The following is a 131,191-nucleotide window of genomic DNA, read 5'->3' on the forward strand; positions in this document are numbered from 1 at the left end:
GTTTCTAAATCCTACCAAAAATAATTTCATTTAACGGTTAAAAAATTGTGCCATTCATCATCTCTGTGAGTGCCTGTATATGACACAGAAGCATGATTTGAATACCAACAAGTAAGCTACCTGAGGCTTATTTGTAAAGTCTGAATACAAATGATGAGTAACACCTTTAGTCCTCCCCAGAGTCGTCCCATTAGTCTTTAAAATGCATATTTTTCAAGTAGCGCTACCAGCACAGTAAACAAAATGATTAGGTCATATCGCCAACTGAATTTTTGTTCGCTTGGAAATATGCTGGATATTTTACTTGTATGGAAAAGTCTTTTTTCATGAATGACTAGCCTACTCTTTACACTTCATTTCCTGGTCCATTATGTTTTTGTGAGACGGTAAAAACGAATAGCCTTTCGGTGCAAATAATGCAAAACAGACACATATTTTATACTAAATAAGCTTCAGATTTGGGGAAAAAATAATCTGAAGAGGACAAATTTACTGCGTTTGAATCGTGTCGTGGAAGTTATACTAAGTTGCCCAGCTGTTGCTATGGTAACCATGTATTTGCCTCATAGTAAAGCACTTGATGTTGTGAAGTAAGGCCATCCAGCCTTAGGCCTGTGACTACAGATGTGTTTTTCTTCACTCCCTCTCTCACTGTGGGAGGAGTTCCTCAAGGGCATCCTTTAAACATTGTCCTCTTTGTTCCGTTTCCACCTCGTGCTCAGTTTAAGTGAATATCATAAATTTATCATCAATTCATTTTAGCTTTATTTCTCACTTCATTAGATTTTAGGGCACCGCACGGAGGGAGGGGGAGATGCGTGCCTCCTTTGAGAGTTAAAAATGCAATTTCACAGTCAACTTACACTGAGATACTTTACACAACAATAGAGGGAGAAAAAGACAGGAGGCCTACTTGAACACTGCAGTCTGTTATCAGACACCAGAGTCACGGAGGAATAAAGTGCTTGCTGGAGAGTGCTAAATCTCTTTAAACACCGCCAGTTAAAACGCCATGGAACGGATCTGTCCAAATGTGATAGGATCTGGCCCAACGAGATAGTGTACTGTCCTCCTGTTAAAAACGTTTGAACATCCTCCATTGCCCAATATCGATCAAACATCCGAGATAGCACATCATGTTCAGAATAGAAACAAAAGAAAGAAAATCAGTTTTGGAAGTAGAATTTTTATATATAAATAAATATTTTTAGCTAGCACACAATCGTGCGCACATTGAGTCACATTTGAACATACAGACAGCCATTTCACAGTGAATCAGATCGCACTAATGAAGGAATCAAAACATCATTTATTACAGCAGCTTCCACTCAGTCGCGCTGGCACGCTCTCTTACATACACACGCTGAGAAGGCAAAGACATGACAGGGGCTGATAGATTTGTCCTGCTTCATTACCCACAGTCTTTCAAAGTGTAGCATAAGTCCACATCAAAATCAGCAACCAGCTAATCAAACAGAGGCATAACTCAAGCACTGCTGAAAAGGGCCAAGGCAAATAGAATCGTTCGGACAATTTTCTTTTTCTTCCTTGAAATTAATGGGTATTTGGCACACCTTAAAAAAAATGGTGTATGGCATTTCACATTTCATTTTTTTCTTCACAAAAAGCTGTTGAATACCTTCATGTAATATAGTGCACAAATCACATGGACTACTAATGCTTTATCATCCCTTTTGGACACTATGTATGTGGTCATTGTGAATACTGTTGGAGGAAAGGCTGCAAGAAGAGTCTCTAAGGAAGAAAGAAATTCATACATGTATTCAGGGTGAGTAAATGTCCCTTTAAAATTAGATTTATTGGATTATTGTCTTTCAGAAAGGCAGAGTACAACTGTCCATCTCAACTAAAAATGAAATGTGACACAATCTGGTTTCAGTCGCAGAGCCCAATGGATCTGTATGAGGCTCATTTAACCCTCATTGCGTTTATCCACCCAGTGCAGATCAGATATTAAAAATTATAACCCTGAATTTAAGTGCAGATCATCTTGTCCCAATGCAGAGCCACAGATTTGATTCAGAGTTTGCTGCTCTTCTGGAATTGCGATACCAGTCCCAGCACCTGCTCCGAGGCCTTGATGAATTTATTCTGCATGTAGGCAGCGCTGTTAGTGCTGGTCTCTTGCAAAAAGTAGCGATAATTAACCATTATGCCACAGGAGTTGGCGATGCCCCGCGGGCTCGTGTCCGCTTGCCAGTTCAGCCTCCACATGGTGGCACCGTTCTGAAGGTGGAAGTTGGCAACAGGGTTTAGGGCGTAGCCCCGTCGTTTCTCTCCATACAGGTACCAGGCACAGAGCCGCATTAGCGCAGGTTCCAGAGAGTGGATCAGGCGATCCGAGCGGATCCACTCGCTGGTGCCGATGAGCCTGCGCAGGGCCTCCAGAGCCGGAGCACCGGGAGCAGCTCCTGTCACATCCTCCACCTCCCTCCACTCCTGCTCAGAGAGGAGCTCCGTGGCACGTCCCTCCTTCTTGTGCTGTCCGAGAGCCCCTTGTAGCCATGTGGAGAAGCCAGGGATGGGAGACAGACTGGAGAACTGGGCCATGTGGGGGAACTCACTCTGCACAGAAAGATAAACAGACAGTTAAAGCAGGGCTCAGTAATTTCGGGATTTCTTCGCTGTATTCTCGCTTTTTGCTCGCATGTTTCTCTCTAGAGCTCCCCCCACAGCTTCGGAATAGATATTTGACAACACTGTTGTAAAAACTCGTTGGCTATTCTCAGACACCATGGCTAGTAGATCAACGACATCAAAGCAGATGGGACATTCTTTAAAACGTCTTCTTCATTCGGGTTCGAACAGCGTGAGGGAGCGCAATAATGACAGCATTTTAGCAGATTTCTTTTGGCCGTAAAGCAACTGTTTACATCGCGAGACCTGATATCACGCAAGACTTCCTGACGCGGCGGCCGGCGGCCCGCCGGCTCAAAGTTGCAAGTGCGGATTTTCACGGGCACCAGGGGGTTGCGAAACGACCACCATTCAACCCGAAATAAGTAATAGAACCATTCCAATGACTCCGAAGCTGTTCAGTTAAGGTAAAAAAGTTACTTAGATCACCTTTAACTCTCAAATATCCATCCATCCGTGTCTCTGTCTGTCTATACTCTGTCAAATATCTATACTAACACATGCACAAATTAATATGATTTTATCAATCCATCCATCTCTCTATGTCTGCATTTATTTGATCAAAAATACAGTAAAAAGAGTAACGTTGTAAAATACTATTACAATTTTAAATAACTTTCCTATTTTAATATATTTTAAAGTATGTGTGAAAATTTTTCACAGAAAGCAGGCATTACTTTTCAGTGTAACATAATCCTTCAGAAATCATTCTAATATGCTGATTTCCTATTATTATAAATGTTAAAAGCAGTAGTGCTGCTTTTTTAAGTAAAGAAAGTTCATAAGAACAGCATTTATTTGAAATCTTTTATAACTTTATAAATGTACTTGCTGTCTCTTTTGATCAATTGAATGCATCATTACTGGATAAAAGTATTCATTTCTTTCAAAAAATAAACTTTTGGACAGTACAATCCTCTCTACTTCATCTTCTTTTTCTCCTTATTTCCTATCCCACACATTCCATTTGTGCTGATTTAAAAACCATGTTGAACAAGTCCACAGTGTCTCTTTCTCTTCGCCCACAAGGGCATAGATACATTCATTTTCTCTCCCTCTTACGCCCACATTCAACCAGAAGAAAGCACTGAACAAACCAAATGTGTCAGACTGCCCCCAGAGGAGCAGAGATTTTAAGTCCTCCACATCTCAAGTCCATCACACTTCTCTCTCGCTTTCATTCTTTGCCATGTATCACTCCTTCAGACAGGCCGGAGAGAAGGAAGATTAAGCATGTCCAAGGGTCACCTTTCATTCATCAACTCAATTTACTGTAAAACATTGGTCAGCAGGTTTAAAGCTACAGGGAGCGAGAAAGAGAGAGAATGAAGAGCAAGGACAAGAAGAGAGTGAATGTAAGACAGAAAGTGAGTGCAAAAGAGCCCCATGAGGATTCTGCTGAAAGACAAGCAAACCCTCCTCTTCTTCTCCTAAATCACACCGTTACCTTTCTCCACCTCTTTTTTTTCTGTCTATCATCCATCCATCACACCAATCATCCCCTTGTGGCATGGTGAGTCACCTTTACTCTTTCTTCAGCGGAAGGATGAGCTCAGACACTCACACTCTTAAAAATAAAGGTTCTTTATTGGCATCTATATATGCTTTTCCACCGTCGAGCCAAATCATTCTCATTGCTTAACCGTTGAAACTTGAGAAGACATGTTTGTCTTAAGTTTATAGACCTTAGTCAGGTACTGTAAGACGCCATTTTGAATGAAAACGAGGCTGTGAGGGATAGACGTACAGTTTTTACAATGGCACGCACTTTACAAAGATCACAGGTCACGTAATTTTCACAACTTTTAAAACCGTTTTTGTATATTGAAAGTTTTTTCAGAAAGATGATTCATCAAATTGTTGTTAAACAACAGTACAATCTATTGAATGCACTGTATTCTATCCCTCACTGGCTCGTTTTCATTCCTGTCAACAATTAAATATGGTGATACCCTGACAAAGGTCTTTGTAGTTTGAAAGAACGTATAAAGTACCTGCATGCTTAAAAATAAAAGGTTCCAGAAGGGGGTATTCGCATTAATATCATAGAAGAACCATTTTTGGCTCCCTAAAGAATCTTTTTGTGAACAATTCTTAAAAGGTTACATGATTACACTAACTTTTCCTCAAGTTTAATCACTGTCAACAATAATGACAAAAGAAATCCTCATTTACTTGTTTAAACAGTTAAACTTGCCACTGTTCTTCAGAAAATGGAAAACATCTATTTATAATTTACAATAAACTATAACTGGTGGAAAAAGATGATTTTGCTAGAAAATATGTGACCCTGGATCACAAAACCAGTCACAAGTCGCACGGGTATATTTTTGGCAATAGCCAACAATACATTGTATGGGTCAAAATTACCGATTTTTCTTTTATACCCAAAATCAGTAGGATATTAAGTAAAGATCATGTTCCATGAAGATATTTTGTAAATTTACTACCGTAAATATATCAAACATTTATTTTTGTGAGTGAATGCAGCACAATCGCGAACATAAATGGACAACTTTAAAGGCGATTTTCTCTCTGTTTTAATTTTTTTGATCTTCAAATAGTTGTATCTCAGCCAAATATTGTCCTATCCTAACAAACCATACATCAATGGAAAGCCTATTCATTCAGCTTTCAGACGATGTATACATCTCAATTTAAAAAAAATTACCCATGTGACTGGTTTTGTGGTCCAGGGTCACATATGGTTGTAAGGCTAATGTGAATATTTATGGACTGAGATGGAGAGAATTCGATTCAAAGATAAACGAGCGAGCTACACACACATACTTCAAAAAATAATCTAATTCAAACACAAATCCAGAGCATCAACATGCACAATCTGCATGAAATAATATCTATCAGCTGTCATTTCCACTCAAATGATGCCTTCAATCTCTCATTCGGGTAAATCAGCACTCAGAGAACTGCAGCCGCTCGCAGAGAGCTCTTTACTAGGGTTTACCTCTATTACACAAACAGCCACCCGGCACTTTGTTTCACCAACACTCCTGCTGAAGAAAAACTCATCCAAATCTATAAACTTGAGTGCCTCTCGTTTCTTTTCCATTTAATTCCGCCTTCATCTAGTAAAGAGGCAGCTCTGTGACATGCCATGTGTCCCTCCTTCCTCATGTTATTGAGGGTGACAGCTGAAAATGTATTAGTTTTCCTGCTTTTTTCTCCCTTCCAGATAGAAACACACAATGTATGTTAGATAGAAATGTACAATGCCTGGCACTAGGTGATGCTGTGGGACAAATATATTAAACATATTATAGTATTTAAGGTTGTCAATCAATTACATTTTTTTATTGAATTCATTACAAAATGCCAATTAATTAACTGCATGAAACTGCATTTAGTATTTGTTGACAAAATCCCCTAGACAAAGATAATTTGAATACATTACATTATAGATTAACATAGGCCCCTTTCACACATTAAACCTGGTAAATTACTGGAAAATTACCATATAGACATTTCTAGTAAACACACCATATATACAATTACAGTACCATTATACAGTACCATAAAACTCTTGCTCAATTTAGAAACCACATATTACCCTTACTATTTCTGCCATAGAAAGATATAGTAAAAACTGTAATTTACCAGTAAAGACTGTAGGTGTAAAAGAGGCTATTGATTAGACATTCAAAGCAGCTTTAGATCTTGTTTATAAGTCGATATATTGTTTTATTCCTTATTATTTATATATTGTTTTAAGCATTGTATATTGCTTTTTTCAGCATCTCACGCCATGAGCGCCACAATTTAAGATGTTACATTGTAATTTTTAAACCCAATGTAATTATTGTGTAAATATTAATAATAATACATTTTAAAAATCAAACTTTGTTAAACTGCTAAAAATGATAAAATCAAGAGGTAAACTGAAATTTAATTTCTTTTTTTCCCTTAATAACTATTGTTTATTTGAAGAAATGTCTAAAATCATTTATTAATTACTATATCAACCCTTTTAGTTTATGTTAGTAATATATTACAGATTCAATATTATAATAGTTTATTATAGCGTTATATATAGGGGGATTCCTAGCATTTATTTTTCATTTACAGAGTTTTCGATGCAATAATTCTTAAAACAGCTGTGATGAACAAAACCAGCGCTAACATCTTTTTATGATTTATGTTCTCATTCATTTGCCCACCTGCAGTTCTCGGACCACCCTCTTGATGAGGTAATTTCCAAGCTCCACCCCCTGCAGCCCAGCCTGAGTGGAGGAGATGGAGTAGAAGATGGCAGCATTGATCTTGTTCACATCCTCGTCTGCATCTAAAGTGGCAAACTCTCTCACGATTCCCTGGGAAAAATAAGAGGCACATAGTAACAGACTCACAGGGGACTCACTGGAGGCATTGGCAGATTTCTGTACATTCTGAGCACATTGTCTTTTGTTCTCTGTATTACTCCACTACTATCTCTGAATACATTTGCCTGATCCTGCACAAGGACACTTTCTACCATTCATGGACCCAAGAACACATTTACACTCTATTTAAATTTTAACCATCAAGCCATCAATTATTCTTTGTGATGAAAAAAAAAAAAAGTGGTTTCCATTTGTATTTACCTGGATATTATTTGCTATGTCCTCAGTTAAGGCAACATGCAGCACCACCAGTGGTTCTCCGGGCATCGAAGCATGGGTGAAGGCATAACATCGACGGTACGGCCCCACTCTGCGTTTGATATCCGTCCAGTTCCGCACAGGGTGGACCGCCTCGTACCTGTAGGATCAGACAAAAGAATAGAAAAGAAAAAGGCTCAACTGGGACGTCAAATAAAAAGGAAATGTTTACACGTATGAGAGAGATCTTACTGGCTGATCTTCTGAAGGATCTCGCAAGGGGACTGCCAAGTGATTCTTTCGAGTCGGAGTAACCCAACAGAGAACCATTCTGACAGAAGACTCTTCAGAGTGCTGTTCAGATCCTAATACACCAAGATACACAAACACAGAAGAACAGATGAAGATGTAGTTTCATCACCAGCATATACCGTCCCCTATTTTTTAAGTTTTCAAACTTTTGAAACCTATTTTTTTATATACTATTATTTATGTACTATCATATTTTATGAATATTTTGAATGAGGTTTAGGTTTAATTTTAGTGCTTCAACAAACTTATTTTTAATATAATATTTACATTTCATTTTATTTGAATTCAGGTTTATTTCAATGAACAAAAATAATATTAAGTTATAATAAGTTCATTACTAAATAAGTTTTTAATCATTTTAGTTAACCATAATAACCTTGGATTGAACCTGACCCGAATGAAACCAAATCAATCAGACTCAAACAAAAAGGAATCTTTTACTTTTCAAATGTGATTCCAGTCACACACATTTTTCTATAGGCACAAAGTTATGTTAAAATTAAAGCTGTTAAACTAATGTTTTAAAAATGTTTATTTTATATTTTTTCACTACAAATCCAACACAAACCTAAAGTTACATATGGAAATACTGAATTGAACCGCCTTGAAATGCAAGGTTTGGAATGCAAAAACGGAGCAATTCCAAGAGGGTCCTCGCACAATCAGTGCTCGGGCCCTAAAAATGGGTCATCCAGAAATCATCACAGTTTTGCGAAGAGGTTATTTACATATGGTCTTAAAAGTATAGCTGCAAAACCAGCCTGTTTAATCATAAAGGTCAAAGATAGTGTTGAAAATGGTCATGCAAAGCTAAATCATGTGCAAAAAACTTTTTCTCCTGAAGTCCAATATTATAAATGGACTTCAGGGGAAAAAAATAATATGCAGCAAAAGTGTAGATCATTGCCGGTTTAATATTATAATTCATGTGCAATACCCAAAGATTTTCAAGCAGCGTTCTCAGTACAGCTGCGCTCATAATGGTGCCTAATTATAAAGTGTGCGGCTTCCGTTGGTGGAATTAATATTTCACAGGCGCTTTCACAGATATTGTGAAGCAACCCCACCAACTCACAGTTGCTGCCATTTTATCTGTCCCGTATACAACACTTTCAGAGGAGTCTCATTTCCCTCTGCAGCTCTTAGCGTCTGTTTATTTGCTCTGGTGGTGTTCTCATTAGAGCACAGGGATCGGTGTTAGCGTCCATTCGAGGACGCTGAAAGATTTCTGTGGTAAACACAGTTCCATTTCATCAAAGAGCTGTTGCTCTCAACATGAGATATAGTTCTGCACTCTCCCTCGAGGGTCAGATTTCTTTCATAATGGTGATGAGCAACACAGCGCACATACAAATATCTAGATCTAGTTGCTGGCGCTCTCACACAAAGCAGCTTTAAAAATTCTAGGCTAGCCTGTCCCACAGATGCATGCGCTTAAAATAATTGTGGGCCTGTCAATCAAACATCAACAACCGGCCGTCTGTGCGTGCTTCGCCCTCATCTATAGGTAGTACACATAAAATCTGACCTTATTGTAGCACTTTCAGCGGTACCTGCAAGCAAAAGATCTCGAATTATCATTTCTCAGCACGCTTTTCCTTATAAAGCCTGCTTGCTTAGATCAGCATACATACAGTGAGGAAAATAAGTATTTGAACACCCTGCCTTGACATGTGCTGGTTTAAGCAGGGGAAACTTCCGTGCCATGCATGATTTCAAACCATGACGTCTTAGTGTATTACCAACTGTATCATACAAATAAATAGTTAAAAAATCATACATTGTGATTTCTGGATTTTTTTTTTTTTTTAGATTATGTCTCTCACAGTGGACATGCACCTACGATGACAATTTCAGACCCCTCCATGATTTCTAAGTGGGAGAACTTGCAAAATAGCAGGGTGTTCAAATACTTATTTTCCTCACTGTAAATGTGCCACTAAGTGATGCATTTGCATGTAGAAAATAACCAGGGGGTGTGAAGGTAAGATGTCTGAAGCTCCCAATAGCTCAATAGCACCAAAACAATCTAACAAAGTTCGGGTTGTAGTGTTTCCTGAAAACAGGATGGCTGTTCAAGGAAAGCAGGCCATTGGGGACTGAACTGGAGTAGTAGTCTACAGCATTTTGCTTTTATGTCTATCTCAGCTTTACTCAGAGTGCAATCCACAGCCTATGGCTGCCCCAGAAGTCACCGTTCCACTTAACATTAAACTCATCAAATCCTCTCTGGGCTGGGAAATTACTTCTAAGCATTTATTCGATATTCTACCTTCAAATTCAGGGCAGCTGAATGTATTCGCCCAAAAAGAGTTTTGTATTTGCTTACACGGCTGAATTTTCTCTGGGGCCAAGAGTGCATAAGTGGAATCCAACTTTGATATGTACCATCGCACTTCAGGCCACAACTTTCAAAAGCACCGCACTGTTTGGGCCGTTTCATATATTTTCTTGTGTGCCTAAGAGAAGGGAAGATATCTAACTCAAACTAAACTATAAGCGTCAAGGCAGATGCAGAGATCACAAATTATTAATCCCACCAAAGTGCTAGAAAAACCTTTGCCACGCTGAAACTTAAAAGGGCAGAGAACATTTGCTGCGTGGAATCTGCGCTGCACAAAAGCAAGAATGTCAAGGACGTGTCAATGCCTGCACCTGAAATTGGGCTTTTGACATTCTCAGATGAAAAGTGGAGAAGGCAGGTGCAAATGGAGGAAATCATGGCATTAGAGCAATACCTGTTCACACAAAAAATTAAAGCCTGTTTTACACCGTGAGCATTTAGAAAAATACTTGGTAATACTTTCAATGTAATGCCTTATAATTGTATTATAAGTACTGAATGCATTAATTACTTGCCTTGTAATGCACCTTATAATGTACTAAATGGTCTCATGAATAAATGTAACCACAGTTATAATATTTATAATAATACTTACATACATTATTATAATACTTATCTATTCATTAAACTCACCTTAAGCAAGTATAATGCATTAAAACACATGACAATCTAGTAATTTCAGATGTAACAAAAATTCTGCAAATGTTATAATGGATTTTAACTTTGTTTACAATAATTAAAGAAAATATATAATGCATTATAACAATTATTATAAATACCTTTATAATGCATTATATAAAAAGGCTTTAAGTAAACGTTTAAAATCATAAATGTAGCTTTGTAAAATATGCTGTAAAATATATAAATTTTACCCCGATGTACTCCCAGTTACGAGTTGGAAAAACACGGGTTACAGGTTGCCTGGAACGCGGCATTAGTCGAGGGGCTGCTGCTTTTACTTTCGTTTTGTCATTTGCGTATTAAAGTGGAATGAGTGGCTGACTAAAAGTGGCCGACAGCAAGTGGAATGAGTGGCAGACAGCAAGTAGAATGTGTGGCCGACTAAAAAAAAAAATATTTTAACTATAAGCAACCCAATTTGTCTAGATCTGTATTATTTCCTTTGTATAATGAGCTTAAATATTGCTGCGCAGTCGTGTGATTTAGTCTGCTTGATTAACATTTTTACAATGTATTCCTATTTAACTCTGATATGTAGCCTATATATATATAAGGTCCTCGAATGTGTTTGAATATTTCACCAGCATCAGCCTTTTCACAGTTTGTATCACTCCGCTTGTCCGTGTTTGCGCAACTTGCATCATTAAGCCAGTAGGTGGTGACAAGTGACTGTCTTTATGAGTGAACAATTGAAATTTAATTGAACTGATTTAATAGTGCCAAAGACATTGATTAACTCAAGAAAGAAACAAGTTGCTGAAACCAATATTTAATGCTAAAAGGTTTACATCTATGCAAAATAATCCTTGAAAGATTTCTCATTTAAGGCCATTCCTGTTTGGAATATGTGATTGTGTATTGTCAACAATAAGCAGAAACATTTTGCATTTCCATTTTGTAGTGTGGATCATTTATTTCAACATTTATCCTCATTCTCATGTTTAAGAATCTGTTATCTTGACAAATAATTTATGCTACTGCCCACTGACATGCTTTTAAAGCTATTGTTATCAAAAAATGTTGGCCTTCAAACACCTTAAAATGCACATATGTAGGTCAGAGAAATGCCCCCGAACCCCCCTAACTACCTCACATTTGAATGTGTGTGTCTGTGTGGTAATGTGGGCTGGTGTGGCTACAGTGCCAGGACTGAATTTTTTAACCAGTCTGCCCCCTGCATATAGGCCTAAAATATACATTATTCTCTGTATCGAATCATGTTATCTTGTTACCCACCCCCAGCCCCTGATGTTTTTAAAACCTAGAAACGCCCCTGCTCATTACAATGGCCCTTAAAGAATGTTAAAAAATTGTAAATGGCCCTTGATAGGAAAAAGGTTCCCCACCCCTGGCTTAGAGGGATAGATCACCCAAAAAATTTACATTTGGTCATTATTTACTCGCCCTCTAGTGGCTTAAACCTGTATGATGTTCTTTCCTCTATGAAAGACAAAATAAGATATATTTAAAATGTCAATAGGGTCCAAACAATATTTTTTTTGGGTGAACTCCTTTAATAGCAAAAAAAAAAAAAAGAGAAAAAAATAAAAATAAATTCTATTAACTGTTAAGTAGGCTATTTCTATTATTATTATTTTTTTACACCAAAAGCAACACATAAATGTAAACACTTTCAAAATATTAAATTCATAAATGCAGCTTAGTAAAATATGATGAAATGGCATATAGAAATATTAGAATGTTAATCAAATTGATAGTTATTGCTGTTTTTGTTTTAGGATTCAAGCCAAATAATTCTTTTTTCCAGTACATCACTAATGCTTCAAAATGCTTTTTTTATTTTTATTTTATTAAATGCTTCAGAGAGTTGACCACTCCTGCTATAATATAAACCTAATGTAAATCTCAAAACTAATGCACTGAGGAAATGTAAATGGCTTACTGACAAGGCACCCAATGTAACTTTCAATCACTAATATTGCAGAGGGCAAATCAGTGCAGTCAACATAAATTGCTCTGAGGAAAACTGTGAAAAGCTTGCTGAGCGTCCAATACAATGCAGACTCAGATGAAATCTGCAGGACACCTGTTTGAGTCCAGACAGACTACATCTGTTTATCGATTATATATCAAGAGATGCACCTGCCCAGAGATTTGAACTGACATTTCTTTGGGATCCTGGTATTTCTGCTCGGGAGAGTTTGGGAAGTGTGATTAAAGTTTACTGCAAAGCTCAGCATCTTAGCTGTTCTCTGTCTTGACCGATTATTGTCATTTTAATGCATTTTGCTCTTCAGCACTCTGGTAGGAGGTAAGCTAAATCAGTTCAGGTGCTAGTTCACAGTCTATGGGTTTTGGATCTAGTTTTCACTCTCTTTGTCGGTGAATCAGAGTTGTTGTAGTCATTTATAATACTAACATAAGGTACACAGAGTATTAATGCAGTTTATTTTTACACCAATCTTGAGAAGTGATTCCTAATTAACAGGTAAATTAATGTTAATATATTCCTGATTATTAATTTGAAGCAGTGAGAATGTTGAAGAAAATATGGTTTGCAATGTCACACTTCATTCCAGTCCATGTACTAATAATATCCAATGTATTTTTTTATCACTTTATGAACACATTTTACTGAAAATTGCGCTGTTCAATTCGTAAAGCTTGCAGAGCCTGCAACAGTAACTAATCTTAGCAATGGTTCAACTGATGGACAGTTTGGGTGACAGGACACCTCCTTACACTGCATCTGGCTGCTATTTCACCCCACTGTCACTAACTCAGACATATTAATGACACAGAATCTGATTTCTGATAGGGCCTAGTGGGCTGGAGGTGTGCCAGATGGTTTCTCTGAAGCATTCCTTGGGGATATGCTGTAATGCAATATTATTATAGATGGAGAGAAGCAAGGGAAGCCAACGCTGAGAGCTGTGCTAACACTCACTAACAGGTAAAAGGGCTTTTAAATTAAGTGCAGAATACACAATGAATGGTCATGTGGCCAAATTATTGCTTGGCTGAATGTCAGCTTGACATCAATTGTGCTTTCAGAAAGTATTCAGCTTTCATTGATCATTTCCCACTCTTATGTCAAATTACAACCTATTTAAATTGAAATTTTATTAAGTAATTCTGTATACAAATGGTTGTTTATAGTGGAAAAGGTTCTTTAAACACGCTAAGTTGTTTGTTTCTTTTAAAACTGCTCACTGGAAGGTTTCCTGAGGAACCAAAAATGATTATTCTATGGCATTGCAGCAATTTATATATATATATATATATATATATATATATATATATATATATATATATATATATATATATATATATATATATATATATATATATATATAGCATGAGAGTGCAATCCCATAAAAGTGCACATTAAAACAACACAGATGACCAACACAATCTACCAAGAGCAGCACAAATAGCGTCTGGTTTAAAACATGCTTTTTTGGGTGGTAAATAATGGTGCCAATACCAGTAAATTGAACCGCAAAAATAACTGTGCCCATGCCTGTTCAGCACAAATTTTTTCACAGCGTGTAATAAATCCTGACAGTAGTTTGTTTTAACGCCAAAAGAGGGTTCGCGCTGGTGCAAGCTGTTAGTAAATCAGACCCTTATTCACAATTCACCTCATGTATTCAATTCTTATGTTTTTCAATCCACCTGTGTTAAAAAAATAATAAAAAAAAACACTTGAGAAGGCTATATAAAAACACTGACAGAGTTTCAAACTTTCCAAAAATCACTATGAAGTCCTTTGTAACAAAATGGGGTAAAAACATTGGAGTTTGGACTGCTTCAAAAATAAGGACAAGATACTGTGCATCAGGACAAGATGCTGTGCAAGTGACCCAGAGGCCGTCTACAACACTAAGAGCATTGCACATCTCATTGGCTGAAATGGGGGAAACTGTCCAGACTTCAATGATTTCTTTGCACTTCACAGAAAAACTCACTTTTGAAAAAGGCTGAGAATGTCATACTGATGTTTGCTAGGCACTATGAGAGAGAACCTGAAATATATATATACCTACTTGGCCTCAAAACACTCAAATTAAATGAAGCCCAACATGCAGTAATTCCTCAAAGTAGTTGCCACATTAAATTGTTTGCAAATGAAAGCAAGGCTGTCTTTTCTGAAGAAGCTTCTTCCACTATAAATAACCTTTTGTGCAATGGAAAAATTCCATGGATGCTAAAGGTTCTTCGTGGAACCATTGATGCCAAGACCCTTTATTTTTTAAGAGTGTATGCTGTGTGAAGCATGGCATTATCTTTCTATGATTGTTGCCATCAAGGGCATTACAGATGAGGCCAATTCCAGATAAATCTTTGAGGAGAAACAGTGTCTGTTGAGTTCATGGACTGAAAAACAGACTTGAATCCTAATGAATGGCTTATTCTCAGTATATGACCAAATATTTTCACATTTTCTACACTGAATTTGAGGGAAAAGATCTCTGGATTCTGTAGAAAGGATTTTAAACATGGTGAATGTGTAAAATGAAGCTGAAAGCATAATCAAATTTGACAAAATATTTAACACATACAGTACATGCAAGGGGATTTGTTGAATTTTGGGAATGACAAGTGTTACGATACTGCAGAATTCTGCAGGGGGAAAAAAGGGATAACAATCTAAAATTTCTAAAAGCATAAAGTTCAAACTAAAAAAAAACATTCTTGATTTCTGAACAATTAATTCAAAAATAATTTATCTTCTTTAACAGATGAGAAATTGTATCAATTTGACCAAATTTAGAGGAGCTAAAACAGGAATAAAATGTTGGGCACTGACTTGTACACACAGACATGTGTCCATGTGACGTCGTGACTTAAATTAAAACAGGATTCCATGAATTCAAACGTATATTTGGCACCAAAACATTACAAACTATGTCACAGCTGAAGCCTGTGACGTTCACAAATGTGGGACAAAGGTCATCTGGCACCAAACACTACCAGCCCTGTGAAATCAGAGACCACCAGGATCTAAAGTAGGGGAAAGGGCAAACCACAAGTTTCCATGCCATGTCATAACCAAAGCCATTTTTTTTTAGGAATGCTGACACCATCTGAAAAGCCAAAAGGTCATTCCATGACACGGGTGCCTGCTTACACATTGTTTATTAAAAAGATGATGATTTTTCTACATATCACGTTTTCGATAGCCAGCTATTTATTGTACAAAATCATGTAAACAGAGTTATAAATAAATAAATATAAATAAATAAAAAAGCTATATGAAATAAGAAATTGTTACTATGGTTAAAAAATAATAATAATAAAATATAAAAAAACAGGAACACAACTCAACTTTTTAGTTCACTAAAATCAGGAGAGTTACTTAATTAGATTACTTTTTCAAGTAGTAAAGTAACGAATTACTTTTACATTTACAATAAAATATTTGAGTTACTTTTTCAAATAAGTAAAGCAAGTTACTTTGCTTTCCCATTTATTGGGAGCAAAGTCTTTGTGTGCACTGGATCATAAAAGGATCATCTCACTTTTGGTGTGAAAAGTGAAATGATCAATTCACTATTGGTGTGGAATGGACTTTAAATTTGACAAAAATAGAACTTTTGTTTTTTGCTATTTATTTTTGTTATTAAAAACAAACAAGCAAGCCCAGCCAAGGTGACGCAACTGTAATGTAACGTAGCCTACTGCTTTCCATAATATGTGACACAATTAGTTACTTTTTTTGGGTAAGGACTACTTTTTAAGAGTAAGGACTATTGCCGCACATTACTTTTAAAGGTACCTTCATATCTCTGTATGGAGGACACAAACTCCACCTTTTTTTCTTGGAATGACCCCAAAAACAATTACATTTGATATCTACATAAAACGATGAAATTATGAGTATTTACCCTCATATGTGGGCTGTCACTAATTTTTGAGGATGCGAACTCGATGAGATCTGCCCTGAGGTCCACCAGAAACTTCACCCCTCCCTGAACCTTGCTGATGTGCGTGAGGAGCTGTCGGTACCGAGGTGTCAAACTGTACCGTAACCTGTCCTCCACCTGCAGGATCGTGGCCACATCCCGCCCCTGAGTGTCCAGCAACTTCGCAGCCAGATCCGAAGCCCATCTGTGATCTACCCCGAAATCATGAGATAACTTCTCGAGAAACTCCAGTCTTTGCTCTTTCTCTAAACTCTTGTAGAAGAGCATAAACTCCAGACTGTTGGATTCAGGAGGAGGTGGTGATTTTTCTCTCATCTCATAGGTGGGCAATGGGACCACTGTCTTTTTCAGGATCTCCTCCATGCTATTGTGCTCTGCGATGGAAGTACATGGATACATGTTTCTGAACTCCCACGCTCTGAGTCCCTGGACCGTTTTTAATACAGCTCTGTGTCGATAATACTTTAGCAAAGAGCGCGCGGCTGTAGATAAGTGGAAAGGTGTCATTGCGCGCCTGACAAATTCGCACCAGAAATAAACCTTGTATACAATGTTGAAACGCACATCTACTTCCGGGATCTCTTAAAGGAACCGTGCACAATTGTATGTCAAATGCATGACAGTACAAAGAACAACTACTTAATACATTGTGATCCTCTTTGTATGTTGTTATTGTTCTGTTATGCAATAAAAAATAAAGATCCTACAAACTCACAAATTTGAACTAATCTTAAAAAAAAAAGACGCTATCAAAAATGGTAACCAGGGCCCAGTTGTTCCAAAAAGTTTAATCTGGATCAGAATGATCTGGATTTGGAAATCCCATGTTGTGCACTTGTGCTATTCAGGATCAGGTAATCCATCTTATTTTTTTGCTAGTTTTTCAAAGCAAAATTGGATTGGACCACCCTGATCCAGATACACTTTTCATTTACACTTTCAGATACACATATTTCAATGTTTTTGCCTTCTCTCAGACAATTTTGTGTAGCGTTCACCCGATAAACTTTGTGTTTGCTCGCAAATAACTTTTGACAGGTGCATCTCTTATGATAGTGCCAATGCAGTTTCCAAACAGTGATAAAACATTTTTTTTTAAATGTGTGTGTGTGTATTACTTGATACAAATGTTATTTTCTGACCAGACTTAGTTTTATTACATTTTTTTGTTCCTGAAATCCACCCTTCTGCTGGGATAATCGGGTATCCCAATATTACTAGAAAACACAAACTGGTGATTTGATCCAGATCAAAACCAAGATTGGATTTCGTACCTTTTTTTTTTTCTTGTTTTTTTTAATAACCCATTTTCAAGATTTGATCCAATCTGATCCGATAACGTTTGAACAACTGGGCCCAGGGGATTAAATTGAGATTTTGAAGGCTAGGAAAACCTGTTCCCCACTCCCAAGCTAAATTATTTTAGTAAAAGTAAAAATAAAAGTAAAAAGAAGGCTATGTAAAGCAAAAATAAAGAAATGAATAAACAATTAAATTATTCTATTAAGTCTTTATCAAAAGTTCTGTTCTGGAAATGTATGCAAATGAATGCATATTTAATTAGAAATTGCCTTGTTTGAGTATTTAAACATAACGTTTCAGAAAACTTGTCATACTAAACAATTGTCTTTTTGTACTGTGATTAATCAACTGGTGAAGAAGGCTACTAGGTAAAATCTCCAGTTCACCGTGGAGTTCATCTTGCCTTTAAAAAATAAGACCATAACAAATGATCTTTTAAGACATGTATAATACTATAATGATTAATTCTATTATTAAATATTATTTTAATAGTTATTGTCCGGAGAAATCACTCTTATCTTTGTCTGAAGAGTGCTTTACTGGCGGAATCATGTTTTTTTTTTTTTTTTTGACAGGACAAAAAAAGATATTAGGTGTGTTAGCCAATCAGAAAACGTAGAGACGGCTCTCTAACAAAATCAACCAATGGCGTGATCTTGAGGAGGGAATACCTTTTTGTCCGACCAATGGCAGACGTATTTGGGGAAACCTGTTTGGAAAGTTTTTTTTGGCGCAAACGCGTGCAGCAGCTTTTAGACTGTACACTCCTCCGAGACCTTTCAAACTCACATGCGACTTTATTACTGATTTTAAATGATTATTTGTTGAACCAGGAAATTTTATAATCACATTTTAAAGATAGGATAAACTGGATTAGAAAATACCCACGACATCAAAACCTCAAACCAGTGGATCGTCTGTATGATTAGAAACCACGCGGATTCATAACATCTGCACAATATACGGATTTGCTGGTATTGCATTAATTTTTATTGATTTGATTCACATGTCAGAGCTAAATTCCGGTTTTAGCATTATCTTTTGTGAAGTTTGTGAACCAATTAAGACACCTGATTTGCTTTCAGTGTCAATATTGTAAAATTATTGAATTTCTGATTGGCATCAACTTTTTAGGAATGACAGAAGACTCCAGCTCTGCGAAAGCTATGGAAAAAGAGTTGAATGATAATCCATGCTCGAGTGAAGATGCATTTGCGTGAGTACAGCTGTTATTGAAGGCTAGGCCCTTTACACATCACCAACAAATGTTGCACTGCATGTCCAATCACATCACATCCCCAAACACTTGTCCAAATGTTCTGTAGGCAAGAGAAGCTCTTGTTCTTGACTTCTTGACATCCTGTAATTGTGCTCTTGCTGGCACACACTGCATTCAAATTCACACATCACCTCTAATGCATCTATGAAGTCTGTAGATGAGTGTACGAGTAGGCTAAATATGTGTTAGTCAACTGAGAATAAGCGCTATTTAATGGCAACACAAACAACAGCTGCGCATTATTATACACAGCGCTGCACTTTGCAGCACGAAACGCCTTTCGTGTTACTGCGAAAGATGGAGACAAATTGAGGCTCCCAAACAAATGATGTGCACAAGAAATCGTAAATCTAACCAAGTGTGAACTGAGTGCCAGAGAGCTTGCATTCATTATTCAGAGAGTTGTACTCCATCTTCTTTATGAATAAATTATTTTACTTTGATATCTAATGCATTATATGAGCGCGATAACACCGGGGACATCCATCCGTCTCTGGCATTTGTAATTAATCTGATGAAAGACTTGGACACCTGTAAGTGTTGCTGACAGCAGCCTGTTGTGATGAAGCCTGCTGGCAGACTGTCAAACACTCCAGTGAAGGGAGAAGTTTATTTTTAATGCGATTATATGGATTCAGATCTCATGAGCATCGTCTCATCTATTCCCACCCCTTTTTCTTTTCTCATATATGTCTGTCATTTGTCTCATATTCCTTTCCTCATCATTTGTGTTCCTCCACAGAGTAAACCCAAAGAAAAAGAAATCAAGGGCCAAAGGAAAGGTGAAGACTCAGCATGAAGGGAAGGAGAAAACGCACAGGAAGGTAGTTCTTCAATGTCACCATTAATTTTCTTTCGTCATGCCCCTGGGATTCTCTCAAGTCCAGCTTAATTAAGAGGCCCTGTTAGCTTTGCTGAAAAGGAATATTTATGCAGTCATATCATTCAGAGTTTTCAACCTGTTTCATAGGTTACAGGGATCCAAATATAACAAGAACGGACTGCTACACGGAGCATAACCTAAAAGCGTTTAGTCAGCGAGCAATCAAGTCTGTGATCGGGATGACAGATTCATAGGTTACGAAAACAGAGATGTAACAAGAATAGACTGTTACGTGGAGCAAACAATGCACTCTTCCCTTTTCAGAGCGGTTGCACCAAACCACTCATTATCTGTGAACGATAGTAATAGTATGTTCTCTAGTGCAACCTACTTCAAGCCATGCAGATATTTTTGTAGTGGAATATGATTCTCCTTGACAGCTTCGGGCTCCAGTTTGGCCTCAAGTGGTCAAGATGGCTTTCCATGATAGCAGGTTGTAAGCCATTTGATTAGACTGGGCTTCCCTGTGGTGTGTCAAACCTACAAATAGCCCTTCTTTCCCACTGCAACACTACATTTGCATAATGCGGCTTCTTCATCTCTTTGATATTTCCATGTATTGCCTTTTATTTATTTATTACCTGCCAACTTAATACAGTGTTTTACTGGTTCTTGCACAGTGGAATGAGATGGAATTGTAAAGGAATGTCCTTATCAAGTCAGTTAGTAGATTGCTTGGAACTTATTTTTGATTTTTATGTCAATTTGTTGGGATGTACATGAACGAACACACACACACACACACACACACACACACACACACACACACACACACACACACACACACATATATATATATATAAGTTTTTTTTTTAAAGAAATGTATACTTTTTTTCTGCATGGGTGCATTGAATTTGATCAAAAGTGGCTAAAAGAAAAACGTTTTCTGTGTTGCTAAATGTTTTCCAAAAAATGCTCTTCTTTTGAACTATATACAGTGCTTAGCATAAGTGAACACATCCATGCTAAAGTTGACTAAAAAGAGATATAAAAAAATCATCTTTCGGAAATTGATCTTAATGCCTTAATTAAAAAAAAAAATTATGAGGAAAACTCCAACCTTTAAGGACACCAATTTTATTTGTGAATGAATAATGTATCGTAAATAAATAATGGGGTACTTTCCATAAGATCATCTCTCAGTGCAAATCAAACCAGCTATTAGGCTAAGTGAAATAAAACCATGGCAATCTCTAGGTATGGTGAAGGCTATGTGATGTGGGGCTATTTTAATTCCAAAGGCCAAGGGAACTTTAGCAGGAGGCATAGTATCCTGAATCCATGAAATAACTGGACTTTAAAAATAAAAATCTGCATGCCTCTATGGGAATTTAACATAGGGGTGTCCAGACTTATGCACCTTGTATTTTAAGGAAGAACATTTATTTACGATACATTATTCATTCACAAAGAAAATTGGTGTCCTTAAAGGTTGAAGTTTTCCTCATTTTTTTTAATTGAGGCATTAAGATCAATTTCCAAAAGATGATTTTTTTTTTTAATCCTCTTTTTAGTCAACTTTAGCATGGGTGTGTTCACTTATGCTTAGCACTGTATTCTTCAAAAAAGTCACTGTTAAAAAATATATTAGGCAAAACAATTATTTTCAATATTGATAATAAGGAGTGTTTCTTGATCACCAAACCAACATATTACAATGATTACAAAGGATCATGTGACACTAAAGACTGGAGTAATGATACTAAAAATTAAGCTTTGCTGTCACAGGAATAATGTGATTTAATTATTAATGTAATGAATATTTTATTTATATTATTTTAAATCCATAGTTGCATTAAACCCTGTGCTGTTTAACTCAGCATCCATTGTTATTGATAGCCATCCAGACGATCAAGGCAATAGTGCCACCATAATTGGGAAAAGCAAAACAAAAGTTACCATCAGCTAGTTGTCATGTTTTTTGTTTTTTTAATCTTTCAGATGAAAACACCTAAAGAGGAGTGCATGGACTTTGAAGAAAGAAGGTACGGTGAGACCACTGTCACATGTGAGGGCATTTTTAATAGCTAGCACCGCACATGTAGTATTGCAGATCCAGACTTTTGATTTAGAGAAATGGCATCAGCAGCCAGCAGCTGCACTTGGAAATGAGTTTTAATCCATTTACAATTCAAATATGCAATCATATTTTTTTTCTCTTTCCTTTAGAGTTGATGAAAATTAATTCTGATGATTTGAAAGTGCGCAGTTCTGGACAATATCCATTCCGATTTTCTCGCTACATTGGCTGTCTTTCAGGAAATTAATTTATTTATTAGAAAGAAAGATGTGGCATGTCAGAAAAGTAATAAGTGAAAAGGGAGTGGGGGGGAGCCTGAGGCACAAGTCTGGGAAAGCAAACGTTTAACATGAAGCTGTATTTCATATAACGATATAATTTAATATGTAAGATTTTCAGATATAAAAGTTATACCATCTCAAATTTCTCGTTGACTGTTTCTGTCTCATAATAAGAACACGGTATGTCTCTAATCAGGGACTTTGACAATCAGACGCTTTGTAAATCAATTCCTGCTGGTGATTGCAGGTGGGAGGTTGATTTACATGACAGAGGTCAGACTTTAAAACTGCTGAAGGTGTCCGAGTATTCTTTTACACTTAATCTTTCCGAGAAAGTTCTTTGCTGAATTGAACCATTTGTTATTGTGATTGTAATTAATTGATTTGGTCTGCTCACCTCCCACCACATCTGAATCATGCTTTATGGAAATTGAAGCTTGCATCTCTTTGCAATTATCCTTGGTCTTAATTACTGTAATTATATAATTATCATCAGTGGCCATTAAGCATTATTGTGTAATCACCATAATTTAGTCATTGTCATTGGTCAATGCGTTTTTGTCCTTTAGTTTTTTTTTTTTAGACTGAAGTTCTCACAGCCTTTTAATGTGCTTTTGACTGTTTGTCTCGTTTAGGTCTCTAGTGATTGTGAAGGAAGAGCCAGACAAAGATCCAGACTTTGTAACAGAAGGAAAAGGGAAAAAGAGGAAAAGAAAAGCGGATAAAACGGATGGTCCCTCTTCTACCTCTGAAGCACCTTTGTAAGTGTTTTTTTCTTCTTTTTTTCCTGGGTGTAGCAATGAATGAGCCAATAACATATCCCTTTTTCCTCTTCATATATTTCTTATTTATAGGTAAAGTGGGGTAAGCTGTGCCACTTTTTACTTAAAGCGATAACTCGCCTAAAAATTCCAAACTTGTATGACTTCCTTTTACAAAAGGAGATGTTTAGCAGATTGTCAAAGCTGCTTGTTGTCCATACCATGAAAGTGGAGGGCACCAAGGGCAGCCATGGTCACCATTTACTTTCATCTGATGGAAATGAAATGTACAGTACATGAAATGATTTTATGGGCCTAGAACAAGCAGCTTGTACATTTAATTAATCATTTATGGCTAATCTTTAATCAAATAATTAACATGGTTTTGTAAATTGGAGGATCACCAATATACATGTTATACCTGAATTTGTGCATAATTTAATGTAAAATTAAATAAAAATTTGCATTTAAATAACAAAGACCTTGCAATTTAAACATTGTCTAGCTTATTAAATTATTCAGTTTATTTAATGACCATCTGACTACTTTTACACAAATACTATGCAACTAGACAAATTTTGACATGTGTACTTTTATTGTAATGTGTGTCTTGCCAGCGGAGAATGGAATTTGTTGATTGTCACAGTTGCCTTTGAATTGCTCCCTTTAAAGGGATAGTTCACTCAAAAATGAAAATTACCCCATAATTTACTCACCCTCAAGCCTTCCTAGGTGTATATGACTTTCTTCTTTCTGACATTCAAAATCATATCCTCCATTCACTGCCATTATAAAGCTTGGAAGAGGCAGGACATTTTTTATTTTAACTCAGATTCTATTCGTCTGAAAGAGGAAAGTCATATACACCTAGGTTAGCTTGAGGGTGAGTAAATCATGGGGTAATTTAAATTTTTGGTTGAACTATCCCTTTAAATTGATGATTTTTTTTTTTTTGTAAAGTCATTTAAAAACATGCTGAAACTTTTTAGCATAAAAAAAGATAATTTGTATCAATCACAGACACCTGTATATGATACACTTGTAAATTATGGTGTTGGTATTATTTTTTTGAAAGTCTCTTATGCTCATCCAGGCTGCATATATTTTATTCAAAATCCAGTAAAATAGTAATATTGTAAAGTATTACAGTTTAAAATAACTGTCCGTTTTTACTAGACTAGAAGCTAGATTTTAGCAGCCATTACCCCAGTTTTCAGTGTCACATGGTTCTTATTCAGAAATGATTCTAATATGCTGATTTGGTGCACAAGAAACATTTCTTGTCATCAGTGTTGAATGAAATTTAAGAGACGAAAAAGTATTGACTGCTTACTGTATGTCCCTGAAAGGCCAAAGAAGAAGAAGAAGAAAGCTGCAGAAGAGGGACAGGGAAACTCTGCAACAGCAAAGAAGAAAAAAAATAAGGACAAAAAAGAAAAGGTGGGCTTTACCCAGAGTGCATTAGTGATACATTGATTATAGAGAGAAGAACTTAGTGACTGTGTGCTGAAATGCTAGCAATTTTGGTATTGAAAACCAAAAATCTTTAAAAAGGACACATGCTGAGATGAGTTACATAAAGGCACAGTCGGAAATTTCTGAGGTACTGTACATTAGTGAGTTTTGCATTATTATAAATTGATTTTATATTAATGCCTCCACCAGGTTATTTTTATTTATTTTTTTGCGTAAAACTATGATTAAAAAAAAAAAGGAAAGAAAAGAAAAGAAAGTCACGTTAGCACTTTTTTTTCTCATTTCATTCATCTTTTGCTATTCAACTAAACTGCCATCTGTAGCAGTTGTCCTTTGAGGTCACCTTACAATCTGATGGATTTAAAAGACCATGTCACAAAAGCGATTCCCTCTGCTGAAAAGCCATCATTTTGTTCAACAGCTTTCTGTTGATAGTCATTTTAGTGCTGCGGAGAGCAGATTTGAAGAACATTTCTCTCTTGCAGAGCTCAAAATCTTATTCTCAGGAGAAACCATTTACAGTTTTGTTTTTAGCTTACTGTGAAAAGATGCTGTCCATGTTCACGCTGCCCCTCAGGAGTTAATTTTGGTCAGGTGTTCCCACCGACTTGACTTCTGTGCGCTTAAATTTATCCAAGTATTTTGATCTTTGTAAAAGTAAATGTTTTTTGTCTCCTGTGGATCCACCAACATTTCAACCAGGAAAGCTTTTTATCAGAATAGCCACTTTTGACGCTATTGTATTCCTCCATTATAACAAAAAAGTCATGTCTATAGATGCCCTGAAACTTTATCATAAAAAACTCTCTTAACACCAAGAACTCGTGACAAAATTGTCAACAGCTGTTAATCATGTTTGTACGTACATCCTATTTTCACAGTTTCACAGTTTTCTTTTTTAACTAGAGCCTCTTTAAAATGTGCTTCAGAGCATCAAAGCTGTTACAATTGTATTTGAAAGTAAGCAGCAACTTTAAATCTGATTTTCAGGAAACAGGATTTTAAGTACCACATTAAAAGAAACTTAAATTATGAAGAAATGGAAAGTCTCAGTTCTCCACTGAGTCCACAGGTGGCTTTGAGTCCAGCAGTGCTTATTTAAACTGGCTATATTTTTGAAAATTTGCTACTTCTGCAAAATGCAGACAAAATGTTCTCAAAGTTTGCAGTGATGACCCCTTTTTCCTTTTCAAAGGTGATAAAAGAAGAAGGAGGGTGTTCTGTCTCCACTAAGAAGAAAAAAACCAAGGAGGAGATCCAGGCAGCCAGGGCTCTCAAGATAAAGAAGAAAGAGGAGGAAGAGAAACAAAGATGGAGATGGTAGGCTCTCTGCATGCAACTTCTTGAGACCTCTTTTAGCCCAGAAGTTTTGTTTGACACTTTTCTTGACTTTTTTTTCACAGGTGGGAAGAGGAGAAGTACGAGCATGGAATTAAATGGAAGTTTCTAGAACACAAAGGGCCGTATTTCCCCCCTGATTATCAACCCCTTCCTGATGATGTGAAGTTTTACTATAACGGTATGTGTTCAGACATTATGAAGATCTAGCTGCTTTTGTCTTACTGATGGATTGAGTGGAAGCGTTTCACAGCAAAATGTTTTAAAAAAAATAGAGATTTCGTTCAGAGAGGGGGTCAGTTCACTGGTCAGTGCTGTTCCCATTCATTTTTCTGGTCTGGGCACACAGCCCAGCGCAAGGTTGACCTGTTCCTCTGTTGGTGTCAGGCCTACTTCAGAGAGCACAGGAAGAGTCTTTAATCTCTTCGCTAAACTTTAAGGTCAGCTTCTTCTATTAATATCCACTCTGCCATTTACCGTAGAGAGGCGTTTCTTAAACTATAAGTGCGTTTTGGAAGGCCCAGACCATTAATCTTGGTACAATAGCCCTGAGGGGGAAGTATTTGAATTTTGTACCTGAGACTCCCTGAACGGTAAGCTATAAATGCAGTTTTGATTATATTTGTCCTAGGCCATGATTCTTCGTGATGCATTTAAAGTCCTATATTGAAGGGTTTGCTGTTGAGTCCTGTGGGAACGTGTGTCTGAAGACTCATTTTATTGTGGTTCAAAACTTTTTTTCATTGCTCACTCGTTCTGTTGGAGATCTGTGGAAATTATATCTCGTTTATCTCTGTGCTTTTGTTGTCACCAGTTATCTTGTGAGAAATTAAGTTAATAATAATGTTTATCTACTTTCTTTTTATTTGCAGATAAACTCCAAACTCTTAGTCATTAGTGATGTTGATTATTTACATATTTAGGGTTTGAGGGTTTTTTTGGGCCCTAGAGATGTTTTGACATGCCCTGACATTTGTGCTCATTTCAGTTACTTATAACAGATTGTACCTCTCGTTGGTTTCATACAGATTACATAATCAGCGACTATTTGTTTTCATTTTCATTTCAAAGTAGACATTTCAAGCTTTCTATAGACATGTTTCTCATGTTTGTTTGGCAAGTATTTGCTGAGTTTCGGTTCGGTTTTTGTGACGGGTTTCAGAAAGAAATTCACAGAGACTCTTTACAGTTTCAAATGATGTCTTTTAGTTTAGTTTAAACTTAAACTAAAAACTTTGGAAACTTTAAAAACTTAAACTTTTAAACTTTAAAGTCTAAACTTTTAGTTTAGTTGAACTTTTGAAGTTCAGACTGTCAGTCCAAATCCGATTATTTGTGTATCCGATTGGAATCTGATCTAAAATTATTGATGTCCACACTGTGTATCGCAACTGTTCAGATCCAATTTGTGTGTCCATGCAGCTCTTCCGTTTTCCGGAATGTCTGTATTGGTTTAATTCTATGGCAATGACGATGTGTTGGTAGTCATGCGCCAATAACAACATCAACCGCAACATGGAGGGGTTTGCAATAGAGGTGTTGTCTTATTTTAATTTTACAACATGGAAATGTGTAGCCGTACACTGGACTACTGCGTCTTTTGAGGCAGCGGCAGAACCGGAGGCTGGTATGTAACGTTGGGCCTTTTTTCCCGCGCTGTCGTCTCCTCTGGTTTCAAAATATGTCTCCGTTATATTGTCATTTTCTGCTCGTCCGGCACTTTGCAACAACACAACATTGTTTCTGCAGCGACTTTCAGCATGTTTCCTATAGCAACGTCAGACATTTACGTTTTAAGTGCCGAGAGAAAGTCACATACCTGTAAACAACGCGAAATCCGATCAGATCGTTCAGACTGAGACTTTTGCTGCATCCAATGGACAGTGTATTATCCCATGAGGCCATGGAAGAGGAATCACTGTATTTGCTATGGATTTAGTGAAAATTTAGGCCAAGAATTTTGATTTTATGGCAGATTAGATAAATGGCTAAAATTTATATTCTGTTCTATGTAGTGTCCAAAAAAAAAAAATGGTTTAAAAAGTGATTTTAGATATCACTGTTATTATTAAAAGTACGAAATGAACATATTTTTATTTGAGATATGCTGAAGATTACATTTAACAGCATTATTAAATTTATTTTAATAAATAAATTATTAAAGTTGCGATGAAATGGAAGTAGCGACAGATCTTTTCATACATATTTTGATGTTCATTTAAATGTAAAATTATCAAAAAAGGAAAAAAAATGTAGGACGAGTACTTGGTTCTATTAATCAGTTGTTGACTGGATTTAGAAATGTGGGCATTGCACTCAAAAACGGAGGCAGATGAATGTGAGTTTGCAGGGGCAGTTTAAACAGACTAAATGATTTGAGAAGTCCAGAGAGAAGTCTTGTCGTTTTTATCGGAAGATCCAGTTATGACATTTTGATGATAAATTTACAAGGCAATTTTTTTTTTTTATGAAATGAAAGATGTGCATGGATGATTAATTATTTGTTGGTAATGATTAGATTTTTTTTTTTTTCATGCCAAAACTAGATGGTGGTAAATCATTTGCATGTTTATATTACATTTTTGATTAACAGTATGTTGTTCAGTGCATACTTTAACCCAAAATACTCATAATTGGTAGCCTGGCAAGCCAGACCTACATCAAGATGTTAGGTCTGGAAACTCACCATAGACGCGGTTTAATCCGAGGGGCGGGATAAACGGCTGTCTTTCAAATTCCTGCACGCAATAGGACAGCGCTTAAACCAACCAGAGCGTTTTCCCAACAGCGTAGCTAGTTAGTTGATAGATTCAACTTTTGCCATATCTGGCCGGCAAAACGACGAACACATCTTCCTTTTTTTAAGAATGACTTAAGTGCCCTTCTTTGCTCTTTTCTCAAAGAAAAACTTAACTCCAAGTCCTCCAGAGTCGCGGCCAAAGCCGATTCGAAAGACCGTTGTTCTCCATCAGCAGCAGCCATTCTTTGTTTTCAAGTGGCAGCCGTCGCAACTCTGTCGCCATATGTTAAGCCCGCCCCCGCCTACTCTATACACGATGTGATTGGCCTGACCCAATTTAGGTTTTTGCAGCTAGAAGGTCTATTGAGAGTTGCTAGACCCCCCTGGCTGCAAAATACATTTTGCTGCCGCTAGGGTGCGTCTAGATTTCTAGGCTACATAATTGGTTGTTAGCTGGTTGTTTTTTTTTCACACTGATGTCCTCATGGTAAGTGAATATGTTCTTTTTGCTGTAGGAAAGGCAGTGAAACTCAGCCTGCCAGCTGAGGAAGTGGCACTTTTCTTTGCTCAGATGCTGGATCACGAATACACAACAAAAGAGGTCTTCCGCAATAACTTCTTCAGGGACTGGAGGAAGGTAAACCATTCCTTCACATGTAAGCCTAGTTCAATGTTTAACCAGTAGCTTTTGCAGTGAGGAGGGATGGGTGTCAGGATATGAGTATGGAACAGTTATGAAGCTTGCAGCATCCCAGAAGGCCTCAGGGCGTATCATGCAGAATTAATTTCGTGCTGCTTAGTGCTCAATGCTCTTGAAAATACGATTTGTGTAAAGGCATTGATATGCTAATCCAGACAACTCGCTTCCCGCATATGAACAAATCCAATTTAACTGTTTTATTATAACACGGAAGCCCCTGCTCGCTTCACTGAGCACAGTCTCCGCCCCGTCCCCGACTGTCAATCACGGGAATGAGCGAGAGAGGAATTCAAGTGATGAGACATCGGCTCTGTTATTACAGTGCTTTCGAAAAGTGTTGTATGAGTGTTTTTGTCTCTACCTGATTGTTGCTCGCTGTTTTCTTCTGAGTTATCAGCAGCATGAAGCAATGCAAACGGTTGTTAAAAAGTGTTCATATAGATGTTTCATGACCTTTGTTTTGACCCATTTAGTACTCATCAATTGGAGACTAAACCTCCGAATACAATTAAGGGTTCAGTGGATAATGAATTTCTTGTGTTTCAGTAAATGGCCACCCATAGTTGTGCCCACATTCATTGACTGTGCGGTGCAGAGAGCAATTAGAAAAACAAGGTCAATGAAAAGTGTGCTGAGAGGGAGGAGGCGTGTTTATGTACTTATTAGCATTTGGCAATTACTGCACATTAGAGACCCGCCAGAACTGGGCGCCACAGGATGTAATCGGAGAGCAGCCTAACTCCTGTCTAGCTATAAAACTGTGTTCAGGATAAGTGGATTCATCTTTGATTGTCTTAGTGATATTGAAATTCTAGCTGATACTGATTATATTTAACGTTATGGCAGGTAACCTAGAAATCTATAATACTTTAATAAAAAAAGTAAATGCTTTATTATGTTTTATAATACACTAAAAGCGGTATGGTAGTGAATTTAGGCATCACAACAATATATACAGCATGAAAAATAGATAATAAACTATCATACATCCATACAATGAAAGCCAATGGACACCAAAAACTGTTTGGAAACTCATATATGATTGAATTTTCATTTTTGGTGAGCTATCCCTTTAAATGTTAAACATTATAAACATTCGTATTAATACTGCAGCAAATTCAAACACGCTCTCTCTGGATCTCCCAGCGCTGTCTAGAGGTTAACTGTGTCAAGACACACGCAAACATACTAATGTTATAATGCAGCTAGAGCAGGAATCAAGGCTTCATCGGGACAGCATTCTTACACAGAGAAGCGCAATTACACAACATTTTAAGATGAAGAGATTGGTTCATCAACATTGGTTTTCTCTTTTGGTTTTCAACATTGAGAACTAATGTGCACACTCACAGAATCAGACACTACAGATCTACAGGTCCCTCCAATCTAAGTCTAAGGGTGCTTTCACACCTGAGAGTTTTTTTCGGAATCTAGTACATTTTCTCCCTCGGTTTGGTTCGTTTAGGCATATGAACACTGCAATCGCCCTCGGATCCGCACCAAAACAATCGCTCCCTTAGACTTAGATTGGAGGGTCCCATACCACAACTATCTGAATGTCATAGAGACTTTAGGTCAGTTAGTAACCACTCTGAACATGCTAGCTTTAGTATAAAAACACAACACTTCAGTTGTGTCCTAACTGTCCACTATATACTATGCACTATGTACTCTACCATCTAGTCCATCTATCAATGTTATAGGGTTACAGAGTCTGATAGACCCTCAAATTTTAATTTATTTTTAAACATTATATTTTGGGTCTGTTTTTTTTTTTTCAGTTGATCAAATGTGACAGTACAGACTTTTACATTGTTTCAAAAATGTATCACAGTTTCCATAAAAATATACTATTTTCAACATTGATAATGTGAAATGTTTCTTGACTGCCAAATTATCATATTAGAATGATTTCTGAAGGATCATGTGACACTGACTGAAGACTGGAGTAATGATTCTGAAAGATCAGCTTTGAATCACAGGAATAAACTATATTTGACAATATATTGCAATAGAAAACAGTTTAAAATGCTAAATTATAATTATATTATTTCACAATATTACTGTTCTAGCATTAAATATAATTTAAACAATAGACATAGCAATGCACTATTTGTAATACTGCAGCAACATGAAACCGATTATTCACAACAAATCATGGGCTATAATAAATGGATAACATTGCACTTTTTAGCACTGCACTCAAGTTAATTTCCATGAATTCCATTAATTTCCACAGAAATGAAACTTTTCCATTAAATAAAGTGACACATTTTTCAATTCCCAGTTAATTGTGATCGCCATTTTGTACATTTGATTTATTCAACAATATAGTCTTGGATTGTGCTGCGCTCTAGTCCTAACCAATGTAGCTGATTTGTAAGTCTATGAGGTTTGAGAGTGTGTGTTTGTGCCATTTTTTGGGGGACATTCTTTCCCTTTCCCTCTCATTTGACTCTTTTCCTACTCTGTGCTCTGGGCTCTGCTCCCTGGCTAATGGCCCAGGGGTGCCATTTATGGCCGAGGGTGTGTGACAGAATGGGGAGATGGAGGGGGGCAGGTCAGATGAAATGGCTTGTGTGAGGTCCCGTGGCGCAGGTTCTCTTCACCAGCCCCTGGAGGAGAGATTAGAGTGAATCAGTGTTAGTGTGACATTTAGCACCGCAAAAGTGCAAGAATAAATCATAAGCCGACAAAAGGGAAATGCGTATGTCAGTCCTCTGCCATCCGATACTTACTTTTCTCTCCTCTCAATTTTTGGTTGTCCTCGTCCTCTATCTCCTTTCCTGTGCCGCATGGGAAACTGTGATCATCACAGGTGAGGGGATCTCGGTCCTCTAGTGTTGTTTTGATGATATTTAGTGTCTTCTGATGTAGGAAGTCCTTGTTGTTATTGAATGTCATGAAACAGGCCATATCTCGAAGCAATATCAGTGCAAAGGATCAGAAGGCACCCTTTTTTTAGTCATTGAGATGTATAAAACTGCTAAAAAAAACATTAGAAGTGGCTCACTTAAAAGGACTTTACTTTGAAGTAGGGCTGTTTCACATGATATATCAGTTAATTAGTGACTTATTTCAGTATTCACTCCCAAAAGTAAATAATTTAAAGACATTATTATGAGAGATGATTAAATCTTTGAATAAACAAAATGGAGCTTTAGAAATGAATTCATTGTTTGCTTCGTATATGTCATTGAATATTCTGGCTGAGGTAGACTTGGGCGTAGTTAAACACAACGTGTTCTTGCATTTCTTTTTTTCAAAGCAGCACAAAGCAACAAAACCAATTTTGTCTAGGCATAAATATAGCGAGCAAAAGGAGAAATGTTCTAAAAAAGACAGCCTAGGCATGTTTGATTAGACAGCCATTGTTTGACCAATTTACCCTTCAGAATAGCTACTATGCGTCACAAAAGTCTCAAGCACTTCCACTGAACTGAATCTTTTGCCTAGTCTGAAGTAAAATGTATTCCTCTTACAAAGTTGCAATTCATGACAGGACTGCCAATTGGAATCAACCTGAATGCAAAGTCAACTCAAAAACCTGCTGTAAATGCTTAAGATCTTGACTCCTAAGCAAGGTCAAAGTCAAATTTCAGCCTTTTCCTAAAATTTAGAGGAATGTAAATAAAGGTTTAAAAGTTCGAGGTCTTTAAGATTGTATTTATTTATTTATTCTTAAAAATAAGTCTCTAATGCTCACCCAAGGCTGCATTTATTTGATCAAAAATTCAGTAAAAACAGCAATATTGTGAAATAGTATTACAATTTAAAATAACTGCTTTCTATTTTAATATATTTAGAAATGTATTCCCATAATGGCAAAGCTGAATTTTCAGCATCATTACTCCTGTTTTCAGTGTCACATGATCCTTCTTAAGTTATTCTAATATTCTGATTTGGTGCTCAAGAAACATTAGAAAACATCTACCCTTGAAAGATGAGGTCATGCTAAAAGTTTTTCCAAAGTAGTAGCTGTCTCATGGAATATGTATTGACCTGAAGATGTACTGATTGTTGTCATGAATTGTTTTCATCCATCATTCTACTCCTAGTGTGATGATTCAAAGCCTTTTATTACAAGACAAGTTGGATAATGTTTCATTGATTCTCTCACATCAGTTTATTTTCACATTATTCTCTGTAGCCGTTTTTGCTGCTGTTACAGCAAAAGGCGATGTTCTGATACGTGAAAATCTTGCAGTCAAGAATGTATGTGTTGCTAAAAAAAACATGAGGGTGTAAATCTTTTCTGATCTTCACACATATACGCTTACCCAAGGTCAGCTAAAGTTCACTCAGTTCAAGAAATCTGTGCTTGGTCTATCACCCTACAGTATGTGGATACAAAACAGCGCCCTCAGCTTCTTTCTTATAGGATGTCTGGTAGATGTATGAAGCGAGCAGAAACTATCTTAAAACCCTGCATGGATGGGAGTTGTTTTCCCTGAGGAGTTAAGTTAAATTTCTGTTTCACAGCCTCTCGTATTGATTTCAGTCCTGTCCAAACAGTGTTTTTTTTTTTTTTTCACCTAACCGTGGGACAAATTTTGGTGCAAATTGTCTACAAGGGCTGGGACGATACACCTATCTCCCGAGTCCATACTGTCACGATACTTGGGTGCCGATACAATATGTATTGCGAATTATTTATTTATTTTATTTTATTTTTTTAAGAATTGCAATTCTACAAGTACTGCGATTCGATATTGCAATTTTTTTTTACACTAGACCATCGGGAAAAGTTAAATCATACACTTATACAGACTGTACATGATGTATAAGATGAGTCATATTTACAAAAACAAATCATCACATCTTTCTGACTTTTATTTCAGAAGCATCATACAATACTACATTCTCTTGAATAAATGATTCAATAACAAATACATTTTTTAACAGTCACTTGTCACCACTTATTGGCGAAACAATGTAGGCCTAATCGATAAATGCGTTATTTTAAGCACCAAGTTTCTATCAAAAGCTGATCGCTATTGTAGACATCAGTGTTCATATTTGAACTTTAAACTTTTATCCAAGTACTTATGATAATTTTAACTATTGCATCACAGAAATAATGATACTATGAGGTTGAAAAGACTGTTTCATGACAACTTTCTCCGGGTCAGCGGCAGCGCCAACACAGCTTTGAATGTTGCGATATGATTTTTTTCAAAGTTTAATAGACAGACGAATTGAAAGATCACGTGGGTGTTTGAATTGAGATCACAGTCTTTCAAAGATGAATCGTGCAACTCTATTGTCTTATCTCTCTCTCTCTCTCTCTCTCTCTCAGCATATGAGTAGCACGAGGGCTTTTCAGTGCTTTCAGTCTCACGTCTCTTCCCCGTCTCTTTGGTCCACTTGGGATATTACGTCACTCAACACTCATAGATAACGACACATTTCATCTGTTGGAACGAAAGTGGCTAACTTCTGTCAACCTCATCTACAAGCAAGGACAAAAATAAAAAGCAATTGAATTTGAATTAATATCGATTCTGGAATAAAAAAAAAGAAGATTTTTGAATCGTAAAAAAAAAATCGCGATAGCTAGGTGAATCGATTTTGTCTCCCAGCCCTATTGTCTACTGTGTTTCGTCTACCCTGGGGTCCTCTGAGAAACAGTAAATGACATCTGGCTAGGGATGTCTATGATTTTGCTGTGTATTATTTTAGCACAATGATTCTCCTAATGTATACTGCTACTAAGGCCGCATTTACATCACATTTTTCAAGTGGCCCAATTCAGCTTTTTTTTCTTCCTCCCATGTGGCACAGATCAGAAATGACACATGAATGTGTAAGCAGGAAAAAAGCACATTGATTCTGATATTCTCAGATCGGTTTCAGGCCTCATTCATATGTGGAAAAAAATCAGATATGAATCGGATACATGCATTTGTGTCTGCCATGCTAGCTGACAGATCAGTTATTCCCCTGTCAAAGTGAATCTTGCGTAATTGAAAAAGCGATGATGGCAAATGACGTTGACTCAGGTGGACACCAACCGTGATCACATAACTCTTTTCAGTGCCGCAATGGAGGACGAAGGCTCAACCCAATGTTTTGCTGACCTTTAAAGATAGTACGGAAAGGAAAAGCTTGTATTCATCTGCGTCCATTGCAAATCGCATCGTTTTTACTTCCTTTTCGGCCTAAGCTTTTCCAGGTCAGTATGTCTACCTTGGGTTGTTTCACCAAGTACATAGTATAAATGCAGATATTGGAAATGGGGCACTTTTAAAAGCTGGTAATTAAAAAAATTACCTTAAGTAAAAAAAAATATAAAAAAAAGTTTCACTGCCTGGTGAGCCTTTAATATGGACTTTTGCCAACTTTTTGGTTAAAATAACAGTTGGTGGTTTAAAGGGATAGTTCACCCAAAAATGAAAATTCTGTCATCATTTACTCACCCTCAAGTTGATCCAAACCTGTATGAGTTTCTTTGTTCTGCTGAACACAAAGGAAGATATTTGGAAGAATGTTTGTAACCAAACAGATCTCGGTCCCCATTGACTACCATAGTATATATTTTTTCCTACTATGGAAGTCAAATCTCTTTATGAATCCATATCAAATTCATATGAATTGAGCAGTTTAGTTTAAATTTTCTGAAGAGACTTGATCACTTTATACAATGAACAGATTGAATTTAGGCTTCGTTTTGAAACACTTCCTTCTTGATGGTTTTGATGGTTTATGCATGTTGTGTACAGGAGATGACTTTGGAGGAGAGACAGCTAATCATGGATCTGAACAAGTGTGATTTTGGGGAGCTCCATACTATGCACAAAGAAAAGGTGGAAGCCAGAAAGAACATGAGTAAAGAGGAGAAGTTGGTGGGTGTCCTTCGAAACATCTAAATGTTTGAAATATAAATCAAAGTTACAATCTTTAAATGGACTGCCTCATCCCTTACACTAGGTAACCAATGTTCCTCTGAATTGATAAATGTTCTCCAGGTTAATAAAGAGGTCAATCAAAAAATTGTTGAGGAGTATGGGTTCTGTGTGATGGACCACCACCGTGAGCGCATTGGGAACTTTAAGATAGAACCTCCAGGGCTTTTCCGAGGCAGAGGAGACCATCCTAAACAGGGAATGCTGAAGAAGAAAATTCGACCTGAAGACGTCATTATCAACTGCAGCAAGTGAGGCTTTCATGTCGTAACACTCCGCAGTCAGCATAGCTTTATCAAGCCATATTATATGTTCAGAAGTGGGATTGTTGCTGTAGCACTGTGGCGTGAATGTGAAGACTTAACAAAAGCACATTGATGATATGTTTCATAGAAAGTTGTTGCAAATGGGTAAAAGCAATTTTTATTCAAGATCTCTTTTGAAAAACCATATATATGCAGTTTCAAGTGATATTTCTTTCATCAATCAGTGTTTTGTTTTCAGAGGAAGTATAAGGTATGAATTTAACCCTACAGAGACTCTCGTATCCCAGAACCTCCTGCTGGTCACCGCTGGAAGGAAGTTCGTCATGACAACACTGTAACGTGGCTAGCCAGCTGGACTGAGAACGTACAAGGATCTTGCAAATATGTGATGCTCAATGCCAACTCCAAACTTAAGGTATATATTGTAGTCTCCACTTCAGATTCAAAGCTTTAGCACTTGTGTACTTATTATTTTTATATATTTATTTAGCTATTTAACTGCACAATTTTACTGCATGTATATGGTTAATTGCATTTTACTTTATATTTTTACTTTACTATTTACTATTATTACTATTGTATCTTTATTTATTTTTTTGTTGTTCTTACCTTTTTGCTACTCTATCAGAACAGATTTGTTGCAACCCACCAAAGATCTAGATCAGGGGTTTTCAAACTTTGCAGGGAACCCCGTAAATTATTATAAATGTGCATGAAATATGGAAAATGTTTTAAGTATAATGTCAAATTCGGTAGATTTTAACTACCATTATTGTTATTATTATATTAACTAACTCTGGCCCCTGGAGGTCCTTGGACCCCAATTTGAAAACCCCTGATCTAGAAAAACGTACTTCAGCATAATATACCTACATAAACTAATTCAGATAAACCCATCACTAAACAACACATAAAAACAAAACAAAAACTGAGATCGGTCACTTTATGTCGGTGGGACAATCTTTTCCTTCATAGTTCATTAGTGCCCGCCCACTTTTTAGCAGCATTGGTTAGCAGAAGTATTTTTATTTCAATTAATCTTTCCCATTGGGATTTTTAGTCTTTGTTAAAGCGTTACAAGCCTTGAACGAATCCAACCAGCTACGAGGTAAATCATGACATTACAAACTTTTATTTGAAGCAAAAAAGTATTTGAAAATGAAGCTTCATGGGAGTGGGCATTTCTCGCCAGCTCTTTTGGTGTGATTTACTCTCCGAGACTGTCTGATTTGTTGATTTTTCTGTACGGGGTCATGGGTAATGTAGTTTTCACTGCAAATTCACAGCAGTTAAATATTATTATTTAAAGTTGAAATAATGTGAACGGATAGCTTTAACAAAAGCATACCATCGAATAACAACCTTGGAACTCGCAGTAGGTCTGTCTTTAAAGGCCTAAAAGTTATCATTAAAAATCTATTTCCTTATGGAGAAAATGAATGGAGATTTACTTCCCCAACCCGACTGTTTTATTCTATTAATTGGCAGTTCTTGGTCAGAATAAGCTGCAATCTGGATGCAACTTCACACCACCAGACTTTTTGCTAACAGCATGATATATTTCCTTACTATTGACTTGATTGAAATGTACTTATTGTACTTGAAATATCCTTTCTCTCTCTGCCTGTAAATACCTTCATTTACACCTCAGCTTCATGTCCTTTTCACCTCATGACTGTCTGTCTCTGTCACCTTGTTAATAATAGATGTGATTTGATGTTGCCTTTTAGCACTGAGTCTGGGCCAATCAAACAGAGCTGATGTGTATTCTCGCGCTCTGCCGAATCACGCTCACTTAGTTTCAGTTCAGCACCTCATCTTCACCCTCGTTCCACTCACTTCCTCTCGCTAATTAAATTAGGAAGAAAAGTGATCAATTTCATCAGAACTTAGTGATGGACACCTCAAGAAATCTAAAAATCAAAACAAATTCACTGCACCGTCTCCCAGCCACCTCATTGCTTTGCCTTTCTTTCCTAAACGAGTCCATTCTTCTGTCTGCTTTCTGATGCTTTTTATGTGCTGAATTAGTGTGTGAAGGTTAAGTTATTCTACACTATGTTGGTCACTATGCTGTTGCTGTGACAACAAAGTAGCTTTTTGTATGTACAAATTAAAGTGCTTGTAGCTGGAATCAGACAACCTGACCGTAACATGCAATAAGGTTTTTTAAATACCTGTTTTCAGGATTTATTAGATGGGAGGTGGCGAGGCGCGCTACAATGTTCTGTTCATTCATCATCAACTGAAAACAGCATATAGAAAAATATTGATTCTTGGAATTTAAGAATTGGTATCGGTTCATAAAAATGAGAATCAATTCAATTCATTTTTTTACCCAGTCCTAATCTATACTAGAGTAATGTACTTGTAAACGTTAAACTTTTAGCTGAAATATAAGCCCTTAGATGTTCTGACCCAACTTCCTGTTTCAGCAGAAAGAAAAATTGCACTGAAAATGCGGGCAAGAAATTTGCATTTGTTTTGTGGAGTCTTTAAGATTATTTTTTCTAAATCTCTTGATATTTTTATTTTTTCATCATTTCATAATTTCAGTCAGTTCCTTTGGAATAAGATGGTACTTGAAGACAGATCACTCATGAAGTGTCAGGCTGAGCTGCCTAATGTCATGTAATTTAGTTCCTTATTTGCTCTGTTGATTTATTTTGTTTCCCGTAGGGTGAGAAGGATTGGGAAAAGTATGAGGTGGCTCGTAGACTGAAGTCGTGTGTGGATGCCATCCGAACCCAGTACCAGGAGGACCTCAAGTCCAAACAGATGGGCACACGCCAGAGAGCCGTTGCCCTCTACTTTATAGACAAGGTCAGGCCACACAAGCTGCTCGGACATAATTTGTGCACATTAGAGGGCTTTCAATTATGACTGCTTTATTTTGGAAAAGACCAAAGGGTTTGAGTGTACTGGTAATCACTTCACATCAATTAAGCTGCCTGTGAGAATAAAAACAGAGAGTGAGGAGATATCACAGAGGACAGCATGGTGCATTCACTATTTCTGCAGGTGTGTACTAAGTTCTGAAAGTTACAGTATGTTTTCATAATATAATTAACTATTTATTTTAAAAGATCAAAGTTCAGTTCCTCATGTTATGGTCAATCTAAAGGGGTCCCATTATGCCCTTTTACAAAGTCTTGATTTGGCTTTTGGGGTGTACTAGAATGTTTTCATGCTTGATTGTTCAAAAAACGCATTATCCTTCACATATTTTACATCATTACATCTCCTCTCTCCACAGTCTATCTCGAACACAGCAATTTCGATGAAGCCACCCCTTCCGAAATACGAAATGTGCTGTGATTGGTTAGCTGGCCCAGTGTGTCATGATTGGCATTGGCGTTTTGGAAATGTCCCGCCCCTCCATAATTTCATAATAGCAAATGGGACTTTTTCATAATTGTGAATTCTTATCTCACAATTGCGACTTGTCACAATGAAATTATATTTCACAATATGACTATTCAAATTCAACTTCATATCTCAAAATTAAAAATATTTCTTGTCAATTTGAGTATCTCATAATAGTTTTTTTTAGATCTTATAGTGTGACAAATAAAAAATTTTGGAAGGCAAACACCTTTTCCTCAGTTTATAAAAACGCGCACACACACACTCACACAAATCCTAGTTCTGTGTGGAGATACTGGATGAAAGGTTACATCAGTATCAAAGGTTTTCAGAGTCTTTTCTTATTACACTCTATACCATACTGCAGCTTTCAGTCCACTGTCATGTCCAAACATGTTCACAAGCAGCTGAGCATTGACTCTAAGGTGTTCTGAAGATCCAGTGTCATGTCTTTATGAAGCATGTGTATGTGTGTGTTAAACTCTTCAGCTGGCTCTGAGAGCAGGTAATGAAAAGGAAGAGGGTGAGACGGCAGACACCGTGGGTTGTTGCTCACTACGCGTGGAGCACATCACTTTACACGACACACTAGATGGGCAAAAGTGTGTGGTAGAGTTCGACTTCCTGGGTAAAGATTGCATCCGCTACTACAACAAGGTTCCTGTGGCCAAAAGGGTAAGAACATTTTAAAAGCAGACAGATTGTGCTGGCTTACATTTACATTTCTTACATGAATTAACACTGGAACAACACAAGCTTAACTAAAACACTTCCAAATGGAAATGCAAATCTAGTGCAAATTGGATTCATCGCATTTATCAATTACCTCATGTATGATAATTTTAGTCATAACAGGTGGGTTATTATTTTAACACAGCTCGTAGCTGTAGAAAGTACGGTTTCTCCACTGTTCGCTAGCGTGCAGGTCAGGCTAGAGGGGCCGTGAGACGTGTGCTGTACTCAGCCGCTAGATCTTGTTTGCTTGCATAGGTTTCAAAATGTAAATGAGAACATTTGAAAGAAGCTCATCAAGTGAAAATTAATTAGTTTCTGAATATCTCGTAAGTTTATTTGGCGTCAGGCAGACTTTGCGGAAATGTCAGATATAATTGCAGGTATTGTGAAAACCGACCCCCGCTTTCTCATCACCGCATTACGACATAATGAATAACAATTAAAGCCTTTGGAACTCGATTCCACGTGGTCTGTGGCTGCATTACCATCAATGCGCTGCTGTTCATTTTCCTTTTTTATAGAATAACAAGTTTGTTTGAATAACACTTTTTGTATGAATGTATCTATGTCCTGAAGTCTGAGATCACATGAAACATCTGGGATTCAGCACCTAATTTTAGAAATTAAGGTTACGTTTACATTAATCCGGATACATATTAAAACGGTGTTTTCGTTTCGTTTCTCTGCCCACACTTCCAAAAGTTTGACATCCACACTGAAACGTCTGAAAACGCTAAATTCACCTTACTGCGCAAGTGAACATGTGTAAAAACTTTTAAAAGCTCACTGAGATGATACAGATGGAACAGACATAATCACGTTCTCACGTTATTTTTCTGGCAGGGTCATGCGAGTAAATGTTGTTTTCTTTGCAGAACTGTGATATGAAGAGAGTACAAAGTAACATTTTATCAACAGTGTGAAAGTGAATAGCACATAATAACATTAAAATTTTATATTTTGTGAAATTAACCTTTGTATAGATGGTCAGATTTACTTCCACTGAAGCACAAGATGTTTTTTTGGATCGTCTTGAATCACACTTGGGAACATGATCATCTGGTTTTTCGCTGGTTTAATTTCACTCAAACTATTTTGCTGATAATGTAATTTGTAATGAAAAATGTTGAGCTATGTTAGAAAAATGCAAAATGAAGCATTTTCGCTAGTGATCTGTGAGCTTTGGACCCACATTATTTAGTCATATTACCAATATTATATTATATAATAATAATAATAATAATAATATGAATAATGTGTTTGAATTTTAAAGACGTGGCGCTGCGCTTCTCATCCGGTGTGCGACCCCCTAGAGTGTGTTGAATATGTGAGTGTGCTTATTAGACAGGAAGGTCAGCATATGAATCAATCATTACTAACATACGGCCGTGTTAAATTGGGGGAAAATATTCCAGAAATATAAATTGTCATTGCTTGGCGAGCAGTCTGTTTACTTTCTTCTCCATGCATTTGGCTCAAGGATTGTTATTCAAATGAGACTGATTTAAAAGCACCACATCTGCTACCGTTAATTAGTTCCATGCATATTTTAGCTGGTTTATTTAGGAGGAGTGGAGAAAAACAGGACTTCTGCGAAATGTCAAATATAATTGAGAGTGCCTCTCCCTCTTTCCTTTTTCTTTCTCAACCTCTGTTCTATGCATGTGATAAACAAGCAAACATGTGTTTTCTGTTTTAGGTTTTCAAAAACCTTAAGCTTTTCATGGAAAACAAGCAAGGAGGAGACGACCTCTTTGATCGACTCAATGTGAGTGTAATGTTCTGAAACAGCGGCAGACAGTCATAGATTTTTCATTCTGAGGGATACGATTCTCGAGAGGCTTGCGTCATACGGGCTCACACACTTTAAAAAAAAAATATTTCAGTCTTAATTTTTGCAGACAAAGGATTCTGCCTTCGTTGAAGGACAGAGAGAGAGAGATTGTGAGAGAAAATTGGAAAAACTGTGTGTGTGTGTGAGAGAGAGAGATACAGTGACAGAGAGAGAAATGTGCCCCCTCGATGAGGTCAGGTTGGTAATGGTGGGCCATCATGGAGGGGGGAAGTTAATCTGTACTTTGGGCTCTTCCGATTGATATGGCGAAAGGCCGGGCAAAGGGGTGAACGAGGGAGGATGCAGCAGAGACTCTAATACTGGCCCTCTTCCACAAAGTGCTGCAAATCTTATTACATGCAGCTGTGCTTTTAAGCTCACGTGTGCGTGTGTGTGTGTGTTTATATATGCTGCTAAAAAAATGTCTTGAACTTGGCTGAACCATCACCAGTTTTATATATTACATACACTCAGACTCGTTTTTCTAGCTACATAAATTGTAACTTTTAATGACGGGAGCTTGCATAGGAGAGTCGTCTTAAGTTTTTTCCCCCAGCGTACCATAAAACAGAAGATAATATACCATAACATGGGATGTTTTGTTTTGTTTTTCATTTCGTTTCATTTGAGACATGGCCAAAGGCTTGAGTCTGTAATTTCTGTATCTCTTTCTATTACTGTTTGTATATCACTGTTTGTATACATACAATGCCTTTTTTTTTTTTTTTATATATATATTTCCAATTTTCCAAAAGTACTTTGTCAGGTTTAGCTAACATTGTAGGACATTGTGCAGCAGTTGTGTTCCTAGAAGTATAGCTTGGGTAAACACTTGACACACACACATAAACCTTTACCTGAGTTCCTTTGAGTCACTGGGTGTCTATGGCAAGCCGTTTAGACTTTTAATCATTCGCAGGATATGAATTTGTGATCTCAACAATTACATTTTCAATAGTTAATTCAATTCAATGTGACAAAACAAATGTGTTAAAATGCTAATTATTGAAATCAAAAATTATGATTTTTACAAGTAAGAATTGTATTTCTGATATGTGAAATTGGAATTTCAACTAGTAAGAAGTCAGTTCTTGATATCAACAACTGAATTTGAATGGCAGCTAATAGTGACATTTTAACTAGTAAAAATACAATTGCAGAAATCAAAAATTCACATTTTTACTAGTGGAAATGTAATTCCTGATATCATAAATTACCATTGTTACTTGTAAAAATCCAATTTCTGATATCAGGAAGTAGCATTTTAACTAATGAAAATTGTAGGGATGTACCGATATGAACATTTTGGTCGATGCTGATAACCGATAATTCTTTATATTTGAAAGCCGATAACCGATATATTCGCTAATAAATCTAAACCCAAATTTTTATATAATTTTTGAAAGCCTGATTACACAAACAAAAGTCTCACCATTAAATCCATGCCACAAACACACAATTATAATGATGTTCTCATTATAATTGTATGTAGCCTTAGCCTATATGACAGACTTGCGCTTCACATGTTGCACTGAACTATATTTTCCTTTTTTGAAATGATTCCAATCATATTTCAAGCAATTCAAAACCATCATGGTCAGCAGTGTGCATCTGAAGTGTTTCAGCTGAAGGACATTATCCATTATTTATTAGCTTTAATATATCAGCCAAATTGTCTTATTGGGCTGATAAACTGATATGGTGGCCAATATATCACGCATCCCTAGAAAATTTTAATTTTTGATATCACAAATTCATATCCTGCTAATGATTGAAAGTCAAAACGGCTTGCCATAGGGTGTCCTAACCCAAATGTCACAGTGTTCCTTGGTGAACAGAGCTGAACAGACCGACATCTTCAACATGCTTCAAGCGCCTTGCCATGCGCATGTCATCAGACGGCAGCACACGTGCTGAACATTAGCAGTGGTTGACATGCTAGCACACAACTGGTATCATTAGCATTTAGTATCTATAGATATCACATCTAGCTTAATTTAGAATACAGATGCGTGTGACGCCTTCCCCTGGTTCACACAAAACCACAGTTTCTGAAGTGAGTATTTGTACTTTCGGTTTTAAAAGAAAAGTGAGGAAGGATTTTTCAATTTAGACGTTTGAGTCTGATGTAAGTGTGCATGCACTTGTTGGTCGTGGAGCTTGTCTGCGGGTCCTTTTTAAGACGCTCATCTTTGAGATGTAGTAGCAGATTTAATGGATATGTTTTCTTTATGTCTGGAACATACAGTCCGTACTCCTGCACTCATAAATCCATTAAAGTTGGTACGAATTTCTGATGTCTTTGTGGGGGGGGGGGGCTTGCTCTATTGAGAACTGCTCAGACATCTTTTTTGTGTGTGTATTATATTTACTTCTAGACAATCAAGGCAAAAGCGCCATCTAGGGGTTTGCAGTGAAGGTGGATAGTAAAATATTTAGATTTTAATATCTTTTAATATCTTGTTTTTGTCTACACAGACTCAAGTGCTGAATAAACATCTGAGTTCCCTCATGCCAGGATTGACTGCAAAGGTTTTTAGGACATACAACGCCTCTATAACCCTGCAGCAACAGCTGAAAGAACTCAGCAACAGTGAGTGCCTTGTTTTTCTGCCTCTCTTTCTCTCTCCCCTTTCCTTCTAGCATTCTATCAGTCAAACTTCAAGTGAATATTCAGCTTCAAGACAACTTGTACAATTTCCAGATGTTTAGCCATGCCGTCAGTATGGATGTGAATTAGAAACATTTGCTAAAATCACTCAAATATGATGCCAGTATGGATTGCTGTTAGAGTGTTGAAAAACAAAACGTACATTTTGACAACTGTGAGTCCACAGGAACATATGGTTATTGTTAGTATGACAGTGTGTCTAAACTCAAGCGAGTGACATTATAATCAACCAGGTTTCTAGTCTGCGAGCGTGCAGCGTGACTGGCCGCAGTTTCACATCAGTGTTTGAGTCTGGAGTTCATTGCAAGCTCACTGATTGTCCATCAGGGTTATTATAGTTTTCATTTTTTGTATAACTTAATTATTATACTGCTTTTTCATTTAGTCTTTTTAATTTATTTGTATTAATTAATTGCACTGTTTTTATTTTTGTTATTTTCAAAGTTTAGCTTAATTTGATTAGTTTTTAATTAGTTTTTATTTTAATATTTTAGTGCTGCTTAAGTTAATGTTAACCATTTCTCAGCAAAGTCTAGTGCTATTGCTGTGGAGAGTTTTTGTTCTTTGTTTCAAGTTTTGTAATATACCATGTATTTAAAACAATTTGAATTATTTTAGAATTTATTTTAATTCAATTCAATTCAAATGTATTTGTATAGCGCTTTTCACAATACATATTGTTTCAAAGCAGCTTTACAGAAAGTGCATTTCAGAAATGTACAAAATACAGTTAGTTAATCATGTATTAATTTAGGGCATAAACATATTGCCAGCGCCGAGTCGTCTCTTCACAGGCTTCGAGTCGTCTCTGCACGGGTGTTGGGGCATCTGTAGTTTCCATGGGAGGCTGGATACAAACTGGAGCTTTTAGTTAGTTTTGGAGTCATGAAAATAGTTTAATGTCAGTTATCCCAGTTACATTTAGTTTAGTTTCAGTAACTTAACTAAAAATAAATGTTTACATTGAGTTTTGTTTGAGTTTTTCCTATGGTACTGCCCTTAAATCAGATGTATGGAGCCCAAACCTCAAAGTATAAGCTGTAAACTGCTCAAACATCTGGATTCAGTCAGACTTAGTCGGATTGGAAAGTTTTTAAATGCTTTTATGTTTGTTCAGGAAAACCCTATATTGCAGAATACTTACTATATATAAGTGTTTAGTGCAAATTATTTGAACCACTAATCTGATTTAGACAATATATAACAACTCGTCCAAATTACTAACTGTAAAACTAACTGTTAAATAAGGATGGATGAGTTTATATATTTATATATATATATATATATATATATATATATATATATATATATATATATATATATATATATATATATATATATATATAAACTCATCCATATTATACTCATCCATATTATATATATATATATATATATATATATATATATATATATATATATTAAATATATATATATATATATATATATATATATATATATATATATATATATATTAAATATATATATATATTAAATATATATATATATATATATATATATATATATATATATATATATATATATATATATATAGTGTATGTATGTGTGTATGTATATTTTATATTTTATATATATATATATATATATATATATATATATATATATATATATATATATATATATATATATATATATATATATATATATATATATATATATAAAACAATAAGTGACAATATATACAACTGTAAAAAACGTATTACTTTATATTACTGTTTTTTTTACTATATTGTATGGCAAAATGACCTGTTTCTCTTTGTTTGCCATAGTCATAAATAGTTAGAACAAAGACTGTTTATTAACATGGAAGTGATCGCTGGATGACGGACATGTTCTAGTCTGTTGTGCCGCTAGCTGTGTAAATAGGATTCTCATCATTAATTACCGAGTTGTGTTTTTGCGCTAATGAGACCGTTATGTTTGTTCGTGGGTAGTGTAACTATCCGAGTATCTCTAGAGCGAGTGCTGCAGTCTGTGCATGTGATGTGTGTGTAATGCTGGGGTTGGTGTGATGTGTGTGTATTGCTGAGGTGTCTGAGCGCCGCTGAGAGGGAATCTGTTTTCTGCATCCACTACAAGCTCTAATTAAATCAGCTCAGTGTGTGGCAGGGTCTCGCCCATCAGGTGCCATGTGCTGTGCGTGCAAGTGGTCCACATGTTGGCTTGTAATTTACACATTTATACAGAGAAGCTTGTTTAAAGTCCTAGAATTATCCATTTGAAACATTTTGAGCTCTGTATTTCTTTCACGTTAGATATACAATACTTATAATAATATTCTATTAGAATGAAAATGTTAATTATAATGAACCTCAAAGAATGCTTTTTGATGTGTAGGTGATTATTTCAACCCAAAAATATTTGTATTGAAGCGAATGATGCCTTGTTTTATAGCTATTAAGAATTAATTTATAATTATAATTATTTATTATTTTTATTACAATTATTTATTACTGTAATGTGAATATCTGTAAAAATAAATGTAGGCTATTCTATTTAAATTAATACTTTATCTATGTACTGCCTTATGTTAAATAATTTTAAAATCATTGTATTCAAATCAGGGTTATTATTATCATTAACTAAAACTATTTAAATATTTCTGTTTATTGAAATAAATGTAAAATAAAATATAAATATTAGTTGAAAACTAATAATAAAAATAAATGAAAATTAGAAATGTTGCCTTGCCAGTAAACTGAAATGTAAAAGTTGAAGCACTAACATTAAATGAAAATTAATAAAACTATAACTAAAACTGAAATAGAAATAAAATAATTATACCTTTAAAAAAATCAACTGACAAAAGCAAATGACAAAATTACTAAAAGTTAATAACTATTATAAGAATATTATAATAAAACTAAAATAGCACTGATTTGAATAGGATGATTACAGTATTACAGTAGTAAAAATAACCATTTTATTTATACAGAATAATTCTTTTTGGGAGGGGTGATATATAATATCTTCTTTTTTTTTTCTTTTTTGTATAATTTTGGGTTACACTTTATTTTAAGGTGACGTAGTTACATTGTACTTAGTACTAGTAATGTTAATAAGTAATTGTTTTAAATAGTTATTTTGTTCAAATGGATGAATCTAAGATTCAAATGCATCTGTAACTCAACATATATTCTCTCTCTCTCTCTCTCTCTCTCTCTCTCTCTCTCTCTCTCTCTGTATGTGTGTGTTAATGTGTCATTCTTATTACAGTGAAGGATAATGCAGCGGAGAAGTTGCTCTCTTACAACAGGGCAAACCGTGCGGTTGCAATTCTATGTAACCATCAGCGGGCGCCGCCAAAGACCTTCGATCAATCTATGGCTAACCTGCAGGCAAAGGTACTGGAGATAAGAGACTGAATAGTAAAAGAAGAAACGTTTAAAAAAAAAAAACATGAAAGAAATGTTTAAATATGATGCTGTTTTATTAGGTTTGTTTTTCCTCTCTTCTCTTGCTCCTTTTAGATTGACAGCAGGAAAGAGCAGCTGGACTTGGCTAAGAAAGAGCTAAAGCAGGCTAAGAAAGAAGCCAAGGGGAGCTCAGACAACAAGCTGCTCATGTCAGTATCTCATTCCAGAAAAGCGGCGTTTATTTGCTCTTCCAGCCTTTGGAATGGTTTATATACATGAGTATGGTATACTGTGTTTGTGTTCAGTGTGGTGGAGAAGAAGAAGAAAGCTGTGCAGAGGTGTGAGGAACAGCTGCTGAAGATGGAGGTTCAGGCTACAGACCGAGAGGAGAACAAACAGATCGCCCTGGGCACCTCCAAACTCAACTACCTGGATCCACGCATCACCGTGGCCTGGTGATGATGTCACACTCAAACACACAAACATGCTATACTGATAGTTTTGTTATATATTATATCAAAATTATTATTTCAGTGTTTTGCTCTATTTTCTGCTTCTAGGTGTAAGAACATGGAGGTGACACTGGATAAAATTTACAACAAAACCCTAAGGGATAAGTTTGCCTGGGCTGTCGACATGACTGAACATGACTTTGTGTTCTGAGTGGGATTTGTTCATTTTTCAATTCAACACAATGTTTTATGCAAACATATATTGTAATCGAAACTGTTAACTGAATTGTGCAGCCATGTTCTTTGGTGATATTGTTGGCAATTTTTTATATTGTTTTTTTTTTTTAATATATATATATACATACATATACATCTATATATTGTTTAATCAAATTCAGCTGTTCTAAATTATTTTAAGAGTTCAATAAATGTTCATTCCTTGTAGGGAAAGTCCTTTTTTTGTGTGTAAATGACCACAAAAGTTTTTTGGGAGACAAATGTTTTACATTTCACCTCAAAATCAGAAAGAAATTAAAAAACAAGGGTTTTTTTTGTTTTTGTTTTTTACCATAAGGATTTTTTGTTGTTGTTGCAGTGTGACCATTATCACAATTATTCTAATTATAATGATGTGAAAAATAATACAGTAATGAAAGCCTTCTGGTCCAGAATTAATTTTAATAGATTTTCTTTTTATTATTATTAAAAACACCATTCATTAAATTCTATGTGACGTATACTGGCATGATGTATGAATACTTTTCAATTTAATGTAAACTTATTGAATTCATGTTTTTATATATATATATATATATATATATATATAAATATTAATTTGTATTTATCTTGGGGCAAAATACAGACAGATTTTTGAGACTGATCAATTTAGATCCAGTGTAATTCACCAATATACATCACTACAACTCTCTTTTTTCTGATTTAAAATGAGACATTTCATGAAAAAAAAAAAAAAAAAAACTTAAGTCTTTATGGTGTGACTTGACTTTATAATTTCTAAGGTGTTGAGGCATTAATCATCAACTTACCCAGCTTACATATTGACCAATTATAACACAGTCATATATTCATTTTACATTTCCAAGAATTCACCCTGTTAGTGTATTTGAGGCATACACTTTCATTTTGTCATTTGCATGTCAAGATATGTTTCTTTGACATGTTTAACTTGCCCCTGCCAGCAAATAAATGGAGGTGAAATAGTGAATGGTTTAATAAATGTACACATATAGAGAGATGAGGGCACAGGTTTTAAGAAACAACTTTAATTCAACAACAAATTTATTTGAACAGGAATGGTGTTAGGTTGGCACTTGGGCTAGTGCTGTTATTACAGTAATGCAGGGTTCGTTTCTACAGTTGGATGTCATGTTTAAAAAGTTATTTGCAGTCCATAAAGGAAAAAGGGTAGCATATAGTCACAGCATTAAGACTGACTTGAATTCCTGCAAATTTTTAAAAAAGCATCACATCAAACCAAAATATGTTAGTCACCATAGAGAAAATCTTGCTGCTCCTGAATAGTGTGTCTAGTGTCTTCTCAGCATCCTGTGAAAGATAAGTGCATTTTACTACAGTATGCCAGAATTAAATGCCATTTAGAATCAAACCTAAAGTACTTTTAAACAATAGAAATCAAATTAAACTACCTCTACTAGGAGGCCTCTCCTTCCTCTTTGACCTTGTTCTCTCCTTCATTCTCTTCCACTCCTGCCTGAGTCATCAGGTCTGCTATGTTCTTCTCTAGATCATCGATGCGGGTGCTCATTTCATCAAGTGAATCTTGTTAAGGAAGATGGGAACTAGTACAGGTGATAACCCACATATTAAGTGAGAGGCTAAAGGAATATTTGCTTATGATTTTGATTTGTAAACAAGTGTGTATTCTAAACTTCCAATCTAATAGTACTGAATTAAAACATTCATGCATTTGTAGGATAGGATTTTGATGATGTGGTTGTCGTAAATGCGGTAAATTCTGGTTCTGTGAAAATGTGGAGCTTTCAGCAGCGATTAGCATAAGACGCCCGACCGTCCTGTTCAATAATGGTGGTTGTGGCATTTTAATGGTTAAAGACCTGGATTAATCTCTCCAATATTGACCGTTTGACCTGCCTCGCATTTATACACCTGGGGCCGTATTCACGAAACATTGCAAGGCTAAAAGTAGCTCCTTAATTGCAGATTTAGGAGAAACTCTTAAAAATAATGGGCGTGTCAGTATTTCACAAAGCGTTAAAAGTAGCCTCTAAATCTATGACACTTTAGTAGTCAAGAGGACTCTTAAGTCACTAAGACAAAATCACAAACAATCCTAATGGCTGTTACTGGCAATCCGCCCAAAGACACTGTACACCACTGAGGGAATAGCGATAGAGCCTTGGGTGCTGAACCTTTTTTTCATAAATGCAATTTAAAAAAATGACTTATAGATTTTAATCTATGATTAAACACCAAAAAAAAATAAATAATAATAAATAAATAAATAATGTCTGACTACCAGTGGCAGTTTTCACGAGTTCACACTTACAAAGTGATTGAATAAAGTAAAAAAATATAATAAGTGTATTTGGCGTGCTGTCTAAGTAGATCGAGGGCTCCGAGCTTGGAATTTAGCCCAAACTCGGAATTTAGCCCAAACTCAGGTCTCCCCTGTATATCCCCAGCCGAGCGGGTAGCGGAGGGATGCAGAAAACTGTCAATGAATATAGGTGAGCTTTTTTTATAAAACATATTCTCATTTGTCGCTTGAATTCTGCAATCTCTTTGAGATGCAGACATGTAAGAGGCTGACAAATAGCTGAACATACACTAGTTTAATTAGTGACACATTATTTGAATATGGCAACATTTTTATTTAAAAAACTTTATTTGAATTCTACAATATATCTATGATTAATGACAGAGACCCAATTCAATTCATGCTTTCGTAAATCTTCATTATGACATTAAAAGTCATAAGACGTAGTAAGTGTTATTTATAAGATGAAAAAAATTACGCAAGTCATTAAGAGAGTAAAATTAGAGGCAACACTTTAGGGTCCAATTCTTACTATCAACTAGTTAGTTATTAGCATGCATATTACTAGGATATTGTCTGTTTACTAGTACTTATAAATCACATATTAATGCATTATTCTGCATGACTATATTCTACATCCCTTTACCCTACCCAATACCTAAAATTAGCAACTACCTTACTAACTATCAATAAGCTGTAATTAGGAGTTTAGGAGTTAGGCAAACGTCGTAGTTAATAGTCAGTAAATAATGAGAATTGGACCCTAATCTCAAGTGTGCCCAAATTCAAAATATGACATTCAAAGTCAATTTTAATCATAACTTTGTAAGTCACCATTTCGATTCATTATGACGTAATGTAAACTGCATCTCAATTATGACTTAGCATGGTAAAATTTCGACTTATGTCATTATGATTTACAAAAGCTTGCTTTTTCTTTTCTTATGTGGCGGAAATGGAATTCCAATACTATTTAAATAATAAAGCATAGCTAAATATGAAGTAACCTTACTTAAACACCTCTAAATAGCTTGCTGTGATCTTAAAATTTGAGGTACAGCATATCGGAGACTACTGGTGCCTAACTTACTTGGAAAAACTCTATAGCTCTATAAAAAAACAAAAAACAAGAAAGGATATTTCTCCCGATGATCTGGTCTGACATAGTCTGGAACTTGTCCTGCATCTGCTGCAGCAATGTCTGCACCTGTTAGGGAAAACATGCATTTAATCTAGCGTTTATAAATGCACAAACATGTAAATATGTTAAAATAAAACATTATAACAAATAAATCTGCTTCTTTAAAACACAACAATAATATTATCCGAAAAATATCTAATTCGAAACGTTAAACGGAGTTTATATCGCATCAAAATAATCTTAAGTAGAACAGATAAACATGGCCTAGCATTAGCCTAGCTTCGCAAACCACAACAATTTCGTTCATTTTCAAACCTACCACTGCTGTGAGATCCTGAACCGATTTCGGGTCTGTTTCGGCCATTTTTGATTTTAATAAATAGATTTGTACAACTGCAAAATATGTTTATTCTTCTTAAAATTGTGTATCCTCCCAGCTTTTTGCTTTCTAAAAATCAGCTGTTGGCCAAATCACGGAGTCGTGACAAATATCGCGAGATTTTAGAGACCTCTCGGTGAGAGATTACCTCAGCTGCAGGCACGCAAATCTGCTTCTGGCGTGATCAGACATACAGTCGCGCAGCAGCAGGGCAGTGCTGCTCATCCAAAAGATGCTTGCTCATCCATTTCATCTATTAAAACCAGCGACAAATTACAGCAGGATGTGCCAGAATATAGTTAAATGATTCAGCTGATTTTGTTGCTTAATGACAACAATGGTTGTTTTGTTCATTTATTTATTTTTACATTATTGTAGGTGTAGGAGAGGCAGAGATTACCAAAGTCTTTGTTAGTTGATAGAGATATTTTGGCCATTAAGTAGTTTTAAAGTCACACTTAAGAAGACTATAGGTTCAAATGGGCAAAACAAAATATAGGCTAGATTGGACGATAATTTATTTTTAAAAAGATGTTGTGGGCAAGTTGTTTATTTGTCATATTGGTTCAGTTTATAAAGGATATAGCATAAGGGTCGTTGTTTTGTTGTTGTTGTGACGTTAAACTTTACTGTCAAAATGAGTACAATTGTAGCGCTATATTTGGTTTGATAAGATCTAGTGGTGTTCTCTCTGTTTATTTACTTTTCCCTCTTCCTCTGTAACATTAAACCGATGAAAGCTGCGCGCGGCCAAGCCCACATCTCCAAACTGCATCAGCCTGATTTAGACTAGATGATGGCTAGATGAGACAGCATATGCTCATGAGTGTGCTGCTGCTATTATAAGGCTAAGTTGTCAAACAAGTCTTCGCCCGAAATAAGGTATGCTTAAACCTACTAGTTTTTTTTTCTTTGCAACTTCTTTCTGTTAATCAAGCTGTTACAGTAAAGCGAAACCTGCTGAATATACAGAGAGTTTTGAGTAGTGCTTAAAGCTTCTTTCGGTACGGTGCATGCCTGAAATTGCTGATCTGAGAGTTTTTAAAACGCGATACTGCATTAATGTTCACTGTGATTCATCAGGTTCACTTTATTGAACAAGACAAAACATGCATATAAGTTGTACACGCAGAATATCCCTGAGTGGTTTGTCCATATCCTCCTTCGTGATTAACGAATCGTTTTTTTTTTTTTTGAGTCGGATCTTTTTCGATGAATCGTTTAAACGGATTTTGTTCACGATTCGAACTAATTCGGTAAATGCGGTTCTCGATTTGAAATTCTTTCGTAATCCGGATATCCCTATTCATAATGGCTCGAGAACCCATGAGTGAGATTATAGAACGTACTGGTAAGGCGAAAAGTTACTTTAATTGGCAGATAAAATAGCTTAAATAAAAGTGACTGTTTGTTTACAACTCGATTGTTCGCTTTTTATCAGCATGCATGTGGATCATATTGTTTTAAATAACTTTTACATAACTTTACACCTGATGATTAATTAATTTTAAAAAGCCTATTGTAAATTCAAATCAGCCTATTTGGGTTCTTCTAATTTAGGCTAACGTTACATTTTATGTGACGAACTTGACTGGGACACGTAGCTACAATTAAACTCTTACAAGTTGTAAATTACAACTAAAACTTAATTTAAAATGTAATAAACAGCAACGATGACGTAAAAGATCCACTAATTTTTTTTATTTTTTTTTGGAACCGATCGATTGACAAATTGATCAAAAGAATCGACTCGCGGAAATGATTCAGACTACCCATCACTACGGTTGATGCTGCAATTTAAACAGCTATAGCGCGTGACGGAATTGAATTGAGGTCTCGACTCTCGAGACGTTTATGGTTGAACTACTTGCAACGTGCAGTTTGGAGCTACTGTCAAAAAACTGTGTTAAAAAATAAAGGTTACTACTGTGTGAACTGACTCTTCAGGTTGGAACCCCGTGAGGAATTTCTCTGCTGTCCCAATGTGCTATCCGGTTTCTAAATACCATAACACAGACGTGCACATTGCATGAAGTGCCTCAAGCATACCAAACGTGTTTTATGGCCATGTTTGCCATTCCAGAAAATGATTGTCTCTTCTTCTTCTTTTTTTTTTTAATCAGGAATCTAAATCTATTTACTGTACAGTGTAAGTGTGCAAGTAAACATCTGTTCATGCAGGAGACACAAAAGAGAGAGGTGGAGACATGTCAGAAAAGCCCAACCCCCCCCCACGGAATGCAGAAGTTATGCAATACATAAACACAGTAGCACTTCTCAGAAAATATACTTTACTGATAGACCTCCACTATAGGACACAAGCAATTCGAAAGTTCTTGGTTCCAGTTGAATTTATATGGATTATACATTCCTTACTAATCTGACTACTTAAACTCATAAAATCCACTTTAAAATGTTGCAGGGCCCTTCAGCTTGATTTTGATCTTGGTTTTTGTTTGTTTGATAATTGCTTTAAAATATGCTGGAAAATGTAGTTGCTAATGCTGCTTTTCAACCATCAACACTTGTCAGCAAGGTAATAGATTTTCTAACTGGCTAACAAATATAAAGTTATGATGAAACTGACCGTCTAACATTAGTAAAATCAGTAATGTTTTGCCATGTATGCCATATTTTTCCAGCAATGTTTATGGATTTATTTATTCCTGTTTTGGAGTTTCATATTTAAAATGTTGGCAGGTCAAGTAGAAATCTGAATTACAGTTGAAAAAACAAATATAATCCAATGCAATATAAACTGGGGGAAATGTATGGGTCAATAACAAAGTGTTGGTTTAAAAATGAGCTTCTTCCAGGCTTTGTGTTGGCATAGATTACACATCCTTCCTTTTTCTACATCCTTTAAAGAATGTTCACCCCCTCAGAAACCAAATCTGTCCAAGACTTGTGCTGAATAGAGGAAATGATGCTGCAACATAAGCTCAGTCATAACTATTTTGAAACTTCTCAGCAGTGTATTCTAGATCTTGTGACTCAGCCTATATCATTTTGAGGAGATGTTTGTCAGGTCAGAGACAAAGAGAAGCCTTATCTTTTGGTGCACAAACATCCTGTTTAGCTGAGATACGGTCAGATTGGGTGGCAGCGTGTATAGACAACCGTAACTGTTTCACTACTATGAAAATGGCCTCTCATAGGATTTAATTTCTAGAAAGGCACACATTAATCCTTTACAATGTGTTTATTGTAAGTCTATTGTTGATCCTGTGAGAGCTTTAAGGATACTGAAGGTGGCACTGTTGCTTTTATTGGTGCTGTAAGGGCATGTTGCTGCAATATATGCCTCTTTTTGCATTGTATTGTACTTTACTATATATGTGATCAAATGTTAAAGTGTCCTAACCTTTTCTTTCAGGGGATATGAGTGTAAAGAGAGTGTTTTGTTAAGGACTAAGTGATGGAGCAGGGGTCAGAAGAGAACATGGAGAGCTCGTGGACTCTGCTGTCCTGGCTGGCTTCTGGTGTGTTGGTGTTTGGGGGTGCGGTGCCCTACGTCCCCCAGTACCAGGAGATCCAGAGGACCAATAATGCAGAGGGATTCTCCACAAGAGTCTGTCTGGTGCTGCTCGTTGCGAATATACTTCGCATTTTCTTCTGGTGAGTGGAGGAGAGTTAATGTTACAGCAGCATCAGATAGAGTTCATTGATGGCGAAATGTGGAATGTGGAAATCGATGCGAAATGAACAGGAACAAAGCTTAACTAATAAAGGTTGATTTTTTTTTGTAATTTTGTAGGCCTGTTCTTTTATTTATTTATTTGCTCCCCCTTTTGTTTGGAGAATAGACTTTCTTCTCAATATAAGTTTTATTGTGCCGTTTTATGTATGTTTCAAGCTCCTTTTGTATTTCTTTTTTTAAATTAAAAATTATGAAAATTATTTTAAAGTCAACACTCAGTATGAAATGGAACTTCACCCTATCTACCCTGTTAAAAACAAAGGTTCCAAAAGAAACCTTCATCAAAAAACATTTTAATAACCTAAATAAAATTGTTCCACTATAAAGAACCTTTTGTGCAATGGAAAGGTTCCATGGATGGTAAAGCTTCATGGATTCACAGATGTCGATAAAGAACCCTTCGTTTTTAAGAGTGCATGTTCCAAATGCATCTTGCTGATCTTATTGCAAACAATTCTTATTGCAAAAAAATTCATTATTGATCTTTCGGCGAAAAGGCATATGTGACCCTGGACCACAAAACCAGTCTTATGGGTAATTTTTTTTTAAATTGAGATGTATACATCATCTGAAAGCTGAATACATAATCTTTCCATTGATGTATGGTTTGTTAGGATAGGACGATATTTGGCCGAGATACAACTATTTGAAAATCTGGAATCTGAGGGTACAGAAAAATCGAAATATTGAGAAAATCGCCTTTAAAGTTGTCCATTTATATTGGCGATAGTGCTGCATCCATTCACAAAAATAAATGGTTTAAATATTTAAGGTGGGAAATTTACAAAATATCTTCATGGAACATGATCTTTACTTAATATCCTAATGATTTTTGGCATAAAAGAAAAATCTATAATTTTGACCCATACAATGTTTTGTTGGCTATTGCCACAAATATACCCGTGCGACTTAAGACTGGTTTTGTGATCCAGGGTCACATATGATGTTGGCCAGACATCTCCAGTCATTTAGTCTACTTATATCTGCATTTTTACAATCGACTACAAGCTCATTTTTATTTTTGATAAACCATTTCACTCGAATGTATGTCAAAATGTGGGAGAAAAGTCTCTGCTTTCATTACATTGCGACTTTAATATACAAAGAGAGCCATAAGTTAGCCATTCATATGTTGTATTCTCTGAAAAGCATAAACATTTCCAGCTCTGTGGCTTCAAAAATGGCTTTGTTTGTGTATCCGAACCAGCCCAACATAACAGCGTAGCCATTAACAACATAATGGCTCAACCGATGGTGTGATTTTGGGGCAGGGTTTTCAGTTTGTTTGACAAATGGAAAATGGCAGCACAGTCTGGGAAACCTGTTTGAAAACAGTCGTTATTTAGTTTGGTTTATCTAGAGGCACAGCTTTTACAAGCTTAACCTTTAAATTAAGTATTTATTGCTTTGTTTTGCAGGATAGGCAAACAGTTTGAGCTGCCGTTGCTCCTGCAGAGTGTGGTGATGATTCTCACCATGTTGGCTATGCTTCATTTGTGCTGTTCCATCCAGAGCAGCAACCGTGTCAGTACCAAACAGCACCACATCACAGGTAATCACATTAAACAACACCCCGTACCCAGCAGTAGTGTGAAACAGTTGTCTTGAAAGCTGTGCTCATCTCAATGCAATACCATTCATACATTTTTAAGTGTGGTTAAAGTGTCCAATATTTTTGGGGATGATATTAAGACATAACTCATTGAAAAGTATAGTGATAATCTCTTGGATGAAAGTAGAAATTTGTTAAGTGCCAGTTATATTGATTGCTACAAGGCCTTGCCGTATTGAAGTGTTGTATTTACGCCTGAGGTGATGTGAATGGTATATATGAAATATATATGCAACATTGCTGTCATGTAGATGGGATTAAAAGAGCATAAATGTTACTCATTGCCTGGGGCGCCAGTCTAGTCACACTTTAATTTATAATGAACATGTTAAGTGTCTGAGAATATTGGCATCACGTGGACCAGGGTGCAAACTGTGTGTAATTTCCTTTTTGCTCTTCCGCAGAATTGATTTATGATAAAGTTAGGCTTCAGTTGATTGGCTTTCTCTGGTTTTAAAACTCAATCTCAAGTGAGTTTATGAGATCACTGTCTTGGAGGGAGATTATATGATAACATTTTGCTATGTTGTAATATTCAGAAAATTGAATGTGAAATCAGACAGAGCCCTAAATCACCTGCCATGTTGATTGATTAAGCTGGAGGCGATAGCTCTTTCTTTGTTATAAAGTGTGCGAAGCCTGTGTGAATGCTGACCAGCACACATTGTTGGACTTTTGTAAAAAAAAAAAAAAAACATTTTAATGTGGTTAACCAGCAAACTGTTTTTTGAATGAGTCAGTGATTAACTTGTGAAATAAAACCATTAATGCTGAAGCTGTAAAAAGCTTCTTCTCTCTTCTCTATTTAATGAGACACCTGAGCTTTGACTGAGAGTTTTGACAGTTGTGGAAGAAACCATGGTGAAACTATCTTGAAAGTTTTGGTGAAATTCAGAGAGAGACTTTAATGGTGAATTTATTTAGAAATGAAAATCAGATGGGATAGGCTATCAAAAAGTAATGTTATTAGTGTCATTGTCATTGACACTAGAATGATTTTAATGTTTTGACAGCCCTAATATCACCCCAGTATAACAATGCATTTGTGATTTTATTTAATTAACTTTACTTTTATAATGTGTGGAAAAGGACAATTGGCAATTGAAAAATAACATTTGGAAATTTTCACATTATAATTTTCTTTGTTTTTGTTTAATAAAGCAGACTGTTCAGTGCTGAACATCCAGTTTCACAGAGAACTGTGTGTGTCAGCAGGTTTGCCTTAATGGCAGTTAAGGTGTCCGGTTACAGCAGGAACAGAAGGGAAGGGTGTGTGCTGGACCCAGAATAGTACGGACATCGGGTCCTCCCTCTGAACGTTAGACGTCAAATGAGACCCTCTTTAATCACTGGCTGTCCCGCTGGCTATGTGTGACCTACAGCCCACCTGTCCCTGCATAACTTCACACCTATACACGCGCACACACACACACACACACAAGCTGTGAGTATGAGGCTACAAAAACAGATCTAACACACACACACACACACACACACACACACACACGTGTACACTTGTATGCTCAAAGTGACCAATTAACCTAGCCGCTTTTGTAAACATACTGCATGACGTTCCCTCACACGTTTCATTTGTCAGTTATGAGTAACGTAAGGTTATGTTAGTGTAAAGCTCAGGTCTGTTTAACACTGCAGGAAATGAATTATTTTGCATTGACTCACAATGATTGCCCTCAGGCTGTTCATAAGATTCCCACTGTTGTTGTTTTGACATGAATTCATAGATGTTGAGAGAAGGGTTATGGTATGACCTTTAGGAGACTGAATTAAGAAAGCCAATGTCCCATATTTGTTTCATCTGTTGTTTTAGAGTATGCTTTAAATGCCAGTGAGCTTTGCCCTGGAGTTTGTGTCAGTTCTATTTCACACTGTCTACTTTTCTGTCTAGTGGCCTTTTCAGAGTATATCTGCATATTTGAGCACACTGTGTCACGGCTTCACAATAATTAGCAGTTTTATTACCGTCATAATGACAAAAGGAAATTTACCCTGCAGCTAACGATTACACACAATTTGGGATTGTAATATATATATATATATATATATATATATATATATATATATATATATATATATATATAAAATTTTAAATAGTTTTTCTGTTCATCAAAGGTGCATTTATTTGATAAAAATAGACCTAGTTAAAACAGTAATATTGTAGAATATTTTAATTTTACATTTTACAATTTTAATATATTTTCTATTGTGGTATATTTTAAAATGTAATTTATTCCTGTGATGATAAACGCTGAGTTTTCAGTAGCATTTAATTTCTATTTTAATGAAGATTAGGTATTTGAGTGAATGGTAACACTTTTAAGCATTTTTTTTTTAATCCGTAAGACATTAAAAACCAGAACAGCAGAGCCCTCTTGTGGAGACACGTGGTACATGACTTGAGTTTTATTGTTTTTATTGTTTTATTGTTTTATTTGGATCCCCATTAGCTCCCACTATGGTGGTCGCTAGTCTTCCTGGGGTCCACTGAAATCACAATACAAAAATACAAAATTCAATTAATCAATACATCAGTAAGATCTATGAAAACTATACGATATATTAGCTGCCATGACACACATTTAAAAGGACAGTACAAATTATGCAGTTATGCAAAAAGCAACATCTGCAGTTTGATGGACAGTGCCCCCAAATGTATTCAGTAATGTTATGTATTTATTTTAATGGGAAATATATGAAGATAAAATGAAGAAACACACTTGTGTAATTTGTTTGCAGATGTCACTTGGTTTGATATTTTTCAGTGAAACTCAATGTTTTAAGTGTGACTCAGGTGTCTAAATACTTTTTTGGGTCACTTGAATTAAACCAGAAGTGGTTGTTTGAGCATGCTCACTGAGTTTCTTGGATTATTTGGGCAGAGGAGTGGCAGGTGCCGTTATCTGTGCCTCACAGAGCTGAATTGTGACCAATCAAGTGTGGCCACTTACTGGGGTGTCAGCTCTGATACTCATTTCATTACGCCCTGGTGTGTGTCCAATTGAAATTTAAAAAGTACATGTATCCAAGTGACACCATTTGGCCAATTATGCAATTGAAAAAGGTTTAAATTTTCATTGTTTATTCATTGTGTGCACATTTTCAGTTTTACAGCAGTGAGAACTGACTCATGTTTATGTGAAAAGCATAGCTGGAGCTCCCACTGTGTTGTAAATATGGTATACCTGACATAACTTTAAGGTGAAAGCTTAACACTTCTGCTGTAAAGTCGCTTATGAATAATTAAGACTACATTGAATATATCATGGATCCTTGGAAGAACCTCTGCCTCTTCTTTTCCCTCCCACTGAACGTGTTTTGATGTTTTTATATTGGTTCCTGTGTAAATATCAGATTATGTGATATACCTATGTATGATATCAGATGGCAGGAATTAATCTGCTCACATTTTCATCCTCTTGCTAAGTCAGGCAAATTGTAATGCAGTTGTGCTATTACTCATGCTATTATCCAGGCCAATAATATATATATATATATATATATACAGTGGGGAGAACAAGTATTTGATACACTGCCGATTTTGCAGGTTTTCCTACTTACAAAGCATGTAGAGGTCCAGAAAATCACATTGTATGATTTTTAAATAATTAATTTGCATTTTATTGCATGACATAAGTATTTGATCACCTACCAACCAGTAAGAATTCCGGCTCTCACAGACCTGTACAGGACAATAGGCAAGCAGCTTGGTGAGAAGGCAACAGCTGTTGGCCCAATTATTAGAAAATGGAAGAAGTTCAAGATGACGGTCAATCTCCCTCGGTCTGGGGCACCATGCAAGATCTCACCTCGTGGGGCATTAATGATCATGAGGAAGGTGAGGGATCGGCCCAGAACTACACGGCAGGACCTGGTCAATGACCTGAAGAGAGCTGGGACCACAGTCTCAAAGAAAACCATTAGTAACACACTACGCCGTCATGGATTAAAATCCTGCAGCGCACGCAAGGTCCCCCTGCTCAAGCCAGCGCATGTCCAGGCCTGTCTGAAGTTTGCCAATGACCATCTGGATGATCCAGAGGAGGAATGGGACAAGTTCATGTGGTCTGATGAGACAAAAATAGAGCTTTTTGGTCTAAACTCCACTCGCCGTGTTTGGAGGAAGAAGAACACCATCCCAACCGTGAAGCATGGAGGTGGAAACATCATTCTTTGGGGATGCTTTTCTGCAAAGGGGACAGGACGACTGCACCGTATTGAGGAGACGATGGATGGGGCCATGTATCGCGAGATCTTGGCCAACAACCTCCTTCCCTCAGTAAGAGCATTGAAGATGGGTCATGGCTGGGTCTTCCAGCATGACAACGACCCGAAACACACAGCCAGGGCAACTAAGGAGTGGCTCCGTAAGAAGCATCTCAAGGTCCTGGAGACTCCAGACCTGAACCCAATAGAAAATCTTTGGAGGGAGCTGAAAGTCTGTATTGCCCAGCGACAGCCCCGAAACCTGAAGGATCTGGAGAAGGTCTGTATGGAGGAGTGGGCCAAAATCCCTGCTGCAGTGTGTGCAAACCTGGTCAAGAACTACAGGAAAAGTATGATCTCTGTAATTGCAAACAAAGGTTTCTGTACTAAATATTAAGTTCTGCTTTTCTGATGTATCAAATAATTATGTCATGCAATAAAATGCAAATTAATTACTTAAAAATCATACAATGTGATTTTCTGGATTTTTGTTTTAGATTCCGTCACTCACAGTTGAAGAGTACCTATGATAAAAATGACAGACTTCTACATGCTTTGTAAGTGGGAAAACCTGCAAAATCGGCAGTGTATCAAATGCTTGTTCTCCCCACTGTATATACCCTCAAAAAGGGTTCAAGTAAAACAATATTCTTCAAAAAGTTCCCTTGAATACAATGGATAAATAAAATAATGTTAAATAAAATGAAATAGTCAAAGCCTACTTGCACTGGACACTGGTTTCTGCCTCATCACCGGCTGCAGTCCAGTCCTCATCTCAAATATAAGCACCTCTGATTCACAACTACCTGCTAATTCATTCGCATTCGTGTAAAGTAGCCTTGTTGACAAGTTTGTTTGAGGAAGGGCAAAACTCATAAGAAGTAGTACCTTTAATGCCCTGCAGATGGTGATATTACTTATTTTGTAGCAGAAATAAACTGCAGAAAAAGTTGCCATGCAAAATGTAACAATTAATAGCATTTCTCGTTACAAATGTATTGGAGTAAAGAGTGCACATACTTATTCAAAAATGTAATCAAGTATAGAGGTTGCTAATATCTTTGATACTAAAACTACAAAGCAGCCAAAAAGAAGTAACTAATTACATTTACTCAAATTATCACTACTGAAAAAAGCTCTTTAGTTCTTTGTTGTCTGACTGTGGCTGTATCTGCTGGTTATGTGTGAGCCGCTTTTATAAATTCACGAGTTCATCTTTGACCCTCGGTTCTCGAGTCTGGTCTCAGCAGGGGATTCTCACTCACTGAATCAGCAGTGTATTCTGACAGGCAAGTCCCCTCCCCATCCCTCAATCACTCTGTGCTCTGACAGAACAGTCAATGGCATGTAACAAGGTGAAAGCTAAGTAAGTGGACAGTCTTACAGAGCTTAAAACAGTGCAGCAGGGTCATCATCTCTACACTGTAAAAAAAAATCCCGTAAAAAAACGGTAAATCTCTGGCAGCAAAGTTTCCAGACGGGTTCTGTTAAATTACAGCAAATAACCATTTCACAAAATTACAGGCAAAAACCGTAAAAATACAGAATTGACTTTACGGTCAAAATTAATTAAATTACAGTACATTACTGTTAATAATGGCTTATTAAACCGTGGAAAAACAGATAAATTATGTCAAATTACATAAAAAGAACATTTAACTTTAAGGTTAAACTGTAAATTTAGGGTTTTATAAATTTATTTTATAATAATGCTCTGTCTATCTACAGTAATTATCTTTTAATATATAGTTTTTCTGTGTAAAATAACTATGAAGTTATGTATAAAAATGTAATAAGTACATAAATTCAAATACAAAGTTTGTATATTTACAGTTTTATTTTTTTGCAGATCCAGTTTCACAACTTTGACCAATCTCTAATTAAGTACTTAATAATAGCAAATGTAGTCAATTTCTGTTAAATTAACTAAACGTACAAGTACGGAATACCTGCACATTTACAGTATTACTCATTAAACAAACACTGAACATCAAGATACGTGAATGATAGGAAATACAAGCTTAGTATATCATTTAGAACATGTAAAAATATCTACATTAAAAGACAGTTGCTGTATGCCTTTATACTCTAATATAACTTATTTCAAATATTTACAATTACATTTTATCCAAAGTGACTTAAAATTAAGAGAACAATAGAAGCAACAAGTGCAGCGACAAGTCCCAGTTAGTGTAGCACAGTACACAAGTTCATTTATTTATTATTAAAACAAAGATTTAGTATTATTGGGTCAAGTGTTTATGAAAAGATGGATCTTTAGCAGTTTCTTGAAAATGTGTCGAGTTGGGCAGGTCATCCCACCAGCAGGGAACAGTCCAGGGAAAGGTCAGTGAAAGTGATTTTGTGTCTCTTTTGGATGATGGCACCACAAGGCGCCGTTCACTTGCAGAACACAAGCTTCTGGAGACACATAGATCTGAAGCAGTGAGTTTAGGTCTTGCTGCAGCATCTGGATCAGTTGCAGAGGTTTGACTGATGCTGGAAGAGCTGCCAGGAGAGCATTACAATAGTCCAGTCTGGATAGAACAAGAGCTTAAACAAGGAGTTGTGTGGCTCCGATAGGAAGGGCCGGATCTTTCTGATGTTGTATAAGGCAAATCAGCAGGATCACACAGCAAGGATGGTTTGGCTGAAACCATAAGCAGTTCTGTCTTGGCAAGGTTGAGTTTTCCATCAGGTAGGCTGAGATGCGAGCAGCAACCGTCAGATCCTCTGGCTGTAATGAAAGGTAGAGATATGTGTCATTAAGTGATAGGAAAAATCATGTTTCTAAATGACAGAGCCTAGTTACACTACAAAAAAAAAATTAAAAAAAATAATAATAAATAAATAGATGGGTGGAATCTAACACAATCGTGGTTTTACTGTAGTAAAACCAAACCTTGTGCAGCTCCAGTGGCCTCACAAGGATCAAATGAATATTCACATGGGAAAATACAGTATAAAACAAATTAAATGTTCTGCCACTTTTAGTGCAATCATATGGAATCAGAAGACTCGGCCATTACAATATTTTAAATTACTTCTTCCCATACCTTGTTTGCCATGATCATTCTGCTTTCCACTTGACCTGAAATCACAAAAAAAAAAAAAAAAAAAAAAATTAACAACTCAGTATTACATTTACACATGTAAGAATATGTTCCACTGGGGCAATGCAAAACCTCAACTGACTATGATCTGGAAGCTGAGCAGGAAAGGCTAACAGTGATGTTTTGAGCTGAGAGATCTAGGGGTGTAACTTTCTGTTCATCTGGATCAATGCAATTTTCATAACCAATTATCAAAAGTATCCTATGAAAAAGGCTACTATGATGACCCCAGGTCATCCAAAATGTAGATAAGTTAATTTCTTCATCAGAACACAAACATTCTATCAACTTTTATTTTATAAGCCTAATATATGCACATGTATGCATTCTATAGCTAACGTTACGTGTTGGCAAGCAGATGCAGACAGTCAGAATATGCAATTTATCATGTTGTGTTCATATTCTAGTCTCATGTGCTTTCCTGTATCAAGTACAGTATTTAGGCTACTGAATTCGTTTTCTTAACAGTCTTGATAGCCACGTTAACCCTTACGAAAATTAACTATGGTTTAACCAAAGAAAAAACAAACATGGTAAGTTAGGCCTATTTGTAGTATAACTGTGGTTATTAAAAATGGTAATAAAAATCCGCCAAAAACGTGGTTACTATAATTAAAACCAAGGATATTTTTAAGAGAAGAGTTTTCAGCTTCCAGGCAGTGTTTCAAAATGTCCCGCCATTTAAGAGATTGATTTACTGACAGATAGGCCTACTATCGCGTATTAACGAAGATTTTATATACAATTAAACGGACTTTGATATGTATAACATGTCTACGAAAGCTCGTTTTAGGTCTTTTGAGATGTGGGTTCAACTGATCTTTCTTAAAACAGATGGAAAATGTAAAGACGCATGCTACATTTTCAGTGTTTTGGCCTCCAGCTCTCGCCAGTCATGACTGAACATCATTTAAAAATGCTAACGTTAGCTTGAAAACTGTAAACTTAACACAAATGTAATATAAAATATCGTTCACATGTAACTTAGTATAATGAGACTCTTACCTCAGCCGGTGATCGGTTGGCATGATGTCCGCTGTGACGAACAAGGCTCACTGAAAAGGGCGTTATTTCCGAAGAATCCAAACGGACGGACTGACTGAAAATAGAGCTCCTGCTCACGGCTGCTCTTGACGAATACGATTGCTTTGAACCCCTGTTGATCTCACAATCCACTTCAAGAGAGTAGACTGAATTCAAATCTCCCGCTTGCCCAAACTCGACTGATCCGTTAACCGTTGTGGGCGGGAGTAAACAGCGGAAATGAATTTGAATCTGCGTCATCGCGCGCGCGCACTCAAACACACACACACACACACAAAGCCCTGAATGTGAAGCAACGGAGATTTGGAAAAATATTTATAAAATATACATGAAATTATGGGAGAATAAGACTGTTTATTATTATACTGTACTATACTATATTATTATACTGAGAATAATAATGATCAAAATGAGTATAAAATAAAATGTGAAATAAAAAATAATTCAGGCCTACTGTAGCCTATGTAGGGTACTGTATGTACAAATCACAGTCTATGGTACAAATACTTTTATTTAACCTTAAAAAAACTCACTTTAACCTCCACATGCTTAATAATCTGTAAGGAAACCATATTGAATAGATGCTGATTTCCGCAGTTATACCTTCTTTTCTTTGTTTTCTAATTTCACAGAAAAAATCTGTAAAATATTACTTAATAATTTCTGTAAAATTACACATAACTCTGTAAAAATACAGACAAGTTCCTTTTAAAAAACGTAAAATTGCTGTAAAACCAAAATACAAGCAATTACCTGTAAATTTAACAATGGACCTTTAAATTACAGCAAATGACTTTTATTTTACAGATATTTGCTGTATAATGACAAAACGGTAAAATTCTGTAAAATAATACAGACAATTACCTGTAAAATTACACTTTTTTTTTACAGTGTAGCTCTTCAGTGAGTCTAAATCACTTTCATTTTCCTGCTGCCCTTTTGCTATTCTTTCTCAAACCTTATCTCCATAATACCTTTGGCTTTTACTCTATCCTTCTCTAACTGTATTTCTATCTCTAGATGGATGAATCTCACAAAACCCATGCTTAAATTTCATGAAAATGGAAGAAAAAAAGAAAAAAAATAGACCTCATTTTCTTTATGCATTTTTTTCCTTTTGATTGTGGGGTGAAATGTGACCCTGGGCATGTTTTAATGAGATTCACCCCTCTGGCTTTCGCTTTGTAGTGAGTTTTTACACTCATTAATGCTTTTATAGGGGCTTCTGCATTGGTTATTCCTGATGCAAGATCCCTAATAAAAGTCTAATCCGGGTCATCCCACTATTTTTTATTTACATTTGACTTAAATTACTGTTCAAGGCTTGCAGCCCACATTGCACGACGACTCGTGAGCTCACACCCACAATCAGGTTTCACAGTTCAAAGATGCTTTTTGGGAGCATACTGCTCAGTATGCCTATAAACACCATTCAGTATGCGACATGTGATGTTGTCATGATCAATTTCTTCATCGTCTTGTTTAGTTTATAGTCATAGTGTTCATTGTCACCTTTTGTCTGAGTTCTAGTTATTCATTAGTTGTCATGGTTTCTCATTAGTTCATTAGTTGTTCCCTGTTTTGTTGATTGCCTTCCTTCATTGTATTTAAGCCCACAGTTCTCCTCTGTTCATTGTCTTGTGGTAAAGTTATGTTACTGTGTAGTGTTCATTAAAAGTCTTTCTGCGTCACGCATCTCGCTTTGCCAGGATTAAGCTACACGCAACCCCTGACAGATGTACAGTAGATGGCACAATGGCTCCTAAACTCTCCCTCTTTTTCACACTGTAGAAGTGAGAGCTCTGGTGACAGAGTCCAGATGGATGAAAGATGAGAGTGCTGGTTAGCCCCCGCTTACCCCCAGAAGCCTCTATTCCACATGTTGCCTGCCTCATTTCTATTATTAATGAGAGTTCACTTAGACCCAGCACTGTAAGAAAAAAATCCTGTTCAATGTACAGTAAAAAGCTGGCAGCTGTGGTAGCCAGAAATTCACTGTAAAAAAAAACAACAACAAAAAACTCCTGTGACAAGTATTTTTAGTATTACAGAATGGAATATTGGTGCCTGTTCATTTAACAATTTATAACTGTATATTTCAAGTGATATAATGTTAATATACCAAACTACCTTAACCACCAAGGTCTCTTTTTTATCTTAAAATGTACTGATAACCACCATAATTATGGAGTTGACACAATAGAAAGCCACATTAATTCGAGTTGATTGTAAGCATGTTGCAATAGTCTTTTCTTCGCTATTGTGACGTATATATCTGAGTGAAACAGCTTCTTGAATGAGAAACAAATGTGGGGCGGGACTTGATTTTGTCAATCGGGAATTGATTGGATCTTTGGATCGTTGTTGTTTGCTATTGCTGTGACCTTGTGTGAGTGACTGACAGGTCGTCCCAGCCTCACGCCGAAAAACACGCCATCAGAGCAGAGAAGAGATGTTGCTTCAAGTGGATGGGGAAGTTATTTTGATTAGAAATGATGAGGACACATGAATTAAAAAAATAATGATGTGCGTGGATAAATCATTTATAATAAATACTGCAACAAAAAAAAAGAAAAAAAGAATTGATTTTAATTTAATGGCGACTTAAATATATGGCCAATACAATATATTGTGCACAGGGTCACACAAAGGCAAAACACCATTAACAAAAATAAGGTTATAAAGGATAATCATGGGGCTACTGAGAATGCCCTTTTATGTTTTTAACTGTAAATGAAATGCAATTCATAGTTTTTACCTATTACTTGCAAAAAACAGTATTTTACAGTAAAATTACACCCAAATTTTTACCATATATGGTACGGTAACTTAATTCACTTTCCTGGGGCCAGTTGCATAAACATAGCCATTATGTTAAGACTGTGTCTTAAGAACTAGTATGATCAACTAGAAGTTAGTTAGGGGTAATCAGTCTTACTGTTCGGTGCCAAATTAGACCAATCTACGTTTTTATGTTACTGACTTTAAAAAGTTATTAACAGTTTTAAAGAATAAAATTGGATGACTAACTTGTAAGACTAGTCTTAACAGTTTATGCAACTGGCCACAGGTTTCATTTGGAATTTGTTCTGCCTTGACCATGCGTATCATGCTGTGCTTTCTGGACTTCAGTTCCCTCGCTGCCTCATTAAAAATGACCGGCATCAGATACATCTCTCCAATGCCCACTCGGACCTCGGAGTTGAGTTCTGCCTTACTGTTTGCGCCGCTGCATATTTCTTGTAATGGATCCCCACTATTCTTCACTTCCTCCTTTTGCTTTCTCCAGTGAGCCCAGATTCTTTCCTTTGATTGCACTCTCTCGTTCTCACTCGGACTCTAGCTCTCCATCTTTATCTCTCTCTCTTGGCTGTTTCTCTCATTTCCTCACTTGCTCTATCCCTTTCTCCTTTTATTTGCTTTCTCTCTCAAGGCCCATTAAAACCGGATCTGTATCATCAATCAAACGCGTGCAGACAGATTCCACCTATTTCATCAGGTAGGAGATAAAAGATGCCTACTGCTCTGTGCTACACAGAGCTACGTGAGCAGAAGACAACTTTTGCTTGTCTACCAACAAAGTTTTAATTGTGTATCCGTGTGTGAAGGCTTTCATTTGTCCTGTGGATCAACTTCTTGCCTTGACTAGTCACAGCCACTTCACGTGAAATTTGTGTTCTAGATCAACCATATCTGGGTACTTCTTTTTAAGCAATTTTGTATTTTTCTGTAGTGAAAATGACTCAATTGTTATGAATGATTCGTCTGGAGGCAAGATGTAGAGAACCCAAATTTTAATTATCAAACACAAGATTAAACATAAAACATGACGACGCATGGAAACTAGAAGCAAGAACATAGACTAGACACAATCCTACAATACTTGACAAAGACACAGGGCAAACATGAGGGCTTAAATACATAGACTAATTACAAGACAAGGAACACCTGTGAACAATGATCAGACGATTAACCAATGACAAGACACATGGCAGGATCACATGACAAACAGGGAATCACATGGCAAGACATAGAAACATGACAATGACAAGAAACAAAACGCCTCGGTTACGACTGTAACCTCGGTTCCCTGAAGAGGGAACGAGCGTTGCGTCGAGAATGACGCTATGGGGAACGCTTTGCGTGATGACGTCTTGAAGCACATGTAAAATCAGTCCAATGGTGTGGCGGAACGTCAGAGGCGGGTGACGTCACATACCAGGAAACTATAAAAGCCAGCCCAAAACAGAAAACGAAAGCTTCGTAAAAGTCTGAAGTCGAGCTGACAGGCATGAGGGAGATATGGCAAGGCGACGCAACGCTCGTTCCCTCTTCAGGGAACCGAGGTTACAGTCGTAACCGAGGCGTTCCCTTTCAAGGGAACTCCCGTTGCGTCGAGAATGACGCTATGGGGAACGTCTATACCAACGCCCCCATAGCTACGAATGTCTGTCCTGTGTGTAATCTGGAGAGCAGCACTAGGAAGACAAAACATGAGACCCTGGAGCAGAGTCTAGATCCAGAGAGTAAAACCTGACGAAAGTGTGCGGTGAGGACCAGCCTGCCGCATCACAGACGTCCTGTAAGGAAACTCCTGAAATAAGGGCCTTAGAGGCCGCCATACTCCTCGTCGAGTGCGACCGGACAGCCAAAGGAGAAGGCTGCCCAGCCGCCTCATAAGCAAGTGAGATAGCCTCGACCACCCACTTGCTCATCCTTTGCTTAGACACTGGACCTCCTTTGTTAGGGGACCCAAAGCACACAAATAATTGATCACTTTTTCGCCACAGGGCAGCTCTGTGGACATATGCGTCTAACGCCCGCACAGGGCAAAGCAAATTATTAGCCTCCTGGTCCGCATTTTGAAAGGGAGGAGGACAGAAGGCCTGCAGAACAATAGGTCTGACCACATTAGTGGGGACCTTGGGGATATAGCCCGGTCTCGGATGAAGAAATGCTTTGATCATACCCGGAGCAAACTCCAAGCATGACGGAGCAACCGACAACGCTTGGAGATCCCCAATTCTCTTGAGAGAGGAAATAGCAAGAAGGAAAAGAGCTTTCAGCGTTAAAAACTTCTCAGGAACCTCCTCAATAGGCTCAAAGGGGGCCAGGGACAAGCCTTGTAATGCAATGGACAAGTCCCATGGTGGCACCCTAGAGCGAACTGCAGGCCTCAGCCTCCAAGTGCCACGAAGGAAACGAGATATCAAAGGGTCTTTCCCCACAGACATTCCACCCAAAGGAATGTGGTAAGCACCTATGGCCGCCACATAAACCTTTAAAGTGGACGGGGTCAGACCTGCAGTGAACCGGTCCTGCAGGAACTCCAGCACTGTACCAATTGGGCAGTTAACTGGGTCCAACCGACGGTCACTACACCAAGAAGTGAAGACTCTCCACTTCAGGGCATAAAGTTTCCTCGTGGAGGGAGCTCTGGACTGTAGAATGGTCTCAACAACCTCAGTTGAGAGACCTGACTCTATGAGCTGGGCCCCCTCAGAGGCCAAGCCCACAGGTTCCACAGTTCTGGGCGGGGGTGAAATATTGAGCCCCCTGCCTGGGACAGAAGGTCTGTCCTGACGGGTAACTCCAGAGGATGCCCGTCGAGGAGGGAGACCAGATCGGGAAACCATACTCTGCCCGGCCAACGCGGGGCTATAAGAAGCAGGCAAACCCGGTCCCTGCGAACTCTCTCCAGAACTCCCGGGAGCAGAGCAACTGGGGGAAAGGCGTACAGACGTAGCCTCGGCCACGTCTGAACCATAGCATCTAGTCCAAGAGGAGCTGGATGCGTGAGGGAGAACCAAAGTGGACAGTGAGACGTCTCTCGAGACGCAAACAGATCCACTTGTGCTTGGCCGAACTTCCTCCATATCAGCTCCACCACCTCGGGGTGGAGCCTCCATTCCCCGGGCCTCGGCCCCTGCCTCGACAGAGTGTCTGCTCCTATATTCTGGACCCCGGGGATGTAAGCTGCCCTGAGTGACAGTAACTTCCCCTGGGACCACAAGAGGATATGGCGTGCCAAGTTGGATAACGGGCGCGAGCGCAAACCCCCTTGGTGGTTGATATAGGCGACTACCGACGTGTTGTCTGTATGTACTAGCACATGGTGTCCCCTGAGATCTGTGATAAAGCTCCTCAGAGCCCGGAAGACAGCTAACATCTCTAGGCGATTGATATGCCAGGAACGATGATGGTCTTCCCACAGACCTTGAGATGAGCGACCCTCCAGGATCGCTCCCCAACCCGTGAGGGAAGCATCCGTCGTTAGCAGTTTGCGACGACAAGGAGCTCCCAACACTGGGCCCTGGGACAGGAACCAAGGTTTCTTCCACATAACCAGGGCACGTAAGCATCGCCGCGTGACCCTGATTGTGCGAAATGGGTTGCCCCTCGGGGAAAACCCCCTGGTCCTGAGCCACCACTGCAGGGGCCTCATGTGCAGTAGTCCAAAAGGTATCACGTTGGAAGCTGCTGCCATGAGACCCAACAGTCTCTGGAACTGTTTGACAGTGAGTAGCTGGCCTAGCTTTACACCTTTCACAGCTGCAAGGATGGACTCTATACGTGGCGGTGACAGGCGCGCCTGCATCGACACTGAGTCCCAAACCACGCCTAAAAAAGTGGTCCTCTGGAGTGGAGAAAGCACACTCTTCTTGGCGTTCAGCCGTAACCCCAACTCTTTCATGTGGGCGAGAACAACATCTCGATGTTGAACCGCCAACTGATGCGACTGAGCTAAAATCAACCAATCGTCGATGTAGTTCATGATGCGAATACCCTGGAGGCGCAGCGGCGCCAGAGCTGCATCCATGCATTTGGTGAAAGTGCGGGGTGATAAAGCTAGGCCGAATGGAAGAACCCGATATTGGTATGCTTTGCCCCCGAAAGCAAACCTCAGGAACTTCCAATGACACGGACGGATGGAAATATGGAAATATGCGTCCTTGAGGTCTATCGTGACAAACCAGTCCTCGGACCTGATCTGTGGCACGATCTGTCTCAATGTTAACATTTTGAACTTGAGCTGCATGACTGACTCGTTCAGAACTCGAAGATCTAAAATGGGACGCAATCCCCCGTCCTTCTTTGGAACTATGAAGTACCGGCTGTAAAACCCGGCTTCCCTGTCGGAGGGAGGTACATATTCTATGGCCCCTTTCTCTAACAGAGTGTTTACTTCCTGTTCCATAACCAGAACCTGCTCGGGGCCCACCACTGTGGGCAGGACCCCCATAAACCGAGGTGGGCGTTTCTTGAATTGTATCTGATACCCTTTTTCTACGGTCTGCAGGACCCAACGAGAAACATTTGACAGTAGCTTCCACGCTGTCAAAGATTCTACTAGAGGTACCAGCCTCTCGAGACTGGTTTCTGGATTTTGTTGTTGTCGAGTAGTCAATTCGTCGCCCTGTAACGGCGCACCGGCAGGGAACGACCGAACAGACTGCTCTAACACCCTCCTCGGAGGGGGCGGGCATCCCGAGGCCACTACGTTTCCGGGTGGTCCTTGAGATATGTGCTCGCCGGAGACCGCTGCGCCCTGTAACACCTGAGGCGGCAGGGTTGGCAGAACGGTCCCCTGAGGGTACCGAAGAGAGACGGGCACCGTAAAAAGAGGTGTTAACCGCTCTGCTTCGGGGGGGACTACCCTCATTAGTCCTGAGCCCTCGGACGTCAGGATTTCTTCCCAGCAGCCTTCTTGGCAGTAATAACGGTCCGCAGATCCGCTCTACCCCTCGAAGACTGCTGGGTTTGAGCGCGCCCTCCGTGTCCCCGAGATTTTTGTGGGGGAGCACGGGAGGACACACTCTGCTTTTGAGTGGCACGATGATCAGCGCTCTTTTTAGAGGAGTGAGGCTGCTCCCGCTCAGCAGCCTCAATGAAAGAACGGCGGGGGAGAAGTTTCTGGAGTGCAGCAGCCTGTTTTGAAGCTTCTTGCGATTTAGCTACCGCACTGTTCACTGCATCTCCAAATAGCCCAACAGTAGAAACCGGCGCATCTAAAAGAACATGTTTTTCTCTATCTTTGATGTCACTCAGATTGAGCCACAGATGCCTCTCAGTGGCCACCAGGGCTGCCATAGACCGCCCGACTGATTTAGCGGTCTCCTTGGTGGCCCTGAGAGACAAATCTGTGGCTCTACGCAGTTCGGCTACTGTGTCAGGACCAATACCCCCGCCCTCCTCTAAATCACCCAGTAATTCTGCCTGATAAGCCTGCATAAGGGACATCGTATGCAGACACGCTGCAGCTTGACCAGCGGCTGCATACGATTTATGAATCAGGGAAGATGTAAACTTTACTGGTTTAGTGGGGAGTGTAGGAGTCTTCAAGGAAGATGCCGTTGCTGGAGAGAGATAGTTCGCCAACGTCTCCTCCACCTTCGGCATCTCCCCATAACCATGCTCTTTATATTTATAGATGGAAGAGTAATGGGATGTTTGTGGTGTGTATACTCTGTATGACATTGGTTTTCCCCACGATCTCGACACCTCGGTGTGGAGATCGGGGAAAAACGGAAGACTCCTGCGCTGAGGCTGTGCACGAGATGGCAGGAAGCGTTCGTCGAGTTTGCTTTTCGAACGAACGTCCTGCCTATCCTCTGGCCACTCAATAGACAGTCTGTCAACTGCTCTAGTAACTACATCAAGCAGCTCTTCAAATGCATGAGACTGAGGTGGCGAATCCTCAGACTCAGCTTCAATACTGACAACATCCAACTCCTCAGAGCTGGATAGTTGTAGTACTGGTGCCTCTATCGGGGGGGAAGAAACCGCAGCGCGTGCTTCCACACCCTGATGAGAGGCACTGGATCTGTCAGTAAGAGGCTGAGATAAGGCAGAGCCCGTCTCAACATCCACTGACAGATCCATTTGCGAACCCCAGGTCTGAGATCGCCGCCGAGCCTCAGCCGCGGCGGGACCCGAGCCCTGGGGAACGTGGTCGGGATTAAACCGAGCCAAACGGGATCGGAGTGTACGCAGTGGAAGCGCACAGCAATGCACACAGTCACCACCCTCGAGTGCTGACTGGGCATGCTCCTCTCCCAAACAAACAACACAAAGAGTGTGTGTGTCACCTCCCGTTAAATAACGCGGGCAGGGATGGACACACACTCGATACTGCTGCTTGCTCGCCATAACTGAATAAATATATATATATATATAGACAGACAACACCAAATAACAGGGACAGATTTCAACACAGAGCGCAACTGAAGACTCAGAAAGCTTTCGTTTTCTGTTTTGGGCTGGCTTTTATAGTTTCCTGGTATGTGACGTCACCCGCCTCTGACGTTCCGCCACACCATTGGACTGATTTTACATGTGCTTCAAGACGTCATCACGCAAAGCGTTCCCCATAGCGTCATTCTCGACGCAACGGGAGTTCCCTTGAAAGGGAACCCAAACCGTGACAACAATGAACAATTTTGTCTATTTGAACAGAAATCAAGATAAATCTCACTTGTGATCAGAATATGTTTCCGCTCAAGCTGTAATTTTATGAAATTATGCAAGAAAGGTGAAAATATTATTTAATTGTGAGAACTGTGCACGAAATGTCACCTATGAAATTAGTCTTAGCAAGACAAAGCAAGCCATTTAATTCCAAAAATGTTCAAAATGTCATTTCCACCACAGAAATATATTAAACAGAATTCATATGAATCATAGGAATTTTCATGACTTTCCTATAAAAAAAGAAAGATTATATATATATTCTTTATATTTATATTTTATGTTTTGTATATTCACTGTTGGACATTGTTAGGAGACATAAACTAGTGTAAAAAAAGGAGTTTTAAGAGATTTGATTTTTTTTTAAAGCCCACAGGGATAAACGTGCCCATAACTGGGTGTCACTTGATTTTCTACATCATTGTGGCATCCTTGAAGACACAAGGTCATCTGTGTCCTCCTTTATACACTAAAGCATCAAGTGAAAGTGTACATATGACTTTTCACCCTCTTGACTTTGTGGTGAGATGGTGAGATGAAGACGACAGTAAAGCATCAACATTAAAAATGAATGACAGACAGAAAGCAAGAGGAGGTTTGCGGAAATGCATTTGCTAAAAAGAGTCACAGCCTGTTAATGGGATGGACTGTTGAAAGTGCGTGTGCGTGTGCGTGTGGCCTACTAAACCCTATACATTAGATGGCAATATCCCAAAATAAAGATGGCAATATCAAAAAATGTTGGTCCCCATGAGAAAAACAGCTTATAAATCATACTAAGTGATGTTTTTTGTTAAAAAAGTGTAAAAGGATAGAATATACAGTATAAAAATCATTGTATGGAAAGTCCCCATAAAACATGAAAACACAACGTGTGTGTGTGTGTGTGTGTGTGTGTGCGTGGTGCATGGCTCTGTAGTCATGTCCATTTCTTTCTGTGTCTAGTGGGGGCAAATAGCTGACAGTGATGGGATTTTAGCTCCTATAGGCTGCACTGCAGCATTTCTTAATTCAGAGAGAGATGCAGTAAAAGAGACGGTCAAACTAAATAATTCATTCAAGTCCTGTGGCTGTACATCCTGCTTTTTTATTATACAGCTCTCTTGAATATTTGAGTCGTTGCATTCACAGCAGCGGAAGAATAACTAATTGGCGTAAATATAAGAAATTGGAGCACTTAGTGGTAAGTCTGTAGACACACTTATTTGGTCAAAAATAAATATTTACACACTTTTTAGCATTTTTTCCCCTTTTTTATTCATTTACTTTTTAAAATTATTGTGTTGAAATGGCAGTGTTGGAAATTACATTTAAAACATTTTTGGAATAAAATGGCTAATTTCATCGCTGGAATAATATCTATCAAAAATATACATTGATAAATAGTATTTTCACACTTTTTGCTTAATTTGTTTCTTTTTGCAGAATTGTTGTCATGGTGGAAATGATGCTACAACCGAGAAACCTTGTTGACAAAATTGATTATGCGTCATTTTCACACAATAAATATTGAAGTTAAGGCTTGAAGTTAAAAATGAAATGCATTGATTACATGATTTCATTAATGATGAAAGTATCAAATATAAATGATGAAAATAAATGTTGAAAGTCATGTTGAGAAATGTGTGACCTTCATATAACAAAAAGGGGTTACACTTTATTTTAAGGTGTCATTGTTACAGTGCAATATATTTAAGTATTGAGTAATATTAATCAACTACATGTACTTACTATAGGGATAGGGTAGGATTAGGATTTGGTTGAGGGTTAGTTGCATGAAATTATGCATAATTTACTGTTATTACTATGGTAAGTACATGTAACATATGTAACAAGGACACTGTAAAATAAAGTGTTACCCAAAAAGGTTCTTGAAACCTTAAAATCAACTCCTCCTGGAGCACAAAAGTTTCCTTATTTGAAGAAACCCACATTTGAAGAGACAATGAAGAGACAGATTCACCTTGCGGCATTAAAATCCCACATCCTGCTGTAGTTGTTGATGAATTGTTCTGCTCTGACTTTGAAATGAGTTACTAATCTCTCTTTTTTTCCCCACACCCACCCTCTCACCTCCATCTGTACATTGTCCGTTTTTGTCTTGGTGGCACTTTTTTCCCCTATCTCATTAACATGAGTCTCACGCCCTTCCCTTTCACTGTGAATTATGTAATTGAATGAATTGTGCAGCACATCCTGGATCTCTGCAGTCTTTACGCAGTCATGGTGCGGCACAAACGGCTGCATTGTCATAGCAGGTAAATCTTGTGTTGGCTCAACTTCATTGTTTGGGGAATCCCTCCTGCAGCGTCTGTGTGTGTGTGTGTTCTCTTGCTGTGTCCTTGGCTCACTGTCATTGTGTTGCGTAGTCTTATGTAAGCCGTATCTGAGTTGCTTTTAGTGCTCTCCTCTCTCTCTCATCTAGCCTTTCTCTCCCTCTCCTGCATGCCTAATGCTTCCTCATAACTCCAGAATCCCTGATGCCTGACCCACTGGTCAGTGCTGACAAGCTGTCCGTTGAGTTTTTTGGCTGGGTAATCGCTGACATGAGGGTAAAATTTCATCATACAGTAGAGAATCCATCACTTGACACTGTGGATGCATAAGTTAAGAGTTACTTAATTGGTTTTGAGTGACCTCACACATCCCTTGAAAGTGGACTGTGGCCTCTTATATTGGTTTGACCAGTTTAATTCTACATACCATAAATTTCCCTTATGGCGGACGACCTTTAAATAGCTGATATGCAATCATTAGTATTTTATATTAAATAAGTAAATTACTATATTTTATATTTACGTAAATGTTATTAGATAATAAGTGTTTTTAAAGATTAACTTTAAGTGACCGTTTGATGATTGTTACTAATGATCTGATATTTAATCTAAATCTATAAATAGCAGAAATTGGGGAACATTGGCCCAATTAAATATTTAACATGTATCCAAATTATATTGACTGATACTATATTAAACATCTTTAATATCGCAGATAATTGAATTGAATTGTATGGATTTTCTGTGTTCATGGTCTGGTCTTGTTCTTCCATGGTTGTGTGTCATTGCTCTCAGTTCCGTTCCTAGTGTTCCATGTGTTCCCTAAGGTTTGGATGTTTTCTTGTTGCTTTGTCATTAGCCACGTTTCCACTGTCGGGTCAAAAGCGGGCGTGCTAGTGCGTGCCAGGGCCAGTCGTGATTCCACTGTCGCTTGATCGGGCCTCGTCTGGGCTTCGTCGGGACCAACGGCCAGGGTTTTTTGGCCCGACGAATCCCTTGGTCCCCACTCGGGCTTGAGGAGTCTCGAGACGGCAGCGCCGGATGATTACATGTAGCTATCATCGGCATTAAAGACTTTTAAAATCATTTTAGCTCCTCTGTTTCTCTGACTAAAAATATAACTGTATTGGGAGAGAGTGCTAAAGCTCCTCAGGTCGTATTTTTGGTGACATATTTGTAGAAATGATCATTCTTTCTAAATGTTATGTAAATATGTCCTGTAACTACAAATAAACACACGACTGAATAAGTATAGCCTAAGTGTGTTCTCTTTCTTTTGTGAAATAATGGTACACTGTAAAAAAATTATCGTGATTTTAACGGTAAAAGGCCGTAAAAATGCAACAGCTAACAGAAAGTTTCCGTGCTATATATGGTAAATTACTGTGATAGATCTAACCATACATTAATGTTTAATGTTAAATTTACAGTTTTTGGATGTGAAAAAGAACAAGTCATTGTATAATTTATAGTGAAAACCCGTAAATTGACATTCCCACAATTCCCTGCATGACACTTCACATTTGATGTATTTTTGTTGGAATTACTGTTTCTTCATAGTTTTTCTTCGTTTTTTTCTAATCAGTTATGTACATTAGGGTTTTATGTTACATTTAATGTTGTTAATGTTTATTGTATTTTTAAAATTTCATGTGTGTTACCATGATGGTGTTTAGTGTTTGCGTGAATGACACTGTGCAGCTTCTATACATCACTATTAACTTTCTTATGGAAAAGATGCTTGTGATGAGTTTTGATTCATTATATGACTCTCATCATCTCTGTGATTGGTGGATGTCAGTGTATTACAATGGTTCAAAACAGATATTAGTACTTCAATAGGTTGGTAAATTTACATTATATCAGATAATTTACTGTTTACTGTAAATTCTGTAGTCTGTAAAACCTAAAATGTTGCTACCGTATTTTTTTACGGTAGAATTCTGGCATTCTGGAATTCGTTTTGTGATCTCGCTAGTTTCCAGAGATTTCTTTCTGATTTGTTTTCTGATAAAACTTCCATTTATTGGTGAAATGATGGGTTTGTGTGACGTTGTAGAGAGGCGTGTTACGGGCGGGTTTTAGTGAAGCGCTGCAGAGCTTTTGGCCCGACGGTGGAAACGCACCATGGTTTTGGGCTCAGTGCTACAGGCCCGGGGCTTTTAGCCCAGAACGGCCCGTTTAAAGCCCTGGTTCACACTGGCCCGACAGTGGAAATGCGGCTATTGAATACCTTTATCTGCTTTCCTTCATCTCTGAGTGCACCCGTGTTATAGTACAAATATTGTACATCTTTAATTCAAAGCTGAAGTCCTAACGGTTATGAATGGTTAACCTCTTTGCTTTATAAACATTTGTGTGTTTGTTGCAGGCTCAGGGGGCATGACTGTAGATAAACTTCTGTGTTCTCAGCACAGCTGGGAAAAGTGATAGAGCTTTCTGCATGAGCCCTCACTCCATGGCCACCTGCACTTACCACATTTAGCTGGAAGATGACTGAAGGCACAGGTGGACCTAAATAATTGCCTTTGCAAAGCGATCTCGGTGTCATTTCATGAGGTTAGAGAATGGTTAAGGATGACTAGTGAACTGAAACAGAATAGACATGCAGGCTACAGTCTGAGACAATACTTTCACACTCCAACTAATCTCTCTTTTCCCCTCTCATTTTATGGCCACTTAGATTTATCACAGAACGATTTAGATTTTGTAGGATAATCCAGACACATTGCGCGAAGGTGATCTGTATGACCATCAGTGGTAAAGCAGCTGGACAGGGAGAAAGTGTGATAAGCAGAGATGGTCTGAAGAAAATTAGGCCTCTGTTCAATAATGGCTTCAAATATCGACCAGTATACACCATCAACAAGAGAGCTGAGAGGAAGATAGGCAGCTTTAAATGACTGATAATCCCTAGTGTACGTGCTCTCTGATGTGGTTGGGAGACCTTCTTCCATATGTTTAGTTTGCGAAGAACAATGACTGACCTCGTAGCTAAAAACCTGGTGTAGGGGAGAGCGGGGCACAACCTAACACATTTTGGTTTTGGCTCAATTATGAAAAAAATATTTAAGTTAGATTAATCTTACATAGATTAATACAAACACATAATTCAGTACTATTTTATCTGTATAGTGTGTACATCTGTATAGATAGATGTCCATACATCCATCCCTCAACCAATCATCCTTTTATGGATCAATATCATGGATAAAGATATAGGAAAGGGCTGCACAGTTTTGCAATAAATAAAATCAAATATTGTAATTGCAATTGAATTATATTTGTGTGTGGCAACTGCATGCAAAATTATTATTATTAATAGTAATATAAAAATGAGCTCAAAACCACATTTTAAAGGGTTTATTGTATGAAAAACAGGCTATATTCTTAATAAATAAACAAGTGATCAATGCATAGTAAACAAATGTGAAGAAAAAAAAATCATACTTTGACATTTAAATTCCAACATTGTTTGTGAAAGTCCAACAAAGTTAAATGTGGCAAAATAAATATATAAATAAATACGCAAACCTGAAAAGTTGTGTGGCTCCGTTTTCATTTCATTATCATTGTACACTTGGCGGCTTAGTTGTAACACTGTTCTACAACTAACCCCACTGTGTAAATATTTTAAGCCTAGCTCACAGTAGGCTCATTCACTTGAGTGACAATCACGCAGTGTGAATTATCAAAGATGATCAAAGTGATTCCCTGGAGGTTCGAAATTCCATGTCAACCTTTCTTGTGAAAACGTACATATACCACATGCGTCAAAGTAGCCGGAGCAACTTTTCTCTATTTATAGATATGAGACACGCACAGGCGAGTGACATTTGTACGTAATTTCCCGTAAAAAACCTTGACTGGTCTAAAATATAAATACTTATAATAGGCTTACCATAGTGAATTAGAGTAAGACAAAAATATGTTTTGGATGAAGGACTGATGATGTATTGACTCGTTACTAAAATTGTGTTCATTTTAAACATAAACCAGTTACATAGTGTACCTTTAATTACTCTTTTTTTTTATTGCTCTTTTTTTTATTGCTTCAGTACCTCTATCCTAAATTAGTATTCATGAGTTGCAGTACTGCCATTGCATGGCATCACAATCAGCGAATTATCAGCTCTCCTATTTCAAGCATCACTGTTGGCTACCTAGAGTAATCTTGCTGTGCTGTGATTGCAGTATGTTCTAGTTTTGGTTGTTACGATAGAGTTCCAATGCCGGAAGGTTGTGGGCGATGTTACGAGTGAAGTTAATCCGCAAGAGTCGCCACCCTCTTTAACCCAAGGGTGCTTTGTGAGAGAAAAGCATAAACCTTCATGGATCACAAAAGGTCACACTGTAGTGCTGTGAATTACAGGTTAAATTAATCATTCGACTTTGTATTGTCATGCAGTCAAACCCCTAGTGACATTGCTCTGGCGTCTTCACAGATGTTCAACCTCTAAGTATTTTCTCAGCACAAGCTGTTTTAGTCATTCCCCTTGGGGTCAAATGCTTAATTACCCCTCCTGATCCCCTACCTAATTATCTTTTTCATCTAATTTAAAGTCACTTATAGGTAGGATCTCGATCGATTACCTATTTCCACCACGAAATGTTATCCAGCCAAGGGCAAACCTTGAGGCGACCCATCACACTATCATAGTTTTCTCAATGATATATTGCTGTAAAGTTGCATCAGTGCATCAGGGCTGTCAGAGCTCACTGAGGTCACCTGTAGGTTGTGGAAACATTTGGGTCGGGGTGTTCGAAGTGGGACTTTTGTGCTTGACCTCTGCCTGTTCCAGATGTTTCCTCATAATCCCATCAAGCTGTTTCACAACAAATTTGGCACATGCATGTAAAAAGCACTTTTCCTTGATTAACAGCTTCGTTAATTAACCCACAAGGTTGCTAATTAAAATTCAGAGAGCTCCACATGGATGTTAATGTAGATAGACTGGTCACACTTGGCAGGAATTAAGTGCATGCTATGAGCACACATGCATGAAATCCTATGCAAAGTAGTGTGCGTATCACTGTATTGCATGAATATTCATTGAGTGGATCAGCTCAGAGTAGTTTTGATTGTGTCAGTCAAAAAGACAGAATGAGAAGGTTCATTAGGACTCATACTGCTTATCATGGATAAATTGTGCGCATGAGAGAGAGAGAAAGAATTGCTTAATATAAATAGAATGGTCACACTTGACAGAAAGTATGTTGAACACATGCATACTAAGCATCAATGCAAAGTAGTATCATCACGTTGTATAAATATTCATAAAGTGCATCAAGGTCTGAGTAGTTGTGATTATGTCGGTCAAAAACACTACAAAAATAAGAGCTGTACTGAATATGTATGGTTTATGGAGGTGGAGTCAAGACTCATGTAGGTTATTGATAGACCGACGTGTGTGTGTGTGTACTAAACATGCTATTTCTGAACAGTTCTGGGCATCTGTTCTAATAAGCATGCCTACTTTAATTAGTGTTCTCAAAACCCAGAAACCTAGTGCAACCACCATAGATGGCATCCACACATTGGCAGGGACATAGAAAAATTCCAAACACATTATAAATCTCATCAGGCTCTTTTCATTAGTATGAAATGAATGCAAGTGCCATTTAAAACCCTAAAAATTAAACTTTCCACAAATGTATTCATTCTGTCTGAAAAGTTGATTTATTAGGCCTAAAGTATTATTGCAACAAATGTCAATCTAAAATGCATATTAAAACAGTGAAATCACTCTGGAACTCTGTCCTGTCTTGGCTGCACTCGAGACAGTGACTAATTCAAATTTCTGAACTTTTGTCGCGTGATCGCAGCCCTGTTCACACCGCCAGCAGATGCCAGATTAGCCAGAACCGATACTATAGACATACTACACACATATACATACATGCATACATAACATACATACATACATTTGCCTATGTATCTGCACCAGGACTCCATTTATTTATTTAAAACAGTAATTTTGTGAAATATTATTACAGTTCTTCAAAAAAACATTTCTATTTGATTACATTTAATACATTTTAAAAATGTAATTTATATGTAATTATTATTATAAAAATGTAATATATATTAATTTATTAGTGATGGGAAAGTCGTTTTTAATCAGCCTTTATCTCAGACTTCAATGTCACAATCCTTCAGAAATATTGTGAAATATTATTACAATTTAGCATATTAGAATGAAAGATAATGTGAATGATCTTATCTTCACAAAGACTGCATATATTTATTTATTATTTTTTATATTTGTAAGCCTGTCTAAATCGGTCCAATGGCGGTATCCGATTGTAACGATAACCAGCTGGAGTGCCCTCGAGAGCCACCAGAGGGCACTCCACACCTAACCATCATATTCACTTACAGACTACATTTCCCATCCTGCATCTACCTGGACTGATTACTCCATACACCTGCACTGCATTACACACCTGCACCTCATGATCAAACACCCCATATAAGCCTGGTTCACCCATTCACTCATCGCGAAGTCTTGTTTTACTGTTGTGAACTTTTCTGAGCGTTTATTCCTGTGACTGCCTGTTTGTATTTTTGACCTTGCCCGTTTCTGGATTTCTCCCTGTCTGCTGCCTGCCTACGTTACCTCTGCTTTGATCTCTGACTCTGATTGTTTGCTGCCTGCCCTGATCTTCTGCCTGGTATTATACTACGATTTAGTCCTGTCTTCACTGCTGTATCTGCTGGTTCTGACCATTGCCTGTTTGACCACTCTTATTAATAAATCAAGCTGCAAATGGATCCCTCTGAGTCTTCCAATTCATAACAGAAGACTTCGCCACACCCAGATCCAGCAGCAATGACCACCATGAATCCAGCGGCACAGATTATGTGTCTCCGTCAGGGAGACCGGCCCATAGAGGAGTACGTGAGAGACTTTATTGAGCTGGCACCTTTGGCATTTTTAGATGAAGTATGCCTAATGATATTTTTCCGTGGAGGACTATCCGAGCCGATCAGCTCCCTTATGCCACTTCATCACCCTGGCTGGAATCTTCAAAAGTATGTAATCCAGGCTCTTTTGCTGGCTGAGTCACTTCACGTCAGCCCTGCCGAGCCTGAGCTTCGCCACGCCAGTCCAGCCGAGCCTGCACTTCACGCCAGTCCAGCCGAGCCTGCACTTCATACCAGTCCAGCCGAGCCTGCACTTCACGCCAAATCTGCCGAAGCCAAGGCAGTATGCGTCATGCCCGCCGCCCCTGAGACTGAGAGCGTCATGCCCGCCGCACCTGAGACAGCAAGCGACATGCCCGCCAAGCTAGAGCCTTCACCGCTGGTCTCGTCCAGCACAGAGCCCTCTTCACCGCTGATCTCGTACAGCACAGAGCCCTCTTCACCGCTGGTCTCGTCCAGCACAGAGCCCTCTTCACCGCTGATCTCGTACAGCACAGAGCCCTCTTCACCGCTGATCTCGTACAGCACAGAGCCCTCTTCACCGCTGATCTCGTACAGCACAGAGCCCTCTTCACCGCTGGTCTCGTCCAGCACAGAGCCTTCACCGCTGGTCCTTTCCAGCTCAGAGCCCTCTTCATCGCTGGTTCCGTCCAGCTCAGAGCCCTCTTCGCCGCTGGTCCTGCCCAGCTCAGAGCCCTCTTCGCCGCTGGTTCCGTCCAGTTCAGAGCCCTCTTCGCCGCTGGTCCTGCCTAGCTCAGAGCCCTCTTCGCCGCTGGTTCCGTCCAGTTCAGAGCCCTCTTCATCGCTGGTCCTGTCCAGCTCAAAGTCCTCTTCGCCGCTGGTCTTATCCAGCTCAGAGCCCTCGCTGACGCTGGTCCCGTCAAGCTCAGAGCGCGCTGATCCTGATCCAGAGACTGAGCTTCACGTCACTTCTGCCGATCCAGAGACTGAGCTTCACGTCACTTCTGCCGATCCAGAGACTGAGCTTCACGTCACTTCTGCCGATCCAGAGACTGAGCTTCACGTCACGTCAGCCGATCCAGAGACTGAGCTTCACGTCACGTCCGCCCGTCAAGAGTCTCGTCCCGCCGAGACTGAATCTGTTCCTGAGCCTGAATCTGTTCCTCTTTCTACGCCTGTGTCTTCGGACAAGATGGCCGAATCCACGCCTGTGTCTTCGGACAAGATGGCCGACTCCACGCCTGTGTCTTCGGACAAGATGGCCGACTCCACGACTGTGTCTTCGGACAAGATGGCCGACTCCACGCCTGTGTCTTCGGACAAGATGGCCACCGCCGAGCCAGTGTCTCAGGACAAGATGGTCTCCGCCGAGCCAGTGTCTCCGGACAAGATGGCCGCCGATCCAGAGTCTGTTCAAGTCACGTATGCCGAACCAGTGTCTCCGGACAAGATGGCCGCCGTCAAGCCAGTGTCTCCAGACAAGATGGCCGCCACCGAGCCAGTGTCTCTGGACAAAATGGCCGCTGTCACGTCGACTGAGCCCTCAGCAGAGATAGCCGCCGACACGCCTGAACCTGAGCCCTCAACAGAGATGGCCGCTGTCACAGTGTCTGTTCCTGTCCCTGAGCCGGTGTCTGTTCCTGTCCCTGAGCCGGTGTCTGTTCCTGTCCCTGAGCCGGTGTCTGTTCCTGTCCCTGAGCCGGTGACTGTTCCTGTGCCATGGTCGTCGCCTCCCTGGCCGCCTGAAGGGTCGTCGCCTCCCTGGCCGCCTGAAGGGTCGTCGCCTCCCTGGCCGCCTGAAGGGTCGTCTCCGCCCTGGTCGCCTGCACTGCCTGCTCCGCCCTGGTCGCCTGCACTGCCTGCTCCGCCCTGGTCGCCTGCACTGCCTGCTCCGCCCTGGTCGCCTGCACTGCCTGCTCCGTCCTGGCCTCCCGTATTACCGCAGTCTCAAGGTCCTATTCCGCTCCACGGACCTGGCCCTCCATCCCGCCCCCGGATCCGCCTCCGGGCCACCTCCCACCTGGACAGTTTTGGAGCGTCTGGAAGCCGCTCTTTGGGGAGGGGCTATGTAACGATAACCAGCTGGAGTGCCCTCGAGAGCCACCAGAGGGCACTCCACACCTAACCATCATATTCACTTACAGACTACATTTCCCATCCTGCATCTACCTGGACTGATTACTCCATACACCTGCACTGCATTACACACCTGCACCTCATGATCAAACACCCCATATAAGCCTGGTTCACCCATTCACTCATCGCGAAGTCTTGTTTTACTGTTGTGAACTTTTCTGAGCGTTTATTCCTGTGACTGCCTGTTTGTATTTTTGACCTTGCCCGTTTCTGGATTTCTCCCTGTCTGCTGCCTGCCTACGTTACCTCTGCTTTGATCTCTGACTCTGATTGTTTGCTGCCTGCCCTGATCTTCTGCCTGGTATTATACTACGATTTAGTCCTGTCTTCACTGCTGTATCTGCTGGTTCTGACCATTGCCTGTTTGACCACTCTTATTAATAAATCAAGCTGCAAATGGATCCCTCTGAGTCTTCCAATTCATAACACCGATAGAACGGGTGAAGGTCTCTGCGCGTTACTGTCTTTTCCGCGTGGCAAAGTAATTTAGTTCCAATTTAACTTATCTGACTCCATTTTATCACGACCTTTGAATTTTGGTTAGAATGCCAATTGGTCAATGGTCTTTTATATAATATTAGCAGCACATTTGATTATTCTTTTCAACTCTTTACTTATATTTTACCCGTTCATATTAGGAAACTATGTCGCTTTGAGGTCCTCACACCTTCTGTCTAACACGGGTCTCGCGATCACAAGCTTGTCAGTTTTGGTCACTAAACAGAGGTAATTGGCTATATATCTAAGATGGTCGTATTCACGCTTACACAATCAAAGATACTTTGGTATAGCCCCCGTGGTTTTGCATACACTTGAATTTAAAGTAACGCTTACTTCAGGCAGAGGTATGGCCACTACTACAGATATAAGTAGACCAGCATTACTTCTCTTAGCTTTGGATTGGCCATGCCGTGGTTTCCCACGTACACTTATCTAAAGTAACATTAAATTAAAATAGAGGTAAGACACACCCAAATTTAGATTGGTCAAGCAGCATTTTTGCTGTTCTAAACGGAAATTCACTTCTTGTCTTTGCGAACCAAGTACACTTGAATTAGTGCCAAATATTAGTTTTCACTAATCCGATTCAGACTTTCGGTAACATACGAATCTGTTTAATATACTTGGGAAAACAATTTCTGAGTCAGGCAGAATAAAATCAAATGTTTACAATTTATTATGTCAGGTAAATGTATAATGCCAATTTCATAATCAGTTCAAATATAATAAATATAAAACATCAAATGCTCTGGAATAAAGAGAAAAGATGCAAACCTGACATTAGAAAATACATGATGCTGAGTGTCTTGCCCACACTCCGCATCACAGGCTAATTTGAGCTACAAATCGCCCTGAGCCTCTTGTTGCATTTCTTTATATAGACGGAAACTTCTTTTACATGGAAAGAAACATTTGCTAACAATGGGAATTTGCATTCAGAGTTTACACCTTTTGGGCAGGATGCCATTTGTCTGAAAGACACACTCTCCTATGTGTGCAAATTATCTCTAAACTCTTAAAAACTTTATTACCTTTTGGTTTACTTCTTTGGGAATGAGACCTTTGTACCAGTCGCACTGAGACATTTCAAATGATACCAAACATGTATAATACTGTATGATAATTATTCATATTAAACCATATAGATTTTTGGGTGAATTTTGGTGATCTCAGCATGAGAGAGAGAAGGAATGGGGGAAGAGGGAAAGAGATGTAAATTAGGATGATTCTGAGGTGAGGCTTGCATCTCAAATGGTGATGCTAACTTCACAAGAGAGAGTTTAAATGTTAATTTCCTTTGTTTTCTCAGAGAGTTGCCCTCTCTTCCAGTTCTTCCATTTTTTTCCAGTCTTACATATTTTATTGCTTTAGCATTCATTGTTTTGTGGTAGCACATAGTCAAGCTTTCATAGCATACCAGAGATATGTGCATCTGCAAATTAATATGCATGATCATGCATGCATGCAAAATGAATCTGTGTATAAATAAACACTCATGGAATTCTGCAAACTGGACTACTGCTTCAAAATAGCTTTGAATGGCATTGAGTGTGCAGCTTATGGGTAGAACCAGCAAAATTGGACATACTGTAGGGCCCTTGGTTCAACCTCTACATCCAGGCACGGACAGAATATAAGAAAGGCTTGATCAGGCTACAGACCTTAGACCTTAGACCTTAGGGAACAAAGGTTTCTCCAAAGGTGCCTTGTACCTTATGGTTGTTGCTGAGATTGAAGTGCCTCATAAAGCAGTAGGGATGGTAAGACCTCTTGTATCTGCAGATGTTGTGGCCTGAAAGCTTCACTGATGTGAGTTTTTTTTTTTCTTCTTTTTTTCTTGAAAATAGAGCCACTGCAAATACAAAGGTTAAGCCAAACTTCCGACAATGATAGATGCTATAGTAATTGATATGTTTGATCTGTCAACATGTGAGAAGAAAAGGCTTTGCTCTTGTTTTTTGCACCTTTATATTCTGTTTTGAAGTGTGACCGTTCCGTTGAATGCCACCAGTGGATAACAAGACGTTCTGGAGCATGACAGGTTATAGCTTGCACATCAGCCAGGATGAAGGATGATGGCATTTATAAGCGGTTTCTAGGGTATTCTGGTTGTTTGCAGGTCGAGAGAGAAAAAAAAAGCAAGAATCTATGACATTCTGGTCCAAAATTATGGTTTGGATGACCTGTTCTGTGTAATTCTGTGGTGTGTGTGTGTTTTGTCTTATTTTTTATTTTATTTATTTTTTTGTCTGTTATATTGTCTGTCAGTTCATTTGTTTAGAAGAATAACAGCAGATATATCCTCAAGGAACAAGCAGTTATCTGTTAGTTATGTACATTTGAGCAAGATTGTGGGTTTGCTTTTTCTTATACTTTCCTTCCTAGCTTAGCACTTAACTTTTATGTGATTTCCGAGGCTTTCTAATTCCTGATCTTATCTGTACTCTCATTTCAAGCTGTGAGTTTTCTGATAATATGATGCATTAATTATGCAAACACATTAAGATGTCCTTTACAACACAATCATCCAAATGTTTCCGAGCAGCGGATGGCTAGGCAGCCACACTACAGTACCGGTGCCTGTCAGGTAGATGCATACAAGTAATCAGAGCATAAAACCTACTAAATGACAGCGTGTGGTCTGTGGGCTCTCTACCACTCAACGTGACACTCCAGTCAGAGCTGTAACAAATAGGGCTATTATTTAGCTATCAATTCTCTGGAGCTGATGTCAGCTCATTTAAGGATCCTGTGCTATCAGTATGGGAGAGAGACAGGTAGTCATTGATCATGTCAGGATGTCTTACATGGTGCGTGATCACTAATGTAGAGATGACCAATGTGACGAAGAAGCCTGTCTTCACTACCCTGTGTCTTTTTCTATCTATCTATCTATCTATCTATCTATCTATCTATCTATCTATCTATCTATCTATCTATCTGTCTATCTGTCCATCCGTCTGTCCGTCCGTCCATCTACCTATCTATCGTTCGTTCGTTTGTTCGTTCAAATAGCAAATGCATTTGCACCCATTTGTGCGCCCATGGGCGTGCTGGTCTGAAAACGGGGTGTGTTCAGGCGCATTATTGGTGCATTGCTATTTTAAGGCAACTGAAATAGACTGTGTGCCATTGACCAACAAAACCTGGTCTAAAGTCAATGGTGCAATATTTTTCTTGTTATTTAAAGGGCTCATTACAGGTTTTTTTATTCGCTTTGGTACTATTTTCACAAGTAAGGTGTACATTTTCAAAACTCTTAGTACAAAAATCCAAACTGATCACACTTGTAACACAGCTAGTCATTCTTTCAAAACCTGGTCTCATGCTTTCATTACAGTTATACACTTTTCAGTCCACATAATCATTGTTTCAAACACAAGATTATTGTAATATGTAATGAGAACATTTGGTTTAATCACAGAAACACAAAAGTATGACCTTCTTTCAGTTTAGTACTTTTAACAATCAGCTCATTCAACAGCAAACAATGCAAGATACATGTTTCAAATCACTGTTGTTGCTGAAATAATTACAGTAATACAGGCTACAGCTGCCACATTAGAAGTAATTGAATCCATAATGTTTGTAATAGTATCTATCCAGTGTGTTATCAAAAGGTGTGATGAAGTACAGCCATGAGGTTCTGTGCTAACAGAGTTTGCTGGCAATACAGTAAATGAGTTCACTCTATACCATTTGACTGAATCTATACTGTAGTGGACCTTTACAGATGAAGGTTGAGTTACAGTAATTTGGCAGTCTCTACCATGGTAATCTGTTTAGAACTGATAAGAATGTAAATGTGTACCTTGAAATGCAAAGTAAGTCGCTTTGGATAAAAGCGTCTGCCAAATGCATAAATGCAATGTAAATGTTTACAGTATTGCATACATACTGTAATGTAAAATGCTGTATTTGATGCCATCTGTCTCCCTTTTACTGATGCATCTCTGATCAATCTGATGTTTTACAGTCATTGACCGTTCCTCTCCCTTATACTCTATTCTGCTTTACAGTATTTGCACAAATGGCAAATTTCTCTCTCTCTCTCTCTCTCTCTCTCTCTCTCTCTCTCTCTCTCTCTCTCTCACACACACACACACTCTCACACACACTCTCTCACACACTCTCTCTCACACACACACACACACACACACACACACACATATGCATGTGCACACACTTTGAACATTGTGGTGGTTATTATCTATAAATCACTTATGTAAAAATAATTCATTACATTTGGTTTTCCATATCAGAAATTGCAAACAAGTTCCATAGAAACTGTGTACAGAATCAATATCTATAGAAATCTATAGGTGCACCAAATGATTAATTGATTAACCATTAAGATCAGTTGGATTAAATAATAGACACATGTATTAAACTGAACAAGAAGAGATGCAAATCAAAAGTTTGATAGTAAGAGCTTTATGAAAGGCAGTTACTGTGAATGAAACATTTATGTAGATGAAACACTTATTTTGTGTTGTGAAAAGGATACTTTGTGATTTTGTGTATTGTGCTTACACAATTGAAAACATGATGAAATGTTTGAAAAAAGTGCACTTTTGATGATCTGTTGTGATATTAGCACTAAGAGTTTTGAAAATGTACACCTAATTTGTGAAAATAGTATAAAAAAAACTGTAGTACAGTCGCTCAGTCGCTTTGGTACATTTCTCGAATCATCCTCGACATTTGCAAAACAGTAAGCGCATTTCTCAAAACAATTCATACAAATAGCAAAACACCATGAATTAACTGCAAAAGCCAGTCTCTTGCTCAAAATCCTTAGTTCATCTCTCAAAATTAAATATCTGTGTCAATGAACATGTCAGTGCCATCAGAATGAAAAGTCCTTGTGTCATTGTGCACGGATAAGACAGTCAAATTGCTTAGTCATGTTGTCAATAAAACACTGCACTCTGTTAGTATTACCTGATGTAAACTATGGCAACAGTTTGGATGACAGTTACTGTATTGAAATGTACAAAGCTGCACTTCTTCTGTATGCCATATATCCATTGCAAAAGTACAAATTTACACACTACTGTACGTGAGTTATTGATTGAAAGAGACTGGATAGGATTCACAGTTACACTTTTACTAGTGGTCTGACAAAAAAAAAAAAACTTTACAATATTATTGTAATATAGAAAAGAAAAAGAAATAGGGGCACAAAGGCGAAAATAAAACATTAGAAAGGCAAACACAGGAAAGACCCCTTAGGCATAACTTTGCTTTTGCGTGCAGCACTGTATATATGCTTGCCAATTGAAGGTTCATGAGATGCAACTTTGAGCTATTTCAGAGAACTGGTTTCTCATTGGTTGATCTACATTCTCTTCATTAGTGAAAGTCAAGATTCACCTGCACAATTCATCAATTCATGGCACATTTACAAAAAGTCTAATAGAAATGTGTAGAAAATATGCTTGACAGTTTATGACAACTAGATCAACCATTTTACATTTAATGACTTACACGATGAACTAATAACTAGATGTTTTGAGGGGTAAGACTATTGCACAGATAACTATTTAATACATTTTGAGCAACATGGCATTAGCAACTGATAATGTAGGAAACCACAGACAATTGTACATAATCAATTGCATGAATGTACCAAAGCAATTGCAATTTGTTCAAAAGAATGAGAAACTGTTTTTATGATGTGCACAAGTGACTAGATGATGTGGAGGTTGAACAAGTAGTTTTGAGAATTTCATTTCTGATCTGAGAAATGCACCAAAGCGACTGAGAAAAACTGTAATATGAGCCTATAGGCGGGTGCACAACGCACGTACACTCTGCTTATTACACACACAGGGACGGGCAGCAGCACACAAACATGCCAAATATTAAAAATAAAAGGATTACAATGTAAAAGATTATTATTGTGTACATAAAGATATGGTGGAATCCGGTCTGCTTGCGCGCTTTAACATGAGCAGATCCTTTTCTTCTCTGGAGAAGCGTTCCATCTTTCCGGTATGGCGCGAACGCAACTGGCTTTTAAAGGGAATGGGAGATGAGACTCTGATTGGTTTATTACACATTACGGCCAAACCACACGCCCATTTTTCCCGTCATCAAACTAGCAAAAGTGTATTCGGACACACCCTAAGTGCACCTGCGCCATGCGGTTTAGACCATGTGCTTAGATCGTTAAAATAGGGTCTGTCTGTCTAGGTTGCAGTCTCTGTATAATCTCTGTATATATATTATAGTTGTATATTTTATTAAATAATCTATGTATCTATCCACAGACATGCCACCTCTCCTGAAAGTTCTGGGAGTCTCCAACATATTGATAATCCCTGATACCTGCAAATTATAAAACATAACCCCAAAATCGAGCGTGCGAGAGAGAAGCACTGTTTCCACTTGGTATTAAGATGGTGATGATCAGCCAAGACACATTACCATTTTCACCTGGTATTATCACACATTTCAAATATGTCTCATGTGACCACTTGCGTTCGGATGTCCTATTATATCATCTACATCACTTTCACTTTATATACTATACATGGAGATGTTATATTGCAATGGCGATGCAACATTTTCAGTGGCCATCACTTCAATCTTCAGTGTTTCTTTCCAAAACAATAAAAAAAAATTTTTTTACTGCCCCTAAACTTTTGTATATATATCCATGTGCATATAGAACAGTAGTATATATGTAATACATATGGCTTTCTTTGCCTTGGACTCAATTACATTCATGGTTTTGTGTGTGACTTTATTTTATGTGACTTAATCTTCACTGCTGAATATTTGGCTGTGTTCCCCTTTAGTGCCTGGTCATTTATTTCATGGCTCTCAGGAAAATTGTAAATGAAATGTTGAGTTGTCGTAAATGGGTTTCTTTATATAATGCAGAATTGCAGAGAGAGGCATACAGGTTTCAAAGCTCATTTAACTTTTCATAGCGTGAGAGAGTTTGTGTGAGGTGTAGAGCATTGTGATATGCATACTAATGATAAAATGCTTCAAAGTTTCCCTTTCCCTTTTTTCTTGGGTAGTGTTATAGAGAAGATTCTTGGAGAAATCTTTTTGTCTGTAAATGAAATACTTGGAGAATATTTTTAATGCATTTTTATGATTCTTTTTATCTTTTTCTTTCTTTGTCTCTCTTCCAGATTTGGACCTTCGGTATTTCTGGAGCTGGAGTTCTTTTGAGGACTATCTGGGGTTCTGCTTTGCCTTCATGTTGCTGTGTGCTTTCATAACATTCCTCTTTCTGGACTGGGTCCTATTTGTGGAGACCCTGGGCTCTTTGGCGGTGATGTTTGAAGCCATGTTGGGCCTGCCTCAGCTGCTGCAGAACTACAACAACCGCTCCACCAGAGGCATGAGGTAAACAAAGGAATGATAAAACTATAATTGATCATTCTTTAAGATGCTTAATTTGGGCCCTTTAATTGTTGTGTTTAAAATGTTGCATTAAGGGTGTGTTCTATAGGTCTTTTAAAAATAAAAACCCGACCTGAGGCAAACCCGGTAAAATTAGACCAGATTCCGACCCGACGGCAATTTTTTTCTAACCCGATTGGAACCGAAAGTTTGGCCTTAACTGCATTTAGATGGTTTTCTGCAAACGATCAAGCAACAGTACATTGTTTTTCCACTTGGGCGAGCACCTCCAAGTATATAAAACATAATCATAAGCATTATGTTTCACCTCAAATGTCAAGGAAATTTATATGTATTTTAATATTAAGAAGCAAATCCCCAAACTCATTCTCGGGAATGGCTTGGGTATTTGGTTTATGGGAAGTGAGCGCTGCTGCTACATGGACCAGTATCCTGGAGGGTTTGGTCATTTATACATGGAAGTGTGTATTGACAGAGAAGGGGTAAAATAACATTGTCATACAATTATTTAATATGCATTTGTTTTAAATAATAATATATTGTTAAACACCTGAAACTAATAGTGGAAAGTTCAGATAATAATTCAGATCTTCTTGGGTCCAATCAGTAAAAACACTTTTTTTTTTTAATTACCAGAGACCCGAGGCTACTAATATCAGTCATGACCCGTATCAAAGGTAAAAGTTTTGGACCCAAACCTGCTCAGGTCTTGGGTCTTCGGATCCAAGTGGACCCATGATGACCTTTACACTTGTAGTTTAGTTCTCTTGGTTCTTTTGTTCTAGAACCAAAAAAGAAAATGATACATTTAGTCCTGGTTCACACTCTCATTTTTAAGACTGAACATGAAGATAAAATAAAAAATACTTTTATGATGTATATTTTGTAACGGATCTTACCAAACATCCAAAACATGTATGTGCTTGTTGTATGTGCGCACATATGATGGTATTTTTTTACCAGCTGAGAACTCACAAAGAGCCAAAAGGAGTCAAAACAGAGCCAGGAATTCCACCATTGCACACAAATAAAGATCTACTTCAAGGAGATGGCGGTTTTGGCGCCTGTACCAAACTGTAATGGGTAACATCGCTCCTGCGATGAGAAGAACTAGGTATTCTTGAGCATTCTGTCCTTTTTAGGATCACATCTTCTGACATCACATCTTGTTTTTGGTTTGTTTAGATGTCTTTAGTATTGTGTTCATATTTCAGTCGAACCGCACCGCAGGTGGGTCTCGGTCTGCTTGTTTGGTGCGCACTAGGGCTTGGATGGCAGCTTTCACACGTATTCCAATGAACTGCACTTGAACTGCACTAACAGAGAAATTGCACTGAAGTTAAATTTAATCAAACCAAACCTGCTAAATGTGAACACACCCTGTGGAAAATGCAAACCCAGAATGAATTGTAAGAAAAATGCATTTAAAGCAATATTGACGAAATATTAGGGATGCACAATATACCATTATCATATAATTTATCAGCTGATATTAGAGGTATTGGTCGATATTTGATACTTAATTGTTCATGTAGGTGTAGATGATGACAATGGTAAAGTTAATTTTTAAAAACACCAATCATTTATTAACAACTCTATCCTAAATAAATCTCAAAATGATTATACATTTTTCACACTGTACATTGTAATGTTGTGATGCTTAAATTCACTTGTACTATTTTAAACAATTGATTTTAGTTTTCAGTGTTTTATATTTGATTTAATTAGACAAAATAATATAGTTTTTTATGTTGCCACTTATCAGCTTATCTGTCTGATTTTTTTTTATTGGTGAATCCCTAATAAATATATAGTTATATTTCATTCAGTACTGAAATTATTTCAAGCTACTGGAACATTGACTATTTACCCAGTATTGGTGAATATAATGAAATCCGTGCATAGAACTGTTGCCCATGTAAAACAATCACTACAACACTACTGTCCATGTATGTTATGTTTCCATGTTATGTAGCATTTAAAACATTGTAGCATTCAAAACATGTTACAGCCTATGCTACACAACCTTTTTTTTTTTTTTTTTTTTCTTGCCCATTGGTTGCCATAATGTGTGTTAATGTCATCTGTGCCATGGCAGGTGGAAGGAGAGAAGGTTAAATTCACACACAGTAATTGTTTGCAGGATATGCCTCACTCGAGACATCCCTCATCAAAGGCACATAATGAAGATTATTAAAATTAGACAGCTAATGAGCTTGTTAATTGATGTTACAGCCCACACTGCTCAAATCCGAAGACTCCTTGGTGAAACAAAGTTGACCTTACTGGTACTTTTTGAAAAAAGCTCAAAATGAGAGCAAGAGAGAATTCAGAGTAAAGCTAATATCTTTAGCCTCCAGCTACAGTCAGCATAATAATCACAATATCAGCTCCACCTTAGCTGAAGCCAGCACTTATTTTTTCTCTTTCTTTTTTTTTTTTTTAAATAAAGGGAAAAAGCCCTTCATCTCATGGTCTGTTCCACAGAACTTGATGTGACACACGCTCCAGGCTCCTCTTTATGAGCCAAATTAAACATTGTGAGCACAGTTTAGGCTGAGAGAGGGAAAATGGAGGCCAATGTAAATGGTGTTTCTCCGGAAATCCATCTTTTTGTGAACACAATGAATGTGTCACCACCGTCGCGTGTAGTGTGTAATGCCTTTGCCCTTGATGTGATTTCAGTGTCTGCAGGCGTTGAGGGTCCTCGACCGATCACTGCACTGACATCTGTGTTTTTTGTAAAAATGCATGTGTGAATTTATTGTTGGTGAAGCCTTTGGAAACATGGTTCAGAGTGTATTTTTGAAGCTGTCCATCAACATATATCCGTGGAAGATAACTGTCACCAAGACAGTATGTCAGTGTTTGTGCGTGTATACAGTATATTGTGTATTTATATCAGTGTATAAATGAAATGAATAAATGAATCAGAGTGCACCTCTTGATGGAAACATTTATATCCATCAGAAGGTGCATACATTTTTGGTCAATATCTTGTACTGACAATGCAAGAGTCAAGCCCTCTGTAAAGTCTACTTCAGGACATCTAAAAGACTTTCAATGAATTTAAGGTCTGGACTCAGTGGTGCCAAATCATGTGTGAAAATTATTCTTCATGCTCCCTCCCAACCATTCTTTCATAATTTGAGCCTGATGAATCTTGGCATTGTCGTCCTGGAATATGGCCATGATGTGTCTTCTTACATGGTTGTTTAAGAAATTAAAAGATACACACTCCATCAATTAGGGTTAGAAGAACTGTTGCCAAACATATAACCTGCTAGACACATAATAATCACTGCAATAATGATCCAGTCATCGACTCTTAAGCATTTGCCTATTCAGATCAAAACAGCAATTTTTAAAAAAGATTTGTCCGGGCACTGCATATTAGTTTACTATCATGCAATATGGTAAAAGTGTTTTAATGTCATGACATAGGATTATACAAGTAACCACTCAAAAATAAGTCCTTTTTGTCTCTGAAATACACGTGAAAAGGAATGAAAATATTTGGTGTTTAACTGCCATTAGTGTTCATTTTAGCTTTAAAGTGTGTGTGAATTGTATGTATAGGTAAGTTTTGGGAGTTTGTTTTCAATGAGCCTAGCTTGTAAAATGCTGTCTGTGGGCAGCATACAACTCTAGGTTGTGGAACAGAGCTTGTGTTTGTGTTGCCTTGCCCTTGTAGAGAGAGTTTTATGAGGTAGCGTCACAGTCTCCACATCAGTACCTTCACCAATGACACGTGAAGTACTGTCTTTAACAAGACCAACCACCCATACTCCCTTACAGCCCTTAATATAAGTGTTGGTCCTGGGAGGGTCCAACACTGTGCCCTTGAGCCAGACATTTATTGAACCTGAAGGATTTAAATAGCCCATCTCCCCTTGCTATTTTTTGAAAGCGCCCATCTCTCTTGTTGACCTTTTTTCTCCTTGTTTGAATCCTGTGTCCACTTCTGCTGCTGTTTAAATTCATGTGTTCATTTCTGGTGGAAACACAGATGTAAGTAGCAGCGTGTGTGTCAGCCTGTGACTGACATTAATGGACCAGGTACCCAGCGGCTGTCAGGATTCTGCCCTGGCAGTCTTGTCTGTGTTGTCGTGGTTTCATGGTTCTGTGTTTGTCTTGTGTTTGAGCACATGGCTCTGTCTTGGTCTGTGTTTGCCATGTGCTCCTCATGTCCCGCCTCCTTGTTTCCTGTTACCACGGCCCCTTGTTTTGCCCTCGTTTCACTAATTGTGCTCACCTGATCCTCATGTGCTCTGGTCCCTTTATATTGTGCCTCTTTCCCTCATGTCTTTGCTGGTTTGTTTTGTGTATGTGCTTTGTGGTGTTTTCTAGTTTGTGTTCTGGAAAATATGTTAGTGCTTAATCTAGGTTTTTTTTTTTCCTTTCTCTCTTTCAGAAAATCTGAGTATTCTTGTTGCTTTTTTGTTTTTCTCCATCTCTGTTTTGCTTAGCTTTTGCTCTCGTTCTTTATAATCTAGTTTGAGTTCTCTTTTGTTTTAGATTTTTAATTTTAGTTATTTTATTCAGTTCTTATTTCCCTGTCTAGTGGAAGACTTGCTTTTCTCTTGCAATTACAGTTTTGATCTTCGATCTTTTGTCTTACATTTCTCAGTTTGTTTTTGTTATTTATTTCTCGGCTTTAGATTCTCTAGTCATTATCTTATCAGGTTTATTTTGGTTCTCTTAACTGTTACTATATCTTGTCTCTTCTCTTGAGTCGTCACGTGCGTGCATGCGTGCGTGTGTGTGTTCCTGCCCTGTATCCTGAGTCCCCTGGCCACTGACTCTTAACTGCTTGACTGGTGCAGCTATCTAGCTCCTGTTTCAAGCCTCTGGTTCTGTGAGCCTCTATCTGGTGGCAAGACTGGTGCAACATCTGAGATTTACATCGAGCAACGAGTCCCTTGTGTTCCTGTCTGGGCTTTGCTTTGGAGCTGCCTCTATTGCACTCAAGTCATCACCATCTTACTGACGGTCTCATGGTCATCCATCCTGCCCGTTGTCGTGTCGTCTGCCCTGCCCTACTGTTTGAACTGTGGTTCACGCTTCACTCTCCCTGCTCTCTTCAGTCTTGTTAATAAAAACCCTTGTCTGTTCCTTTGCGTCTGGGTCCTATCTCTTGCCGAATTGTGACAGTGGCACACTGACTCCTCTCTCCCATGAGCCTTTGCCCCATTTTACAACTTCTAAAAGGACCTCAGAAATCTTGACCGTGGCTTTTTTTGAGTTCACATTTGTATTTTTACTGAAATTGTTTACTAATCTTTTTCATTTTAGATTTTGGACCCTGAGGGAACTGTTTATTTGAGCAAAAAGAGCTCATCCTATTTTATCTGACGTTATCCCTCACACTATCATGTGCGTTTGACAACCATATTCAGTGTAAATTGTATTATGAATATATCTTCTTTAGCTTTGGGATGGACTGTTTGATAATGGTTTTAATTATTGGGATAATGACCCAGCGGACATTGACTCTCACCTTGCGAATCCTCTTTTCTCTTACAGACTAACACTCATTATCCTTGTTTTAAAACATCTTGTCTGACGCAAGCAAAGACCTCAGATACAGGTTGTAAAGGGACGTGAACGATAAAGTTAATAATCATTCTAATTCTAAGAGAAAAGGGAAGTACACACCACAACTAACAAATATAGAGGAACGATATCATTTGAATCACTTTCAGAACAATTGTTTCATGCTGATGTACGATAAAAACATTGATAGCCAATTGGAATCCATACAACTTTACAATGAAATCAAAAGGGACAGTTCTTGGGGGTTTTTATGGAATATTGCAGTGTTTATTATAAATGATTTATCCGTGCACATCATTCTTTAAATTCATGTGCCCTCGTAATCTTTAATCAAAATTGCATCCCCTCCCTCTTGCAACGACATCTCTTCTCATCTTTTCTCCGATGACGTGTTTATGGGGCGAGTTATCACTCACACGAGATCACAGCAATAGCAAACAACAATGATCCAACAATCCAGTCAATTCCAGACAAAAATAAAGTCCAGCCCTACATTTTTTCTTGTTTGAGAAGCCGTTTCACCCGCATATACATCATAATAGGGAAGAAAAGACTATCACAACTTCCATTCCATGCCGACTTTAAAGAGCTTGAGCATTTAAAGTAGTAGATGACATAATAAACAAAACATTATCATCTTTCATATGGACGCTAACATAGTTATCTTTATTGTTTGGAGTTTAATTTTATAAGTCCCAACTATACTCAGATTACGAACACGAATCACACTGCTGCCACTGTCTTTCACCTGCTGTCTCTCACCTGATGTCTGTCACTTCTCCCAGTTCAGACGCCTCCAAACAAGCTCTAAAACATTTTTTAAAAAGTTAACCAAAAAAGTTTGAGCCACTCCGCTCTAATGTCGGCTGAAACCAGTTTCTGGAGTTTGGGCTCCATGCTAAGTCGAGAGCGTAGTTAGCATCAGGACCCTGCTGTGTTGATGAAGCCAAGTGCACTGTAATCTGTCTCCCTAACAAGCAGGGACACGCAGCCAGATTCTCCCATGAGACCGAGCTTCGCCATGGGCCTCGCTGCTCACACAGAGTCCTGATCGGCCCTGATTACCCCTGGGAGTTTCACGCTCATAGGAAACGTTTCCCGTGTTTATAAAAATAAGGAAGCAGTGGATTTAACTTAGCTGTACTGGGTATCTGGGGAACGGAAATTGTCCTCGCTAGCATAGATGCAGTTCTGTTTTGTTGTGGCAACTGTTATGACAACTGGTGGGAGCTATTTGTCTTTCTGTGGTCTGTTTGTGCATGTGATCTATATGCTTCAAATGGTGCTCAGCAAAACACCCAGGTGGCAAAAATTCATTTATCAAAGGTAGTGAAGCAACATCCATGAAAATGGACACAAGCAGAGTGGAAGAAATGCTTTATTAACCTTAAACAAGTCAACAATACTGAGGGAACCTGTTTCTTTTTCTTATTTGCCAACAAGAACATGAGCTATACTGTTGTTTGAATGGAGAGTACTGCTACAAAGTATACATTTGTATATTTGTAGCCTATATTGTATACTTACTGTTGTTAAAAAATATGTGAAACAGTTTGCATTATGTAAGGAATAATTGACGACGGGTGGTACCTGAGGTGATAATGCAGCCACGAAGCAGAGTGTGCATTATTTTTCTAATAATTTATTGAATAATTAATTTATTGGACTTTTAATCCTTTTTGGTGCAAAATGTCATAATTTTTGGTAATCTGATAAAATTAGTCAAAATGGAGATGTTATAAAATCATTGTATACTGGTTGTTCTGGTAATGCATATATATATATATGTATATATAGCCTACTAGTAATGCTTTTTTTCTTGTACATATTTGGATTCAATTTAATTACCCACATTGGTGTATTTTTCTTTACCCATATTTTCAATTAATTTGTCAATGTATAATCTCTGAAAAAAAAAAAATCTTACACAGTAAATGTAGGATTGTTTTAGAATTTATTTTGATCATTTTACTGCAAAACAAGGGAAAAAAATTGATTAATTATTTTTTTTATTTTTTTTTGCAGTGTACACTATAGTTCACATTTCATAGTGTGAACTATACACTTTTTATTTTTGTATTTTTGTTTTAGTCAGTAAGATTTTTTCATGTTTTTCAAAGAGGTCTCTTATGTTCACCAAGGCTGCATTTATTTGATTAAAAATACAGTAAACCCCATAATTGTGAAATAGTATTACAATTTAAATAGCTATTTTCTATTTTATACATTTTAAAATGTCATTTATTTCTGTGATGGCAAAGCTGGATTTTCAATCTTCAGTGTCACATGATCCTTCAGAAATCATTCTGATGTTGATTTGCTGCTTGAGAAACATTTCTTCTTATTATTAATGTCGAAAACAGTTTTTGCTGCTCAATATTTTTGTGGAAACTGTTGGATTATTTGCTGAAAAGAGCAGCAATTATTTGAAAAGAAATTTACCAAATTTATGAATGTCTTTATTGTCACTTTTGATCAATTTAACACATCCTTGCAAAATAAGGATCGTATTGACCCCAAGCTATCCCTTTAAATGAACCATTTAATGATGTCAAAATGTATCTTAATAAATCTTAAATAAATAAATAAATCTTAAAAACAGTAAAAATAATTAAATACCCAAAACTAATAAAACTGATAACCGATATGTTGCCTATTGTGCTTCCTTAATACTGTGCATAGTATTCATGATGCATACTGCAGAAATAGTATGGTAGTATTCCGTTCTAAACATAGTGATTGACTTTCTGAAACCTGAAAGTGATGTTTCACCTCAGCACATATTAACAAAGTATGTTTTGACACGGTTCGATCTTTGAGTTGCCATCGCTTAGAGGCACGCAAACATACAGACCTCTGTCAGTAGAGTTGTTGCCCTCACAGTTGTTGGCTGTCATGTCTGGGTTAATTAGAGAAGAAAAAGCCAGTGGAGTGAATCCCCACCCGACCCAAGATGAGCGGAGGTACGCCGGCTTCCAGCACAGTCCCCATTGATCAGACTGAGCCGTGTGATTGAATTAGATGAGCCGCTAGCAGCCACGGCTTGCCAGGACCAGTACCGCAAAAGAATTATTCACATTCCCTCCAGGGCAAAGCACAGCGGAGTAAGGGAGGAGGCGAAAAAGCAAAATTAAAGAGAGCAGAGTGCCGGCATTCTGGAGGGAAAGACAAACAAGGGAAAGAGGAAACCATCAGTTTTTCCAGTTGACATGTATATTTGTATGACATTAGCATTGCTCTTAATGGGTTTGTGTATACAGAAACAGAAATATATCACAGGGGACATTATAATGTCCAACTGAATTGATTTAAAGGCTGCTGGAACACCATCCAGAGCACATCGCAGCTGTGCTGTATGTATTTCTAGATTGTTCTGTTTGTAAGACAGTGATCTGTGTGAGCTTGTTTGTTAGCCATATGGTAGAGAAACATGATTCAATTCTAGGGTTTTAATGTCTCACATCACTGTATCTTTCTCTTGGATGTTTTTCTGTCTTTTTTTCCTTTTGTGTGGTGGAGACTGATCTCTTTTAGAAAATGTGCATATACTCTCCTGTGTTTGAGCCGGATGGATCGATCTGCATACATATTTCATTTTCTTTCTTCTTCTTTTTTTTTTCTCTCACCAGCCTTTTGAATTCACTGGCCAAAGTTTTGACGAGCCCACTTTTCATTCCTCTGACGGATTCTCAAGGTTTTGTTTTCCGCTTGTCTTTTTCTTTCCATAGGTGAAGAGCAGGACTAGTTTAATCAGCTCTCTTCACTCCATTTGTGAACATTTGTACTGAGTGAGGGTTTTTATGTGGGAGCTTTGCTGCCCTTCTCTCTTTCAGAGGCTTCTCGCTGGTCACGGTTTATCCCTCCATCGATGTAAACTCAGTAGAGAGAAACCGGAGAGACTGCAGAAGGAAGAGGAAGGATCTATCTGTCTATCGTCTGTCTAACATTCTGTTTGCCATTCTATCTATTCATCTATCTGTCTGTCTATATCTATGTCGTTCATTCTATCATTCTATCATTTTGTCTCTATTGCTGCTGTTCTGTCTTTCTATTGTTCTATGTATCATTCCATCATTCTGGCGTTCTAGCTATTGTTCTGTCTTTCTATTGTTCTATGTATATAGTTTTTCTTTTTTTTCTGTCATTCCATCATTCTATTTTTCTGTCTATTTTACAGTGTCCTTGTTACGTTACATGTAGTTACTGTAGAAATAACTATGAATTATGCATAATTACATGCAACCAACCCTAAACCAACCCCTATTCCTATCCCTAACCCTGTTGTATTGTTCTATCACTCGATCTGTCTATCATTCTATATATACTGTAGTTCTGTCATATAGTTCTATCTTTTGTTCTAAATATTGTTCTATAATTGTCATTCTGCATGTCTATCATTCCATATATCATTATTTCTATAGTTTTATCATTCTGTTTCTATATCATTCTGTCTTTCTTTCCATTGTTCTATCTAACATTCTTTCCCTTTCCCTGTCTGTCTGATCTTCTTTAATTCTATCTGTCAATCTATGAATTTAACATTGTCTACTATTTGGATACTGTTTCTTTCATTCCTTCCTTTCGGCGTAGGGATGAGAGTGTCAGGTTGAAGAGGATCAATTGAAGGCTTGTCAGGGTGGAGTGCAGGGCTGTTCAGTGTGGATGGGAGTGCTGTAACCGTGGCCTCAGTTCTCCTAATCAATGCAATAATCACTTCTACCTCTCTCACGGGCCCTGAAGCGCTGCTCGCTGTTTGCAGAGCATTTCTTTCATCTGCTGTCAATCCGCAAAGTGCTCGGAGGGGAAGGAGAGCGGGGGGAAAGATAACGGCTTGTTTTTGTGAACGAGAAAGAGCGTGTTTGTCTTAGAATGAATGTTTGGGAACAATCAGATGAGTTTCTATTGTTTTTCTATAAGTTTTTATTGTGTGGCACCACTGTCAGCAGTGCTCTTGTACAGATGACCCAACCTTACTTAATTACCTCATTAATGTTTCATCCCCATTAATGATGTTTGAGAATGGTCTCTAGAGTAAATTAATGTAGAAGACAAATGAAGGAGGAGAAAAGAGTTGGGTGTAACTTTGAGATCAGATACAGAAGACACATTTTCTCTCAAGGCACTTTAAACAGGACTATGAAAAGTTCCATTTCATGTAAAGTATTTCATATAAGTATAACTTTCAGGATACATAGCCTTTTCCAGTTCATCATCATTTTCATAACCACATCACATAGTACTTTTTAGTTCGCACTAACTATGAGTGTTTTGTGGACAACATTTAAGGAAGTGTCTATAAAAGGTCGTTTTAGCACTGGATTTCACATTGATGTTAGCAAACATTGCACTTCCTACTAGCAAATGTTCCTTCATCCTCATTCACAATCTTCCTGAGATACCAAAACAATGTACAAAAAAAGTAAAAAAATAAGGAAGAACATAATCATAGTTAATGTCATGCGTAGATGGGTGGGTTTGTATCATCAAGTAGACAAGTTGGAAGAATGTTCCATTTCATTAGTTGTCTGCTTCTGCTGCCTCACATTGTGTAAAATACACATTTGTGACCCTGGATCACAAAACCAGTCTTATGTTGCACGGGTATATTTGTGGCAATAGCCAACAAAACATTGTATGGGTCAAAATTATAGATTTTTCTTTTATGTCAAAAATCATTAGGATATTAAGTAAAGATCATGTTCCATGAAGATATTTTGTAAATTTCCCACCTTAAATATATAAAACATTTATTTTTGTGAATGGATGCAGCACTATCGCCAATAGAAATGGACAACTTTAAAGGCGATTTTCTCAATATTTTGATTTTTCTGTACCCTCAGATTCCAGATTTTCAAATAGTTGTATCTCGGCCAAATATTGCCCTATCCTAACAAACCATACATCAATGGAAAGATTATGTATTCAGCTTTCAGATGATGTATAAATCTCAATTTAAAAAAAAATTACCCATAAGAGGTCCCATTTGTGGTCCAGGGTCACATTTCTATTGTCGGGATGACCGACAGGAGCACAAGAAGTCCAAATTCTCGTCCCTCTCCATCTGTGAAAGCTGATGTATAGTCTGTGCTCATCTTTAGACCACTTTTCTCTCTTTAAGCTTGAATGAAAAGAATGAACTCATTCAGCATAAATACCGCTGAGAACGCAGCATCCCTCTTTGCCCGAGAACACTTTAGCTGATTCCTGGAAGTTTTCAAAGATGAACTTTTCTCTGCTTTTCAAAAAGAAAGGTGGATTGACATTTACAAAATATTACAAAATTATACTAAATAATCCCCCAAGCTTCCTGCAGGTGGTTCGGTCCTTCTCTGACTAATAAAGAGCAGGTTATGTCCCAGGATGCACTGTTCCTCCTGTCGCTTAACCTCACACAGTCAAATTGACATTTGTAGAATGTAAATTATTCAGCATAAATTGCACAAATGGATCTATTTTTAGATTTTATGAGCTGTTATGTACCAGAAGTTAGACCATTGGACTCTACGTGTTACCTCGCCTCTTCACAATTTTATATTTTATATGAAATAATTGCGTCCTCAGATTCTTTAGTGTAGCCCCATTGGACTCAGTTGCACAAGACTTCAGAGACTTGCAAATGTGTGAGATATACAGATTTACGACTTTATCAAGTAGGAGGACAGGACATTGTACGATGCATTAGTTTGATGTATTGGCAACGCCTTTAAAAGGTTTCGAATGAGGTTAATTTATCAGAACTTTATAGCTGAGTGGGAATCTTTCCAACTGCTGAGACTTTTTATATTTCTGAATGCTTCAGTAAAATGTTCTCTTTCTTTGTCTCTCTCCCTCTTTTTCAGCATAAAGATGGTGCTCCTGTGGACCGCTGGTGACATCTTTAAGACCACATATTTTGTGATCAATGAAAGCCCCACTCAGTTCTTGGTCTGTGGTGCGGTACAGATCTTAATTGACATTGCCATTCTGCTCCAGGTGGGCTTCTACGGCCAGGACACGAGAATCAAACTGGGCTGAACTCACTACAATAACGATGGTCATCAACACTCCTAAACAAGGACATACTACATGCTGCATACCTACAAAACTACACGCTCTTACTTTTTCAGTATTTCTTTTGCACAAATACACAATGGGGTTCAAAAGTCTGAGACTACTATGGAAATGTTTCTATTCTGCTTTTCTTTTATTTAATATAACTTACTAAATTAATAATGATATTAAATCATATATGTATCTATCATTTTAATTATTTATTAAAAATGCTTTATTATAGCATGACAATTAAAGTAAAAAGTTCAGCTGAAAAAATGTTAATGATTTATTAGGGGAAATAAATCTGACCTTTTGTCATAAATTAGTGGCCTAGAAATAGAGCAAAATTTTTAATTGTTTTGTATTAGTTTTGACTTGATGTATTTTTAATTGTATTCAAAATCCAAAAAAAAAAATATATATATATATATATACATACATATATATACATACATATATATACACAATATATATATATATATATATATATATATATATATATATATATATATATATATATATATATATATAGTTAGCTTTAATTTTGATTTTGGATCTCAGATTTTCATTTTGGCCTCAGTCTTTTAAACCCCACTGCATATTTATGTTTGAAGAGTTCAGATGCAAAAGCCTCTAAGTGCCATCTGAAATTTTCTTCTAGAATGATAATTTTTATCAAGCTCATATATTTAAGTTCAATAATTTCACTTAAATGGCAATGCAAATTACCTTTTAATTGTCATTTAAGTGAAATTACTTAACTTAAATATACAAGCTTTATAAAAATGATCATTCTAGAAGAAAATTTCAGATGGCACTTAGAGGCTTTTGCATCTGAACTCTTCATTTGTATTTATTATATTTTTCATAAGAGTTCAGGTTTTTTTCTCTCTCTTTCAAAGTTATTTCACGTCTTACCAAACAACAAGTCTGTTCAAAGAAGAGTGAACAGGCCTTAAATGAACCTGCTGAACATCTTAAAATTTAAAAAACAAACATTTAACTAATCCAGTCTACACATTCACTACAACCTGACAAATGAATCTTTCAGCCTTTCACTTTGTTATTTTTATAGTATTTGTCTTTTTGCTAGCTTTTGTGAGAGCCAATATGCTCTTAGTGCAATGAAATTACTTGGAAATGCATGTGCCAAATGCATCTTCTAGAAACTGAATTCAAACTGCTAGCTCATTTGTCAAGCATTTGTGGTCCTTTTTCATTTTAGAGCACTTAAATGATTGTTACTTGCACAGTTGCACACAAAAACCCATATTTTAAGCAGCAGATTAATGTTAGATATTTAAACCTGACCCTTTGAGTCAAAACCAGATGCTGATGAATGATTTTATTACCAAACTTTAATTACCTAACTGTGGAACAGCATGAGGGTATACCATAAATATATAATGGACTACTGATTTATCACGTATGATTGCATTGCAAACAAGAAAAACAGATGGATTTGTTCTGTTTAATTATCACAGATTGATAGCCCCTTTTCAGCAAAGTCATTTTGCTAAAGGATCACTTTACTATTGCTGCCAGCATTTTGCAAATGCAATATTGTTTTTACCCAAAGTTTTTGACTCAGAAAGTAGAATGGTAATGCGTAATGGTCCAGAGGAAAACCAGTTGCAGTTCATCGTAACCACACAAAAAGCCAATGATGGACAATTTTTGAGCCATCTTGGGTTGATAGTCTGCTATGTCCTGTAAAGATGGCAATGATTAATTCTCCACATGACCACAACCAGTCATATACTGTATCGTCCATGTTTATCCTGCACATCACGCCAAGATGAAGAGCAGTCTGCCCGCAAATAATTGACATTTGGACTGTTTTTATATGGGAGTTGATGGGACTGGTGAAAAAAAATGCAGTCACCTCAATTCTGCTGCTGCAGTTGATCAGCTATGAGGAGTCTTCATCATAAAAGAGTTCCACTCTATTAAGTTACCGTTCACATCAGCACTGAGTTATGTATTTATCACTGCAAGGAAAAGGTCACTATAACTTTAAATCCCACTATAGCGCCAGGCTACTCAGGGAGGACTACAGATGTGGCCTTAAAAAAGTACTTTCCAATTCCATCTCAGTTTTGGCTCTCTTTCTACCTCCCGGCCCATATTTCACTGTAGGGATTTTGACACTGCGATAGACTGATTAAGCCTGGTGGCTCCTTTGGCATTAGTTGAACGTCAAAGTTTAGCCATTGGTTATTACAGATGGTCACAAAGCCACTGCCTCTCAGCTGTTTTCTCCCTACATGGGGAGTTTTTTTGGCTTTAGTTCTCATTGTGGTGGGACTTTGTTTGCGGTAAATCTTTGTTCTGTTGTGCTGTTAATCACCACGTCAACATATCTGACCCCAGCTAAGGTCAAAGCCACTAACACATTCATTCACAAGAAAATACAGATAGATTGTATTATTGCAATTCTGTGCAATATTATTAGTGGTTAGAATGTACTTTTGTAGAGTGGTCTTGTACATTTTAAGTTAAGATGGCCTCTTGGATAATGTACACTACCATTCAAAAGTGTTTTTTTTTTTTTAATTAAGGATGCCTATACATTAAAATTAATCAGGTAAAGTAAAGAAAGTAAAGTTACTTTCTTTTGAAGTTTATGTTAATCAAAGAATCTTGAAAAAAAAAATGTATTGTGGAAATGGATTTTTCCACAAAAATAGTAAGCAGCTGATAATAAATAAGATGATAATAAGAAATGTTTCTTGAGCAGCAAATCAGCATATATACAAATAATTTCTGAGGGAAATGTCTCCTGAAAATTCAGCTTTGCCATCACATGAATAAATTGCATTTTAATATGTATTAAAGTCCCCCTGTAGTCAATAATTGTATCCCTTAAAACTCATCTTTGATAACCAAAATTACATATTTAAGCGTTTTTACCTTGAAAAGAATTTTCTTCATGCCTTAAAATAACTTGAATGTAACTCTACACCCTTGCCTTATTTAGTATATGCGGTTCTATTTATATGAAAATTAGCCCTGCCTCCACTCACTCACACCAGTTCAGAGATCCACTTGTTGACGATCACGCGTTGTCGTGATCGGTTACAAGGTAGTTTGTGACGTCAGAAACACCAGCAATTTCAAACCGCGATTTTGAGACTGTCTTTGGTTCACTGTTGTTTTAAAGAGAAAATACTCAGCAATGGTGTTGACTTATGACACCACATAGACAAATAAACAACATTAAAAGCTTGATTTTCACCACAGGGGGACTTTAAAATAAAAAACAATTATTTTAAATTGTAATATTATTTCACAATAGTGTAGGCCTACACGATTTTTGTCCAATCAAACTGTCCCATCTCAGACAAAAGTTTAATTGATCGGGTTGTGAGCTTTTGTTTTTGAGTTCATATATGTATTTCTAAATTTTGAGAGCTGACTTTGGTATCCTGGACGTTTTACTTTAGTTTGAGATATCTTATGACACTCTAGTGTGAGGTTGATCTTTTTCTCAGAAGAAACATCTGAGAAGCTGTAGTCTTCATTTGCTTTCCATGTCTTCTTATTGCTGTCTAGGAGAAATAACTGAGATATGAGAGATTTTCTTTGCTCTTTCTTTCGTTTGGGCCAACTCGTTTAACCATTCTGAACCTCTAAAAATCTTGCTGTAAAAAAATGGTTGTTACATCCAAAGACATTCTTGTTATGTTCAATAATCACACATGTTTCTATTGTGTCTTATTTTTTTTCCAATTTTCATTGTTTTGTTAGTTGCACATGACTGGTACAGTAAATAGCTTTGCCAAGCTTTGTAATTCTCTCATCATCAGTGAGGAAATCACACTGATGAGCAAGATAACGGTCTATTATGTGTTTAATGTTGTGTGATAATGACCATTTAATGTTGCCTTAATGGTCTGAACATTTTTGGCATTCGTGTCAGAAAGGTGCCTTAAAAAGTGACATGACAAGAAAATCTATTACCTGTCATTATGAAAACAGGTTAATGGACATAATTATTATTTTTTCAGGATACTATAACATATGCACCCTTGATTATGGCATTATGTATGTATGAAAAATACATACATGGGGTTGGGACTGAGTCCAGGGTGTGAATTTCATGGGGGGATGGAGTTCCAGTACAAAATTTTGAGAATTTTCATCTTTTATCCATGTAATAGCCTCCAAATGCTATGCAAAAAATACATACATAAATATAGTGGGATTTTTCTGCATTTATAGCTTAAAAATAAAAATAAAATCTGTTCCCAACGAGTCTTGGCCATTTTCACCGCTGTCATTTCCTTGGACCTGCAAATGCTATCCTGTTGCATCTCGATGAATCCACAATGTCAGCATGTTATGTAACAATTGCTTGTTGAATGATTTTTTTTATTTTTTATTTGTATTTGCAAAGCTGCAGCAACATACTTGATTTAATAGCATCCAATGCATGATTGCACATTTTAAATTACATGTAAATTGCTTGTGTGACCAGTGTAGTGGGGTGTAAAATTAAAAAAACAAGTTCCATCCTTTTCTTATTTTGTACTAAGTGTGTGTGACAAGAGACAGTGAATGACCATTATGAATAACACAGACAGCATCACTGATCAGAAAGTTTTCGGCTCTACCGCACCGCAATGACCCACAGTCCTGACAGTACTGCACTCTACATGGCTTTACATTCCTTTGGTGTAAGCAGTGAAAGAGACTCGGCATGAAATATTCATGTTTGTGGGGAAGACTGGATTATAGATGAGTCTAAGCCTTCAGGATACCTGTATTACCTCATACCTCCATTAATCGAAGTTCCATACATTAATGATATGGTACAGGATGTCACATTGATGACTGCGGGAATTGGGTGTTCTTGCTCAATCCCAGGGATTGGGACATTCAGGTGGGCAGAGAAGAAGCCTGATGCAGGGATAGGGAAATGACGGATTGAGTTACATTTGCTCGTTTTTATCTCCTTCTGTACACACAGTCCATTACAACGATGAAAGCAGACGTTTAAAGTTTCAAATGCTCCAGTAACACAAAGACAAGCAAGGGGGTTAGGCCTACTGCAATTTAAAGTTTGGGGTTGGTATGATTTATTGATCAAAAATATTTTTAACATCAATGTTGAAAACAGTTTTAATCAATTAAATGTGTCATTGCTGAATACAAGTAATACAAAAAAAATCTTACTGACCCCAAAGTTTAGAATGATAGTATGCTGTGGCAGGCCAATGTTGGAGAAAGGAGTCCAGGAGCAAAGAAGTAGGTCCCAGCTGAGAAAAATCATCAATTATGAATACTTCCACCTGTTCACCCTTCAAACAGACGGGTTGGTTGAGAGGTTTAATCAGACCTTAAAGCAAATGTTGAGGAAACTGATTGAGGTGAATGGGAAAAACGGGGATCAGTTGCTGCCCTATATTCTATTCTCCATTAAGGAAGTACCACAGAGCTCCACAGGATTCTCACCATTCAAACTTCTCTATGGACGAAGGCCCAGAGGGTTGATGGATATTGCCAAAGAGGTCTGGGAGAACCAACCATCACCACATCGCTCTGTGGTAGAACACGTGGAGCAGATGCACCAGCGGATGACTCAGTTGTGGCCAATTATTAGATAGCACATGAAACAGGCTCAAGAGGCCCAAGCACAAATCTACAACAGGGGGGCCCAAATAAGAGAGTTTCAACCAGGAGAAAAGGTCATGGTGTTGGTCCCCACCCACGAATGCAAATTTCTTGCCAAGTGGCATGGGCCGTATGAAGTGGTTGAGAGAGTGGGTCCAGTGAACTATAAGGTGAGGCAGCCTGGCCGGCGCAGGGTCCTCCAGACCTATCATGTGAATTTACTCAAGAAGTGGTATGGCCCAGAACAGTGTCTGCTCTCCACCCTGTCATCCCAAGTCCCCTCCCAAGTACCCATGGAAGTGGAAATGGGAGCCCAACTGACCCCAAACCAGAAACAAGACCTCCGGGAGATGGTAAGCCAACATTCAGATACATTCTCTCTACTGCCAGGTCGGACCACAGTGGTGTACCATGACATAGTCACAGAGCCTGGGAAGAAGGTGAGACTGAAGCCCTATCACATCCCAGAAGCCCGAAGAGAAGCAATCCGTGAAGTAGTAAGGAAGATGTTAGACTTGAACATCATTGAGGAATCCAACAGTGCATGGCCAAGCCCAATTGTTCTGGTCCCCAAGCATGATGGCATAGTACAATTATATAATAATTTTAGAAAATTAAATGAAATCTCACGCTTTGATGCTTATCCTATGCCCGCATTCTCCACCAACTGTGACACATCCCCAAAGCAAGGAGAGGTTTCAGCTGCCACAAAACACAACAACAAGAGAAACGGGGGCAGCGTTAACAGAAACTGTCTTTTATTTAATAAAAATATATAGGATGGCCAAAAAGGATCCAAACTGGAATTTAGGTTCTTCCCGGTCTGGGGTAGTCGTGACAGCCGTGTTCCCACCGTCCGCTTGAACACTAGGCTTCCTTGAAGGCGGAAGACAGAACAAACGAAAGACAAAGTTGGTAAAGCAGAGGTTACAAGGTTAACTGTGTCTTTTCTTACTCTTCAGCCAGTTTCACTCTAGGCCTCCCTGTGCTTCTTCATCTCGTCCTGGGGTTGTCTGCACCCAGGGCCATCTTCTTTTTGAGTGAAGCACAGATCCCAGATTTACAGTGACCTCCATTGGGCCATTATTGGCTACAGCTGTGAGTGGTTCCATGTTTGAAGGGTGAACAGGTGGAAGTACTCGTAATTGATGATTTTTCCCAGCTGGAAAAATCTTCTTTGCTTCTGGGCTCCTTTCTCCAACATTTATATTGTTATTATTTAAATTATATGATTACTTATGCATTATGGTAGTATTTGTCTTTTTAATGATCAAAAAACAATATACAATAATTATTTTACTCATATACAATATAATACATTATGGTAGTGAGAATTTGACAATTAAGAATATTCAAATGTGCTTAATTGTCTTGAAAATAATTTCACTATGTAATGGTCTGAAAAATAGACTTTATTTTATTCATGTAAAAATGTATTTAATAATTTTTTGTTCTTCTGATGTTGGGGCGAAATGTGACCTGGGCATGATTTCATTATGAGATTTACCACTTTCACCTGTTTTACGTGGAGATTTATGGAGAACAGAATCGGGTTGATTTCTCTGATATCCACTGATGAATGACTCTTGCTCAACTCTCTCGATGGACTTTCTTATGTCATGTAGATTCAGAACATCTCTGCTATGCTTTAAATCTGTTCTTGAGATGTCCTGATAATTGCTTGTATATAGGTGGGTTGACCTGACATAATATGATCTGACCTGAGTTATGGTACATTTGTCCTTTACCTTCAAATCGTTTTTCCCATTTATATATGGTTACGTGAGAGAAAAGGCAGTTTTGTGTCATCTGTGAAACAATTGATGTTTATATTAACTTCCTTTTATAGACACATAAATGTTGCCACGGGAACCATCCTTCAGCATGATGTGTATGTTACCTCACTATAGTGCAAGTGTCATATATCATGGGACATTAGCTACTTTGATAAGGTCATCATGTCAGAAAGTGTGTACTGTACAATAATGCAATGCTGTTTGAGGTGCTTAAAAGCGTTCAGTGTCTAGATTCAGATGGCAGTAGTGATGTATGTGGGCAGGAGATATTTTACTCCTAATTGCAAACCATCAGCTAATTGGGTCAAAGGGTCATGCTGTACTTTAGCTCTTCACTTGAGATACCATTACAGGTATCATTACACATATTACACATATGCACGTGACAGACAAGCCGTAGCTCTAGGATTTTTCCTCAGATGTTCAGATAATCGATAGTCAATCGTCAGTGAAGATGAGTATACTTAATATCTTGGGTAGTTTCACGTTTACTCAGCCAATGTGGAGCACTTTTACAAAATCAAAGATAATATGAATGTTTTTATATCAGGTTAATATGCAGAATGTATATGTAAGGGATAATACCCGGCTAGCTGTGCATTAAACTATTTTAATGCACGACGTGGAGGCAAGTAATGCAGCGATTCAGTAGCAGCAAAGTTAATTTATTAATAAAAGTCATGGGGCAGCGTTGACAAGAAGTTTCTGTGCTCCTGAATATTTCTGTGTGTGTGTAGCGCATTCTCTGATCTCTAAGTGCAAGTCAGTGACGTACATGTGTGTGTGCGCTTCACTGAAAGCAGCGCATTAATATAGAAGGTGATTAAACTGACTTGGAACAACCTGTGCATTAAACGGATTTATTGCACACCTTCCAGCCAATCAGAATCAAGTATTCAGACAGACCATGGTATAAATGTGTTTGAAAAATAACAAATTTAGTAATTTTATTAGTAATTCTGATTATTTCTTCACAAGACTTTTGAAAATTGTATCACGTAGCCTAGAATATTTGCTTCAAAACTGTGAAAATCATCCTGTGTACTCATTCAGCTAAAACAATATATTGATTTAAAATTTGTAAGACATGTTTTGTGTAAGAAAGCGTTATGTGAGGAGGCGTCATGAATATCATGAATATTGATGTTTCACACCTGAGAAAGACAAAGACCCTCCCATAATGGCCCTATCAGGTGCTATCAGGCCCTATCATTATGAGGAACCTTGCACAAAGAATGAGGAGAGATTTAAAAAAGAATGGCTTTTTGATTTTTTGGATTTATTTACAACACAACATAATCCAAAGGTACACAACAAAGGACAAAAAAGCACATTTTTGAACACACTGATCTAAAGACAGAGACTTGAACAGTCACACATCTTTGTGCCATTCCTGAAACAAAGTACGTACCTGTCATTTCCAAGGTGTTTGATTTTTCATTTTACCATGTTCATGTACAGAGACTCATGTGAATGTTTAAGTCAACAGGACTCATCAGTGGCATCTGGTCCCTGAAAAAAAAAAAAAAAATGATACAACTGTGACCATTCTGATATCAAGAGAAACTATAGGGCTGCACAATTTTGGGAATACATTTGTGCTTTTTCTGGTTAAAATTGCGATTTAAAAATTACAAAATACATATATATATATATGAACACCAGGTTTGTTGTGCCTTGTAGGCATATACGTGTAGGGCTGCAAAAAATAATAATAACTAGCCTATAGCAGGCGGCCTATAAATCGTTAAAAAGGAACACTTCGACATAGAGAAAAATATATGGATTATCATATGTTACTTCAAATGTTTCCATTCGTTATGACATTATGAAATGAGATTGGAGTAAAAACATGAAGCCTAATGTTTGGAGCGTTTTGCTTTTTTGCTCACAGCGCGTGCAGAGACCATTTACTGAAGTGATCGAGCCGCTCCAAACTATGAAACATTATTGTTACCACATTATACATATCTACGTTTGAGCAGAGACAGTAAACACGAGTCTAAACATTATAATATTCACCATATTAAAGTAAACACTCTACCAGCCTACTTTTATATCATGCTGTGTTTTATTATCAAACAAAAAAACATCCTTGTGTCATACATGTATATACATTTAGCATTGAAAGGTTGCCTACCTGTCTACAGTTCACATTTCAACATGTTTCTACTGTATATGTTGCTATATAGACAGAAACATGTTGAAATGTGAACTATAGACAGGTAGGCAACCTTTCAATGCTAAATTTATATACATGTACGACATTAGGCTTCATGTTTTTACTCCAATCTCATTTCATAACGTACATTTTAGTCTGGCACCAGTTTGACTAGTTGCTACAATGTACAGTTTATACAACAATAACATGCTTACTATCATGAGTGGAAATGTCTTACCTTAAAAAATCTTTCTCATCTTCAAATTGCGTTCTTCTAATTCTTCTGAGGTAAATCCAAGGTAAACAGCACAGCACAGCACAGCACAAACACAACATGTCTTCCAAACTCGATGAAACGCAGAGGAGTACTGAAGTCTCTGATTTTTTTGTTTTTGAGGTAATGAGGGCGTTTACAGGTTTGCGTTCCTTAACGTGGACAATTTGCATTTCAATTGCTCTTGCACGCATGGGTGTGGTCACATTAGAGCTAATGAGGTTAAGCTTTGTAAAGACATGTCTCGTTTCAGAATGAACTTCACATTGAGAGAGACATTGCGCAGAACGCGCATCATGTTTATTTTCTTTATTTTACGAAAAACACAACATTTTGTTTTTATTATGAGTGTACACAAATAAAATAAGTAATTTAACAGTTTTGAATGATGTATAACACTCATATCAAAATCAACAGAGTATTTTGAGTATCTTTTGCACTGATAAGAAAAAAAGCGAGCTGGTCACGCTGGCGCGACCGCCGACCCCAGAGGGTTAAAGGGATAGCTCACTCAAAACTTAAAATTATACCTGTCATTTTGTTATTCCAAAACCTTAAAGGATTCTTTCAGTCGAGAAAAAAAAAAATGAAATAACCGGTTAAGCATGAAAGTATTATGTAAACATTTAAGACATTTCTCCTCATATATTACCTTTTTGGGTTTCTTTAAAATTGAGTCAAGGACCCTAGGGTTCTATAGAACCCCATGGATTTATTTTTATCTTTATTGTGTATGTGCTTTTCAAAATAACATGGACCCCACTGACTTTTATTTTATGGACAAAAAACACTGAAATTTTTTAAATAGATTCTTGTGTTCCACAGAAGAAAGAGTGTCATAGATGTTTGGAATGACAAAAATCACACAGTTTTTTATTTTGTAATTTTTTTTATTTATTTTTTATCATTCTCAAATGTAAATAATGCAAAACCCATAACTAGTACTGTTAGTTTGTTGTCTTTGCATCCTTTTGTATTCCTTTAATCAGTTTCCCTATCTTCCTCTTTTCCTGTCCTGTGTATGAACAATGACTTGATTAGACACTGGGGAGACTGGCTTCACTGTGTGATGGAGAGGCCCTATGATCCTATTTGTTTTATTCGTTCATAAACACCTCTTTCAGTCTACCCAGGCTGAAATATTCAATCTGTTAGTGTAATGAGGTCTCGCGCACCAGAAGAGGTTGAAATATCTTCCTTGTTGCTGCATAACACCTGGCTGAAAACTGCACCATTCAGCTCAACTGCAGGGAAAGCAATTGGGAAAATCAGGTTTAGTGGCAAAATTTACAGACTTTCAGCTGTTTGCAATGAACAGATGAAACAAAAGTAATTTAAATTGCTCAACACAACAAATGTTTCAAGTGGTTCCCCAAATTCAACTAAACATGCAACTTTTAATGACTTCTGCAGTCTCAAAATGATTCAACCCCTTCATGGCAAACATCTTTAGTACTTAGTAGAAAACCCTGCTGCATGCTAGATATAACCAGACACCAGCTTCTGGCAGTGTTTCTGAGGAATCTTAGCTCATTCCTCATGACCAATGGCCTCCAGTTATAACTTGGTTATAGTGTACCAAATGAGTTCCCTGTATAGTTTGCAGCATTACTAGAGAGATATTATTCCTTAAAGGAACACTCCGACTTTTTGGGATTTTAGCTTATTCACAGTATCCCCCAGAGTTAGATAAGTCCATACATACCTTTTTCATTTCTGTGCGTTCTGTAAGTGTTATTTGACGCACCCACCGCTAGCCTAGCTTAGCACAAAGACTGGATGTAAATGGATAATGGTAGCATACTAATCCCAATAAGTGACAAAATAATGCAAACATTTTCCTATTTACATGTTGTGATCTGTATAGTCACAGCGTGTACAAATAACAAGGCTATATGAGACAGAGACCATTTTTAATCGTATTTATACTGGGAACTATATTCTCACTAGGCGTAGGAGCAAAGCTAACGTTACTTAGGCGGAGTGATTAGCGCAGCACACGAGACGCCCTGTGGTGAGGAGCAGAGAGTTCGCTCAGAGTTGGAGTAATAGAGTCAGCAATTACTAGATAGTAAATTTATAGTTTACAATCATGGGTGTTCGCTGTATTGTAAAGAGCTGTGACAATAAACAGGGGAGACCAGGTAATACTATGATGTTTCATAGAATTCCTACCAAAAACGCTGACCTGATGAATCGATGGCTACTAAACACCTGTAAACAGCATCACAAAGTATTTCGTTTGCTCTGAACATTTTACTATATACGACTATTTTGTAAAAATTCAAGTTGCCACACGGACCATGAAACGTGTGCTGAAGGATACAGCCATCCCATTGATAATAAAGACAGGACAAATTGGATCACCTGTTGCTGCGGTAAGTGTTCCGTTATGTTTTGAGATGACTAACATTAGCCATACTGTAACAGTGCCATGCTAATGTAATGTAACCTTAGTAGTGACACTATTACGTGAATAGGGGCTCCGTGTATCCCCTTTATTGTTATTATTGTGTTGTCATGACCACACTATATGCAATGGCTATACTACAATTTCATTGAACTATGAATGATCATTATAACAAAATCACTTACTTGGTGGACAGCTGACCATTAGGTTCACTCGGCATGGGGCGTTTCTTCCAGTTGATCTTGTCACAATGGGGAAAAAAAACTACAACTGCCGGGTGTATTAGGGCAGAGAAATCTTCCGTGGTAGTGACGCAAATATTTTGATTGTCATCAAGCCTTGACATTGATGGCAATACCCGGTCCCATTCATTACAACAAAGGCACTCGGTTTCTGTCTGCATAGGTTGGCATGTTCCACATTTACACCACCAGTCCGTGTTCGTTCTGATTCTCCCTTCGACATCAATCTGTTCGGCATCTTGTCTTACAGCTTCCAAAGTTTGTAACTCCTCGTCTGTGTATTCTGGCTCAAAACTATATGGTTCTGGATCTTGGTTTGATACACAGTAAAATTCCTCTGACAATTCCTCAAAGTCAGCCATGATCACGAGTCACGTCTAGCTAGTTAGTCACGTTTGTTTTGTTTACGGAACCATCAACAGGGCGTCTCGTGTGCTGCGCTAATCACTCCGCCCAAGTAACGTTAGCTGTGCTCCTACGCCTAGTGAGAATATAGTTCCCAGTATTTATACGATTAAAAATGGTCTCTGTCTCATACCTTGTTATTTGTACACGCTGTGACTATACAGATCACAACATGTAAATAGGAAAATGTTTGCATTATTTTGTCACTTATTGGGATTAGTATGCTACCATTATCCATTTACATCCAGTCTTTGTGCTAAGCTAGGCTAGCGGTGGGTGCGTCAAATAACACTTACAGAACGCACAGAAATGAAAAAGGTATGTATGGACTTATCTAACTCTGGGGGATACTGTGAATAAGCTAAAGTCCCAAAAAGTCGGAGTGTTCCTTTAAGAAAAATCAAAATATCGACATCGGCGATATCATTATGAAAAATCAGCTATCGGTGGAGAATTTTAGTATCGGTGCATCTCTAGTAATTATACATTTGTTACAGTGTATTAAGTGTAATTATATGTTTGTTACAGTGTACACATTTGTTACTACAATGCAATTATACCCCTGTTACAGTGTAAATATATGTTTGTTACAGTGTATTATACATTTGTTTTAGTGTAATAATATATTTGTTACAGTGTAATAATATATTGGTTACAGTGAAATTATAAGTTTGTTACAGTGTAATAATACATTTGACACATTATAATCGGTAACACTTTACTTGAAGGGGTGTGCATAAGACTGACATGACACTGTCATAATCATGACATGACATGTCATGAATATGAAGGAGGTTTTATGCATGTTTATGACAACTGTCATTAAGTGTCATTCGCTCAATTATGACATTTTTAATGCAAATATGACATTGTGTGAGATCTCTTTGTTATGGCAACTTGACTTTACTAAGACAACACAACCTGTCATAAATATGTCATAAACATGACACAGCAGATTAATTATCAAACTTAAGAAACCACTTAGCTTTATGGGTTAACATTTCATTAAACTGTCATGTGGTTGGTTTTGACATTGGCTGCCATGAAGCCATTATAACATTTTAATGACAAATTAAATTTGTACCACTGTAGTTGAGGTCAAGAAAAACATTCATGACACAGTTATAATGGCCTCATGACAGCCAATGTCAAAACCAACCACCTGACAGTTTAATGTAATGTTAACCCATAAAGCTAAGTGGTTTCTTAAGTTTGATAGTTAATCTGCTATGTCATTGTTTATGACAATTTATGTTGTCTTGGTAATGTCAAGTTGTCATGACAAAGACACTGACAGGTTATGATGTATTGGTTTATGTCAAGTTGTCATAACAAAGACATCTCAAACAATGTCATATTTGCATTAAAAATGTCATATTGAGCGAATGACACTTAATGACAGTTGTCATAAACATGCATAAAACCTCCTTCATATTTATGACATCTGCCATGTCATGATTATGAAGGTGTCATGTCAGTCTTATGCACACCCCTTCAAGTAAAGTGTTACCTTATAATCATACGTTTATTACAGTGTAATTAACATTTGTTACAGTGCATTAATACATTTGTTTGTTGCAGTGTAATTATAAATTTGTTACAGTGTAATAATACATTTGTTACAGTGTCATTTTACATTTGTTACAGTGTATTTATGTTTGTTACAGTGTAATTATATTTTTTATACTGTAATACGTTCGTTACAGTGAAATTAAGTGTAATTATACGTTCGTTACAGTGTAATTAAGTGTAATTATATGGCTCGATGGTGTTTTAAGCCCCCAATGGCTCCTTAGAGGCAACTAACCCTACCCTCAACCTTAAACCTACCCATCCCCTCGCTGCCTGGAAGGCGCCGTTGGGGGCTTAAAACACCAAACACCAATTATATGTTTGTTAGTGTAATAATACATTTGTTGCAGTGTAGTTGTATATTTGTTACAGTGTAATTTTTTTTTATACTGTAATTGTTAGAGATGCACCGATGTATCGGCCAATAATCAGTATCGGCCGATTAAAGCTATTATTTTCACTATAGGCCAATGTGTTAGTTGCCGTGTTTCAACGCGATGAAACACGGCAACTAAACCCAAATAATTCACAATGTTTTATTACAATATTGTTCTCTTTATAATATGTTCTCTTTATGTAATATGACAGTCCCAATCATAGTCATTATTAGTCGTGCATTGCTGTTTAAGCTGCATGCGCTGAAGCTGAAGAAGATAACCGGCACGCTTTACTACGGTGTTAATTTTAGTGTTCAGTTTGCTAAAACCAAATGCATCCTATGAGATAAATCAGATATAGATAGGCCTACACAAAATAAACACAATATTACAACTTACATGTCATTTTACTTTTGCTTCCCTTGCATTTTTCTGTGTAAAGTCAGACTTTCAGCACACACAGACTTGCAGACAAACTGCAGCACCAACAGAAGTCATCAGAATGACTCACTCACTGCCATCCATACTGTGCACTGCTACTGCGGTTCCAAATGATTATCAGAGTGGCTGCACTCGTGGACTTCCCTGAATGACTTCCTCTAAATGCCCCGGGGTTCCTTTACCAGAGCAATTAGCCCTCAATCTAATTGAGGGCAGTCTCCATCTCCATCTCCAACCTGAATCACTGTGCTACACCATATCTAAATCAATATTAGTTTCTCTCCTACGATTACAACTTTTTCTCATTACTGGCGATTCAAATGAAACAATCACTAATCGGGCCGTTTGGCAGTGGAGCTATTTTCTGCTCACAGGTAATTATGAATCATTTTAAATTACCACTGTAAGTTTACGATGAGCACGGACCTTTCCCTTACATTCATCCATTTAATAATGGGGAAATATCGATATAGGATTTAGCATAATGATGAGGCATAGCTATATTACTATGACTGATACAGATCATAACTGTCATTGTCTTCTCATCCATGTTATAGGCAGACCAGGTAAAATATCCAACTGGGGAATTGCAAAAAGTCCTGGGAAAGCTTTGGAAATGGAGCTTAACTATGGTCCGATGGCATCTGTGTGATTAAAACAGAGGAAAATCACTTTTTTATGGTCGAATCCTTATACCCTTAAGGGACAGTTCACCCAAAATGTAATGTTCTATCAATATTTACTCACCCTCACGTTGTTCTATAACCAAGATATTTGGCAGATTTTCTGCACTGCTCTTTTCCATACAATGAAAACTAATTGGGACAGGGGCTGTCAAGCAGTATAAATGACAAAAAAGGACCTTAGTGTGCTATAATCTATATTAAAGAATAGACCATTTATTTATTTGATTTTTTTTTTAAACTACATATATTTTTATCTATCTGTCTGTACTATATCTGTCTTGCTATTCTAGCTAGCTACAGTATTATTCTCTCTAGCTATCATTCTATTAACTTTGCTTACTTTAGTTAAAATTAGAATGTGCATTTCAGTTTCAGTTCATTTTAGTTGAACTACTTTCTTCCATTTAATTTCGAAATTCTGTTTTACCTAATGAACGTTTATGAGCAGCTGTGTGTTTATTGTTCTGACATTGTGTGTATCGTCTCCATGAATGGAAAGATTAATCCAATGTCCTTGAAAACCCTTGCATTTGCCTGCATTGAAGGCATGCTCATGCTATGGCCAAAGCCTGTATGTAGCTCTAAGGCTAATAATTATTTACATCCACACTTGCTGAGCTCTATCTCCTTCTATTAATCACCGCTTCCATCTCTGTCACCTCAACCATGCTTGTTCCTTATGCCCCCTCATTTCAAATCCATTTTTTGGTGACTGGCTGCATGTGTCCTTGCTATAATGCTATACATGGTCTCCCCCAGGGTATAGGCCCCCTTTGTTAGGCATGTCTCTCATTCCATGGCAAGGGCATCCTGGCCTATCTCATGGCCTGCTCCAACCACCTCCCCCCTGGTGATTATTATTGCCCATCCCCTGGGCTGTAATCCCACACAGACTTATTTAACAGGGTCAAAACCATTACAGTGCACGTATGGGACCCTCCTTGTCAACGCTGAAGGTGACTGAGCAGCTCGTGATGGTAGCTTCTTTTAGTTGGTAGTTTAGGATGAAGATATAAAGTTACCAAATGTATAATTTTCATATGGCTCTGCTTGTTCATATATATTTAGTTATTTATTTGTATCTTGTGAGGTGCTTTATCTTTCATTCTCAGTCTCCATAGCATTGATATTTACTGCTTCTCATGTTGCCATCTCAAATAGAAATGGATTCACATTACATGGTATAGAATTCACCACTTAAGTTTCAACAGGGCTCTTGTATGATTTGTATCTCTGACTTAAGGCAAGATTTTGTTGTCTCCAAAACAAAATATGCAAGCAGAAACTGATTTAAAGAAGCATGTAAAAAAGCTCAGTATAGTCAGAACCTCTAAACTGGCCATCAGTCAAAGCCCTTTACTCATTAAGAACAAGTTCGTTCAATATAGTAATGAGAGGAAATGCAATCATGAGAAACCAAGACCGTTTCTGCAAAGTTAGTTTTCAATTAATTCCAACAAATCCAACTCTGGCAGGCATAGCAGAATCACTAGCTGCAAATATGCATTTGGGGATATGTCTGTTTCAAAACACTGGATTGTGAAAGGGTCTTCACTCCGTTTTGATAGAAAAAGAAACCTATGAGCATCTGCTTCATTTGCATAATTTCTTCATTTGATATATATTCACCCTTCTTATACTCTTCTTGGCAGAAGGGCAAAACAACTTTTTTTCCTTTGACAGCCTGTGTATTCTGATTGGTGCTGATGGCAAACTGCCATTGAGATTAATGGGAATGCTACTAACTGATAGCTTTTAACAGGTATTGTAGACATCCTTTGGGTTAGACAGGTGGGGAGAGTTCTTCAGAGAAGGTGAAAATCTTGCCAAAATTAAACGAAAATTCAGAGGATTTCAGAGGACTTACATTTTTTGCAGCCCATACAGGACACCTCATGTGTCAAAAGATGAAGATGAGGATGAAGACGAAGGATCCAATACGAAGTGTCCATGGTTACTGATGAGTGGTGGGGAAATGAACCAAAGGAACACATGTGATGAATGAAAACTAACTGAAAGTCCATGAAAGTGAAACTAAAGATGAATGAATGATAACTGTGACATCATGAAACATTTACCGGGTGGTTGATGCTATTTTGTTTACTCAGTGGGCCTGACTCACTTTGCAGATTGTTCTTTAGGTCCAGTCCTCTGCTGATGGTGACTTTGAATGGATGAAATGTTTAGTGGTTTGTTCCTTCTTCCTTCTGTCTTTGTCCCTCCCCCTTTTTATTTTAAATAATGAATGTCCTGTGTAAGAGAATCTGAGCTTGGGAAAGACTGAGATCATTGAAAGGGATCCTGAGCACTGTGGGTTAAGTTTCAGTGCAGTTTTAAACACTGGTCAACAGAAAAGTAACAACTGCTGAGTTCACACTGAACTATTTTAAGCCAGATTTTCGCCCAACAGGTTTTGGGAGATCGCCGACAAATGCCTGAAATCATAGGCAAATCGGTGCTCGTTCACGTGAGTGACAATCACGGAGAATGAATTATCAAAGACGCGATCTGAGAGAATCGCCCGACAAGTCGCAGGCGCCCGTGAGATATTTGGCATGCTAAATATCTGGACCTGTCGGCGATTCAAAATCCTGCTGTGTGAATGTGTTCTGACTGAAAACTACATTGGCGATGACCTACAGCCAATGAGAGAGCAAGATACAGGGCAGCGGAAGGAGTTATAGGCTAGACCAGAATATCAGTATTTTAATAGATATATTTACAATTATATAAAACAGAAACAAAGCACAAACATTTGCTTGAGCAGCAACAGCAGCACATTGCAAAATGATTTATTTTACCCCCAACTCTCTTTGCAGAACACACAGTCCTTGCTCCCCTCGTCTCCCCCCATTTCCTCCTGCATAATCTGTTGTTGTTTTTTTCTCTCCTATTCGCTGCAAATCAGCGCACAGGCAATTTGGACTGATGAATTATAGATGTGATGAATTACATCTATAATGAATTATATATTTAAGTGTGTACATATACTACTGTTCAAAAATATGTGGCCAGTAAGAGTTTTTTTAAAGTCTTGCTGCATATTATATGATCTGATTTTTTTTTAATACATTTTATAATTTTATTTATTTATTTTTTAGCTGAATTTTCAGCATCATTACTCCAGTCTTTGGCGTCACGTGATCCTTCAGAAATCATTCTAATACGCTGATTTTGTTCTCATGAAACATTTCTTATTATCAGAGTTGAAAAAGTTGTGCTGAATATTAAAAAAAAACAAATCAGGATTGTTTTTTGATTGATAGGTTTAAAAGAAAAGCATTTTTTTGAAAGAAAAATATTTTGTATCATAAACAGCCTCTTTTGATCAATTTAGTGCATCATTGCTTAATAAAAGTATACATTTCTTTTGAAAAAAATCTTACTGACCCCAAACTTTTGAACGGGAGTGTACAAGTATATTATATAGGCTACATAATATGCACCTACATCTATCTTTCATTTCTCGGTCTCCTTCCCTCACAGGCAGTGCAATGGCACCACAGTGGATTTCATTGCCTTGTTAAAAGTGTTTTGTCAGGAAGCTACAGAGTTATTTAGTACTTTGTAATGACAGACAGAGAAGTGAGACTTTAGCAATAGCAGACTTTTTTTATAAATGGGCAGAGATGATCATAAAAACCATGAGTACTTTCCTCGCTTCTTGAAATTGATCATGGGATGGGCGGCTTCTCTTTTTTCCACTTCCTCTCACCTGTCCATGACCCTCTTCACAGTGCAGCGTGAACACTGAAAACGCATTAAACAAACCCAGTGATTTATCACAGGCTGGCCTATGGTGACACTCAGGCTCTCCCGCAACTAAGGGGAGATTGATGGGACCACCAACATAAAGCCTTTGAAGTTGTGACCTTTCAGTGTCCTTTCTCTGATTTTCCCTCTTTCTTTAGTTTTTATTAGTAGTGGAATGTGAAAAAGCATTTGGATCCTCCACTTGAATAGTGCTGTGGCTGTTGTTGGTAACTCCTGTAAGATCCCAATTGTCCTTGCCTGTGAGTCCAACAGGTGGGCACTTATAACCAACCAAAGTAACAAGTAACTGTATATTCTAAATACTCCTAAGTATATTGTATTCCATTTTAAACATGTAGAATCCTAATGCGAGTTTATAAGTACAGTAGACAATGTATGTAGGTATAATGTTCAGTCAGACAGTCATTATCACTAATAAACTTGTATCTTGTATCATCCTGAAGGGGTTTATTTTGTGCAAATGACTGTCTGAGTGTACATTAAATGGACTGTTCCATTGCCATTTTTCAAATAATAAATAAATGCACATGAATTATTGATTTAAGCTGAAATTACACAATTTTTTGAGAAAAGAGGCTGTGGAGTAATTCAAAAGTCATGTATTCATGAGAGCTGTGTAATAATACATTTTTAAAAAGTTCTTGCTATTTATATTTAAGATTTTTTTGTCACGGAACAGAAGGTACAGGTACCACTTGCAGCAGGAAGTGAAGAGAAGTGGCTGGTGGGCTGAAGACTGGCAGAGGATGATACAGACGAGATGGGTCATGACAAGATGATACGAATCGAGACGAGACGAGACGAAGTTTTCAACAGGTGGGTAGTCCGGTACAGGTTCAGTGTAGAATGACGAGACCAAACCAAGATGAGTGTTTGGTACTGGCTTTTAGGAACTGATGAGGCTGATGGCAGACAGGTGTAGTGATTGTTGAGTGTGAACAGGTGGTAGCCAGAGAGGATGATGGGAAATGTAGTGTGTTGAGGTGACTGGTCTGGTAACTGAGGATTGTGACATTTTTAATGCATTGTTAACTAGCATAGCAAATATATATACAGTATAGTAAAACAAGTTTATTATTCAAAGTTTTTTATTCATTCAATAATAGAATAAAAGAATATAGAGTAGCCTATCTGTATAGAGCATCCAACTGTTTTCATAAACCTTGTTTCTTTATATTTGTTGGTTATGCTTTTTTGTTTTGAGAATACCAATGAGGGGATTAATTTGAGACCAGAAGGATAAAAAGAAGAAAATGAGCTTTTGAAAATGAGAGATCTCATTAAAAGCCCCCAGTGGTGGGCCATCAGGGCCAGCAAGGCCTTCAAACGTTCATTAGGCCTTCAATTTCCTTCTAAAATCTGTGTGAGATAACACAGATAACCTGTACAACAGAGTAATTTAAGTCTTTTTGAGGAAAGAAATTAGGATGGATTTTGTGTAAAAAAAAATAAAAAAAATCTGTAGTTTTGGTGAGTATAATGCTTTTTTTGCCCCTGTTTTTCCCATGGTGAATATGATTTTCTTCTTAATTTTTCTTGGAAATTTATGATCCCCAAACATTCATGCTATTGTAACGTCTGACAATTAAGGGACTATTGCAACCCTTGAAGGACAAGACAAGGGAGGCTCCGTTTCTGAACTTATAATCGGAATGCAAGAACCACTTTACACTAACGCACAAGCCAAACTCACTCACTCGTTTTTCTCTACCCCGCCTTTTCCGAACTCACCGCATTAGGCCTAACCCGGCTATAGCTATAACAGCCGGTGCAAAATAAAAACAGCAATTTCACAACAATTATAGAGAGTATGTGCGCTGCTACACTATTAAAAGTTATTAATTCAGGTAGAACACCACTGAAGGCCTAGGTGTGAAAATGCATGGCACGGCACTGAAAGCCCCCATCTCTCTCTCTCTCTCTCTCTCTCTCTCTCTCTCTCTCTCTCTCTCTCTCTCTCTCTGTTTCTTATTTTCTCTCACAACACCAATATTTTCCTTTTTGGGTCCCATCATGACAACAGCTGGCTATTATGTGCTTTCTGACCAACCATATGTGTCTTTGTTTACACCCTTCAATATCTGTAGGCAAATGTTCACTTCACCATATGTGTTGCACTCAGTTCTGTCCACTATGCATTAGTCTTCCTGTCGTGATGTCAGAATGGGCCAGCTTTACATTTGATAGTGGTAATTGTGTTGAGAGTGGAGGCGAATGCACTTTAACCATATCAGCGATGGATTAGAAAAAGCTCTCCAGTTCTGCCCTTTGAGACTCAGAGCAGTGGATTTAAGTTATTTTCCATTTACAGAGTTTACTTCATGCTTCACTACCAGAACATTTTCAGCCATAGAAACACAAAGACTCCAGTAAAAGCAGATCACAACAAGAAAGACTCTGTCATAATCTTTGGTTGTGATGTCATCTTCTTCACCCTGTGCTTCTTCACCCTGTGCTGGGGTTGTCTGCACCCAGGACCATCTCTTTTTTACAGATCCCCAGATTTATAGTGACCTCCATGGGCCATTATTGGCTACAGCTGTGAGTGGTTCCATGTTTGAAGGGTGAACAGGTGGAAGTATTCATAATTGATCATTTTTCCCAGCTGAGACTAACTTCTTTGCTCCTGGGCTCCTTTCTCCAACCTTGGCGTACCACCCCCCTCCCCCTCCCCCTCCCCCTCCCCCCCACCCCCCCCTCCCTCCCTGCGGGACAAGGCGTCAACATTACCTTGGAGTTTCCCTTCTCGATACTCCACTCTGAAGCAGAAGTCCTGTAGATCCAGGAACCAACAGGTAATTTGGGCATTAGAGTCCTTAGCAGTAGTAGACATATATATATTGTGAAGCCTCAGAAACGAAAGACCGACACAATTTCCCTATGGCTGAGACCGATTTATTTATTTGTTTGTTTGTTTGTTTGTTTATTATTGGCTATGCATTTAAGTATACCCTGTGATTAATGGTAGCTGTAGACCATTCTTCACTTGGTCATTGTTAGATCTGATTTCAGAACAATACACTGTAGATTAGAATAAAAAATGACGGGTTTCATTGGACCATAATTTCAAAGCAAACCAGGGACCAGGGTGAGAACCACTGAAATAAAGTTTTGTCAAGTTCTGTGGATAAGAAATTTGGCTCTCAGTTTAACCGAAGACTTTAGTTACTTGAACGGTCAGTTACTCCCATATCATTCACCCTGAGCTGCAATTCCTTCATTTACTTTTGATATAAAGCTCTATCAATAGAGGTTCTTTCTGACCTCTATTATTTTTCAACCATTTATTTAGACCCACACTTTGATGTTGAATATTCAGTATTCAGCTTTCTATTTCCTATTTCACTCAGTAAGACACAAAATAATTAGTGTTTTCAGTTTGAGTGTGCGAATGAGACTGACAACTGTGTGCAGATGTGCATGTGTATCCGTCGAGTTTTAAAAGGATAGTCCACTCAAAAATATTTCTTTCACCACTAACTCACTGTCATGTGAGTCAAGCAATTAATTCAAAAGGTTTGACTCAAAAGAATGATTATAGTTCTCAAATTGTGAAGGCGAGAAGGAATGGAAGTTAAAT

At 37.7% G+C, this 131,191-nt stretch overlaps 4 protein-coding genes across 7 annotated transcripts; 2 read left to right on the top strand and 2 right to left on the bottom strand.

The window, feature by feature from the left end:
* Window positions 1-1,289: 1,289 nt before the first annotated feature.
* On the bottom strand, window positions 1,290-17,052 carry mlycd (malonyl-CoA decarboxylase). The gene is made up of 5 exons (XM_084125049.1): window positions 16,443-17,052; window positions 7,506-7,618; window positions 7,257-7,413; window positions 6,834-6,986; window positions 1,290-2,586 (listed from the first exon to the last, which is right to left on the bottom strand). The coding sequence occupies exons 1-5, from the start codon at window positions 16,986-16,988 to the stop codon at window positions 2,041-2,043; spliced, it is 1,515 nt and encodes a 504-aa protein (XP_083981175.1). The 5' UTR covers window positions 16,989-17,052; the 3' UTR covers window positions 1,290-2,040.
* A 1,664-nt stretch (window positions 17,053-18,716) lies between these two features.
* Window positions 18,717-49,222, top strand: LOC311089975 (DNA topoisomerase I, mitochondrial). Its single transcript, XM_084125036.1, has 20 exons — window positions 18,717-18,757; window positions 18,918-18,999; window positions 19,805-19,886; window positions 21,887-21,930; window positions 22,882-23,007; window positions 24,357-24,447; window positions 25,679-25,803; window positions 25,887-26,002; window positions 29,077-29,198; window positions 35,984-36,106; window positions 36,230-36,417; window positions 36,703-36,847; window positions 39,112-39,255; window positions 40,288-40,473; window positions 42,233-42,301; window positions 44,846-44,960; window positions 48,273-48,400; window positions 48,527-48,621; window positions 48,718-48,867; window positions 48,973-49,222. The coding sequence occupies exons 2-20, from the start codon at window positions 18,920-18,922 to the stop codon at window positions 49,073-49,075; spliced, it is 2,232 nt and encodes a 743-aa protein (XP_083981162.1). The 5' UTR covers window positions 18,717-18,757; window positions 18,918-18,919; the 3' UTR covers window positions 49,076-49,222.
* Window positions 49,223-50,127: 905 nt separating this feature from the next.
* hsbp1b (heat shock factor binding protein 1b) lies at window positions 50,128-53,104 on the bottom strand. The gene is made up of 4 exons (XM_084125072.1): window positions 52,864-53,104; window positions 52,544-52,610; window positions 50,532-50,658; window positions 50,128-50,430 (listed from the first exon to the last, which is right to left on the bottom strand). Exons 1-3 carry the CDS (start codon window positions 52,906-52,908, stop codon window positions 50,537-50,539), a joined length of 234 nt encoding a protein of 77 aa, XP_083981198.1. The 5' UTR covers window positions 52,909-53,104; the 3' UTR covers window positions 50,128-50,430; window positions 50,532-50,536.
* Window positions 53,105-53,649: 545 nt separating this feature from the next.
* On the top strand, window positions 53,650-108,287 carry LOC311089990 (solute carrier family 66 member 2). Of its 4 annotated transcripts, none has more exons than XM_084125066.1 (5): window positions 53,650-53,805; window positions 56,300-56,541; window positions 58,042-58,175; window positions 95,035-95,251; window positions 107,665-108,287. In XM_084125066.1, the coding sequence occupies exons 2-5, from the start codon at window positions 56,342-56,344 to the stop codon at window positions 107,837-107,839; spliced, it is 726 nt and encodes a 241-aa protein (XP_083981192.1). In that variant the 5' UTR covers window positions 53,650-53,805; window positions 56,300-56,341; the 3' UTR covers window positions 107,840-108,287. The 4 variants fall into 4 exon arrangements, with proteins under 4 accessions (XP_083981192.1, XP_083981193.1, XP_083981191.1 ...); XM_084125067.1 differs by lacking the exon at window positions 53,650-53,805 and adding an exon at window positions 54,227-54,274; XM_084125065.1 differs by lacking the exon at window positions 53,650-53,805 and adding an exon at window positions 55,165-55,459.
* Window positions 108,288-131,191: the final 22,904 nt, after the last annotated feature.

The sequence above is a fragment of the Abramis brama genome (genome assembly GCF_963993115.1).
Source record: "Abramis brama genome assembly, chromosome: 9".
NCBI lineage: Eukaryota > Metazoa > Chordata > Actinopteri > Cypriniformes > Leuciscidae > Abramis > Abramis brama.

Bases quoted from the DNA above. Each gene is read 5' to 3' on its own strand.
- LOC311089990 (XM_084125066.1), top strand. From the start codon at position 56,342: ATGGAGCAGGGGTCAGAAGAGAACATGGAGAGCTCGTGGACTCTGCTG. The intron at 56,542-58,041 runs GTGAGTGGAGGA...TTTGTTTTGCAG, and splicing joins ATACTTCGCATTTTCTTCTG to GATAGGCAAACAGTTTGAGC. The intron at 58,176-95,034 runs GTAATCACATTA...TCTCTCTTCCAG, and splicing joins CAAACAGCACCACATCACAG to ATTTGGACCTTCGGTATTTC.
- LOC311089975 (XM_084125036.1), top strand. From the start codon at position 18,920: ATGACAGAAGACTCCAGCTCTGCGAAAGCTATGGAAAAAGAGTTGAAT. The intron at 26,003-29,076 runs GTATGTGTTCAG...TTTTTGCTGTAG, and splicing joins TGTGAAGTTTTACTATAACG to GAAAGGCAGTGAAACTCAGC. The intron at 48,622-48,717 runs GTCAGTATCTCA...GTTTGTGTTCAG, and splicing joins TCAGACAACAAGCTGCTCAT to TGTGGTGGAGAAGAAGAAGA.
- hsbp1b (XM_084125072.1), bottom strand. From the start codon at position 52,908: ATGGCCGAAACAGACCCGAAATCGGTTCAGGATCTCACAGCAGTG. The intron at 52,611-52,863 runs GTAGGTTTGAAA...TTTCCCTAACAG, and splicing joins TTCAGGATCTCACAGCAGTG to GTGCAGACATTGCTGCAGCA. The intron at 50,659-52,543 runs ATATCCTTTCTT...AACAAGATTCAC, and splicing joins AGACCAGATCATCGGGAGAA to TTGATGAAATGAGCACCCGC.
- mlycd (XM_084125049.1), bottom strand. From the start codon at position 16,988: ATGACACCTTTCCACTTATCTACAGCCGCGCGCTCTTTGCTAAAGTAT. The intron at 7,619-16,442 runs GTAAATACTCAT...TTGGTGTATTAG, and splicing joins GTGACAGCCCACATATGAGG to GATCTGAACAGCACTCTGAA. The intron at 2,587-6,833 runs GTGGGCAAATGA...CTTTCTGTGCAG, and splicing joins GGGTGGTCCGAGAACTGCAG to AGTGAGTTCCCCCACATGGC.